Raw genomic sequence first — 143,782 nt, forward strand, 5'->3', positions numbered from 1 at the left:
GCAACGCTCATTCCAACCCAACTAGCTACTCGATCGAGCTTTTCACATGTGATAGAGCTTGAATTTTCCATATTCAACAACTTAATTTGAAAACCAGGACTGTGTTTTTGTCTTAGTTTGAGGACTTTGAGAAACCCTAAAACCAGGAGGGGTAATTTTTGAACCCTAGAGAGAGAAAGAGCAAAATGAGCTAGAAAGAAATCTAGTGAGAAAGAGAAGACAGGTTTTCTACTCCTACTTCAGGAAAAAGGAATTAATCTTGACCGTCACTGTAGTCCTTAAATCGACACCCTTTACGGTGTTGACTATTGAGACTCAATGAATAAATATAGGCCGTTTATTATATAGAGTTCGTCAACTCTCGCTAAATTCGTGCTATCCACGCTTGATGTGACAATATAGGGTTAATTGTATTTTGAACACCATTTTATGACTAACTATCAATTTTGGTCCCCACATTGACCAACGAGCAATTTAACCCCTGACGAACATTATTTTTGCTTCTTGTTCTCCTAGTTTATCCTTCTTGTTTCTCTTTTTCTTTTCTTTCTCTTGCCTCTTTCTCGAAAGCTTCCTTATGTATTTTACTAGCAGAGGGGGTGTTGAGTTTCTACGACAAATACTCTTATATCTCTCTTTCTCGCCAAAGTAAGTGGAAAGAGTAGACAAGTCTAAAAGCCATACGACTAATATCTCAGACAAGGGCCCAAGATATCCCACACTTTGAGTCTGGGACATGTGACCTAGTTCATGGTAGTCTCGGAGTAGGTTTCCTAGCCAAATCCCATTTGACATGGTTTCATGTCATGTTTCCCATTTAAATCTTGACCCTGGCCGAGACAAGGTTCAAAAGGTCAGATTCCTTTTGGGCCTAGAAACGAAATCGATCGACCATAAGTAACAAAATGAGTTTTACGTTAATAAGATATTAAATTTGGCATAAACCCTCAACATTTAGATGTAAAAAAACCCTCTTAAATATCTACCGGTCCACAAATTATAAGAATGTAGTCAACCATGATTATAGGTCTTAAAGACAAATCTAAAGTTAAATGCATATTTTGATTTTATCAATGTCACATTATATGGTTTACGAGGATGTTTGTGAATGCGAAAACCAGTATAACCATAAATTTTCATTTGTTTTAAGCACGGATGGAGTCTTTGTAATTTCTTTCTTATTTTGAGCACGGATGGGTGTTTCCTTTGTAATTAAATTTCAGGTTTATAAGATATGTGCACCATTGAGTCTTGTAATTAGAAGTTTAGACTTAAGTTTCCATTGAAATAGAAAAAGGATGGAAACCTACGTTCGAACGGGAGAATTCAACGGAGCTTCAAGAATCGAGATCGAGATCTATGACGAAGCAAGGTGAATAAAAAAAGAATCATAAGAATATTAGATATTTTAGGTTTTAGGAGTCGTACTAGGATCTATGGGGTGGATTTATTTTTTGTGCACATTTACTTACTTATGTTTATGTTGTGAATGTATTATGCATGAGTATACTGTAAATAATTATGATAAAACAATCATTAAAAGAATATTGAGTAGTATGCCTACCCATAACAAGGCACCTATGGAACTCTCGAATATTAATGGTAGGTTTTGCCTACGCAGGAATTCATTTTTTATCTTGGGATACTACGAGTAGACTCATGGCATGGGTCTACAAGTCTATATGATTTTTCCCAATAAAATTATCAAAAGGCTTAGTTTTGGACTTCGAGGTAAAATGATAGGATTAGACATCCAGTCTGACATGTCAACTGAAAATCATAAGAATATGATTAGTGAAGGAGTTTGTTTACCATGACACTTAATTTAAGGAAGGGGTTTCGTTCTCTGGAAACCAATGGAATAGGTTCTTGGAAGCACTTTATTAAAAAAAAAAAAAAAGGGTTTTCATTTAATAAATGTGTGGTTAGAATTGTTTTTGTTTTTAAGATAACAAGTGTTTTGAGCTATACAATTTACGTTTTGTTTCATGTAGTTTTAATGACAAAAGATAACATTTTTAACCTCTGTTCAGTGTTTGAAAAGGAGAAACTGAACGGAAACACAATTTTCTAGACTGAGAAATAAGTTTGAAAAACAACGAAAGCGTCCAAGACACCCCAATCCTATTGTTGACTCCTAGATATTTACACTTGGATCCACCAACATATTTATCTTTGTACGATAACAATGACATTTTTTATCCTTTACGTTGTCATTTTTACCCTTTTGTTTTGTCAACATGACAATTTTACTCTTATGTTGTCAAAATGATATTTTTTTGAGTTATTTCTCGATTGGCCCCCTAATGTATGATTGAATTCTCGTGTGACTCCCTAAAGTATGAGAAATATCGAGATGGTCCCCATTTGTTTTTTTCTATGCATTGACTAAAAACTCAGATTTTCACATTACAGGAGTGCTCTTTTATCTTTTTCTTCTCTTATTTCTGTTTTAGTCCCTCATCTTTTTCTCATTATAACTTTTCATCTTCATCTTCTATCCTTTCTCTCTACTGGAGAACTTCCATTAAAAGAATTTCATCTTCTTCCCTTTTTCTTCCTCGCCAAAAGAAAACTCTGTTCTTTAAATATCTTTATACTTCTATGCTTGTCCAGCAATAGAATTTAGAGAGAAAAAGAGGTTCTTATTCATTCATATATAGTAAAGAGATAAATTGAGAAGTTTGGATCTATATTGATGATTAAGAAAGTAAAAGCAATTGGAAATTTTGGGATTCCTCAATGTTAGGGCATGCTCAATTTTCAGTTTTAATTAGGGTTAGAATTAACAACCTATTTGTACTTCAAAAGTGGGTGCTTCTAAAGGCACCAGGCCAAAAAGCTGTTGGCGGGCAACCATTTTGTTGACTCTGGTCAACATTGACCCGAGTCCTCTATAAGCACCGGTTATTAACGTGGGTGACGTTCACCTTCGTTTGCTTCTTCCATCTTCTTCCAAAACACAAAAGGAAGCCCAATTCACTTTTCTTCCAAAATAAAACCCTAGAAAAGAGTGCAACATTCTCAGGTGACGGCGACGACATCAATCCGATTCACGTGTTCATCATTCAAATGTGTTATATCTCCTTTATAGCTTCTTTATATCATCTTCGCGGAAGAAGTTAGGAAGTTAAGCATGGAAGAATGGGGTTCCAAAAATTTGATTTCTACACCGATTCCAAGTCTTTCACCCATTTTCGAGTAAGGAGAAGTTTCTCACGAGGTATACAACCATTCCCGACCTTTTATTTATGTTTCAATACGTTTTGTGTGAAGTTTTGAAAAAAAAAAAAGTGAAACTTCGGTTACGTGAACGGACTGAACCAGTCCGGGACCTATGTGAATAGGTTGAAACCCGTTGAAAAAACTGTTGTGCAACATCTATTAGATATTCGAAACCATGCCAAATTATTTCTCAAATTCATGATCAACGAGGATAACACATCAGCGTTGAAAACCATTTACAATGCAGGGACGAACATACGTAGGGAAAACCAAAAAGAAGGAGTCTGATGCAACAACTGATTAAGTTGTTGGTGAAACACAATTACGTCTACCATTTTTCAAAGAAGAAATACACTGATGAGGTAACAAATCTATTTCGGGTACATCTTTATTTTATTCTACTATTAAAGAGTTTTCATACCGTGTTAATGCTCGATTGTACGTATAAAACCGATCAATTTAAAAAGCCATTGCTTGAGATTGTCGGGGTAACTTCTACGTTTAAATTCTTCACCGCTGCACTTATTTTTATGGGTGGGGAGGAAACTAATCAATACACATGTTATTAGAGAGCACAAAAAAAAATAAAGTACTTACATCTCTCTCGGTTAGACCGTCCAATTGCTCACTGGTGCTTCCTAGAGCACGTGCCTTGTTTCCTTTCATGATGTGTTCCTCACATCTATACATGTGGGGGATATTAGATGTGGGAACATTTTTGGGTTGGGAACAGACACCCAAGGTTGAAGTGTTCATCGATCCACGCCTACCAATGTAAAGTTAAATACAAAATTGTTATTTGCTACTCTAATACAATAAATAAATAAATAAAAAATAATAATTGAGACAAAAATATATAAGAAATTTCCTGAAATAAAGTAAGATAGCCAACCAATTGGTTTCCTCCCCTCAAAGTAAAATCAATCTGTCTACAAAGATAGGTAAGCACCGCAGTTCCCCACGAGTAGGTCGGAATATCATCTAAGTTCTGCAGATAATGTAGATAGTTGATAAGAACCTTAGTTGCACTCTTATCAGCAAAAAGAGTACAACTAAAAAGAAGCAAGAGGTATGCCCGTGCAGTAGCATCTTTGACAAGGTCGGTGTCACCCTCTTCCGCCCCACTGCATTGCCCCTTCAACCACTTAAGCTGCCAAGACTTAGATTTACCTAAGTGTTTTTTCACCTCTTCGTAACCTAATCTTAAATAACAGGAGACTAGTAATACGTCTGAATCTTTTGTACCATCATCATCATCGTCATCTTCATCATCATCACCATCGTCATCTTCATCATCATCTACAATCTTGGACAGAACACCAGGTTGACCTTCAATTCGAAGACCACATATGCGATGCACGCCCTCTAACGTGATCATCATCTCCCCGAACGCCATGTGAAAAGTATTAGTGTCCTTGTATCACCGCTCTGTAAATGTCGAGAGTAGAATTCGATCTAACTTGACGTATGAATATTTGGCAATGTGGGCCAATCTTGTGTTCCGCACTCTCTCTTGAACACTTCGATAATTAACAAAATTAGATTGATAATTAACAGAATTCCTATTATATATACTAAAATTACAAAATAATATTTGTTTACCGGTTTGTTCCAAATCGTGAAAGAAACATTATTTTTGAAACACGTTAGCAACGCACGATCTGTTGGGCCTCCAGAATATGGGTCTGAAACTGAAGTTTGCACGAGTCCGCAAAGCCGAATCACTCGCAGCCTGATACAGTCGGCGACCAAAGCCGTTGATCGTCTGGTTTTGGAACGCTGCTTCTTGTTCCATCACAACATACTTCCCCTGAAGCTCCTCCAACTCCTTCTCCCTGCTACGCAACATATCATCCTTCTCACGGATCGAAGTCAACTAGTTGTCGTATCGAGTTTGCAGCTGAGAGAACGACCATGTTAACTCCGCCACTCGATCTACTTTCTCGCTCGAATGTCGACGAGTGGAGAGCGATGACATAAAAGCCTGCAAAGGCCAACAACCAAAGATAAACGCAAGTGTAACGAGAAGGAATTGAAACATGAATGAGAAGCACGTACCTGATAGTGATGCGATACACCGTAGACCGCACCGTCATAAGGACCAAAGTCAAGGAACTTCTGGTGATCCTCAGGAGAAAGTAGTTGGTCCCCTTCAGTAGACATAAAAGTGGACCCGTCAAAGAGCGAGGCTCAGGAGGATGACTCCACGCGAGGCCCCCATCAGAAGAATCAGATAAAGGTATCGCCGAATAAATCGGCTTTGAGGCTGGAGTCACCTCCTCAACGGTAGGAGCAGAAGAAGAAGAAAGGGGAAAGGAATTTGAATTGGTCCCCCGCCTTGGATTTCTTCCTTAAACCACCCTTCCGGTATTCCGCGTAGAAAGCAGGGATGAAGCCGGAATCCACCATTTGTGATGATGTGAAAAACTTTGTACTCGGCGCAGGAGGTGGAAAGAGGGTTGGTGTGCCAAACGACTCTTGGTAAGCTCGATACGCACCTTGTATCTCAATGGCTGTCGCGTGAGGAGGAGGAGGATGGCTAGTTAAAGTTGCACCAGGAACAAAGTCCCATAGAGGAGTACTTGAAATAAGGGAATGAGTCAGAACGTATGCACAACTTCTCTCTGACTCGCGACACTCGAACAACTTGGAGATCATGTCCTTCCAGTCAGGAAGTCTCACAATGTTCTTGTTGTTCAACGAACAATCTATCAAAGAAACAATACAAACCTAAGCAACAATAACGTCGACATATGATATATTTGAAACAAACGATAACATACTTACAAGCATCTTGCCAATGGGAGGGAATCCAGCCTTCCCCTCGATCACCAAATACAAGGTCGTCGTGTGCAAGAAAATAACTACTTTGTCATTTTCGATCAGTAGCCGGCAAGCCAGTGATTAAATGCGTACCGGGTTTTCGTAATTTGAAACCAAAACGACCATGATCCTTAGAATCAATCACCAAGTGATAAAAACGAATAACATTCCTAGTTGAAAGCTTTACCTTCTGTAGGTAGGCAAACACTTCCAAGCATAGCAGAAGCCTCCACGCGTCAGGCATAAGTTGCGAAGGAGCTATCTCGTAATGATCTAAAATCTCATTCACCAAGCGGGGGACATGAAACCTAGACCCCATGAAGAAGGGTAACATATAAAACGCGGTCCAACCGCTATGATCCTCATCAACTAGCTCGTTGGGTCGCGGAAGTCTAAGTTTTATGGGTTAATTCCGTTTTGGCCCCCGATTTGTGACCAACTGGCTGTTTTGGCCCCCAATTGTGTCCGGCAGTTTGTTTTGGCCCCAAGGGCTAAATTTTTTACCAAATTATCCTCGGGGGCCAAAATGGAAATATTTCTGAAAAAAATAATAAACATACAAAAGCCACATCACCTATCTCTTTCTCCTCCACTTCACTTTATCTCTCCTCCATCACACCACCTCCTCTCCACCTTACCTTTCTTCTCCGGCGGATGGTGACTGGCCGGAATAAAAATTCTGGCCGGTCACCTTTAACATAAAAAAAAAAAATTGTATCTCCTTCTTCTTTCTCTCTCCTCTTCTTCTTCTTTCTCTCTCTTCTTCTTTCTCTTTCTTCTCTTCTTCTTTCTCTCTCTTCTTCTTTCTCTCTCTTCCTCTTCTTCTTCTCTCTCTCTTTCCTTTCTCATTTATCTCTCTTAAAACCTCCGGCGAAGGGGTTTCCTTCGCCGGAGGACTGCTTCAACAGACCCTCGGGGGTCTGTTGAAGATCTTCTTCAACAGACCCCCGTTGCAGATCTCCTCCGGCGAAGGAATCCCCTTCACCGGAGGTTTTAGAGAGAGAAATGAGAGGTAGAAGAGAGAGAAAAAGGGGAGAGAGATTGAGGGAAAAGAAGAGAGAGAAAAAGGACGAAGAGGAGAGAGAAAGGAAGAAGAAGAGAGAGAATGGAAGAAGAATAGAGAGAAAGGAAGAAGAAGAAGAGGAGAGAGAAAGGAAGAAACTTTTTTTTTTTTAGTAAAGGTGGCCGGCCGGAATTTTTTATTCTGGCCGGCAACCTTTTCGCCGGAGAAGAAGGGTGAGGTGGACAGAGTGATGTGGTAATTGTTAGATGAGTTGGACAAAGAAAAAGAAAAAAAAATAATTACAGAAATGCCATGGGGGTAGAATTGGGAGGTTTAAAAAAAGTTGGGGCCATTTAGGAATTTTTTGGGGTCAAAACGAACTGCCGGACACAATTGGGGGCCAAAACGGCCAGTTGGTCACAAATCGGGGGCCAAGCGTATATCCCGTAGTCCGTTCTCTGTGATGGATGAACCTGGGTTTAGAGGCAAGGGCTTCAAGGATGTACGTGTGTGCACCATCCTTCGCCAGAATTCAGAGGGCTCTTGCACATGAGTCGGCCTAGACTAACTGCCGTGTTGGTCGTGACTCATCTCGGACGCAAAGTATGTAGGGCAAATGGATAAGATTTCAAACCCTACAACAACTAGGTCTAAAATGCGACAAGCGCTTCCAAACTAACATGCATAGCAGTAACTCGTTCGAGGTATGCAAACCCTACAATAACTAGTTCAAGGGATGCGATTGAAAAACACATTCCGACAGTAAGAAAACTAATCTGAAAGATCAAACACTATAAATATTCAATATTAGTCGAAGAAAAATTCAAGACAACTAAAATCACAAGCAAAATCCCAACAAAAACAAATAGGAAAGAAAAAAGTACTTGATCACAAGTGGAGGTTCCCTAGAATCTCTCTATTCAAGCTTCAAATGATAAGTAAAATAATGAACTCCACCGATTTTATAGGGTCCAAACTAATGGGTGTCACCTAGGGCTGGGAAAACGGTCTGAAACCCCGCGATCCGGCCCGTTCGGCCCGAACCGTGAGAGACCGATGACCGAAGCCAACCCGAGCCGGGCTTACCCGGCCCGATAGCTCGGGCTTATAGGGTCGGGACTCGGACAGTGACTCAATTCCGAGTCCCGACCCGATAAACCCGCCCGACACCCGAGCCCGATATCCGCCCGACTAAAACCCGCCTGATCTAACATATAAAGAATATATGCTTTAAATTGATCCAAGGGGTAAAATCATTTGGCCTTAAAGAGCCTTGTTACCATGTCTTTGACCCAATAGTGAGGGACTTGAGAGATGGAACTTACGCTAGGCTTGATCCCATTATCACAAGGCACAATATGTGACTTGGATTTGTTGTAGATGAAGTGTTTAACAAATGAACATACTTATAGAAGCTTAAGGTTCTTTAATTCTTCACAAGTGGGCAATGTGGTACTATACTTTTTGTCAACAACGAGTTTTCATTCTTTTTCTTTAGTCCCACATAGAAAGGGAACAAAGTTGAGGAGAATTATGATCTTTATATATAGGCTTCTTGCATTCGGCATTGGCTATTTGGCTGAAATTCCATTGTGGTGATAAATGAGTTCTAAATTTAGTACAATAATAAGTATTAATTTATATCCAATAGTCTAATATCATTATTTTGTTTGTACTATCATTATTATTATCTTCTTAGTATGGGGACTAGGAATTAGTTTTTGTTTGGTTTAATGGTTTAATGCTAAGGATGTTTGAGGCACAATATTAGGAATTAGAACCAACCACGAAGTCGAGATTTGGTAGTATGCCAATGTTGAGGCATTGTGCTTATGCCATGCCATCCAATAAGTCAATTGAGAATGTTAGAGATCCTATAGATGGTACTTATAGAAGTTCAAATATCTTCAATACCTATAATCTTTCTATGTGGGACTAAGTAGTGGGAGCTTGTTTTTTGTGTAATGTTGTCATTGTTTAGTCCCACATCTTTGAGACACAAGAGAAAGTAGTTCAAGTGAAGATTACTTATATCCTACTTAACCAAATGCTTCATGTATCATTTCATTAGTCCCACATGGTTGGGGCAAAAGAGATAAAACTTGGGGAAGGATCTATTTGTATCCATTCTTACCAATTTGCTTAAGTATATCTCTCATTGTCCTCCAAAGTTCCACCCATGGGACTAAACACTTGAGAGTTGAAGCTAAATTAATTGTTTCTCCCTTCTAAATTTAAAATATATTGAACTAATTAAAATATTTAACTACTTGGCCTGTAACCCGACCGCCCGCGTCCGCTAAAATCCGATCGGGCTGGCGGACAATAACGGGCCGCGGGCACAAGATAAGTGCAATTTACCTGGCCCGATCCGCCCGAGGATTGGTAGCGGGCTCCATATATTAGAGCTCGATCCGCCCGAGCCGCCCGAGCCGCCCGAGCCCGGTTATATGTTACTCGAGCCCGTCCGAACCCGTCCGATTCCCACCCCTAGTGTCACCTACCTCCTTCCCGCCAAGGTGGCCCTTGCACAGATGCACTCGATCGTTATGTTACGAATAACCATCCTAGCAGGATGTCTGACTCTTGAACCTCAAACACACACAAAGTAACTAGGCGCCCCAAGGAACCTTGAAAGCGTGGCAACTGTCCCGGAACGCGCATGAGAACGCTAAACGTCGCTAAGATGCGTTGCCCAAAATACGCGGAAGAGAGTTGGGCGTCTCTGAGACGCCCATCGCCTGCCATGTAGCGCGCAGGAGTGCGTTGGTCGTCCTGACGCCACGTGGCGCGCTCCTGCACGCCCTTACAGTAACACGCTTAGCGTACATGACACCCAACGTGCGCCACGTGGTGCGCTCCTGTGCGCTCGCTCAAGAACGCGTTGGGCGTACTCCGGACGCCCAGCATGCGCCACGTGGTGCGTATTCCTTGGATACCGCTTGGGTATTCCAAATGGCCCTTATGCGGGTGCTCTTTCGACGCACATTTTCAAAAAATTTCTTTTTCTACATACGCTCCAAAACCTTCCTCCTCGAATACTTCTCTGACTGTACTTTTTTACCGCGTCCGACGCGAGAAGTTTCTAAGTCATTCTAAAAGTTAAGAACTCGACAACTCTCTGCATTGTATGGGCAATCCCACATAAAAATTACGATCGACCTCTTAGGATTACGAGATTGTACCTCACCACTTTCCAAATCCCTACGCGAACTTAGAGAGTGGCGGCCAAATTGTATGGACAAATATCTGTCTGATGAGGTGCCCTTAAATTCAAGGTTCATTCGCTTCGTAAGGATAAAATCCGCGAACCCCAATAGTGGGGTGGGTGTCCACCGAGTAGGCGGGACTCGTAACTAGCCCGACAGGGGTCAGTTTTTACCCGCACACGCAACCTCTAGCCGATTAATTCATACCCACTTCAACGTAGCACGTGTCATGCGGTTACTACCTACGGCTACGAGGACATCACACGGCTAGAAAATTAGTGCACAATCTTCAATCATCAGAACACCACGGGTTTTGATAAACACCATGAATACATACGTTACTAGCCAGTAAGCTATCGTTCGCACGCGATAACATCCTAGTCGTCCCTCGGGCACGTTAGAGCATATAAGATCAAATCTCTTATCCTCATCTCTTGATTACCTCCCACGAGCAACTGTTACAGAATAAATGCCTCGATTACCAGCTGGTCGTCATTAAGTTGACCTCCCCTCTAACACTATAATAGGATGCTACACACAAACTAGATCATCTAACATTCGACAATAGCAGTCTAGCAGCTCATCTTTCTCTCTCTAACTTACTCTTTGATAATCATCTCGCAAGAGCTTCCCACTCTCCCAAAGTCTCTGACTTATCGTCTTATAAGTTGGGAGATAAGAGTTTGACAATCTCAAATCTAGCAGTAACGAGCTAGACGTATCAACAGCATCCATATACGACCACCATCTTATTGCATCATATATCTTCAGGGTCTAATCCATCACTCATCTATCAGTAAAGAGCTAGACGTACCAACATCATCTATCTACGGGTAGTACCCTCTTGCTTTATCCACTTACGACCAGAGTCTTGCTGCGTGGTCTATTTACTTCCAGTCTGTTGTTGCTAGATACGATTTTGCTCATCAATACCGTCATTATCTTCAACATACAGTAAGTGTATCTGTCCCGACAACTCTACGAGTCGAAGCACCTAAGTACTCCGACGACGGTTACCTATTTATTACTTATTTTGACTTTCTTTATCTTATTTGACCGAGTATCTGACTTGACCGTCGGAGCCCCCTTAGGCTGGTATCATTCTGGTGTCCCAGAGACTTCACGATATTTTGTCTCTTTTTGTTTGCAGGATCTTTCGACACGTAGCTGGTGCCCGCAGCATCCGACCCGATCCGACAAGACTTCTGACCGTCAATCCATTAACTGTTGGACTTTCCGACCCATAGACTTTTTACCGCCTACGAGGGTAACTAGTGAAACCCCACCTCACTCTTAGTGAAACAAGTCTTTTTTTCTAATGAGGATTAAGGAGGAGGATTTCTTCACTTAAGTTGGAAAAAAATTTGACAACATGTCGTCAATTCAAACAACCACTCAATATCAAAGTCAGACGTAGTACAATTATAGTTTGATATTGAATTGATAATGATAAAAAGAGGATCAAGTAATAATCATAGAAGGTACAAAGTAGTTGATTTTGAAAATAAATTTTTTTAGACAAAAATATCCTTTTATGCTTATTGATTTTGACCAAAAGGAAACAAACAATGTTTGTCATAAAGACTTCTCACAAGGTCAATATGAACAACCCCTCCAACAAAAATCGCTCAACTTTGTTGCCCAAACTAAATCTTATGAAACTTTCTTTTTTTCCTCTGGTTGAGAGTAAAAAGTAAGACAAGAAGAATAAGAAGTTCCTTTACATGGAGATGAACAAATTAGCATCTGCTAGTGATAGTGGTAAGTAGAATAAGTTATTTTAATTTTTACAATTTTACTAATAGTATTTAATACTATATGTTTCTTTATATGGAGATGAACAAATTAACATCTTGTAGGAGTTAAAAAAAATTGACAACATGTCGTCAATTCAAACAACCACTCAATATCAACGTCAGACGTAGTACAAGTATAGTCTGATATTGAATTGATGATGGTAAAAAAGATGACCAAATAATAATAATAGAAGGTACAAAGTAGTTGATTTTGAAAAAAAAAAAATTTAAGACAAAAATATACTGCTATATTTATTGATTTTGACCAAAGGAAACAAACAATGTTTGTCATAAACACTTCTCACAAGGTCAATATTGACAACCCCTCCAACAAAAACCTCTCAACTTTAATGCCCACACTAAATCTTATGAAACTTTATTTCTTCTCTGGTTGAGAGTGAAAAGTAGGACTAGAAGAAGTTCCTTTATATGAAGATTGACAAATTAGCATCTGCTAGTGGTAGTGGTAAGTAGAATAAGTAATTTTAATTTTTAAAATTTTACTAATAGTATTTAGTACTATATGTTTCTTTATATGGAGATGAACAAATTAACATCTTGTAGAAGTAAGTAGGATAAGTTATTTTATTTCTCCAATTTTACTATTAGTATTTGTTTCTTTATATAGAGATGAACAAATTAGCATCTGGTAGTGGTAAGTAGAATAAGTTATTTAATTTTTTCAATTTTACTAATAGTATTTATTAGTATTTGTTTCTTTATATGGAAATGAGCAAATTAGCATCTGGTAGTGGTAAGTACAATACGTTATTTTATTTTGTATTTCCAATTTTACTAATAGTATTTATTAGTATTTGTTTGTGTTTAATTTTGTAATTGCTCTATTTATTTCTATTAATACATGTGTCGAGGTACATAACCTAAACAACATGTAAGTTTTGTTAGGTTATTATGCTTTAAATTCATTTGTTAAAACATTTTTACATTAACTTCTTGAAAACTTTGAAAGTACTATTCCATTTTTAACATTTTATTTTTATTTATTTTAGGGGTTATGCTTATGGATCAACCATTATAGGTTGTATCGATAATAGACGTATTTTTTTATTAGCAATCATTATGGACATAACACTTTATATGAACCAACAAAATGCAGAAAAATTGTTCAACTTAAAGAAAATAAGGTACTAGTTGCAATGTGTGGTCACACTGATTTGACTAAGAAAGTGTTGAATTGCATTCGCGATGAGATGGGACAATGAAAACATACAACTGTAGAAGAATGTCCTACACGCTTCAATCAACTTATCCATAGTTTGGGAAAAAAGAACCAATCTGGAACGACATTGATCGCATCATTCGAAGGGAGTGAGGGAACACTCTGGAGTTTTAGTTAAATCTCTGTCGAGAAGGTTTGGTCGCTTCACGTTAAAGGTTGGGATGGTGTGGATGCTACAAAAGCAAACATACAGATAAACTATAGATGTTTAATAGAAAATTCAACATGCCTCCAAATGTTAAAGGATGTTACGAGGCTTGCTTGCCGAAACGATATCCTCCCGACTGGGATGATCACGAGTAAGTATTTATTTTCTTTAAGTTAAATAAATTCAGTTTTTATACTTACCATTTTCTTTTCAGTCTGTAAGTTAAAGTAGGTGTTTTCATGGAGCATGTAGACATAGAGAAAATAGAGGAACAATTTTATAGACGCAATTTTCCCAAATAACTCGCATAGCTCTGTATGTTTTTTGAAAACCAACAATTGTATCTTTTATGATTATTTTTGCAAATATCCCATTTTGTTTCCTATTCAATTGAATGATTCTGCTCTAGTTTTCTCACTTCAGTTGTTATTTGTGTTGTCAGATGTTCCATTTGATGCCCACATTTGCAATGAGCTTCTGTACACTGGTGAAGTCGAATGTTGAGGGACTACGGTAATATAGGGTTCTTCTTGATTTTGTGTTAGCCCTTTTAGAACTTGTTATAAAATCAGAGGATCCCCAAGAGTTGTGCATTTCCTTTTTTCAACGTGTATGTGCTTGAAGTGCTTTTATTAGAAACTATTTTCCACTGATTATATCTATACATAATACAGTCGATTTCCCTAATATATCTTGTTTCTCTTGGGTTGAATTTTATATTATACGATAAATAGTTAAAAACATGACTAGGTTAAACACGGATGATGCTTGTGGGCTATAGTCTGGGCAGCAACAATTTAAGTCTAGACAAGGTAAATCTGTTCTTCTGCCTTTCTCCCTCTGTCTATGGTTTTTAAAGAACAAACAGACCAGGTGGGCGAGATGGAGATGGGTTCAGGAAGAGAAGGGAAAGAAGTTCATCCGTCTGTATCCGTGTGTGTATTTGGAGAGAGGCTCTTCCGCTCGCGGGAGCCGATAGAAAATTGGAACAGAAGAACAAAACAATTTCATTGCCTAAACAAAGCTCACATGCCCCCTACTCTATATAAATAACTACTCCCATATCTTTCCCTTCACTACTCTCCCCGAGAGTTGGGGACTAAGGTAAGCTTAGGAAGTTTGTAATTTTTTTACATATATTCGAGAATCCTTTTGTCATGAACAAAACACTGTACCTGTTGGATCTCAGTTTATATGTCGAAAGCGAAGACAAAATCAATAACTGATAAAATTTGAAACTTTATACCTAGGATTTGAACATTCGATCTCTTATATTTTAAATTAGAGGCAACATGAGTGAAGATGGTATTTGTAAGAGGCGGTTTCCAAATTGGATTTAAGAGGCAGTTTCCAAATTTGAATGGCGGTTCGGGTTGTGGCGGTTTCCAAATTGGATGGGTTCCAATTTTGGATTCAATTAGTCGGCCAAGTCCCTATTGATGTCGGCTTATATTATTATTATAAATAGGGGTTGAGTTCCACCACTAATCATCACCAACACAACTACTCAACAACAACTCTTCTTTAGAGAGCTAGAGAGAGAGAGCAAGAGTGAGAGGAATTTTTCATAGTTTTTGAGCGGTGTTAAATTTCTCGGTCGTCGAAGATTTAGTATAGAAGGTTATTACTATACGGTACCATCTTGGGACGAACTTGCGGGTTGTGTGAGTCGTCTTCATATATCCTTCAATAAAGATTTCTTGTTCGCCCGAGGACGTAGGCTTTAAAGCCGAACCTCGTTAAATTCTGTTCGCATATTTGATTTTGACTTAGCTTTTCGATTAATCTTCATAATCAGATCAATTTCTAGGATAGGTTCGATAGCTTCCGCGACTTTTAGTTCTAACAGAAGAAAATTCTTAATTTTGGGATTCTTAGTATGTGATAAAATATAAAAAAATATCCTTTTCGTTAGAAAAAAATTTATAACTTGTACAACAATTTAGGAGAATTAGGAAATGTTAATCTATGATATAACTGTTGTTTGTTGTTTTACATGTTAAACAAAATGGTTTCTCTTAAAATCCATCACTTAACATATAATAATTTATAACAGAAAAATCTCTCGTACAAAACAAAATAAACTATTACTTGTTTCAGAAATATTTTTTCATTAATATATAATGGAAAATATTGGGGCTCCTAGCCTCTAAATGAAGTTAAACCATTTCAATGGGTACTTATACTTGTTCTTCAGAAACCAGGACGTTTAATCATGTCCTAATGCTAATGCCACATATCATGAGTGGTCCAATATATATCAACCATTGACATAAATCGAAATTTGGTCGAAGTGGTACGCTGGAATCTCTTTGATCCTTCTCCATGTGTTATGTCCACTTTTGCTCGCAACTGTCAACCTCACACACATTATAACAACAAATTTAAAGATCCGGTCTATTTATTCTCCTATACAGACTAATATGAGAGAGAATTATACTAGGGTGACTATGGTAAGATTAACCCAGTTCTTTTTCTTGCTACATTACTTGATCCACGACAAAAGGAAGGTCTGCGATATCGTTTGAAAGTGCTATGTGGTGATGAGAAAGGTAACGCTATAATGTCAAAGATAAAGAGAACTTTAGAAAAATTGTATGATGAATATAATGTACTTTACCCTGGTACTAATGAAGGTGTAAGTGAAACCATATATCAAGATGAAAATAACAATGATGGTAAAGAGCTTGATATTGGAATATTACTTGCAACAGATTTGAGAAGCAGAAAGTGATAATGTAGAGTACAAAACTAAAATTATAAGTATTTGATAGAAAGATGTGAGAGTCGATTGGAGTCTCGATCCAATATCTTAGCTTGGTGGAATATCAATCCTACAAATTCATAGTTTTATCATGTATTGCAAGAGATGTTTTAAATGTTCCAGTTTCTACTGTTGCTTCTGGATCAACGTTTAGCACAGGTGGACGAATCCTTGATCCATTTCGAAGTAGTTTGTCAACAAGAACAGTAAAAGCATTGATTAACACACAGAATTGATACAAGTCGATTCAGGGATTGATCTTCGTGCTTTCGTGGATGAGACTGAGGAGCTTGAATATGGTAATGTGATATTTGATATTATAATATTCTTTTGTGTTTGTAATTATCTTTATTTTGGCTATATTATTCTCAAAATCGTTCATATTATCTGGCTTGCAGGTGTCATGGATGATATTGATTTTGATGATCAGTTATGAATTGATGTTGATATAATCTTCTCATTTATTTTATGAATTTGTGTTTTGTTGGTATTTAGTCATATTTATATTGTAATCTCGTCCTTTATTTTCGTGTTTGTGCTTTAATTGAACTTTTCGTATTTGGATTTGAATATAATGTCTTTTGTGTTTGTTTATATTGTAGTTTAATGTATGTGTAAGAGGAAGTAAATGGCATGGAGAATCTAAGGAATGTTACTAGTATGAGGAAGAAAAAGACTTGGAGGAATTGAAAAATCTACATTTGAACTTTTCTGTTAATTTGATTATATGTTTATCTTTTTTTTTTTTTTATCTTACTCAAATGTTAAGAACCTATGTTAGATCCGAGACTTAATGGTTTGTGACTAAAACAAATTTTTAGATTGTTCTAAGTATATAATTGCATCAGGTTTATAAATCGAAAATTCGAAATTTGCCATATAGATAAATGCAACAGGTGTTTCTATTATTTAACAAATTCAAACCATTCATGTAGAGTTAGATTCAAGAACCGAACAAAACCATGATCGGTTTGGCTCGGGTTTTAATTTACAATAACCGAAACCGGTTATGGATAAGCCCAGACAATCGGTTATCTAACCGATGTTCACCCTAATAATAAAATTTACATTTATATATTCTGAAATGATAATTTTACTCATATGTCATCAACTTGACATGTTTTCGTTCTATAGTAGTAAAATAATTTCTTACACTTATGTTGCCAAAATAACATTTTACTCTTCAACATTAACAAAATGATAATTAAGTCCCATGTATTATCAAAACTACATTGATACCCTATTATAATTCTAAATGATTTTTTTTTACCATTATATTATCAAAATCACATTTTTAAAGTTCTATATCAAAATGACAATGACAATGACAATGACAATTTCACCATTATGTTGTCAAAAAAACATTGTTACCTCTTGTGTTGTAAAGATGTCACTTTTAGCATTACTTGGGGGTGGGAAAACCCCACAAGCCCAAACCCACGGGCAGTACCTGTGTCTTGAGGTGTTAATAAACGCCCGTCGTCCGATCCGCGCACAACTCACCTGTCCCTTAAAGAGAAATGGGCCTGTTGAGGTTAAATAGCGAGACCGACAGTTCGCCTGAGCTCGAACTGATTTGGCAGCCTGATAAAACCCGATTAGGGACTTGCTCTGACCAACTTGATTTGCCTCATGTGAAGGCTATATTGGCAGCCTGATAAAACCCGAATAGGAACTTGCTCTGACCAACTTGATTTACCTCATGTGAAGGCTATATAATGATCAAAATCCTTCTTGCTTCTAACAACTTTAGATATATGATTAAGCTAAGGATGGATTGAAGCTTGAGCTTCTATAAGTTTCCTCAAGACTCGTATGGGCTTGGTTGCCAAGCATTAGCATATATAGTCCAACATTGGACTTGTTAAGGATGAAAAGATGCTTGGGCTTTTATAAGTTCCCTCAAACAATTCTCATATAATCGTACTCATTTATTGTCTTAAAATCCCGTAAATTTAGGTGCATCAAAATGTAACGGGCTTTTGGAAGTATGGTCGTCGTTTGATGGTCGTATCGTTCTTTAGATTTGTCAATAAACAAATGAATCTTTCGCCATTAGGTATTCAGTTTTCAGAGTTCGAATATTCATAACATCATAATATTATCACTTTAGAATGACGTAAATGATACTATCATTTGTAATTATGCAAATTTAGGAGAAACAAATTAATTACATGAACAACATTATCAAAGCTCATCTGTTGGAGTTTATCTATAACATTAGATAATGACTATTTCAATCATATCATATAAAATATATATATATATATATATATATATATATATATATATACTACAAATATGATTATAAAAAGAAATTGAAAAACAATTATGTTTATCAATCTCATTAATTTTGCACTTCTAATAACTTTTCCTTACGATGCAAGTGAAGGAAAGAGAAGTACTAATATGTATACTATAAGAATTGGAGTTATCGGTGAACTATACCCTTAAGGATTCTCTAATTTTTTATTTAAAATAAAAGGCCGCGGTTTTGGGGAATAACGAAAACTCTCTAGGGAATAAAGACTTAGTCGACTCTAATTGACTTAGGGACATATTTATTTTTTGATCCAAAAATTAAGTAACTTGTTTCTTACCCCTTAATCTTCATCTTCTTCAAACCTCGTCCCACCACAAATGAGGACTTCCAACAATTCCTGCCATCACCTTATCTTTCACTTCTCTCTCTCTCGTCCTCCTTTCCCTTTCGTTCTCTTTCTAAAACTTATTCCTTCAACTCATATCTAAGTTGAAGAAGATGATGGAGGAGCGAAAAAGAGATTGCTTATTAGATCTGATTATAATGAGATCTCGTCTTTAAATCACCACGGGTAGATCTCGTCTCTCTCTATATATTATTTTGTGTTATTTAAAACCCAATCAACTCTTCTTCTCCTCCGTGCAAAACCGTCTCTCTCTTCTTATATAGAGTTCAACCGATTCCATTCTTCTTCCTAGAGAGAAAATCAGCACATCTACACACCAATTCTTGATTTTCTATTTCATTTCATTGTTTTTGTTCATTAAATTGGTCTTAAATCTTGTTGATCTATTCGATTAGTAATTTTGAATCTTGTCAGTTTGGCATTGATTATTGGTAATCTATTAGAATTGAATCAATTAAAACCTTATATTTCGTTTCGTTCTCAATTTGGATTCCGTTTTTTATCCAATCTAATCATGAACAATTGAATCTTCTTCCTGTCCTATTAATCACTGACTATTTTGTTTTCAAGTATGAAAGGTAATTGATAGTGGACAAAACAGTAATGGTTTATGGAATTGCATGTATTACTGATGTAGTTAAGTCAACCCAGATCATTATCATTTAGGAGCCATTGCTAGTTTATAATTAGATCTAGAAAAGAAAGGGAAAAAAGGAGGAGAGAAGAAGGGAGAGAGAGAAAGGATGTGAGAAATGAAGGTGGTGGCCGGAATCTCTGGTGACCGGAGTTAATGGCGACCTGAATTTCAGGTGGGATGGGATTTGAGGAAGATGAAGATTAGGAGGCAAGTTACTTAATTTTTAGATCAAAAAGAAAATATAGCCCCTTAGTCAATTAGAGTTGACTAAGTCTTTATTCCCTAGAGAGTTTTCATTATTCCCCAAAGCCGTGACCAAATAAAATTGTAGAGCTTCATGTCGATAACGTTTTGCGAAAACTAAAAAATTTCAATAGATTAGAGAAAGGGAGGAAAATAACATAAACTAAGTAACTAAATATCTACCTTAAGATTTAGTAAAATCTTCTATGAATTTTAGTTGTATTGCGTTGTGTCAAAACCCTATTATAGGTTCTACAAGTGAAGTACACTCATGGACATTTACAAGAGGTTACATATATACACATGATTGTGTCTTTAAGGTATATGTTACATATGACCACATTAGTGTAGATGTTACAAATCAAACTAGTCCTAGATACCCAAATTATGGTCTATAAGAAGACACAATTTTATAAGAATTCAGTAGGTTTAGCTTAATCACCATTGTTCACGAATTGTCGAGTCATTCCTCAACATGCATGCAGTCAAATTGTTTAAATTGGCTTTGGATCACCCATAAAAAAGTGAGAAAAACTATGTTTGCCCATTTTAATTTTCTCTTTACAGTGTCAAGACATTCATCATTTTTGTTTTCCATTAGTCAGAGAGGGCATTCTTCATTTTTTAATGTTTACATTTTTGTGTATGACTTGAATGTGTTAACGACTCCAACCAGATTAATACTAGGCACCAAACTTAAAGTAGTGTAACTAATTGTAGATATTGTATCTTGGTCATGAATTATCTCGTTGTATATATGAGAGCAGATACTCGGCAGGCACGGGTTATGCCCTCGTCTGTATTACCAATCATGACTTGTTTTACTTACTGAGACAAAATAAATGCATGTTGATTAGGACCAAATAAATGTCTTCCATGTTCAGTAGGGTAAAACTCATATCATCTTTTTCTTTTCCCATTAAATCTTTCTACACGCATTTCATTAAATCTCGACCCAATCGTGAGGCATTGTTGTTGTAAGTAACAAATTGTTACTACAAAGGGCATCCTTACTGTGAGTATCTTCTTAAATACTTCCAATGTCACTTGACAATTCGAGAAGCCCAAAATCACCCATATGTTGTATCATGAAAAGCACATCGATTGATGAGATCAAAACCGTTGGGTATATAATATTAATAGGATCTTGAATATTTTACATATGAAGATCATGTGATATGTAATAATTAGTTGACCGCTTTAATAACTAAGTTACGATGGGCCGAGTCAATTTAGTTTTAACACATCAAACACACCAATTTCGACTATGATTCTAGAGAAGAAAGACCCATCTCATCATCCAATGACGATCCTTTGAGTCGTGATCATTATCAGGTACTCATACAGATAAAAGTTAAGATTATATGATGTCTCTTATACACATTGCATTTTCAAATCCACATGATCATTTATGTTGTTTTAAGTAAAATATAACAAATCAACCGTCAGGAAATCGGTTTTACTCACAATGCACCTGTAGAACAGATAATCTCGACACAAATTGCATCTGATCTTCGACAATATCATGTATGGACTAGTTTTGATATCGCACTAAGTTTATTCATGTCGAAGTTAAAGCCAATTAAGAGATTCTTTAGATGTTGTACTGTGGACAATGAGATTTTCCCTCTTCTATATAATAATGTAGGATCAACCTCACAAGCTACATGAAAAAGCTGCCCTACTACTTCATTGCCACCACAAGATCCTCTACCACCATTGCCACAGAAAAGGCCATAGGTTGGTAACGTAGTTTGTGATTGTATCTACACTTTTTTGTTGTTGTTGTTGTTGTTGTTGTATGTAGTATGTTTAATTTAAAAATCTATTTTTGACACTTGAACTTAGACTGACTGGATCACAGACGATATATTTTCTCGTACGAAATAGAAACCCCTAAAAATATTATAGGATAGAGTTGAAAGAAATTTTTCTTAAACAAATGTAGTCTGGAAAATAAATGAAGGACTTTTTTTTTTATGAGATTAAAATAAATGAATAACTTGAAAAGAAAGAAAACAAAAACTTTTAATCAGATAAGGGCAGGTCCTGAGGTGCCAGAATAAATTAATATTTTCAAAAGTGTAAAAAACCAATAATGATAAATAAATAATAAATTATTAAATAATTATAAACTAGATATCTTTTTAATTCCAGCTCACTCAATATTTTCATTTTTACTTTCTTTTTTGTTCTTCTTTTCTGTTTGGTTTTAGGGTTTCACAGTTCTCCTCTCTGTACACAGCCGCTTTCATTATCAACGAAAGTTCTTCTGCTAAATCCATCCGACTATCCCAGTAAGTAAATATTCAACCCTTTTTATCTTTCTTTTTAGATTGAATAAGTAGATTTCTTCTTTGCGATCTAGGGTTGTGGACAATTTTTTAATACTACTATTCAGTTTTGATCTTGAATGATTCAACTAGGGTTTTGTTTGGGATTTCGATTTTTTATGTCTTGGGTATGCTTTTTTTCATTCGTAATCGAGAGTTATATATTGAGTTTTATTGAATTTTATTTGATTTAGTTCATTTTATTGGTTTGGGTTGAAGATTACTAACGAAATGATGTATTTTTAAGTAAAAGGTTGGATCTTCAATAGTTCTTTACTGATTTTCTCTATATATCTTCGTTATTGAATGAAATTGATTCGTTTGATGTGTTTTTTTTCCTGACTTGAATCTAGACTTAACCTTTTACAAATATCTAGATTGTCGGTATAGAGTCTTCTTTCATATTTATAGATTTGATTATGATTGTGTTCGAAATTTTTGTTATTGGGCAGTTCAGATCTATTATCATTTTCTCTATTTAGTTTGTAAGGTTAGGGTTTCTGGGGTAGTACAGTTTGTATATTGGAATTAGGATTTTATTTGAGTAATACGGAACTGTGAGGTTTATAGTCGGGTATTCTTATCTGGTTTTGGTTTTTACTAGTTGTTGCCTGTTTGTGAAATTGATGCAGAAGTATATCAATGTATTTATTCTGGTGTGCGGATCTCTTGCTTTTTCTACTTAGATTTGCCCAAAATACTGGAATTTGGAGATTTTCTTCCTCACTCTTTAGTACCTACAGATTTGCTTGTTAAATTATATAGTTTATATGATTATTTATCACACTTTCTCGGGCTATCACTGTTTTTGATCAACTTGTGTTTCCACTTTGATTCCAGTTTTTGGTCAAAGTGTTTTAGTTTAGCCTTGCAACTGCGCCAAAGCTTCGATCTTTATCGATTAAGTTTGCTCGTTCATCTAATTATTAATATATATTTTACTTGCAGATTAGTCATGGCGATGGAAGTTACTCAGGTTCTTTTGAATGCACAAGCTGTAGATGCTTCTGTAAGAAAGCATGCTGAAGAAAGCCTTAAACAATTTCAGGAACAAAATCTTCTTAGTTTCTTGCTATCTCTTTCTGGGGAGTTGGCTAATGAGGAAAAGCCTATTGAAAGTCGTAAATTAGCTGGTTTAATCCTCAAGAATGCCTTGGATGCAAAAGAACAACACAGAAAGTTCGAGCTTGAACAGAGATGGTTATCATTGGATACGTCCGGGAAGGCTCAGATCAAAGCGTTTTTATTGAACACTCTCACTTCTCCTGTGCCTGATGCTCGGTCAACTGCCTCACAAGTCATTGCAAAAGTTGCAGGAATCGAATTACCGCTTAAGCAGTGGCCAGAACTTATCGGATCACTATTATCCAACATTCCCCAACTTCCATCTCATGTGAAGCAAGCAACCCTTGAGACTCTCGGTTATTTGTGTGAGGAGGTCTCGTCGAATAATGTAGATCAAGATAATGTTAATAAAATACTCACAGCTGTTGTTCAAGGGATGAACTCTTCTGAGGCAAATGAAGTCAGGCTAGCAGCAACTCGAGCACTGTATAACGCCTTGGACTTTGCTCAAACAAATTTCAGTAATGATATGGAGCGTGATTATATCATGAGAGTTGTGTGTGAGGCAACTCTATCCCCCGAGGTTAGAATCAGGCAGGCAGCTTTTGAGTGTTTGGTTTCCATTTCTTCGACTTATTATGAGAAGTTAGCTGCTTATATGCAAGATATCTTTAATATCACCTCAAAAGCTGTGAGGGAAGACGAAGAACCTGTGGCCCTTCAAGCTATTGAGTTTTGGAGCTCAGTTTGTGATGAGGAGATCGACATTTTGGAAGAATATGGTGGTGATTTCAGTGCAGACTCTGATATCCCTTGCTTTTATTTTATTAAAAAGGCACTTCCTTTCCTTGTCCCTATGCTACTAGAGACACTCCTTAAGCAAGAAGAGGATCAAGACCAGGATGAAGGGGCCTGGAACCTTGCAATGGCTGGGGGGACGTGTTTGGGTTTGGTTGCTCGGACAGTTGGAGATGACATTGTTCCACTTGTTATGCCTTTCATAGAAGAGAACATAACTAAACCAGATTGGAGGCAAAGGGAGGCAGCTACTTATGCTTTTGGTTCCATCTTGGAAGGTCCATCTCCTGATAAACTCACTTCTATCGTGAACGTTGCTCTAAACTTCATGCTGAATGCCTTGACAAGTGACCCAAATAATCATGTAAAGGATACAACTGCCTGGACCCTGGGAAGAATATTCGAATTTCTTCATTGTTCAACTATTGAAACACCAATTGTTACTCCAGCAAACTGCCAACAAATTGTCACAGTTTTGCTTCAGAGTATGAAAGACGTTCCCAATGTTGCTGAGAAGGCTTGTGGTGCTCTCTATTTTCTTGCCCAAGGTTTTGAGGATGTGGGTTCTACACCGTCTGCTTTGACTCCTTTCTTTCACGATATTGTTCAAGCACTTTTGATGGTGACACACAGAGAAGATTCGGGAGAATCTCGCCTCCGTACTTCTGCTTATGAAACACTAAATGAAGTTGTGAGGTCTTCAACAGATGAAACAACTCCAATGGTCATACAGCTCACTCCTCTTATAATGATGGAGCTTCACCAAACACTGGAAGCACAAAATCTTCCATCTGATGAGAGAGAGAAACAGGCAGAGTTGCAAGGACTTCTCTGTGGGTGTTTGCAAGTTATAATACAGAAGTTGAGTTCATCTGATCAAACTAAATATGCCTTGATGCAGCACGCAGATCAGATAATGGGCCTCTTTCTGAGAGTTTTCGCTTGCAGAAGTGCCACAGTTCACGAGGAAGCTATGCTTGCTATCGGAGCTCTTGCTTATGCAACAGGCCCTGATTTTGCCAAATACATGCCCGAATTTTATAAGTATCTCGAAATGGGTCTCCAAAATTTTGAAGAGTATCAGGTTTGTGCCATTACTGTGGGTGTTGTTGGTGATATTTGCAGGGCATTGGAGGATAAGGTTCTACCTTACTGTGATGGTATTATGACCCAACTCCTCAAGGACTTATCGAGCAACCAATTGGATCGTTCTGTCAAGCCCCCAATATTTTCGTGCTTTGGGGATATTGCCCTTGCAATTGGGGAGAATTTCGAAAAGTATTTAGGCTATGCCATGCCAATGCTTCAAACTGCTGCAGAGCTCTCTGCACATGCATCTAACGCCGACGAGGATTTATCGGATTACACCACCCTTTTGAGAAATGGGATCTTGGAAGCATATTCAGGGATTTTCCAAGGGTTTAAGAATTCCCCAAAAACACAAACTTTGATGCCTTATGCACCTCACGTTCTTCAGTTTTTGGATAGCCTGTATCTAGAGAGAGACATGCAAGTCACACTCAAACCTTTCGATTTCCTTTTCTCATGCTATCTTCTTGGTTCTATCTTTTCAATCTATATTTACGATAAAACTTCGTCTTATTTCAGGGACGACACAGTCACAAAGACTGCAATTGGGGTGTTGGGAGATCTGGCTGACACACTAGGAAGCAATGCGGCTCCCTTGATTACCCAATCTGTATCAAGCAAAGACTTTTTGAATGAATGCCTTTTATCCGACGACCCTTTGATCAAGGAATCTGCTGAATGGGCCAGGATGACAATTGGAAAGGTTGCTGGTTAAGGTTTCTGCACACCTTCATTATATTCTTTTAGAAGTCCTCATGCATTCAAGTCGTGTCGAGTCAAGAGTCCGGTATTGCACAATATGTTTTTTTGAGTCAACTCACCGGTTTCATACCATAGGAATTCGGGGTTTGGTCATGGTACCATGGAGTCTTTTTTTTTCAGGGTAGTCGATCGGAGTGACCCACACAAGTTAATGCAGATTCGGTCGAAATGGGGCGAGTAATTTGAAGGGGAGTAGAGTATAGAGAGAGTTGTTTTCTCTTCAATATACTACTACCAATGTTTTGTATCATATGTGATATCTTTCTCAGTTCTGCATCTAGCAGGCGAACAATCAACACCCGTTGTTGTATGCAGAGGAGAATACACCCTGGAAGCCGACGAGTTACTCTGGCACTAAAGACGATCCCCGAGTCCTTTTCATTTTTATTTTATTTTATTTTATTCTTCTTTTTCTGCAGAAGTTTGCATTTAGTCTGCATTATTTCACAGGTTGTTTTGTAGTCTGTTAAAGTCTGTCCATGTTTGCATCTTTCTGATTTTGTATACTTTGCTCATCAAGTGGAACTTCAAATCACCCATCATAATATATGGGGAGAGCATTAAATCAGATTTTATTATTGTCATCATCAATAATTGTTTTTGTTTCCCTTTCAAGTTGGTTTTCTTATATATATCATGATGATTCACAAATCAAGATTTGGTATTCCTTTATTTTACTTTTTTTGTTTTATTCTACATGTTCATTTATGTAATCTTGTGGTTTGGAAAGGATGACTTGAAATTTGAGGCTTGTCTTCTTTTTTGTATCTGAACTTTTGATGTCACAAGATATGATCATTTTTCTGTCGCTACCCTAACTCATTGAGTTGTTCTCTCGTACATCAGAAACTTACGGTGAAGTCCCACTTCGGTTGAACTAAAAGATAGTACTTTTTTTTATTGGAATTACCACAATTTGAATTTTACTATATAAAAAGGTAAGAACCTTTGTTTATATAACATTGTGGTGTCAATTGAACACTTGAGGCGATTAATGTTAGGGAAATTGGCCAAAACAAGTAGGTAAAAGTAGGGTTATGAACTTGGGTAAAATGTTAGGGAAAAAAGAAAATTTTGCAAGGTGCGAGACTTTTTGGATGGGGAGATTTGTTGTTTGGACTCCTTATCGTATAATTGACTTGATATTTGGACTCTCTTTTTTCCAGTAATCATGAAACATTAATTTTCAAAAGCAAGTAGGTAAAAGTAGGGCTATGAACTTGGGTAAATGTTAGGGAAATAAAAAAAATGCAAGGTACAAGACATTTTGGATGAGGAAGATTTGTTGTTTGGACTCCTTTTCGTATAATCGACCTGATGTTTAGACTCCCTTTTTTAGTGATGCACTTTGGACTCCTTTTGATAGAATCACTTGGAAATATTCCATCTCTAAAGTTGTACTTTAGATAATTCCCAACTTACCCTTATATAATCAATATTGCGCTTTTGGTCTCCTAATTTATTTGACTCATTTTCTTCTTCTTCTATCTTTAACTCATCTTCTTCCTCACTTAAATTGTATTATAAATTCATCTTCTTCTTCATCTTTGACTCCCATTTCGAGTCCCATAAGTTGAGATACCTTCAACTGCATGCAGATAGAAAAGAAGAGCGTGTCCTCGGGCGTAATTCACATCTTATTTCGGCTCATTGGATTTCCCTTCTCTCTGTTTTCACACACTCTCTACCTGGTTCCTCTTCTTCCATCATTTCTATAACTTGTATACTTTCCATTTTTATTTAACCCAAAGTTTTTTATTCTTTTTAATTTAACTTAACTAAGATAACAAATTTCCCTTTGGATGGATAGATCACACACCTCTTCATTTCTGGCCCATGGCTATTTTCTCTTTCTTTCTCTCTTATCTTGGAAGGGGAGGGAGAAGATTATTTTCACCCAAATTTTGTACCCTAATGTTGTTGATTGTTTACACGAAGTGGAAGCCTAAACTTAATATCAGAGAACTGTAAATTTCCACCATAAAATCGAACAATCAGGAGCACCAAACACCACCCTCCAGCCTATCTAATCTTGTTGCACAACTGAATTTATACGATTTTTTTTTGTGTTAAGTGAAGATGATGATTGTAACTGAGCTAGAGGATGAAGCTGTAATCCTATGTAACAAGGATGAATGTATTATCATTAAAAGCATTTCCTATGGACAATTGAGGGTCCAGATTCGTCGTAATCGGCTTTGGTAATATGTTGGTTCTGAGGAAAGACTACTTTAGCAAGTATGGCACCTCCCATCCATGCTGAATTCCTGCTCATATTCTCTGGCATGTATTCTGGTGCCTGCATTTATTCATATAATAAGTCATTATTCAAAGTATTACTAAAATCACTTCTGAACTTCACTAAACTATGCAGAAGCATTCATTTGGATGTAGATCCAGCTCCCTTATCTCTGACGAGTTCACTGTCGATAATTGCTTCCCGAAAATGACCCGTTTAAATGACATTGTTGATATAAATGATTATTTAGGAGGAGGCGAGAGAAGATTGGGTATACATCATAGAGACATCTTTGTAGTACTTAACTAATATTTCCAAGTCTATTAGGTCGGGTAAGATACCTTAGTTTCTACAGGTTTAGTATAGGCTTCAATGGATTGGCCGAGTCCCTCTTCTATAAGAAGGGGTTTTCCCTAATCGGTTTAAAAAGTGCAATTAGTTAATTTAGAGATTAACAAGTGATTACTTAATTAAGTGTTTTTTATTTTCTTATGAGTATGGAATAGTTGTTTGAACTTGATTCTGCTGCGACAACAAGTTGATAGCAAGAAAAGCTAAATTAGAGCTTGAACAGAAAGAGTAGTTCATATCTTGGATATTAAGTATGACTTACCTTTACAAGAGATGGACGAACGGCGGAAGAGCAGAGATTAGCTTCTTTTTGGAATCTCTCTTCAAACCCTAGAAACAAAGCAACCCCACGGAACATCAATTCCCAACTCAAACTGTTCTTATATACATACATATATCTATATACACATCTATATATATATATATACACACAGATCTATATATATGTATATATATCTTATATACTTGATGAACTTTAACATGAAAAATAAACGAACTATATGAAACCCATTACACGGCCTAGAAATTGCCGAGACCTTGTCCATAAAACACTAATTGGTTGTGAATTATCATCAACCTAATAGACAAGAAGGCAAAACCTAGCATGGTGTTGCCCCAAAATCTGTATGATTCAACAATTAGAAAAATATAGTGGACTCTCTACAGTCCATACAGTTTTTTTTGTGGGAAAATGTTATTGTTTAAGAGCAAGGACAAGGCCGACCCATTTGGCTCATAGCTCGCTTATGAATAGGACTACAAGAACTCTCGAGTTTATCAAATTTAATGGATAAGATCGTTTCTCCATAAGTAGCAAAACAAAGAGAAAACCTAATAATGAATCCAGCTCTCAAAACAGGCACTGAGAAGTTCATATAAATGCAGTTGTGCAACTTAATAGTAAGTTAGCAACTAGTGTCAACATGCATTATCCCACTTTGAGAACGGAAGACATGTCTAACACAATAAATACTAAATGATGATAGATTACATTCCATTACAGGAAGCGGTTTGCACATGTGATATGTCAGATGGTAGGACAAAAAGTTCAAGGCGACCAGATGGGTCGCCTCATCAAAAAACAGAAAGGGTAAACTGATATCAGGACATTCACGTAGAGTGAAATACACACACACACGCGCGCAAGCGCACACACACAAACACATACCAATCATAGATGCAGTGCCACCACAAAGTACTGTATTTTCCAATAGCTGACGATGGTTTTCAGATGATACACTTGAGATACAACGGACAAGCTGCTCGACGATACCATGCTCCTCTAACCCTAATATTGATGGTTGGAATAGAGCCTCACCAACAGTATACCTTTCTCTCTCAATGGTTATCACCTGATACCATAGTTAGAGGCTCGGCATGAATATCTAAATGTAACAAAGCAAGCACAAGCAGTTCAGATCTTGAAGCTGTATTAAACAATTTAAATGTCTAACATATAAAAGAACAAAATATTAAGCATTAGGTAGCTCAGAGTATCAGCAAAGCGGCCCACAAACACATTAAATCAGTCATTTTCATTTGACTGGTTTTTCCCACTAAGCATTTCTTGGGCCAAACATCTACTTAATTGGATGAGGTTAATGAAATGCCAATGGCATTTGCAGCTTATTCTGCATATGCAGAAGTATCAAAAATCAAAAGAACATTAATAAATTGGATTCTAGCTGATCCATAAACTTTAGCTTGGCATACCTCACATACAAGTAACTCATGTCCAAATACTGTTTACATGAACCTGTTTATACTTGTATAAGATTAGTGACCTTCTCCAGTAGCAACAAGATGGTTATTTCTGCGCTAACACAGTTTATTTTTCGATTACCATATTATCTGTACTAGTCAACTTAAGCTGTCATTTTCATTTACGTGTAGGGTTCGTTTTGTCAGTTTCTGTAATAATTAGGGAGTTATTGTAGAGAATCGTGATTGAGAAGATAAACAAAAATTGCAATATTCCAGCTCGGCCAGTAGCGAACACCTTATTTTCAACTCATTGTGTCCAACACCTTATACTGGTTTCGGACACCGATACCCGAGATGTCAATGTTACATAGTCTTCACGGTTAAATAGATCAAAAGTAGAAAAGCTAGATTAAATCACACTCAAATAATCATGTATGCATGGCTCATAATATTAATGTTTCAATGAGTTTATGTGGTTATAACAATGAAATTGTTTGATTTGTCTATTTTGCGCCAGTATATAAATGCAGCAGTCAGAATGTCTTGCTTTTCCAACAACCTGTAAAACATCGATACAGTGGGACTTAGACCTTGCAAGTGCCAAGCTCAAATGGTTTTTAAGTCAAGCTGAATGTGCTACCAGAACAGGACGGCATTACCAAGTGTTTCAAGACAAACTGCATGTTTAAGCTGAACAACCTTAAAAGTTAAAACTAAAAAATTGACCACTATATGGAAAGGCATTCAATTCAGTTTCAGGTTCAATGAGGAATCTATTGTAGCACCAAACCTGTCCATCTGGAAGTGTATGTTCTTCTTTCTGACACGACTTCTGCGTTTCCTGATAAGCAGATTGATCTTCAGCACAGCATGCATATTGTTCTTTTAATCTTTCAACATCAGACAGAGCAACGTTCACATTTGGATTTGATTTTTGGAGTTCCTGAGCGAGTAACTTTGTCAAATCCATACCTCCGATTTCAATTCTTTTTGAGGCAATGTGTTGAACTGCACCTTCAGAAACTGGTGCAATATCTGGTCATTACAAATGGTGTGATTAATCTAGTCGTCGGGCCAGCTGAAAATTTACCGTTTCTCTCACATGAAAACGACACTAGTGAGACCACTAATATAAAGTTGTTCCAACTTAACTAAAGACATACAAGGTCGAACCACAATACAATACTAGTATTTTACTTACCCTTCCTAAGAATCTGTATATAGATGAAGAAAATGCAATAAGGAGTTCCTGGTTTCAGGACAAGATTTCCCACAACGGATGTCAGTCTAACGGCTGCACCATGTAAGTTTTCCACTTTACTTTATGATTTCTACTCTCCTTAAGGTACATCTCGGTCCAAGATCAGACATAATGAAAAGTGGATGTGGATATTTACAATCTACTGCCAATAGTTCAAAAACCTTTTATCATAGTCAAATGCGTAATCAGTTTCTTACGGCCCAAATTTCCATCCTCGCTGATCCTGGAGGGCTCATCAAGCCCCTATATCACACTCTAGTCAATCAATTGATGGGAGAGTAAACTCGCACGAGTTGGCAAACAACTCTTAAACGGATGACACTGAATCCCTTTGGAACATATATAACAATAGACTTGATCAGCAAGCTAGCCTTTCCACGTTATGATCCTTGTTTGTATTTATTTAGATGAGGATTGATATTTCTGGTTATTGTTAAGAAACTTGACAAGAAACCGCTTTTACTCTTAACACAAATTTACAGATACGACGTTGATAGTTAATCGTGTGATATTGTTCAAAAAAGGATATTATCCTGTGATAACAATTTACTGCTTACAGGCAGTCTATTGTCAATACTCATACTATATCAATAGTGTATGCATTACAAGGTCTTAATGTACAATGTCCCAATTGCATATAGAAAATTACCTCTAATTAGTCTTCTAACTACAATTTTTCTTTGTTTTCCTTCAATCCTTCAAAAATAGCTACAAATTAACTTGCCTAATTATCAGTTTCACTTGGTGATGAAAATATTGAAGTTGATGACACACTTTGCTGTTCTATAACATATTTAAAAGGGATATTTAGCGTTTGGGACAAAGATAAGTACCGGCTTTAGTGTTTGGGTCACATGTTTGTCCGTTATAGGGTCTGGGTCACGGACTAACCATTGACTCGTTGACTGATGACGATAGTTAACTACCGTCATTAGTCAACGTGGTCAATGGTTAGTCCGTGACCCAGACCCGAAAGCCGGTACTTATTCTTGACCCAAACACTAAACGTGGTCAAGGGTTGTTGAGAGTTAGGGTTTAAGAGAGCTTGAACAGAGGGAAAGAGAGAGAGATGACCGGCAAAAGCTTGGCCGCCCGGCCAATGCTTAGGCCGACACGGGAAGGAGTTGAGCTCGGTTCATGGAAGGTGGCAACAGCTTGGACGTTCATGGAAGCACCCTCGAGTTTGGAATTTCAAGGGACTAACTCGGTTTTCATGGCAGCAGCAAAGGGGACTTGGAACGGCTCACAACAGCTCGGGTTTAGTGTTGGGGTCAAGAATAAGTACCGGCTTGAGGGTCTGGGTCACGGACTAACCATTGACCCGTTGACTAGTGACGGTAGTTAACTACCTTCATTAGTCAACGGATCAATGGTTAGTCTGTGGCCCAGACCCTATAACGGACATGTGACCCAAACACTAAAGTCGGTACTTATCCTTGACCCAAACAGTAAATATCCCTATTTAGAAAAAAGAGGAAAAAACAAATTTCTAAATGTACTGCATCTACCTAAAAACATAAATTGTGTCGAAACCGAAGATATAAAAAATCGAAAAATGTATGAAACGATATAACATAAACAAAAGTTCTTGTTGGAACGATTGCATACCTATCTTCCCATGTCCAATATCAACAGTGCAACCAGAGATGCGTCCAACAGCATAAAGTGATAGCACTGCTTGTTCAGATGCATAAAAGCCTGAGACATTAAATGTTTCAAACATCATTTGCACCAGCTGTTCTCTGAGAGCCTAGGAATAAAATATAAGAAAATAAGGAGACACTCACCGAAGTAAAGTAATGAATCAATGTAATAAAAGGTGTCACCAACAAACAAATTCCTGTTATGATTATTATGCGTTGAAGCAGCCTAACAAGATTTTTAACCTATTTATTAGAGAACCTTTCTGTTCGTCATAGTGTATCATTGTTTGAAAAGGTATTCTTAATCAGTAATTTACAAAAATTTAGGATAAGGTGAGACGTGAAGAAAGAAGGAAAGCAGAGTTAAGTAATCAGTTAGTTGTATACTTGTATTTGGACCACGGTTTTTTCAGGTGTACTGTTCAAGAGGGGTCGAAGTTATCAGTGATGTAGTGTCAACTGCTTTTATTAGCTATTCGAAAGCCTAGTTATACATGTTGTTTGGTACCTCTCATTTTCTGCAATCTTCTATATGATTTCCCTTATAGGGAGGATTTCATTGATTCAAATTTGAATAAGGTGCCTCATTATTAAACGAACGGAAGATGATGAACAAAAAGAACGCACCAAGCAGTGGGACTCTGGGCTAGGAGAGACCATGATATTAGTTTGAAGTTGGGGCAGGACCTGCTTGGGATTAACAGAGGTGCATACACAGAAGAAGAGCAAGAGTAGGAATACCTTTGGGGTTGAAAGTGGATCTGTAAATAAAATTTGCCCCTCATTTCCAATCTCCCATCCAAGGCCAGTGTACAGGACATGGTTTAGCAAATCTTCCATGGCATCCCAGTCCCTAATAAAACCCCTCACCACTGGGTCAACAGTGATATCCTCATAGGTCGAACTATCACTAATGCCATCATCAAGCATACGTTTCATTTGAGTAGGGATGATCTATAAAAAAGAAAACTTTATCAAAAGATATACTAGCAATTGAACAAGTATTCAGAATTAAGTAACAAAAGAGTAGTTCCTTCCTGCCACAAATAATATTAGAAGTACGAACTTGTAAATTACAAACTTCATATAATAATTAGGACATATAACAATTGGGTGATAACCCACTTGGAAATAATAGACTCAATACCGAACCAAAAGCCAAAAAACGAAGAATCTTTTCTTTGAAATCAAAAAGATTCCTAAACCCAAAAACTCGTAAAATTTGAAGAAAATCATCCTAACTCGGGCCACTTAATAAATGTATCAAGGGCTCTCTGAATTCAAAGCTTGGTTAAAATGTGAGGTTGTGAGGTCTAAAATTGTTATTTCAATTACATACTGCTCAATTTATAAACAAAACCAGTCATCTATAATTAATGAAAGACCAATTTAAGTGCCCAATCTAGGGTTTTTAAGCTTAATCTAGGAGACCAACATTGTAACATACCTTTACCTTGTCAAACTGAAACCAAGATTGGAATTTTCTACGAGGAAAAAGAAAAGAAAGAAAGATACCATAGTCGGAGCTTGGTCTGGAACAGCAAAGCCTGCTTTAAGTAGCCTTGATCCAGCATCAACCACCACTGCTTCCATTGATTCTATAAAGGAGATAAAAAAAAACACATTCAGATTAGAAACTCTTTTTACTGATTTAACTACTCAATCATACAAATATACATAAACCATTTAATTAAACAAGGGTTTCTTCACAATTATGATATTCAACTCCTTCAGACAAAACCCTGATTCAGAGACCTCAATTTGACTACCAAACCTGAACAAGGTTTACATGATCAGTTACCATTAACTGTGATGATTACCTAGTAAGAATAACCCTAGAAATACTAAAATTAATTTCATTTTCATCAATTACATTATCACAAGGTAATGTGAAACAGTATGAGATGTTCAAAAGTGAGGCTAGAGAGAGAGAGAAGTAGGTTACCATGCTAAGTTACTGTTAGTGATTAAACCTAGTTAGTAGCAGAAATGGAGAGAGGAAACGAACCTCAAGAAGAAAACACCAATTTGCTTGAATTCCTTCAATTTCTCCTCCTCTTTTCAGAAGCGGGAACCTTTGCCCTTGAACGAGTAAAGGTGAAAATGAACACCCCGAGGGGTTAGAGCAACTCCAACCTGGCCAGGCTCACGCCAAAAATTCAAATTTTTTTTGGACTCTTTTTTTTAATGTAATTTGTTTTAATTTTTTTTCAACTATAAAAGAAACTTCCACGTTAATAATTAAAATACATTTAACGAAAGTGTCGGTCTCCGAATAGTTTTTCAACTTTGGAAAAAAAGAAAATTATTTCGAAAATAGTTCAAACACATATCTTGTATATACACAAAACCACACACGTTTCTCGCACACCAACAAAAACGTCACACACGCATTTCCCACGTAAACAAATTTTCGGCCTCAAGATATACTGGGTTGGAGCTGAATTTTTGAGGTTGAGCTGAGGCCAAAAATTTTTGGTGAAAAAGTGGTTTTTTCGAGCTAAGACAGACTGGGATTGGAGTTGCTCTTAGACAAGGTTCAAATCGAACGGCTAATAGACATGGCGCCTTTAGTATGAAAGTGGGGGTTTTGGTGCTATCATTAGAAACTAAAGTTGAGAAATTTTAGGTGCAGCCACAGCATCGGTTGAGCCTCAAACTATCTTTATTGCGAACTACAAGGAGTGGATTTGGGACTACGATTGACAGCCAGTCTAGGTATACGTTACCTTCTCAATGAATATCACCGCCTTAATAAGTTAGGACACATATTACTATGGACAACGAAACGGCTATGGATGAATGTGAAGAGACTACAGGAAAATTTTACAGAATACAAGTGACCCATATATACAGAGAAGCAAACCAAGCGGTTGACTACCTATCTAGAATGAAGTTGTGAATACTTGATGTTCGTAATTTGTCTGAAGAGTTGACTTGTATAGTTAATATAAACTCTAGAGGGACCATCAGAGTTAGGAAAGGGTGGGGCTAATGTAATAGCCATTTAGTCAATTTGTTACTGTATTTTTGATGTTTTATTAGTTTCTTTTACGCTTTTGTAATTGGGTCGGACCCTTAATCGGCTTATCATATTAAAAAAATGTAGACATGGCCCTTGGAAAGGTTGTAATTATTTACTTGATTTTTGTGCCCATGTCAGTAAACACAATATGTTCTCCATTTTACTTTTTGAATTTGGAAAACACATTAATTAACAAGGAACATTTCCACTTAAGCATTTTACAAATCTGACTAAATAACAAATTGTTAAGCATTATAATAGAGCTGAAGGGGAAACTAGTTGATTAGTGAAATTTTAAAAAGTTTTAGGGTTATAAAACAAAGGTAGTTACTTCTCAAATTAGGGCAAAGTTGTTTATCTGCAAACAGACTTGTAATGTAAGTAGTTGTAGAAAACAAAAGAACATAACTAAACATACATGAAACAAAGACTACATTGTTCACACAAATATAAAGCTCTAAGTCTACATGATTACAACAGATTTCATCTCATTTCTGTATCCAAAATCTAGGGTTTGGGTTGCATGTCCAGATCTAACAAAGAACTTTACTATAATCTAGCTGATAACTTCAACTTACCCATTGTAGTTGATCATGGTGAAGTATGAGTTATAGTAGTTCGTCTTTTAGATAACCTGGTACAGGCTTGAAAGGGTCTGATTCAATGTATGCTTCTGGTCTGTAAAAACCGGAATCGTTTACTCGATTGCTGAGAACATGAAGGATAGCTTTTTTACTACCGTATTCGTCACGATTGTTTTCGACATATTCTTTGGCCTCCTCTGCTACTTCATTTACAAAATCGAATCGATTCTCTTCTGACAGTAACAGTCTGTGTATGTCCATTGTCAGGAGCTTACCTGTTTCTCTTATCTTCCTCACTTGTTCTTCTAGGAAAGGAATTCGATCCATTTTGTACCGCAATTTCTCATCTTTCTTCGTCTGAAACAGAAATTTACATATAAAGTATTCGTACGGATCATGGAAAGTTAAGGTGTTTTACCCTGTACCACTAAATATCAATAATTTGGATCAGAACTCCACAACCGCAAACTTAAAATATGAGGACCTTTTGAAGAGTGAACTTTAACAGTAACCAAATGGCACATTGTCCTTGCAAATAGTTTGAGTCGAGATTGGTTTGACTGAGCCTAGTTCCCGAGCCAAACAAGTGACAGGGGATTCGCTTGGCGAAAAACTCGCCTAAGCATATAAAGAAAATGTGTACGTACATGTATATATAAACACTTATAAGTACATAAATATAGTATTCTTATACGAATAAGAAGGATGGTGGAGGTGGCCCAGCAGATCCCCGAACTTCTCCCATCCCCTAATTTTCCAGGTTCATGGTCATTAACGACAATGGTGGCTGTTCAGTTTGGCCAAGTAAAATACATATACCCCTCACTAGCTCACAACCATCGTTTCATTTCAGCTTTTATCTCAATAATCATCAACAAAATTATTTTTCAGCTACTTTTTATCTAATAAAGAGACGACTGTATTTGACTGTTATTTGGTCAACAAAAGTGGGTCACTTGGGGTTTGGGTTTTCAAAGGAATGTGAATGTCTGGGAAGGTGGATGAATTGACTGCCGTAATTGAAGACTTGAGAAATATCATAGTAAACAGTAGAGAGGATAACAAACTAAGGAAGCCGGATATCAATAACGGATTCTCAGATAAATCGTGGTATGAGTCCTATATCTGGTCACCTACAAATAGTTGCATCCTCCCAGTGAAAGGAATATGGAGATCTGAGCTACGCCGGAAGTTAACTATTTCATAAGGCGTGTTTGGGAAGAATCCCCATGATAGAATACTTGAAGAAAAGAGGAGGCCATTTGGGTCAATTGTTGTATTCTTTTTGTAAGGAGGAAGAATTGGATTTGGCCTTTCTTCACTTAGCTGGCTAAAGTGTATTTGACTGCTACTAGGGATGTAAGTTCACTAATATTCTTGTTTCTACTGAAAAGAAATAAGTATTTTATTACCTATGTTTTCTCTCATTATAGTACGCAAATTTTCACATTCACCTACCTTTTTAAAACAATAAGAAATTTCATATACGATCTTTTATGAAGATGATGTTAATTTCGCAGGAAAGAAGCCATATATATTACTTTCCTCAGATTTCATATCTATATTTTCCCTATTTAGAAACCTCAGACCCATGTCCACAAGGATAGGGGTTTTGTTCTTGGCGAAGGCTCCACGAGACCACCCAAATGGACTTGACATATAATAATCTTGAGCATTCACCAATAGCCGAGGCTCCTGACACTCTCGCAAGTGATGTAGGACTATCAAAATTTGCCTATTATCCAAAACCTAACTCATGTGGACTAGCTACGAGCCTACGAATTGGGTAATCGGTAACCTTTTTCGTTTGCAACAAAGATCCAAAACCTAATCTTTTACATTTCATTTCAAGAAATATGTTTCGATTTTAACAACCAGACGGTTCAATCTCTCAAAAGCTAAGTAATTAACCTACACTAATTCTATTCCTAAATGAAAATCATCTCAATAACAATCCTTTTCTGCAAGTTTACAAGAATTGAAACATAAATAGAAACAATGGTATTACTTATCTATAAAAACCCTTACCAATTTTCTACGCCTCCATATACGTCTACCATTTCCACTATTTTGTGACAACCCCTGTAATTAATCAGAAGAATATCTTAGTAAACTTATAAAAACAACAAGATATATAAGAGAGGGGAGGGAGTGACCTCTGCTCTGATGGGTAAGCTGAAATTTGGAGTTCCAGGTCGAACTTCTATCTTCTGAGAAAGTGAATGGATGAGATAAAATCAAGTGAGAGAAATAGGAGAGAGAGAGAGAGAGAGGTATTGAATTAAAAAAAGAAGAAACACTTACAGGAAAGGAAGAAGGAAGTGAAGAGGAGGAGGAGAAGAAATGGAGGGAGGAGAAAGCCATTTGAGTTTTTTCGTTTTCTCCCTATTTTTATCCTCTTCAAAAAACTCTCACTGTCCAAATGAAGAAAAGAAGTGTAGGGACTGGATAAAGAAGGGCTGGGATCGAGCTTCACTTTAAAAATATTGTGCCGGGCTTCAACATATCTAGACATTAACTTTTTATGGGCACCACAAGAGAAATATGGAAACCTTTTTTTTTTGTACTCGACTTACTCCAAAAGTCATTACGCGACATCAATACAACATGAAGATACAATATGATGATATACGTATTGTTTAATATGTATACTGGTTTATCTTCTTAGTTTAAGCAATGATAATTTCTTTCTGAAACTTATTTCAGAGATTGATAGATCAGATTATAGAATATAAAATCTTTTATGTAAAAACAAATTTGTTCGTACTATGTTTTTTAAATTCCAGATGCGTATTGTATTTCAAATAAAAAAATAAAAAAAGAGAGTAGATAACAGAAAACAGTTTAATTAGAACTGAGACGAGTGATCTTTTTTCCTTAAGACAATAATTCGCCATGTTTATAGTACCAACTGGGGGTGGGAATCGGGCGGGCGCGGACAGGCTCGGGCTATAAAGTGTCGGGCTCGGATAAGCCGAGCCCGAGGTAGGGAGTCGGGCGGATCGGGCCGGACGAAACACGTAATCTAAGTGCCCGTAGCCCGTCCGAGCCCGACTGCCCGAGCGCATTCCAACGGGCTCGGGTCGGACGGCTCGGGTTTTTGAGAATTAAAAAATATTAAAAAAAACAATTATTAAATATAAAAACAATAATTATAAAATATCAACCATTTTATATATGATTTTCATTATATCAAAAACAAAATTACATCAAAAACAAAATTACATATTACATAGCAAAAATTACAAACTATCATTAATCAAATCTCTACTTCTGTCAAACTGTTTTGCTAACCTCTTAGCCCAGGTTTTGCTAACCTCTTAGCCCTTGGTTCCGCCGAGTTCAATATCTTTTACTGAAGTATTTTCGACTCCATCTTTCAATAATCTAATCTCTTCTTCTGTCAAACTGTTTTTGGTATCAGAGAGATTGATGCTTTTGCCATTTGCTTGTTGTTTTTCGAGCTCTACTGCCCAGCTATAAATTATCATACCAAGAAAAGCAACTGCCAAATATGTTCTTCAATGTTAGTTCAGAATCGAATGAGATCCAACCTAATGTGAGAACACATGCAGTTTTCATGTGACCTAAAACTTGAAACGATGTAGCTGAGAATCTCCCAATGCATAGATATTGGCTTACGTTGCAGAATACGGCTAAGGAACAAGAGAGTAGTATGAAGAACTGCATATATACACACGAGATATTATTTTGTATGGCCACTTTTGCATCAAAATGTCGATAATGAATGACTAGAAAGATGATTGATATTTCAAAGAAGAAAGAATACTTACAATCACGCCAGATGATAGTTTGTAGTTTGCTATGAATTGACCGTTGAGGATAATGGAGTAATATACAGAAGATAAGAAGATAATGGAGTAATATACAAAAGAGAGAGAAAGAGAGAGGCGGAAAGAGAGAGAGAGGTGGAGGCGGAAAGAGAGAGAGGTGGAGGCGGAAAAAGAGAGAGGTGGCGGTGGTAGTGTTTAGGTTTAGGGTTATCTCTGAAAGAAAAGGGGGTATTTATAGTGTGGGTGGATTTAATCCAACGGCTGAGATATTATTTAATCTCAGCCGTTGGATTTAATAAAAACACGCGGATCTGTTCGAGCTTGATCTCGGGCTCTATTTCGGGCAACCTATCGGGCGCTTATATCGGGCTCATCTATCGGGCTCCCATCGGGCTCGGGTAGCGGACGGGCTTTACGGGCCGGGACTCGGATTTGAGCTCCTTTCCGAGTCCCGGCCCAATAAGCCCGAGACATCGGGGCGGGTAAGCCCGGCTCGGGTTAGGTTCGATCATCGGTCTCTCGCGGTTCGGGCCGGATCGCGGGGTTCCAGACCGTTTTCCCAGCCCTAGTACCAACAGTATAGACCATTTGTCTCCCATAATGCAACGGATTGCCTTTTCAGACCGGAAGTACTTGGATCTGGAAGTCTTTCGAACGTCAGTAAGTATTAAAGAACTTTTGAATGATTTAACTTGTTTTGATTTGAAGTAGTTTTAAAGTCTGATTTTATGGCTTATTTATAGGTGAGGGGTGATTGCTAACAAGCAGTCACATTTGGAGGGAACAATCACAATCTTTTGAAGAGAAGAGGTACTGATCCACGTGTTTAAACTGGTCTGATGGATCATAGTTGATCACAACGGTCAAATATCATCTAATTACGACCGTCAGATCTAGATTTAATCTTGTCAGTCGAACTGCCTCTAGTATAAAACAAAAATAAAAACTATAACGTTCCTAGGGACGATGCGAGTGCGTGCGGGGGCCTCTAAAGCACCCTAAACACCGATTCGCCCACGCCACAAGCATGCACGGTTTGTGTAGTTTGCACCAGTCTTGGATCATTGTTTCATTCATACTCTAGTATATAGAACAAGTTATTATAAACCTTTCACCTTCTTTTTAATTATCGGATCTAAGACTTTCCTTAAATAGATCACATTTTCTCATATTTTTATCCAAAATTTGAAAATTGATATTTTATTCACACACAATCGGTTTTGTGCAAAACAAAGGCTTGAAATTCAAGCCCTCGACGAAACGAACACAACAGTATGTTCCTCGAGCTGTTTCGACAATCGAAACCTAATCAAAAGTGTAAACCGGGTTGGAGTTGCTCTCAAACCAACCCAGCCTGAAACTGTAGGTCCGAACCCAGTCTCGATACGAACTGGGGTTTAGATTAAAAAACACGATCCAATCCGACACCTTTTCAATCCGGATTTGGCAGGCCCAACCCGAAGTCCGGCCCGAGAAGCAACCCTAAGTCCTCCCAAGTGGGAGGGACGAGGTAGTAATAGTACTATAATATCCATGGAGATCTCATCATATCCATGTCCCATGTTACCATAAAAAATTCTAGGGTAAGAAACTGAGCTTGATGTACGGAGCAGCCAATAGTGGTTCACTCATAGGCAATTCCAATCTAGCAAAACTATTACAATCCACCTCAGGAGTATAAAAATATTCCCGTCACTCGCAATATATATCTGTTAGATTTCCTCGAGATTCACCTTTTTAGTTTCGGGCAACCTATCGGGCGCTTATATCGGGCTCATCTATCGGGCTCCCATCGGGCTCGGGTAGCGGACGGGCTTTACGGGCCGGGACTCGGATTTGAGCTCATTTTCGAGTCCCGGCCCAATAAGCCCGAGACATCGGGGCGGGTAAGCCCGGCTCGGGTTAGGTTCGATCATCGGTCTCTCGCGGTTCGGGCCGGATCGCGGGGTTCCAGACCGTTTTCCCAGCCCTAGTACCAACAGTATAGGCCATTTGTCTCCCATAATGCAACGGATTGCCTTTTCAGACCGGAAGTACTTGGATCTGGAAGTCTTTCGAACGTCAGTAAGTATTAAAGAACTTTTGAATGATTTAACTTGTTTTGATTTGAAGTAGTTTTAAAGTCTGATTTTATGGCTTATTTATAGGTGAGGGGTGATTGCTAACAAGCAGTCACATTTGGAGGGAACAATCACAATCTTTTGAAGAGAAGAGGTACTGATCCACGTGTTTAAACTGGTCTGATGGATCATAGTTGATCACAACGGTCAAATATCATCTAATTACGACCGTCAGATCTAGATTTAATCTTGTCAGTCGAACTGCCTCTAGTATAAAACAAAAATAAAAACTATAACGTTCCTAGGGACGATGCGAGTGCGTGCGGGGGCCTCTAAAGCACCCTAAACACCGATTCGCCCACGCCACAAGCATGCACGGTTTGTGTAGTTTGCACCAGTCTTGGATCATTGTTTCATTCATACTCTAGTATATAGAACAAGTTATTATAAACCTTTCACCTTCTTTTTAATTATCGGATCTAAGACTTTCCTTAAATAGATCACATTTTCTCATATTTTTATCCAAAATTTGAAAATTGATATTTTATTCACACACAATCGGTTTTGTGCAAAACAAAGGCTTGAAATTCAAGCCCTCGACGAAACGAACACAACAGTATGTTCCTCGAGCTGTTTCGACAATCGAAACCTAATCAAAAGTGTAAACCGGGTTGGAGTTGCTCTCAAACCAACCCAGCCTGAAACTGTAGGTCCGAACCCAGTCTCGATACGAACTGGGGTTTAGATTAAAAAAAACGATCCAATCCGACACCTTTTCAATCCGGATTTGGCAGGCCCAACCCGAAGTCCAGCCCGAGAAGCAACCCTAAGTCCTCCCAAGTGGGAGGGACGAGGTAGTAATAGTACTATAATATCCATGGAGATCTCATCATATCCATGTCCCATGTTACCATAAAAAATTCTAGGGTAAGAAACTGAGCTTGATGTACGGAGCAGCCAATAGTGGTTCACTCATAGGCAATTCCAATCTAGCAAAACTATTACAATCCACCTCAGGAGTATAAAAATATTCCCGTCACTCGCAATATATATCTGTTAGATTTCCTCGAGATTCACCTTTTTAGTTATCGGGTGTACGCTAATATTAATGTTAGAAGAGAGAAGAAAAAGGGGGAAATAATCTGAAATGTGGAGGAGAGAGAAACGAAGCCCTAAATTTCTTCCTCAAGCTCGTCAAGCTTTTAGCTTGAAGAGCAAAAAATTTCGCCATTAAAAAGTTTCCACGAAATTGATGTTTTACCTTTCTAATAGCTCACTTTACCTAATCGATTCTAATCAAAATCGTTTGTAAATGATGGATTAGAACATTGAACAAACCCTAAATTTCTAGCTTCCTTCGAAGAAAGAGATTTGGACTGAAACCGTGGACAGTACAATTTCAGAGAAACCCTAAAGTTTTGTTTAATCGGGACTGAAGTTTTGATTTTCTCTCTCTAAAATAGAGACCTCAAAAACTTAGAGAGAGAGAAACTGAGAAAGTAGTGATATACTGTGAGGGAAAGAGAATGGATAGATCTAGGTCGAAGAGGGTTTACTATTATGATCAAGATTATGGTTCTCAACATCAACCTAGAAATAAACGTTTTCATCACCACAACAATAATCACCATTTTAACAATAATAATCGTCGTGGTGGAAATGGAGGAAGATTACCAAAACATCAGGATAGTTCTACTGCTACAACTAGTTACAGAATTCTCTGTCATGATGCTAAAGCAGGTGGAGTTATTGGTAAATCAGGGACAATTATCAAAGCAATCAGGCAAGAAACTGGAGCTTGGATTAATGTTCATCCACTGGTTGGTGATGACGTGGAACGGATCATTGAGATATCTGATGCTAGACGACGTGATCCTGATGGTCGGATGCCGGATTTCTCTCCGGCACAAGAGGCTTTACTTTTAATACATGATAGGATAATAGAGAGTGAACCTGGTATAGGGTTTCATTATGATGCAGGGGATGATGTTGATGGAACTGGAGTGGCAGGAAGAGTTGCTGCTAGACTTGTTGTGTCTAAAGCAAATGTGGGTAGTTTATTAGGGAAAGGTGGGAAGATTATTGAGCAAATGAGGATTGAGACCCAAACTCAAATTAGGATTCTTCCAACTGACCACACTCCTAGCTGTGTATCGATGACCGAGGAGATCGTTCAGGTAAAATTTAAGCTTTTCTTCGATGTTGTTAATTTTTAATGGCACAGTTATTATGATCTAGACATATCTAGTTAGATAAGCTGATAATGTTATATTGAAAGAGAGTACTAACTTAGATTACGTGGCTGGACCTGGAGATGCAAGATTCGTTGTCGCTCATGTGAGTTCACGAAAGAAAAATGCTAGACATCATGAGTATGGTTTCCTTGGTTACATATATTTGACTTAACCTATCTAATGCCCGTTCGTTGGACGGAAGCTCTCAATAGAAATGTTCTTGGCATTTTATATTTTCTTAGAAACATTGAAAATTTATTTAATACGTGACATGGTACGTGGAGTTATTGAGAAGGTGGAATCTCCAGAGACATATAAACAGTTATTATGATCTCTTTCAAAGCACTTTTAGGATATTATGCCTAATGTTCAAAATATGAATGTCACAAAGTCCTTACGCTTAAGTTCAACTTACCGAAAAAGAAAAGATGAATGTCACCTGAGTGTAAAGCTCTGGCATATTTAAACCTTTTGCCCGTGAGAGATGTGCACGATCCGGAAGTGGGTTGAGAAGATCGGTGGTAGAACTGTGTTAGGGCCTACTCTAGTAGAAGCTGAAAAGGCTTCTTTATGTAGCCGATGGAAATTGGAATCTTTATAGGGGGAGTGTCAGTAGTATTTTACTACTATTATTACATCATTATTTTAGTTGGTTAGTAGCAACCAACGGAATAATGACCTTCCAAATAGTATAGTTAGAAGAGAATGCAGAGTAGTCGAACTAGAATATAGAGATATGGTCAAAGTAGAAAACCGAAGAAGTCGCGAACATATAGGCACTGAATGTGTAGCCAGTCGCTTGGTTTAACACAAATAAGAGGTCTTGTTTTTTCATGATTCAAGAAAACACAACCTCCTTTTCTTGCGATTTATCTTCTTTAGTTGTTTTCTTTTATTGCTTTCCTATTTAATTATAGTTCTCAATTAGATTCATCTTAAGTTTCCCCGAGTCTAGATCATAATAACTGTGACATCATCTATTCCTTCCCTTAAAAGTTCTAATGAAATATGAACATTACCACTAACAAACTGTTTTTTGAGTATTGTGAAAATGTTATATCATTTACATAGTGGTTCCTCTTTTTTTGCTCTCTTCAGGTAATTGGTGATATTAATAATGTCAGAAGAGCAGTCACAGTTATTTCGGCACTCCTGAGAGAGAGTCAGCTTCGTGAGCGCGGTCAATTTCATGGACGATTACCAGATCAACTTTTCCTGTCTGACGATGACTTTGCTCAAGTGAACAATATGTCACGTCGGTCTTCCATGGCTGGATCCCCTCTTGACTCACGATTTTCTGGACGGAGCAATGTGCATCTCTCACATTCTCCAGGCTATACATTTGAGTCTGGAACTTCTCCAGTGGATGACAATGAACAATCTTTTTCTGCCAAGGAAATTGTATTTCAAATGTGTTGCCCTTGTGACAAAGTTGACAGAATAATGGGAGATAATGGGCTTATAGAATTGCTTCAAGGTGAAGTCGGTGTTGACATCAAGGTTACTGACCCTGTACCAGGATCAGATGAAAGGGCAATTATTATTACTTCTGATGAGGTTCCACCCTCTCTCTCTTCCATCTCCTTCTTTGCAACTTGTGGTTCAGGTATATATAATTTGATTCAGATTCTGACACAGGTGCTCATTATGGTTTATTTGTATGCCAGGGTCCTAATAATGAGCTATTTCCAGCTCAAGAAGCTTTATTACATATCCAGACTAAAATTGTAGACCTGGTTTTAGACAAAGATGATATTATTACAACAAGGTTACTTGTGCCTAGCAGTGAGATTATTTGCTTAGATGATAAAAATGGATCTTTGACCGAGATGGAGAAATTAACTGTCACAAGTATAAATATCCTTCCAAAAGAGGATCTTCACTCTGCAACACTAGGAGCAGATCAGGTTGTACAGGTTGGTGACCTTTTGCAAGTTTCATATCAACTATTTGGGCTGACTAGATAAAAGCTATTAAACCATTATATAGACTATTTGGGCCATTGTACGGTTTGTACCTACGTATGAAATAACCCAATCGTGGTTATGTGAGATTCTTGAGTCCCCAAGGCTTTTTAAATCAATTGACCATGGTACTCATGGATAATCTGAAAGATAATCATCTATTTTCATATACAAACTCATAGAATTGAATGGTACAACATAGGAAGACATTTTACCCATAACAAGTTCAAAACACGTGCATGCATGTTGAACCTGGTTCGCTAGATCTTCCTAGTCTATCTCAAAATAGAATCTAACTGAAAGTCTTAATCTTTTATTGTATTTCAACAACGAAAAGGAAGTTCCTTGCCATAGACTACGTCGTAGTGAGCTATAATGCAGTGACTATTGTAATTTATGGCATTGATTGTGCTTCTTATATGTTTAACATGTATATTGGTTTGTTAAAATCATATTTTGTTCATCTGAAGGGCCGTCTGGAATGATTACATTTGTGTGCTTCCAGGTTAAAACCAATTTGTGACGAGTTTAGAGCCCTTGAGCCTTATATACTTAATTCTCATGCAGTTCTTTATGCATGTAGATTATTTGTAACTCGCCCCTCAAGTGTGGTGTATATATTTTAGCCCAACATGTGTTTTCCTCTTATTGGCTGACCTATTTCTGATTAGTGTAACATTTTATGGTTGCAAGTTTCCAACACAAAAATCCTAAGCCAGTCCTGTATCCATGTGATTGTGAGACTACTTTCTGGACCTCAAAAGAAACTAAATGATTATTGTGTGCTCTAAGCTGTCATGTTATTGAAATATTCACAGATTGTAGGGGAGCTGAAGGCAGCTAGAAATGCTCTTGTGGAGATAACTGGAAAGCTAAGAAGCTACTTGTTTCGGGAGATTGTAGCTCCAAGAGATTTGCCACCGCCATCAATAGCAACACCTGCTTATTCCGGAAGCATGTCAGTAGCAGAAAGTGGTTCTTCCAATGTAAATGCAATTTGGGACGGTTGCCAAGGAACTGAACCTCCAGCTGTAGGACCTCCTACTCTGGAAACTGCATGGTTTGCAAAGGTATTAGACGTTGATGGATTAATTGTAACCTTTTGTTGCTTCATTTTTTTGTCTTAAGCGTTTCTAAAACTTGGTTTTGCTTAATTTTTTGTCCTAAGTGTTCCTAAATCTTTGGATAGCCTATATCTGTATGTATTCTACCTCAAAACCATTTTTTCTGACCTATGGCCACCGATAGTCTTTGTTTATGTCTTCTACTCATTCCACCTGTTTCTTGCTTTTTCGTGGATGATGCCATGCTATTTAGTCTTTACTGGGTTTTCAAAAGGTCTTCACTTCATGATTGTAGGATGGGGTGGCATGTAGTGGTGGATCTGTTGACCGAAAGGAAAATGGTGCTCATGAGGAAGCTCCGAGTCCTTTAAACAGGTCTCTCTCTCTCTCTCTCTCTCTCTCTCTCATTTCTTCGGTTTTGCACGAAAACTCTTTTTCATACCTGACCACCAATTCGTGTATGTGTCCACTAGATTGTCTGTGCCGCTCGTCACTAGAAGTATACTAGAAGTGGTAGTACCAGAATATGCAATGTCTAAGCTTACTATGAGATCAGGAAGCAAGCTTGCTCAAATCAGTGAAGTAATTTAACTGCCAGAAGTTCCTTTTCCCTCTTGCTTTGTAAGTTTAGTTGCATTCAAATTTATTAAAATCTATCCATATCAACAGTTATCTGGAGCTAGTGTTAGAGTTGTGGAAGATAGGCCTGAATCCGGAAATGTCATTCAAATATCTGGTTCACCTGAGCAGGCTGAGAGAGCACAGAGCTTGCTTCAAGGGTTCATCCTAAGCAGTAAGTACCGTCGTCTTATTTCGTGATCCTTTTGTTTATTTTGTTGTTTTGGAACTCTACTCAAGGCCGACAAGAGTTCTACCAGAAATGTCAGGGCTCACACAAGCTCCTATATAGTGAAGTTCTACCCCTTGACCTCCACACCAACCGGTATTTTCCTGTGACAGTCTCCCACCATCATTGTCTTTTTCTTTAACTCAAGAATCTTGTTTTGGTCAAGTCTCCGTTATAACCTTCATACAATTTTTGTTTTCACTTTTAACCTATATGCACCAATTTCCCCTTTTGACCTTCACTAAGCATTTCCTTTTCCCAATGTTCTGATCTACTCGTTTTCAATTAAAAGACCGCCTATTCTGACATTTTCACTACAATGATAAGTTTGATAAAAGGTTCTCAACTACTGGCAATCACGTAATAATTATACCGCCAGCATTTGTCCAAAGCACTTCACTGAACTATCTTTGATGATTGTGGGGTTCCCATACTTCACAATAACCATGTTTCTATATATATACATTTAGCTTTTGTTGGTATAGTGAAACTTTCTTTTCTGGTCTTTCAGCACAAGAAGATGCACCGAGCTAGTGAGCTTGTATGGACCCTAGACGTTCCAAATGGGTTGTGTAGTGCAACCAATACGCCGAAAGGAAATTGAAGAGACGCAAACTGGCTTTGTATGAAGAGGTAAGCTCATATACTTAATCCATAAATTAAGAAATGTCCAAAGTATATTTTTGTTTTATTAAGGAAAACTAGTGTAGTTCAACTATAAACATAACTTGAGCAAGTTCTTTCAATCTACTTTTAATGTTTTGACTACCCAGTTGGAGTTCTCTGATGATGCAAATGTCAGAAATTTCGGTTTTTTATTTTTCCTCCGCTCATTTGTGTGTGAGCTCATTTAGATAATTTCGAATATTTGTAGTTTGGGTTGCAAGTTTTTCTCAGTTTTAGTTTAGTTTAAAAACTTCCGATGAATGGTTCATTCCCTTCTATTAAGGGATTAACCCAATGCCTTTGATGTTTAGGAAATTGTTAGTAGAGGTCATTTCCAATATCTCGACTGTGTCCCTGCATGGCCCAACAATTGATGTGTCATGTTACCCGGCCTGGCCCAATGGCCTGCTGGATAGATTCAAACCATGAACCGAGCCATATCATTCGCTGCACATCGAACAAACAGTTGATTCAGTTGATCAATTTTTTTTAGATAACGCTAGTGCTGCGTTTTGGGGGCACGGCGGATCCGTTGTGTTTTTGCTCTATATTTTTAGGCCGGTGCTCTGGAGACTCAAAATTGTAAAAAACTAGTGAATCTAGTTTAAATCAGTTAGGGGTATCTTATTATTCTTAGGACTAGGAGTAATTTTCCTGTTTCTTGGTCCCTCCCTCTTTTCTCTCTCTTGTGCATCTTGTTAGCTATCATCGTTGGCGGCCACCTGAGAAGAGGACAGAGAGAGAGAGAAAAGGAGGAGAGAGAGAGAAGAGGGGAGAGAGAGGGCAGAGAAGAGAGAGAAGGTGGGGGTGCGGAGATAGTCGACATGGAGGTGTTTTTGTAAAATGAAGAAAGGTGTGGGTGTTTCGAAGTTTTTGTCTCCATATATCGCAAATTTTCAGTGTGCTTCATGCATTTATTGATTTTGCAACCATTTTATAACGAGAGCTATTGTTTTCATTCCATTTACATTTATTGATTTTATGTTTCTAAAACTTGTTGAAGTTAATCTGAACTAAGAAAAATGAAAAATTGTAATTTAGTGGTATGAATGTACAATTTTTCTTTTGGGTTCACGGGGATAAGGTTCAAAATAAAGTCTAAAATAGATTAGGGTCCTATCTTGCTAAAGGGATATGTATAAAAGTTGTACTGACCCAATCCCCCCACTCCTACGTGAGGGTAAGAAGTCGTGGGTCAAGAAGTCGATAGGACCGAGCCGTTGATCGGAAGTCGCACCTTCACCTGTTAATATTTTTGCTGGCACCGACGACATCTTTGAGCTTTAACCTGTGACACAAGAGACAAAATACATATGACTGTAAGATCCCTGAGACACCGGGATGGTACCGGCCTAAGGGGGCTCCGACGGTCAAGTCAGTAAACTTGCAAGAGAAGTAATAGGTACACGAGTGATATCCTTGGAATGTTACTGTTGGTTGGATGATGGTCGGACTTTAGGCACAACTCGTAGAGTGGCCAGAGCTCGATCTCTATGAATGGACTGACTTGTTTGGAGAGAGAAAATATGGCAGCCTATGAGGTCTGTCCTTGACTGAGGCAACACTGGTGAGCCTTGGCCGAGGATATGAACCGTAAATAAAGTGGAAAGTTTAAAGTGTCTGACCTCGTAGATAATCACGTGGTGAAGTAAGGAAGGCCTGACCTCTAGGAGAGATAAAGTAGCTTGGTTACTTTGATCGTCTAGAGAGAAAAAGATAGGTCGTACTCCCTTGAATATAGGTCGACCTCCTTTGGTGAGTGGTCGTCAGGAGAGAGAAATATGGCTCGACCTCCTTTTGACCAGTCGTAGGTTGTTTAATTGATGTTGGATTAGTCGACGACAGAGAGAGAATAAGACGATGATAGTAGTAGAAGTGTGGTAGACAACTAGTTAATCCCTCTGTATGAGAGAGAAAGTGGTGGGTTGATGTTGTGATGCTTGATATTAAGCCAGTAGTCGATGTATTCACCCCGAATAAGATGATTGAGTGTTTTAGTCGGAAGCTGGATGATAGTGTTAGTTTGTACTCGATGTGTTTCCCCCAGAATCAGATGATGGGCATCATTCTTGGAGTCCGTCGTTTTATAGTGTCTTGGGTCGACTGTTACGCGGTGATGAGTTGTCATCTTTAATGGTGGTAACGCATGGGTTTTCACCATTAATATGGATTTTGCAACCTCTTAACGAATATATTTGGGATATTGTCATCTTGAGTGACTGTAACGTCTCTCCAACGAATATACGATGGGAGGGTTCGTTGAGGAGTTGAGGGCGGACCTCTTTATCCAGGGCTGGATGTGCTTCCGTATTTTGGTTTGTTGAGGAGGTGATGGCAGACCTCTTCATCCAAGGCTGGAAGTGCTTGCGTAATTTGACGTTGTTTCGGGGTGCTCGAAGATAAATGGGTCGAACACATTAGCCATTAATTCATGAGCTAGGTCTCTGTATTAACCCGTTTACCATGAATTTCTTGGGGCGCTCCTGGTGACGTATTTTGGCCCATACACCCTCCCACCCTCACTCGCCACAATTCCCGCATATGTATGAAAATTTGTACCCAAACCTATTTATTCAAACAACACAACGAAAGTTTTTATCTCACTTTCTCTATCTAAAATCCTAAAAACCGCCTGACTCCATCTCTAAATGCGTTTTGTTATATACAAAATTCGTTAAGTTATATACAAAATGCTTTGTGTATCATACATATGTTAAGATTCCTAATCTGTTAGTAACTCCGACATAAAAAAATATCTTAATAGAGATGACGAGAAAGTAATATAATGATGGAGAACCAAATGCGTTTAGTTATATACAAAAGGTGTTTGATATATATTCCAAATACGTTGTGTATCATACATAAGTTAAGATTCATAATTCTGTTAGTAACTCTGACATCAAAAAATATCTTAACAAAGATGGAGATGAGGTAATACGATGATGGAGAACAAAATGTGGTTTGTTATGTATAAAATTCGTTGTGTATCATACATATGTTACGATTCCTAATCTGTTAGTATTTCTGACATCAAAAAGATATCTTTATAGAGATGGAGAGAAGGTAAAACGATGATGAAGAACAAAATGAGTTTTGTTATAAAGAAAATGCGTTTTGTTATATAGAAAATGAGTTTTGTTATATCAAAAATTCGTTTTGTATCATACATATGTCCCTTTACTTTTTTTTTTGTTGAAAGTGATTCGATTGATGATGAAGAAAGAGAATTCTTGGTTCAGCTCTCCACCTTAACGAGAGAAAAAAGGACTGATCAAATTCTATTGAGTCTAACTCATAGTGATCATTTATCAAAGAATGACTCTGGTTATCAAATGATTGAGCAACCGGGATCCGTTTACTTACGATACTTAGTTGACATTCATAAAAATCATCTAATGAATTATGAGTTCAATAGATCCTGTTTAGCAGAAAGACGGATATTCCTTGCTCATTATCAGACAATCACATATTCACAAACCACGTGTGGATTTAAATGTACTATCAAAGTGGTTAACTCCGTCTATAAACCTTTTACATCCAAATTCTAACAATTCTGTGGATTGGTATGAACTTCTTACAAACACAATTTTCTCGGTATGTATAGCCTATGTAAGAATTTTTTTGCATTCTTTTTATATAGGCCTGTTTATTCATTTTTAAAGAATTTAGACTTCATGAATTCGTTTTTTAAAATGGGTCCTAGGAAAAGTCTCTGGGACATAATAATCAATGTGATATATAATTGGTCATATAATCGCGGCTACATAGAAATTTTTTATGCAACAACCTTAAATAGTGGTATAAGGGGTTTGGTTGGACTAACTCATTTTTTTGATAGACGCGTAATTGATGGAATTACGAACGGGGTTGGTATTACAAGTTTATTTCTGAGTCCAATGGAATTCATAAGTATAGGAAGAAGCCCCATCAAATAGAGATTTTTTTTCTTTCGACCATATTTCGATTGTTAATACGATATATAAGGACCGCTACTACAAGCAGTACTACACCTTTGATCCTGGAATATCGATTGCTTGTTGAACCCTGTGAATCACGTGAAAGTAGGATACTCCAAATTCGGGGGTCAAAGAGTTTCATAAAACGTTCTTGGTGGAAAAAAATGTGAGTGAAAGATCCCACTGAATCGAATTTGGTCCATGAATGTAAGAAATAATGAGAATTCTGACCAAACGCTATTGATGAAACAATCCAATAAATCCACACATAATAAGTTCCTATATAATTTCTGGTAGAATCGAGAAACATTAAGCACAAACAAGATAGGCAGTCACTCCCTTGGTATTATGTTATTAATATAGTAACTCTGTCGTCAAAATATATCTTAACAGAGATGGAGGTAAGGGAACGAAGGAGATGAAGATGATGAAAACGGTGATGATATAACCTTGAAAATGGGGGAGAGAGCAAGAAGGGATGAAAATTCATATTTGATAGGTGCAACCGTCTCTTATAATTGAAGATGCTGCAGCCGTTTAGTTTAGGATTTCCATTTTCAAAAAAAAAAACCTTTTTAGAGAGAGAAAGTAGGATGATGGATGAAGAAGATGACGATGACGAAGACGAATGAAGAGGATGGAGATGTCGAATGAAGATGTTGCACGGTTTTAATTTAGTGTGCGGACCAACCTTCTAGGCTGCTAGTGATATTGTCCGCTTTGGTACACCTGGGCTTCACAGTTTTAAAAGGTCTCACTAGGGAAGGGTGCTTAACCTCTTAAGAGGAGCACCACACTCCATCTCACCACCACGTGTTATGGGATGGTGCATACCAGCCTTCTGGGCTGCTAGCGATACTGTCCGCTTTGGCACGTGTGGGCCTCACGGTTTTAAAATACCTCACTAGGGAAGGGTGCTTAACCTCTTAATAGGAGCACCACACTCCATCTCACACTAATGTAGGATTGCTTTACAGTTAAAAAAACAATTAACTCAGTGTTCTTATAAAGATTAATTTCATTTTGACCCTCTAAAGATAACCAATTCGGTCAAATGGTCTTGTAAGATTACTAGTTTCAAAATTACCCGCGTTTCCATTTTGTAGAATACAGAAACATTACCTGGCATAAAGAATTAAAAAAAACGTAATTAACTGAAGTTGACCAAAAAAGTTTATATTCGTTTGGCCGTTTACACTGTAGGGAGTTGAATAAAAAGTAGAAAACCATCTTATGATCATTAACAAATTAGAAAAGCGAGTTTAACTCACTAACAATAACTAATACTTACACTATTCGTCAGCACTTGTTGTTCAAGTCGTTGGAAGCGTTGACATAAATTACAAAATCCTAGAGATCTCATATTCAATTCCTCAATTTCTAAAAGAAAAAAAAAAGAAATACTAATATTATCCCACTAACTTAGTCGTTAACTCTAATAAAAACATAACTTACCACCAATTGATCCATTAATTACTTAATTAATTCACCTATTAAATTGAAAGGGTTTGAAGCTCTACATTTTTACCATTACATATGCTTCTCACTTTTTGAGAAGTGCATCCCAAGAAAGCACCATTCATCTTTGAGTTATTTCCTTTTTAGCCTATACTTTGTGACCAATTTTTTTTTAGACTCCTATTTTTCATAAATTCAAATATGACCCATTTTTTCTAATATAAATGGCATTACTACCCTTCATATAAATATATTTTTAAAATGAAATTAATTAGAAAATATCTCTCTCCACCTCACATCTCTCTCCACCTTACCTCTCTCTTCTCCGATGAAAGTCGCCAATTTTCTGGCCGACGACCTTCAAACATAAAAATAAAAATAAATTTTTTTTCTCTCTCTTCTTTCTTCTCTAGCCAGCCGGAAATCAAAGTCACTTCACATCACCCCTCCACTAAAATGTCAACATACCATCTAAAAAGATTTCTAATTACAGTGCAAATAGAAAAACCAAATCCTCTTTTAGTAACCCTAGTTCTCACTATACACCAGTAACTCACTAAATTCATACCTTCAAATAGGTGAAATTGAATGGAACATAACCAAATAAATCAACATACCCTTCTTTCAGGTGCTAATGGATTAACCGGCAACTGAAGAAACTTCAAACCCTAGTTATATATACTTCTCTTCTTTCAGGTCAAATCCCATCTGAACTTGGTGATTGTACTGAAGTACAAAGTATTTATCTCTATGAGAATTCTCTTATGGGTTCAATTCCAAGTAAATTAGGGCAACTTCAAAATCTTCAAAATTTTCTTCTTTGGCAGAACAATTTAGTTGGAGTAATTCATCCTGAGTTTGGAAACTGTACTGAATTAATGGTGATTGATGCTTCTATGAATTCAATTACTCTAAGTATTCCTTCAACTTTTGGGGATTTGATTAATTTATTAGAACTTCAATTAAGTGTGAATCAAATTTCTGGTAAAATCCCATTTGAACTTTCAATTTGTCAATCTCTTACTCATATTGAGCTTGATAATAATCAAATCACTGGTAATATCCCTTCGGCATTAGGGCTTTTTGGAAATCTCCCATTATTGTCTTGAAGGGTTTATTCCTTCAAATCTCCCACTCTGTAAAACCCTAGAAGCCATTGATTTTTGTCAGAACCGTTTAGTTGGGTCAATCTCAAAAGGGATTTTCAATTTGAAGAATCTCAGCAAGTTATTAGTATTATCCAATAATCTTTCCGGTAAGATTCCACCTGAAATTGAAAATTGTTTTTCTTTGATCCGATTTAGGGCAAATGATAACAAAATCACTGGGTCTATTCCACCTGAAATCGGTAACTTGAAGAATTTTAATTTCTTGAATCTTGGATCTGTTCGTAACAGACCTTCTCCGGCGAAGAGGTTTCCCTTCGCCGGAGTCTTTAGAGAGAGAGAAAGAAAGATGAGAGATTTTTTATTTCTTTTTATGTTTGAAGGTCGCCGGTTGAAATTTTTGTCCGCCAGTGACCTTCGTCGGAGAAGAGAAAGGTGAGTTGGAAAGAGAGAGAAGTGAGTTGAAGAGAGAAGTGAGGTAGAGAGAGATGTGAGGTGGAGAGAGAGATGAGGTGGAAGTGAGGTGAAATTTCATGTTTTATAATTACTTTTATTTTGAAAAAATATATATAGGAAAGATATTAAAAAAATGGGGTCATAGTTGAATTTATGAAAAATAGGAAGTCAAAAAGGAAGCTGATCACAAAGTAAGGAGTAAAATAGGAAATAACTCTTTATCTTTCCCATCTGAAACGATATGTCACATCAAATCATCAATAATGGAGAAAGCATCTAATCCAAATGACGACGGGTTTAGAAACCAAATGAAGAAGGCATCAAGGACGAAGAGTGTCATTGTCTAGATTATATTCAGGAGGTAACCGGTGTAATTAGTGTTTTTTTGTTTTTGTGATTTTTGATTTCTTAACAATTTTACCAAGGAATCATGATGGTCGCCCACGAAACATTGGTTGTTGTAAATGTCTACGGTTTCAAATCTGTCTTTTTTGTGTTTCGCATGTGTATCATTTTAGACTTTTCAATTAATTTAAATACAGGACATTGAGCGTGAGACTCAATTTTAATTTTTTTTTAAGTTAAAAAAACAAGTTATATTTTTAACCCCCTACTTTATGACTAGTGTTCTTTTTATAGCTCCCTGTTTTTTGTAAATTCAAATTAGATCTTTTTTTCTAATTCCGTCTACATAGTGTTAAAATTAATACATCTCTTTCAAACTGACCCTACATGTCACCATGCATCAACCCTTTTTTTTCTCTTGCTCTCACTAACTTCTGTGCACGCCATCCGAAGTTAAATTTGAGTGAAAAAAGAAAACTACACAAAAATCATCGAATACATTCAATTAATTGCACTTTCTTTCTCTAAAAAACTACTCTCTTTCTCTCTCTAAAAGAACTCCCCAATTAGTAGCCTGAACATCTTGTTTTTTCAACAATTATTTTTAACTCAAAAGGTCCAATGGGGCAAACAATAAGAACATGAAAATATACAAGTAGTATGAACATCTGATCTTTCCACCAATTAATCTCTTTCTAAAAACTATTATCTTTCCATCTCTAAAAGAACACAGTTGGGAAGATCGATAACGAAATGTTGGGCTTGTGGTCTGAGTAGTAGAAAAAACGACAACCACAAGCAAGGGCAGATCTAGTTAGGGGCGATCCCTGGCTGCAGCCAGGGGTCAACTTTCGTACTTTGTATAAAACAATGTGTATTTTCTGATGTATTTGAGCTTTAGCTAGGTTGGTTTACTCGTGTGTCTTACACACCATGCACCGGTGTTCAACTCCCACTTCCCTCAAACTTGAGTTTTCTTTATGTTTTGAATTAATTTCGTATTGGTCCCTTACATCATGAATTTTTCACTTTCGGTCCCAACTTATGCCCCCTATTTCTGACCCACATTCTATTTTGACCCTTTGTTTTTGAAGTTTTACTCTTTTTAGTTTTATCCTATTTTCTAGTAATTTCTTTGTCCCCAAATTTCGAATGACACATACACTACAAAATCTTAATAATTAATTTTGTAGGGTATTATACCCTTATACTAGTGTTTATAACGGATAACGACATCTAATGTCTAATACTAGTATCCCCAAGATCATAATGCAAAACTAGTAATTAACTAATAGGAAGATAGTAGATTACCTTAATCGCTATTTCACTCGAGCTAGTTGAATAGATTAAAGAAGACCAAGAGCTTCAAACGTATCTCCTCACTTGGGACACCGAACGGTCTATTTAATCTCCCTCTTTGAAAGCTCGCTAGCACTCCAATGGTGGTTTGATAATAAGAAGACCTTCTTCTTGCTTGACTAGAAGATAGCTTGGGAATTAGCTCACTTTCTCATCTCTACTTGATGTGGTAGAGTAAGAAAGCTTAGAGAGAAATTCCACACCTTATTCTCTGCCCTAAGAGTGTTTATATAGAACCCTAATGAGAATACACCTCCTCAAAGGTTTCCCAAAACACCCTTTAGAATAAGATTTGGGGAATTAGTCGAAAATAGCAATTAATGATATTTTCTCAATTCCCTAAGGAGGAGGTGTCCAACCACCACGAAATTTTGTGTGCATACTACAGGGTATGTCCGAAACTCACCCTCCAAAATTCAGCCGAATCCGAATCCCGGAAGTACCCGAACCGGCCTAGGCCCAAAACCCTTATTTCAAGCCTTTTTGCTATCTTTTGCCCAAATTCTATTTAGGCATATGAGATATGTTTATGGGACATTCCCAATGTTCTATCACACTCCCACTAGTCATATCATCCGATTAAATACCCATTCTTATGTGTAACCCGATGTAGGATCCGATCGAAGTTAGCCGCGAATTACTTCGTAATTCGACGATCGTAGTTGGTTTCTAGCTAAACACTACGACCCCTAAATCAATCGGACTTGATGATCTTCTTCATCAATTGTCCTAGCCGACATATTGCTCGCATTTCCATCTTGATCGAAAGACATCTCCTTCAACTCCTTCAAATTTTTCTTAAGTTGTTGTTTAAAATTATTTCACGTAGATCTTATTTATTTTATTGGAAGTCTTAGAACCACTTTTTTTTTCTGAAAAATTAGATATATATATATATATATATATATATATATATATATATATATAAACTCTTAATAGTTAATTTTTTTTTTAAAATACTACTTATGAGTGCATATGCATCAGAAATGAAAATTCCGTTCTCTTAGTAATTTTAGGCTAGTCCGGGCTACCTTAAATTCCTAGCTCCGCCCTTGACCATAAGTTCATCTTTCCTCGATGATTCCCCCTTCCTCTCTCGTCGGAGATGATATCAAAGATGAAGAAGATGAAGACCCGTTGAACCTACTGGATTCATCACCGCTCTCTACCTGGTTACTTGAATCAATCCCCATCACGAGTCGATTTTTTTTTTCAAGTGACCTTGCCAAGCTCGAATCATGAATATGCTAGATGATTATGGTTTTTTAGCTCCAAAAATTATTGCTCTCTCAAAATATATTATCTTTTGGGTATTATAGGTGAACAATTTATTTTTCATTACTGTTTGCCTTGATCAATAGGGGTTCATTAATGATGCTAGATGATTATGGTTTATTGATACTAGATAATTATGTTTTTGTGAATCATGGGGTTCATTAATGGCTAATGAATTCATTTTTAGTTAACATGTAGACTAGAGCCTTATTATCCTCTGATCTGATTTATTCTGATTAAGTGATACAGATCCCACTTGGGCGAAACCCGTTGAAACACAAAGTTTAGTAAAATTGTGTCAATGGCGCATGCGAATTCTAACGATCTTTCCCCTCTAGAGTCACAATTTTAGATCAAACCCTAATGTGTTTAAGAAAAATCTAAGCATGATTTGAACAAATCACTGCGACAAATCACTAGTTTCTTCCCTTTTTCTCCATTGACATGAACAAGGTCAAAAATGTTGTTGGTGGTGTTTGGGCATTTAACGCCCTGTATTTGGATGCCTTGTCGTTCTGGTGCGAAAAACACAAGATGTTCATGCTTCTAATTAGGGAGTTCTTTTAGAGAGAGAAAGAGAATAGTTTTTTTAGAGAGAGAGTGAAATTAATTGAATGTGTTGGATAATTTTTGTGCAGTTTTCTTCTTTCACTCAAATTCAACTTGGAGTACTGTGCACATAAATTAGCGAGAGAAAAAAAAAAAGAGAAGGATGTTGAAAGTTTGGGGTAATTTCGGAAGCGATATATTAACTTTAACAGTATGTTGACGGAGTTAGAAAAAAGGGGGCCAATTTTGAATTTACGAGAAATAGAGGGCCAAATAGGAAGCCGATCATAATATAGGGGCCAAAAAGGAAATAACACATATTTGTTTAGTTAAAAACCCAATATTTTTGTAACGGTGTTGCAAGGCTTTGAAAGTTGTTACAAGGCGAAGGTGCTGCAAATGTGTTGTAAGATGTTGCAAGGCGCCCCAAAACTTGTAAAGTGGTTGCAAGACGCTCCAAAGCTGTCCCAAAGCGTTGCAGAACTGACGCAAGGAGTTGCAAAGTTGTCACAAATTAAACAAATACTCAAGGAACTGAAGACTAAAAAAAATTGATTGATCATTTCAACCAAAACCCGAATTTGTTGGAGAATTTTGGCCAAATTTCTGATTTAAATACTTCTTTGATATCTGAAAACACGACAATTCTTTTAAAGATTTTGGGCTTACCACATTTACTTTCAACGGCGATGGTATGTAATTGACGTACAACTCCCCCTTTAAGTTTTAGCTGTAGCTATGAATGGATCACTCATCATCGTCAAAACTGCACTATCATGATTCTAATTGACTTAAATATCCTCGGTCTTCTGTGTTTTGTAGTTGAATTTTTGTTTAAGGGAAATATTCGAAGGAAGTACAATTTAGGATTCGCATGCTACTATACGCAACCCTAATTTTACTCAGGACAACTATTGAACAAAAGTAACTAAATAAAACTAGTGTATGGTAACTAACACAAAAAAAAGATTAAATATAACTGAATTTTTCTTTCATGCTATACACAACTCTATTTTACTCAAAAAACTATTGCACAAAAATAAATAAATAAAAACTAATTAAATATTAAATATTCTTAATTGCTAAACGAACACTAAAAACAAAAAATCAAATATAACTGAATTTTTCTTTCAAAAAATCTTGGAGTTCAATTTTCTCTTTTGGACAAGATGACCAAAATCAATTACTTTCCGGTTCAAAAAAAAAAAAAAATCAATTACTTTCCAAAATTTCTCTTATTAGATTTTCTATTTTTCTTTCTCTTTTGGCAATACTGATAAGTATTCATTTCACATAAGAAAAATATTTCGATAAGACCAATGAATTATGATCCAACTATGGAATGATAAAAATAAGTTGTGTTATAGTCAAATTAGTAATCCTTTTTAAGAAGAAATTATAAAATATAATGTGTTGGAGTCAAATGATTCAAATCAGTACTCTTTTTAAAAAGAAATTATCTCTATTTTTATAATCGTCATCTTTTCGATTTTGCTAGATAATACCAATAAAATAGATTTTAGTATCGTTTAGCAATTCAATGTCTAGTAAATAATTTTGTAGAGAGTAAAAAAACAGAGTAGTCTTTAGCAATTTAGGATTCAAAGTATAATTTCCTAAGTAACACCAATAAAACGGATCTGAGTGTTGTTTAGCAATTTAATTAATAAAATGGATTGTATCTAGTAAACCGCTTCGTTGAGCATTTGTCATTATTTTTTGTTTTGTGGTTGAATTTTTTTGTCGGATATGGATTTTGTGTTTGTTGAATCTAATGTGCAAAGAATCTATTTGAAATCTGTTTTTTGATTTTGAGATATATTTGAAATCGACTTTGTTTTGGTCTGATTTAACTGGTGTTTTTCTTGTTCGTGTGTCGATTTCTAATCCAGTTCGAAGATTCTGACGCGGTTTGAAGATAAATCTTTTATATTTGTATCAGTTTGGAACTCAAACATATCTTTGATTCTAGAGATTAAAACGATTCTAACGCAGTCTGAAGATATTTGATGTTTGTTCCATAGATTTTTGCTGCATTTTGGGGATCTATTTATTGAATTTGTATCGATCTTATTTGATCTTTTTTTGAAGTCCATTTATTTTTGTTCGATTTTTTATTTGTATATGTTGGTGATTTCCGCGACTTTGGGGCATAAAGAAAAGTCTCCGGGGAATAAAAATTTAGTCAATTGAGATTGACTTAGGGAACATATTTATTCTTTAGCCTAAAAATAAATCCGATTGATTTTTAGTCCTTAATCTTCATCTTCATCCTCACACAAAAATATTAAATAAAGACTCTTCATAAGGGAGTTTTCCCCACAGCCAAAATCATTAAGAAAGAAATCCAAAAATCAATCCAAGATAAAAGAAAAAATCGATGATAAAACCCTAGATAAATATGGAGTCTTGGTGGTCGGTAAGCCATGGGTAAGGTTAGAGAGAGAAAGGTTTGGAGAGCTTACTAGTGGGAGTAAAGAGTGTGGAGGAGAAAAGCTCAAAGGGGAGCATTTAAATTAAATAAGAGAAATTGTCTCCATACGAAACATTACTAATCATCAGTGACTTTTAGATGAAGAAAATTAAAGGTTTTCTGCCAAAGCTTCAATATGGGGAGGCAGACAAAGTTCGTATTCCCGTGGATAGGTTTGTATTGATATTCCTACTAAAATCTTAATTCCTGATACACTTCTTAAAATTTTTTGATTACTTACACAAGATACTCATGGATGATTTTATGATTAGGATATGTTTCAAGATTAAGTTTTTCTAACAGTAGAAAGTATGGTATAGAAATTTGAAAAATGGAAACTTCGAATTCTAAGTTTAGCGGCCGGAAATTATGGTGGTGGTGGTTGGAATTAGTGTGTGGAGGTGTGGTGAAGATGAAGACTAAAAGTGCTAAATAACAAGCAGATTTATTTTTGGACTAAAGAATGAATATACCTTCGAAGTCAATCTTAACTGACTAAGTCTATATTCCCCGAAAACTTTTATTTATGCCCCAAAATCACAGGGCCGGTCCTGACATTTTGGTGGCCCAAAGCGAACAGAAAAAATGTGGCCCTAATCCTTGCAAATAAAATATCACATTTATGATTAAAAAATCGTAGTTACTATTAAATTATAAGGAGTATTAAGTATCGTAAATAGTTTTATTTATGTATACAAGAAAAGGTTGAACATAAAATTGAATCGATCAACTTCAAATTAGAGAAACTTCTTTCTCTAGATGCAACCGTAACAAATATAGTTAACAAAATTTGTAAACAATCTATCCGTAGGGGTTAAAGTCCTCCCTATCTGTAAGTAAGCTTTAATCTGTTTTTTTTTATCTTTTAAAGCAAGAAATTTAAATTCTTGGTACGACCAACATTCTATCATACTTACAATCTCTATTGATAACAAAACGAGCAACAATCAACAACTAAATAGAGAAAAGAAACTATGAAACGACTACTCATTAACGGGATATCGAGGGATTAGCCCAGTTAAGTGATGAATAGCCTAAAAGCAAACATAACCCTACCCCTTTGTTAATTCTTGATTTACATAAATTAATGGTGTTTTGAAGTCCAATTTTAAAGAACAACTTGTGATACCATAATCCATTAACCTTTAATTAACTAGATCAAACTTTATCATGGGTGAACATTATTTCTTGCTAAATTGATCTTCCCTAAATCTCCAAAACCTCACGACCTTGTCCTCCTATCTCACTTCACAGTGGATTCACTAGATACCCCCAATAATTGATTAATAACCTAATTCTAATGCAAATGTCGAATAGAAGCAAGAAAGTAAATAAACATGGAAATGAATTTAAAGCCATATTTCTAATGTGGGATGAGAGAATGAATTTAAAGCCCTATTTCTAAAGTAGAATGAGAGAGATCCTACTCTAGGACAGAGAAAAAAAGATGAAGCTATTGATGTTATGACTTTTTAGTAATGTGGGCCCCTCAAAAGTAAAGTGTTTTGGAAATAAGTGGCCCATTCTTTTAATAGGTGGCCTCTAAAATCTAGTGTCAACAACTTGAGTCCAACATTTTTTTGTTGGAAAATAACGTTTAGGAGGCCCTTAAATTTGGGGGCCCAAAGCAAGGCTTTGCCTGCTTTGGGCTCAGGGCCGGGGGCAAAATCGTGGTTTTTTTTTAATGTCTTTTTTTGTGGAATAGTATTTTTTTTTTCAATGTTTGGTTCTTGTTCGTTTATACCAACACTTTTTTCTTTAAAATACGAACTAGTGTTTGTTCGATTCAAACACCTGTTTCTTTTTATCAGTCTAAAGAGATTATTTTGAGCATTAATCAAGAATATATCCACTATATAGATGGTGGGAGAGCTCAAATTGTAGATGCTGACATTTCAAAAAAAACATCAAAATTTAATGATTCATTTTGCTTAAAGTTTCAAGACATGAATCCCGAATGTGTCACCAAAACTAGCATCATTACTTCTCTTGAAAGTAAATTTTGAAGCTACCAGTAATGGGCCTTGTGGGTCGAAATCCATTTGCATTCAAACAAAAAAGCCCATAAAATAAAACTACCATATCAAAGGAAAACAAAAATGGAGTAATGGATTTTGATTCAAATTTTAAGGTGCATCATGGTCTATAGCTCTTCCAGGGTATCAATTTTGATCCGACGGTCTTTATTTAATCATCGGATCTCTATGTAATCACCATCAACTCATTTTCCATTTACAACCACCTCGGATAACCCAATTTCTCCTTTAGCTTTCCTCTCTGCTATTTGTTTTTGTGTAGATTTATAGAACGCGGCGTACAATATCAATTGTACCAAACCAAATAGTGCTCCCAGGCTGTTCGGAATCTGACATACCAAAAAACAATGACAGTTAATTTTTCATACTCAACAAAAAACGGTGCACTATTAAAACACCCCATAACAACTGTGGAGATTCTTTACTACTGTTATAATTCATTGTTCGAAAATTTCAAAATATCTCCATTGGTTTTTCCTCTCTACTTTTCGACAATAACTTTTTTTTGGGGAAAAAATTCTGAAATAATTGAAAAATTAAGGGTCAAACAGAAAGATAGTTGCAAACTAGGGACCTATTGGGTAGTACTAGAAACAGCCACGTATCTATTTTGAATAACTAAATTTATAGGGACCATTTTTATAATTATGGATCCAAGTATTTTACTAGTATGAGACAGAGTGAGAGTGTTATAAACTTATAGAGAGAGAACTTACAGTGATGTAAAGGTCAAAACGGATAAGAGCATATGAAAACCAGCAAAGTCCATTGCAGAAAGAAGCTAGAGCCAAAAGAAAAGGCATGTACTCTACACTTTTTGTTGTGATCACTAATTTCTGCATCACAAACAATATATGGATTAGTTAGGTTAACTTAGAACCTCCATTACCATACCCTAATCCTGTAATCCATACAACTTCATTTTACAAAGTTTAAAAATCAACTTAATTTTGCATGCACCATGCATGACTTCATACTAAAATATTAGGAAAATGTCCCTTCAACATTAATATAATTTCAAATTAATTTGATTTTGATTAGGTCATTATGATAAAATGCATGACCTAACAACACAACTTACTCATGAATACCCAAAATTGAAGAATAGAGTGGGGACAACATAATTAAGAATAAAATTAGTACTAATATGTCAAAAATTAAAGAATAAAAATTCAAAAATATGAAAATAAAATGAAAATGAAGAGACTTACCATGACAGATAATGGAGCAACATACATCATAATGCAGAAAATAACACACAAAATTCCAACGATCATCGATCGACGGTCATGAGTATGAGCCAAGGTAAGAACCAAGATGGAGACTCCGGCGACAAAGATACATTCCAGTAGGAAAATGACTAATACCCTTAACCTAGTTTTACCCTCAGAGTAGAAAATGAAGAGAAAAATGTAGGTTAATTGAATACATGTACCAGCACCATTAATGGTTAAAACCAAGGTGCTATTAGGGTGCACCACTGGTAAACCATATAACACCCATAGCATACAATTAAGAACAGAAGCTAAGTATGGTGCTGGAGAGAATTGTTCTACTGCTCCCTTCTTGATTATCTTAATAAAAGTTGGTCTGCACAAAAAAAAACAAATATAATTAAGTTTTGATAATTTGATATAATAGTGAAAATTAATTAGGGATTTTTCTAGTTTAATGTGAGGATAAAATGAAAAAAAGGGAAGGGAAATGCTAAGTGTACAAAGGGGAATTTTTGACAAAATCCTTGACTCGATGAGTCACACAGGTAAAAAACGGTACAGATCAAAGTCAAACTTTGAAAAACTTTTAGTGAAAATGAGTCCATGAGTCATTAAGTCAAGAATTTTGTCAAAGATTTTGTCATTGTAACAATCCAAAAAAGAAACGGTTTTTTGTTATTTGAAATTTAAAAATTGAAATATTTACCATTTTTGAAGAAACACCGGGCCAAAAGACGGTTTTGAGGGACAAAATAGGTGAAAAGAATAAAGTAATAAATTAAGAGTTATTTCATAGAGAAAAATAATTTCTAGAATTAGGTTATTTAGAAAAAAAATCTTGTAAAGGAAAAAGTCAAATATTCAAATACATGAATACATTTATTTATTTATTTATATTTGTCTAAAATGAGGAATCAGATGTGAAAAAAAAAGAATTCTACTAATTTTGAAATGATATAAATGAAATTAATAATTTTTTTTGAGATACAAATGAAATTAATAATTAATAATAATAATTCCAAAATAATAATTAATAATAATTAATAATAATTAATAATAATGATAAAGGGAAATTAAATAAGCGGTTTTCAGTTATAAAAAGTAGAATTGGGTTCACCTATTAAAGTGGAAACATGGGACCCAAAGACGGTTTTGACTTTTGAGTGAGAAAATAGGTAAAAGAATATAAAGTAATAAATGAAGAGAGAATTTTATTGAGAAAAAGACATCTCTAGGAGAAAAATCTTTTGAAGGAAACAAATACAGTATGTGAATAAAAGTGTTTTTTTTTCTAAATTTTTCCTAGAATTGAGAATGAAAAATGGGCCAAAATAATTATTCTAATTTATGACAAAAGTAATTAATAAATGAAAACAATAAAAATTGATACTCTTGTATTATATTAATGAAGAAGAGAATCAAAGAATTGATATTAATGAGAGTCTCACACTGGTGACAAGAACAATAGTAGTGCTATTACATTTCCTGCAAAAATAACAAAATCAACTCATGTTATTAGAAATGCTATTTCATTAACTTTGAATTAATTAAGGGAATATAAACTAATCAAACAAAGTAGGAGAAAGAAAATGAGGAAAATTGAAACATGAATGCCAAAAAACTCAAATCATAAATACATGGTTTTGGCACAAAATGAAATCCATAAGAACGATAATAATTTAAAAAAAAATGTAGTTTTAGATAACCTTGATTATAAACCCTTATAAACTCCTCAATTATCCACTTAAAAATGTGATATGGTTTCAAAATGAGAGAGAGAGAGAGAGAGAGAGAGAGAGAGAGAGAGAGAGAGAGTCTATCTCTCTCTATCACACACACACAATGAAAGAAACTACTTCTTGATTATAAAACCTAGTAAAGAAGAACCCTCTTCATGACATACCTAAGATCCCTACTGCAGTTCTAATGTTGTCTCTTGAGAGTTCCATTGTAACAAAATTATAAAGAGAAAAGGTGGTAAAGAGAAAGAAGAAGAATAAGAAGAGAGAGAGTGAGAGAGAGAGAGAGAGAGAGAGAGAGAGAGAGAGAGAGAGAGAGAGAGAGGAGAGAGCAAAATTTTGTTTGAATGCTTAGTTGAATAGAAATACAAGATATATATATAGATAAATTAGGGTAGAGAGGGAGAGAGAGAAAATAAATAGGGTAGTTGTGGGGTTTATCTTGTTTTATTTATTACCAACTTAAACACTAAAAATAACTTTATTACTTTCATGACACTTATTGGTTGATGTAAGACTATGTATAACACATGTTGGAGGAGTAAATATTGAAGATGGGTGATGGCACAATCTTCAAGATTTACACAAATTTACAACAAACATGTTTCAGGCTTTGATTGATTGAGAGATTCCTAGCCAATTTGCAAAAATTTACATTCAATAGAGATGAGTAAGAGTCTATTGGGAATCAACAGACTTCTTCACTGAATTTAATTCAATCTTATCCATATCAGTTTTGATCTAATTTCATCATTCTCATTGATTTCAAAAAAAACTAAAAATAAATAAATTTAAGTAACTTCCATTGATGGAAAAAAGAAGAAGATTTTCTCAATTATTTCCAATTAATATTTTAATGATTTTCCAATCATTTTTCCTTCCTTTTTAACATAGAAATATTAGAATAGGTATAGTGAATAGAAAGAACTTAAATCATTTACTTGTTAAATTTTTTTTTAAAAATGGAATTTTCTCATAACTTAACATGTACTAATCTCTAAAGCAATTGTTGGGTTTCTTTTTTTTTTTTTTTTTTTTTTTTTTTTTTTCTAGGAAGGACTTTAATTTATTTCTCTGTGAAGGGGAATGATTTGTTATAAATTTTTTTACTAAATTGAAAAAAAGTAATGATTCTCACTAAGACAAATGCTAAACGAAGCTTCATAAAGCTATTTGCTAGACACAACCATTTATTTTTTATTAAATTGCTAAACAACACCGAAGATCGATTTATTGGTTTTATCTAGTAAATAATTTTTGAATCTTAGATTGCTAAATAACTTAACAGGTATTACAAAATTGATAGCACACTACTCTAACTTCTCAGGACAACTTGTAAATTTTGATAAGTCTTCCATCTTCTTTGGGAAAGGAGTCCCCCAAACCACAAGAAATCTTTTTTCCAGCTCCCTCCAGGCTCCCTCTATGAACAATCAAGCTAAGTATCTGGGATCCTTCCTCCTGAAACCAGGTAATCGTATAGACAGTCATTCTTGGCTTATTGATAAATTCCAAAAAAGTCTATCAGATTGGAAGAATAAATTTGTATCTCAAGCTGGTAAAACCGTACTAATCAAATCAGTTTTAGGTGCTTACTGCACTTACACTTTTAGCAGTCAAAAATTACCATTGCAGGTGATCAAAAAGCTGGAACAAATAGAGAGATGCTTTTGGTGGGGTCATACACATAATGAGAAGAAAATTCACTTTATCAATTGGCAAACAATCTGTTCTTCTAAACAGAATGGTGGATTAGGGATAAGAGCACTAGCAGAAGTCAATGATTCACTCATAGCTAAAATGACTTGGAGATATCTTACCAATCCAGAGGCAACATGGGTGAAACTCCTTAACTCAAAATACATAAAATCAGGTGATTTCTGGTCTGTGACCAACTCTACTCCTGCCACTCCTTTTTGGAGAGCTATTTTAAATTCTAGAGACACATTCTCTTCTAACATTTTATGGGAATTAGGAGATGGTAACACTATCAATATTGTATCAGACCCTTGGATATTAGACATGCCAAACAAGAGACCTAACATTATAAATGTTCTTCCTATAGAAATTACTAAGGTTAGACATCTTCGAAATCCAGATAATACCAATTGGAACATGAATTTACTGATGCAACACTTTGACCAAACCACTATAGAGGCTATAACAAATATAAACTTTAATCATTCTCCCTCTGGAGACACCCTAATATGGACTCCTAATGAATCTGGTCGATTCACTACTAAATCCTACTATCAACTCATTAGAGAGATACCTAATCTTCATATTAGAATAAGAAATTTCCCGTGGACCAAACTTTGGAAGAGAAAAAACATTAACCCTAAAGTTCAGCTCTTCATTTGGAAACTACTGCACAATGGTATAGCAACATTGGACAACGTAGGTAAATACAATACTTCTATCTCTATTGTGTGTTTAATGTGTAATACAGGTGCAGAAGAATCAATTGATCATCTCTTCGGGACTTGTCCAAAATTCAGAGGTCTTATACAAATCACAAACAATACTATGCTCAATTGCTTTTCGACAGACCCTATCAAGAATCTAATAGATCTACTGAATAGAAATGAATACTCAAATGAGGATTGGAAGATATATACTTATCTCTTATGGTGGTGGTGGAAAACGAGAAACGAAATGGTATTTAGCTCCAAAGAACCAGATCTACAGAGGTGTTGGTGGCTGATCAGACAGGAAGTAAGTATCACAAACCCTACTATCTCTAACAATGATTCCAACGTGAACATGCAGGCATCGGTATGGCTTCCTCCGTCAACCCCCAAAATCAAAATAAATGTTGATGGAGCATTTAACCCACCCCTGGCAGCGGCAGGAGCTTTAGCAAGAAACAATAATGGAGATATTGTAGGTAGTAAATCCATCACATTTCAGGCGATCTCCCCTCTTCATAGTGAAATGAGGAGCTTTGAATTAGGGTTGGAGCTAAGCAAGGAGTTGGGTGTTGGTTCATATATCATAGAAGGGGATTCTAAATCCATTGTTGAGATGCTCTCGGATGAGGATAGCATTACTCCGTGGCGCTTATCAAGGGATATCAGGAAGCTTCGTAGAGACATCTGCCTAGGTAACGTGGAAGTCCAATTTTGCCCCCGTATTTGCAATGCAGAGGCCCACCAACTGGCAAAATTGGCACTAGCCCCTCCGACTTAAGCTATATGCTTTTTAGTCCTTTCAGTTAACTTCTAGTAACCTTGTACCCTTCTATTTGTGTTTTGCTCTTAGATACGATGTAAGGTACTTGGTTCATTTTATGAAAGTTTATTTCAAAAAAAAAAACTATGTTTTAACTTCCCAAAATTATTTACCAGAAACCATTTTTTCTTTTATTAAATTATTAAACAAAAATAAAATTGGTTGTATTAGTGTTATTTAATATTTAAAAAAAAAAAAATACTTAAACGTGTTATAGGTTTTAAATAAATATACATTGTTTTTTTATGAAGTATAATTTTACGAAATATACATTATTAAGGTTTAAACTAAACTTAAAAATATACATAGTGATTTTATGTAGTATGATTTTATGAATATCCCATGAGATTTTTTTTTTGTTGAAAATATATTTGTTGTATTTTTTTTTGTTGAACAATATCCGTTGGACTTAATAAAGCAAAATTCTAATCTATAAATACCCGTTGGACTTGATAAATCGGAATTCTAATCTATAAACACAGTTTGATTTAATGAAATATACACTATTGAGGTTTAAACTAAGCTTGACTAAGTCATAGTAGTAAAGGTTATTTGCGGGCATCATAACCATATGAAATATATTTGTTGTATTTTTTTGTGTAATAATATTTTTAGAGTTGTGTATAGAATGGAGGAGAGATTTGGTTATACTTGATTTTTGGTGTTGGTGTTGGTGTTGGTTAGCAATTTAGGACACAATTTTTGTTAGTTTTATTTAGTTATTTTTGTCTAATAGTTGTCCTTAGCAAAACTGAAGTTGCATATAGTAGCATCCCTCACTAATTGAAAAGAAGGAAGTAATTCTAACTGCCCGGAGTTTTAGAAAGTGAATTTTCAACTCCATTGATTAATTTAACCATTTTAGAGTAAACACCATTATGTCTTCAACAATATGTTATAAGGAAGGAAAACTTTGATAGAAAAATGTTTGTTTGAGTAGCAAAAAAAAAAAGGTATCATAATGCTCAAATTACCTACATGTTTTCTATTAAAAGTTGTGTTTGATATTAAGAAAATAATTCCATGGAAATAAAAGAGTTTCCATGGAAAGTCTTCTGTGGAATTTATTCCGTGGAAATAAGAGTTCTTTCATTTGGTTGTCATTTATTATTCCGTGGAGTTACAAACTTTATTATTTGGTTGACAGATAACTTCTACGAATATAATACCTTAATTAAGAACTTTTATTTACTCTTTATGTGTCAAAATGACATTTTTACCTTTATGTTGTCAAAATTACATTTTTCACCCTTATGTTATCCAAATTACATTTACTCTTATGTTGTTAAAATTACATTTCTACTCTTATATTGTCAAAATTATCTACACTTGTGTCACTTTGTTAACTTAAGAGTAAGAATGTCTAAGTTGTAAATAAAACAAGATGAAAATATAATTTTGACAACTTATGGATCAAAAAAGATTTTACTTATATAAAAGGATAAAAATGTCATTTTAATATAAAAGTGTAGAGATACCATTCTTACAAGATAAAGATAAGAATGTCATTCGGACCACATAATAGGAAAAATGTCATTTTGGTATTATACGAGGGTAAGAATGTTATTTTGACAACATAAGGAGAAAATGTCAATTTGATATTATAAAAGGGTAAAATGTAATTTTGACTACATGAAAGCCAAAATATCATTTTAACAACTTGGTATACATGTCATTTGGTAAGGACGAAAATGTCATTTGTCAAACGTATTATGTATAAGTAAAAGTGTGTTTTGCTAAATGCAATGGGTAAAAATGTCATTTTGAGCGTATATGGAGATAAACATTAGGTTTCAAGTATCCGAATATATTAAAATATTTTTATTTTGATTTTTGACTGTCCAAGAAGCTAATTCTGAGTGAGCAAGGAATTAAAAGTGGACTATTTCATCGAAATTGATTCTCTAGGGAATTAAAACCATTGAATTATATTTCGTATCAAACGGTGGAAATATCTATTTCCACGGAAATACTATTATTTCCATGGAAATCTGTGATATCAAACAACAAAAGAAATTTTCAATACTCGTTTATACGCTTTTGGGTTTTTCCTTCTCTCATAATCACGCGCTTTCTTAGGAACCTAGAGAGAAAAACCCCCAAATGAAGAAATCACGAAAGTTCCTCCATTGCTCCACATATTCTTCTACGGTTTATTCCTCTTTTATTGTTTATTTTGTTGATGATCAACCTGATGGTTTTGTTCTCCATCCTTTTCCTCCCGACTCTCCACGATTAAGAGATTCCAGAGATTAAGAGAGGTTTGTGTTTTCTATCTTCTTCCTGACACTCGGTGATTAAGAGATTCCATAGATTAAGAGAGGTTCGTGTTCTTCATCTGAGGTTCATGTTCTTCGAATCTTCTTCCTAACTTCGAACAATTAAGAGAGATTCGATTTTTTCAAGGGTTTGTCATCATCATCATCAGATATATTAGAGTTTCAGATCTTGTTGCACATCATCAACAACATCAGATTCATCATCAACACCAAATTCACCATTATCATCAAATAAGGTTTTCAGTTTTTATAGGGTTTGTCATCATCAACATCAGATTTGTCATCATCAGATATTATGATAATAAACCCTAGAAAAAATCAAACCTCTCTTAATAGTCTAAAGTCAGGAAGAAGATTCGAAGAACACAAACGTCAGATTCATTTGATAAAAAACACAAACCTCTCTTAATCTTTAGAATCCCTTAATGACCGAGAGCCGGAAGGAAGAAGATGGAGAAGACGAACCTTCCTTAATCTTTAGAATCTCTGCTCGAGAGTCGGGAAGAAGAAGATGGAGAACAAAAACACCAGATTCATCATCATCAACATAAACAATAAAAGAGGAAAAACCCTAGAAGAATATGTGAAACAATGGAGGAACTCTCGTGATTTCTTCAGCTGGGATTTTTTCTCCTTCTACAGAAATCGCGAGACTAAGTGGGAAGGAAAACCCCAAAAGGGTATAAACAGAAATATTGATTTTTTTAATGTTTTTTACCTTAGCAGTAATCATGAATACAGAAAATTAGGTCGGAGGCTCAATTTCCTGTTTTTTTTTGTCAAAAAGACAAATTATGTTCTTTTCCTTCTAGGCACCATATAAAGTTTGGATATAGGTTTGAAGGACAATTCTAAAAGCACTCTCACTTTTTATGCCTGAATTGACCTTTGTATATAGGGTAATTTCAATAAACCCGAAGATTTAAAATTTCTTAGTTTCCAAGTCAAGAGAGTTCACGAGGGAAAGTGGGAAAGCTAGCCGATAGTTTGGTGAGTTGAATTCTAGGATTTCCATCAATTTTTGTCTATTAAATCATCAATTTAGTTTAGGTTTAGCTTTTTGAATCTCTGTATTTGGTGTTTGAAGCTGGTATTGATGGTTTTCAATTAGTTTTTGGGAAATAAATCTAGAGAGAAAAAGTACAAATTTCTCAATTATGGTACGATTTTGCTTGGGTTTAATATAGTTTTCTTCATAATTGGACTCATAGACAATCATGAAAGGAGAATTTGTTGTTGTTTCGAGGTATAATCTTACTTCTTAGTTTCTTATTTTGCTAGAGATTATGCTGAGTTTTCGAAGCTTTGCAAACTGGTTTGCACTGCTTTGCAATCTTGTTTGCCTTGCAAAGCTTTGCAATGATTGTGCAATCTGGTTTGCAGAGTTTTGCAATCCCATTTGCACTGTTTTGCAATCTAGTTTGCCTTGCAATGACTTTGCAAAGCTTTGCACACACTTTGCGATCTAGTTTGCAGAGCTTTGTGAACTGGTTTCCACTACTTTGCAATCTGGTTTGCAGAGCTTTGCAAACTGGTTTGACTGCTTCGCAATCTGGTTTGCACTACTTTGCAATCTGGTTTGCAATACTTTGCAATAAGTTCAGTTTCGTCTTTTCTCTATATTTGACAATTTACAAAGATGTCACAGGGAGTTGAAGCCTATAAAAAGTTGATAAATCCTTTTTAACCAAAAGTCAAATATTTTAGAAAGTTTTGGTCAAATTTCCCGATCTTTTTAGTTATTATGATAAAATTTTGGACCGAAACAACTATTTTTTGTATTGCAATTAACTCATATATCCTATTCTTCAACAACAAAAATGAAAAGAAATAACCCTTAAACTGTCTCATTGAGGGCTACTGGGAGTGGGAAACCAATTAATGGACTCAAATTGCCATCTACATACTGATATACAATACCCATGCTAGGGGGTAAAGAACTTTTCCTTTTCTTTTGATCCAAATTTGGATTTCATTTCAAAATGTTGATTACTTTTCATTATTTCTTTTGCCTCAATTCGTTGGGAAGAAGGTTGACAAATTTTGTAGTGCACCAACCAACCTATCAAAATTTCATAAATGAGGAGCAACAAGAATAGCATAATCCTTTCAACAAAAAAAAAACAAGAATAGCATAATAGCAATCGTTTTCTTTACATTTGGGCAAAAGATGTTCATACACAACAACAACAAAGTTAATGGATATAGTTCTATTGGAAGTCCTTTTTCATTTTAGATTAAGCTCCACAAGTATGGTGGAAGTATATTAGAAATCCTTGTCATGCCCTATAACATCAAATTTATTGCTTATTAAGGAAAAACAATAAAATTATTGTCATTTATTCTGGCATATTTATATCTTTTATGGAAGAAAGATAAAACAATAATTGTCTCAAGATAGCATCATCATATCACTTGATGGAGAATATATTTGTAATTTATAAACTCCAATTGGTCGTTGATGATGAAAAGATTGATCATAAGATAATAAAGAATATGTTTGATAGGAGGCATCTCAAAGTGCTAATGAAAAAGACTGGAGGAGGTTTATTCAGAATATCAATACTACTGTACCCTGTAAAATAATGTAAGAGAAAAATAAGATAAATTTCTGGTCTCACCATATGTAGGTTTTTTTTTTTTTGTTGAAACTCACCATATGTAGGTTAGTAGGTAGGAGGAGTACCTTGCTAAACTCAAATTCTAAGATTCATTAAATTCCACTCATACTTCGGTTGAACTTGTAAGGAGGGCTAGATTAATCACATAAGTCTTCTAACAATACTTTTTTCGATGAACTCAAGAGTCATTACATTATTACATTGCAAAGATATATCGTTAATATATTACCTAATGAATTGAATAAACTCGATAATTAAATTCTTAAAGACATCTTGGGTCTTAAGGACCATATAAGAGCATCTCCAATGCAAAACTCAATCTCTGAAATTTAGACTTCCACCTAAGATTTTTTTAGTTTTCTAAAAAAAATCTTCTCCAATGCAAACCTCAACTTAAATCTCCAAGATGACGTGTCGAGGGTGAAATTGAGATATCTCAAGAGGACACTCTATTTCTTGAGTGTCCTCTTGAGATATCTTTAAGTGCCAACTCATTATTTTTTTAATATTTTAAAATAAAAATAAAAAAACCTAAACCTAAATAAACAAAATAACTAACTAGTTCTGATCTCACGACTGCTTCACCAACACAAGAGTTCTTTCTCTTTCTCTGGGTGATTCATCTTTATGCATCTCGGTAATTTATCTTCCTGCCTCTCTTTCATATATCTCTTTGCCTCTCTTTAATTTATCTCTTGGTGGCTGCCTCTCTATATTTTATCTTTCTCTATGTTTAGGGGAAGAGAAAGAAGATAGGCAAGAGGATTGTAGAATTCATCAGCATATGGAGTGTCCCTAAATGAGTTCCTTGATGAAGATTTAAGATAAAAATTAGAACTAGATGGAGTTTTATAAATTTAATTTAGAAAAAGAAGAATGAAACTTCGATATATAGTTTTCTCTGTTTGTTTCCATTTGCTCTTCTCCTTACAATTGGAAAAACAGAGATCCATCTTGATTCATTAATTCATAAATGAATTATAGAGAATATAATGGATGAATCAATTTAAAAATCATAGACTGATCTTGATTCATCAGTGGATTGTAAAGAACATAATAAGCATCATCACTGATTAATCAATTTAAAAAACAATGACTTATTTCGATTCATTAATGGATTATAGAGAGAATCATGGAATGCCTTATTTTCTTTAATCTTACCATCTTTTCATTGTACAACCCAAGTTTAGGTTGCTTTTGGCGGGGATATATGGGTTGGACTAAAATGAAAACTTCCCACGAATTGATTTTGGCCGGGTATATATTGGTTGAATTATTGGAATTTTTAGATTTTTTAAATTGAAAAAGTAATGCCACATAAGAAATTTTTGGAGTTTTAGAGGGTTGCATTGGAGAAGTCTTTCAAATAGGGGGTATCAATCTTGCCAAATAGGAAAGAGAAAAAATAGAGATTGATTTTTAAAACTCGACACATAGGATTTTTAGAGTTTCTTTTGAGTTTTGCATTGGAGATGCTCTAAAGACCCTTAGGCCATGTTTGGCACGCGAGAATCGCGTGGGAATGGAATGTGATTCCTGGGAATCACATTCCCGACTATGTTTGGCTCGCGGGAATGCAGGGGAAATCCTATTCTCGGAGGAATAGGATTCCCCCTAAATGGGGTAATAGCAAACCTAGGGAGGGGGGTGGGTTTGTGATTCCCATTCCCGGGAATGATTTGATTTAATATTTTCGGACAAAACAATCCTTGATAAAATATTAGAACGACTAATATTAAAATCATCATTCTCATAATATTTTTATTAAAAAATTAAAAACTTAGGGTTTCAAACACCACCATAGCAACACACTCTATCTCTCTCTCCCACCCACTCTCTCGCTCGAACGTAACTATCCCTCTCTCTCCTCATATCTCTAGTTTTATTTCTTCTCTCTTGCTACTTCTTCATTAAAAATCGATTTCATAACGTTTAAAAAAAATTAGTCGAGACCTTATTTATTTTAAATAAATCTTTAAATACAACTTAAATTAGTGTATTACGTTACTATTTCATATCTATAACTTTGAATAGACAATACTGATTAAAATATATAACAAAGTTGACTTATAATTTATGTAGTTTAAGTAAAAGGATATAACCGGACTTTCGTAAAAAAGTACATTCCTATTCCTACACAAACCAAACAACAAGTTAGGAATCCAACGGGAATGGAATTCCTATTCCTGGTCGAACCAAACATTAAACCAAAATAATCTGATTCCCGGGAATCGCATTACGGGAATGTGATTCCCGGGAATGACATTCCATTCCCGCGCGCCAAACATGGCCTTAAAGTCATCCTACGAGACACTGGAGTTCATTTAATAAATCAAACTTATGTGAGCGTTGTTAAAAGCACCCGTTCGAAATACTGTTAGTGGGCGGGGTTGTTAGAAGACGACCCGAATCCCCACCTCTCTCTAAAATTAATCATTCTTGAATATCTATCTACCAAGTAGAGAGATTGTGTTTTTATTTTCTATTTTCTCCTACCTTTAAATACCATCTACTTCCCCCAAAGACACACCTTATGCATCTCTTGTATTCCCTCTAAGACCATGTTTGGCACGCGAGAATGAAATGTGATTCCTGGAAAATCGCATTCCCGTAACGCGATTTTTAGGAATCAAATTATTTTAGTGTGATGTTTGGTTTGACCATGAATAAGAATTTCATTCTTGACAGATTTCTAACTTGGTGTTTGGTTCGTATAGGGATATGAATGTGAACTTTTATAAAAATCTTGTTATAACCTTTTACTTAAACATAAATTATAGGTCAACTTTGTTATATATATTTTAATCAATATTATTTATTCAAATTTGTAGACATGAAATTGTAACATGATTCACCAATTTAAGTTGTATTAAAATATTTATTTAAAATAAATTAAGGTCTCGGTTAAAAAAATTATTTTTAAATGTTATAAAATTGATTTGAATGAACAAAGAACGAGACAAAAAGAAAAAAATTAGAGATGAGGAGAGAGAAGAGAGAGTTACGTTCGAGGGAGAGAGATAGTTGTTATGGTGGTGGTTGAAACTCTAGGTTTTTAATTTTTTTTAGCTAAAATATAAGTCATTCTAATATTTTCTTAAGAATAATTTTGTCCATAAATATTAAATCAAATCATCCCCAATAACAAAAAATCTATTCAAATAAATAGGGGAATCTCAAACTCACCCCCTCCCTGGGTTTGCTATTATCCCATTTAGAGGGAATCCCACTCCTGGAGGGATAGGATTCCCATATATTTTCGTGACCGAAACAACAGTCAAGATTGTGATTCCCCGGAACCACATTCCATTCCCACGTGATTCTCGCGCGCCAAACATGGCCTAAGTGTTTTTAGAGAGATAATGTAGAACTCACAGAGAGCAAGAAGCCATGACCGAGCTTGCACTCAAGTTGAAGGCTACTCTCTTGAAACCCTAACAGTATGGAAATCTCTCGTGAACTAGTTAGCTTTGTTCTTTCAGATTTTTTTTCAAATTGTTAGAGGTACGCTCAATTCAATGACTCGAGTTCTCTCATTTGTTGGACTCCGTCAATCCTTGATGTCTTCCTCTTTTCCTTCGTTCAAACTCTTATCGACTATTGAATTTCCAATTATTGTCGATTCAACTGTTGCTAGCGGCCAAAATGAGAATCCAAACATTCAGAGGTTTCCAGTACGCTCGATTTTGAAATGATTTGCAAATTTCTCCGATCTTATTTTTCTTTAACTGAGTGGATGAAATTTGGAGGTTGGTGAAGATTGAAAAGGAGACCCAATCTCTTTGCTCAATATATAGATATTCAAGGATGACTAATTTTAAAGAGAGGCACGGGGATTGGGGCTGCCTGCTAATAGCCGCCTACTGATAGGCCCGCCTGCTAATGGCATTTGGGGAGCGTGATCTTAGCAGCGTCCAACTGATTTATACTCAAATTAAATGTATCATAGAATTTCACTTCCATGGAAATCAAATTTGAGACTTCGGCATGCAGAGTAGGGGTACAACCCCTAAACCAAGTGGTGATGGACAAGATTTATTTCTTGTTAATGGAAGGGAGGACTCAAATAAAATAATTACTACATGTGATGGGTCATGAAAATGTCCCATCTGAGTCGTTTAATTTAGCCGCGTTAGTTCTTTTCGAGTCTTTATTATAATAAAATGGTTGGTTTTCTTGATTAGGTGCCTTTTGCAGAGTTAGGCTGAAAAACGGTTAAAAACGAGGAAAAGATGCACGAAGGGTATTTTGGTCATTTAGAGTCAAGGACATTCTGGTAATTTGGCCAAGGTCAGTGCGTGGTTGAAAAGTAGAGGTCGAGACGAGTCCGTAGGAGAAAACGGAAGTCAAATCGGAGTCCGGACGAAGGAATAAATCAAGGTCAAAGTTGAGTCAAAGGATGTTGACTGGTGGGACACTATCGGGCACGGTTCTGGCATGCGGTATTGCTATAGACACGTGTCTTGGTACGGAGGTCAGAGTATCCAGTTACCGTATTCACGCTGAGCATCCAAGTGCATCCTATGCACATGATCCAGTGTAGCGCGTAGCAATTTAGTTCCATAGTCCCGCTCCAACGTTTTAATCGTGACCGCTTGCTCCCGCGTTATCAAGATCTAACGGCTGCTGTGTGTCCCGTCCTTTATTCTTGTCTCGTGCTGCCCGAAGCAACTTAGAACCCGTGCTCCCTACACGTGTCTCTCTCTCGTCCCTCCAGATCCGCGCGCGTCAAGATCCAAGGGCTGCTGCTCCTAGCACAAGATAATATGGTGAACCGAGAAACACTCTAGCTTCTGAATTTAAACCCTAGCCGCAGCAGACTTTAATTTAGGGTTTCTACTTTTAAGTCCCTGGAAATTACCACTTTGCCCCTCTTTTTGTCCTTAATTTTCAACCAATAAGAATCCTATTCTTGAGTAGAAAGCAACCCTAGCTTCCTATTTTAACCCTCTTTCTCCCATTTTCTCCCAATTAACTCCTAAAACCCTAGCCATCAACCCATCTATAAATAAATCTCTACCTCTTTCATTTCTCTCTAGACTTGAAAACCCTCTCAACCTCCTCTTACCTATCCCCTCTTACCTATTTCTTTCTTCAACCTATCCCCTCTTACCTATTTCTTTCTCTCTTCTCTACTACTAAATCTATCTTCTCCATTATTTTTTCATCTTTCTCTACTACTACTTCTTCTCTACCACTATTCTTTCTTCCATTAATAGTCTTCTCCTTCTTCCTTCCATATTCATCTATCATCTCTACCCCATTTCTTATTTTCTTTCCAATTTCTTCTACATCTAATTTCTTTCTCTTATTTGAGTGGCAATAAAATAGCTATTACTAGGAATTCTTGGAGTAATATTCTTGAGCACAAATGGAGCAAATCTTGGACAAAATGGAGATACATGAGTATATGGATTTTGAACATTCTTGGTGATTTCTTTTCATTAATCTCTTAGTATTTTCATTTATTTTACAATACCAATATTACTCTAGATTCCATGTATAGTTAACTTAGCCATCTAAGGTTGTAGATGAACCCATTTTGGATCCTTGTAACACTTGTTCTTGATTAATTAAATCCCTTGATGTGCTTTAATGTCTATTGATTGTTTATCTATATGGATTGGATTTTCTTTCCATTACTCATGCCTCATAATTAGATATTTCATACTTTCATTAAGTTGTTAGATGGAGTATGCTTTTTAGATGATGGATAATAGTTAAGCGATCCGAATCTTTATAAGAAAGACAATTAGAATTAGTAATTATAAAATTGTTTTATCTAGAAAATCATTCGGAATCCAAATAGTTCATTATATTGGATCCCGAGTATATACAAAAGAGATTTAAGTAATTAAGTGCTTGTTATATAAAGTGAAATTATGCGGTGGATTTTATAACCTTAGATATCCTCTCACCTCTCTCTTAGATAGTTTATTTAGATTTATTCGTTTTCTTATTTCTTACAAATCAATTATCAAATTTATGAGTGGGGTGTGTGTGTTTTAGTCTAAGTAGTTATTGACATCTTGATTATTGGGCTAAACTCGCCGTCAATATTCGAAGTTACCTACCTATTCCTTGGGACGATTTCCCGATTTTCTAACATACTATAACTTGACCCCGTATACTTGCGGGAATAGACCTTTTTCAGGCCTATCAACATGCGTATGTTCCTTCCAATACTATGTTTTATTAAGAATGAAAAAAAAAGAAACTTTAATAGTTAATGCAAAAGAAGATCTTTCAACAAAAAAAAAAGACTCAAAAGAAGATCACCAAATTAAGTTTAGCCTTTGCAATGAGAGATAAAGAATAAAAGATACAAAGGCGAAAAGAGTGAAAATGAAAGAGCGATTATGACCTCATCCTACAAAAGCGTCCACATAACATGATTTTATGCATTACCCCCATATTTATCAAACAATGGAATATTGAATTAACAACCATTTCTAAATTCATTCGAGGGATATTTGTCTTTCAATTGCAATATCACATGCTAGGTTTATGAGTTTCACTTCATATGAAATGTTATTTTTTTGGCAATACTCTTCTGTCTGTATAAGTAAATTCTTACTGTTACCCGACCTTCGTATCCTATGAGAGAAAGTGGAAAACAAAGTGGCCTCATCATTTAAGAGTTATATTCTACAATTTCTAAGGTAAATATTGTGTTTCACCTATCATTGAAGAAAGTCTTATAAATAGTTATTTGGATAAATTCTATGAAATGTTACAAATACGTGAAAGGTAGAAAAAAGTGAGGAGGGAACAATTATACGGTGAAGATTCCAACCTATTGGAATGTAATATTTGAAGGATATACCCGTTCGGTCTGAAGGAGATGTCCTTCTGAAGGAGTGTCCTTTGATCAAGGTAACAATGCGATCAATTTGTCAACTAAGATAACGATTAACTAATCATGAAGATCATTCAGTCCGGTCCAATTAGGGGTCGTAATGCTTTGCTAGAAACCGCTTACGATCGTCGGATTACTTTGGTAATTCGCGGCTAAAAACCGGATCCTACAACGGATTACACATAAGAAGGCTAGCTTGATCGGAGAGATTTGACTAGTCTGAGCTAGGCTAAAGATGGATTGGATCCAACTAAATAAGTCAAAAGGTTCGAGTGGAGATTCAGAACAAAGATAGAATGAACCAGACTTAAAAGGGAAGCCCGGAAGAAGGCTAATGATGGCCGGCCATAGCGTGGCCGACCAGTATGAGTGGGTCGGCCAAGCCAAGCCCATAAAGGGCTGGTTTGGACGACCACATAAGGGGAAATCCTAATTTCCCTTAAAAGGGTGTTTAAAAAAATTATGGATAATTATCTTTTCTGAGGGTCTTTAGGAATCTTTGTTTGAGTGAAAATCTTATTAGGAATTCCCTATATAAGGACCAGTCAGGGTTCAGAAAAGGTGTGGAATTTTCTCAAGGGAATCATCTCTCTCACACATTTTAGAGAGGGAAGATTAAAGAGAAAAAGCTCTCATTCCTTCTATCTAGCCAAGAAGAAAGGTTCTTCTCAACCTTCCATTAAGTTTTAGCAGACATTAAGGAAGGGAGATCTTAACCTACTCGGTATCTCAAGTAGAGGAGCGACAATTGGAGCTCTGGATCTTCACACGTGATTGGAAAGGTTCGAGGGAAAAATTGCGTTTGAGGTTATTTTTTCCTGATTCTATTAGTTCTTGCATATGATCCTGAATAACTAGTGTTAAACATTATATGTTTGAGATTCCGCTTACAACATTAGTTAGTGTATTAGATACACACAAAACCTTACAATATTTTATTATTATTAGAACTATATCCTTTAGTCGAAAGTAGAGAAACTAATGAGTAGAAGATCTTAATTGTATTTCATTTGATTTCCACGGATAATTATATGCAAATGATGAAACAATTCATAATTAAATTAAGTAAATAAATCTATAGGTTTGAGTATACCAAGGTTGTTCCTGAAACCCCAATTTTTTCCCTTAGGTAATAAACATTGCTTTCCAAGGCTGCTTAGGTGTGCGTCTGGATGTGAGAGACTTACATGCCTTTAAATATCCTTAAGAACAAATTTATTCATTGATTCATTTTTAAGACTTTTGCTCTTCAGTTGTTGCTTATAAATAGTCTGCTTGATTTTTATTTTCTTAATGGACAACTTTTTCGAAGTTGTTCTTTATGATCCAAAAATTAGTCATCAGTTCACCAAGGTCAATAAGTCGCAGGACTGAAAGCTTAACGGATCAAGCCGCATGAAATCAATATGGAGGTCAAACCAAAGCTTAACGGATCAAGCCGCATGAAATCAACTGGGGGGTCGGTATGATTGTCCTAAACGCCTTAAGCCTTGGCCTAACACAAATACAACCAAGTCTGCCATAAGACTTATAAGAAAACGAGGGGATCCATGTCATCAGGGTCGATACCTCAATCTCGGAACATGGGGGGAGGGGGGGGGGGGGGTAGAAGAGTGCGTAATGCTTACTGACTTAATCCTGCATCTAATCAAATATACAGTCAGTTAGGATCTTAAGTATTTAATAAACTTGGACTTCAAGAATCTTTTAAGGAGAAAACATCTCCTAAAGAATCTATTAACTCAGAAACATAATCTATCTAGAATCTTTGAGCGCGGTAACTTCTAAATATGAAAGATACGAGATAACTCCAAAGGAAGACCTTAATAACTTCAGACTACGAAATAGTAGCTCAATCCAACCTAGTGGATCTCAACCGCCTCATGATCACCGCCTCTTTACAGTCGGTTAAAGAAGCCTATAAAAGGTAATGAACCTGCCTCGAAGAAGGCACAACCTCTACGATTCACTCAATTCTTAATATTTTAATTGCAAGGGCAATATGACTGTCTTGAGCGTCAAAGCTGTTTCTGAGCTCCCTGCAGGTTTCACCTCTAGATCAAGATGAGCAAAGCGACATTCCACGTAGCAGTTTCATGACTTAAAACGAGACTCAACATCACGTTCTCACTATTCTGACTGATATCATAAGGACAAAATTTGACATCAGCAAATTGGTGCTTGAAGGATGGCTGACTGCGGCTAAACCATCATGGGTCGGTAACTCGAATCTCAACTCGATTCCTCGCGGAATCACACCTTACTTTATTTTCGAATTTACCTTAGAAAAATTGGAATGCCTTCACAAGAGGATATGGTTAATAAGGCATAACTCCCTAGAATTGTGGAATTAGCCACTGAGGTTGAACGCCTCAAAGTCGAAAAACTGCGGGGTGCAGGGAATATGCTCGAAAGTTGCAGGTGGATTTATCGAAAGCTTGAAAAGAAGCAGCATTTGTGAAAAGAATTCAAAAAGGCAGGAGCGAATGGAAAAAATAAGGACCCTTTCGTGGAAACTCTTCTCAACCCCTGTTAATGCTTTCGCACCGTGCTCCAACCGAAATAGCTTGGAAGCTATGGAGTTACTGTGTTCGCAGAGAAAAAAGACGTGAGACCAAAACAAAGACATCCACGAAGAGATCACCCGACAGTTGAAACCGAAGTAGAGGAAGTTGAACCGATCCTCGTAACAGTAAAGGATCGGGACGAGCTTTCAGTAAACGATTTGGTCATCCACCAACTATCTTAACTCATTAGGATGTACGAGGAACGACACACGCCGATGAGAGCGGAAATAACCTCAGCTTCGTTGAGCTCTGAGATACTTGAAGAACAAAGGATAAAAAATTTTAAGTGACCTCACTTGGAGAACTACGATGGCTCGGGCGAGATTACATCTCGCTGATGAGTCTAAGTGCCACCGATAAGTCAATTTAGTGTCGTCTTCCCGACAGTCTTGAAGGGACCAACACAATCATGGTATCAAACTCTTGAAGCTAAATCCATTCATTTATTCGGCGAGCTCGCGTTGACCTCCTGTTATGTCTTTGAGGGCAGTCGAATAATGGATAAGACCGGCGAAGACCCGTTCAAGATTGTACAGAGAATAGTAGAATGGTCGGATAGTTACTGGCCCGAAACGAGATGATCCAAATACTTCACCAGGACTCTGATGTCATCCGTATAGTCTTGAAAAGGAGATTGTAGCAAGACTATATACTTCAAGAGATATCTAAAGATGTACCCCCCCACTCTGAGAGGATTATAGAAAGATGAAAAAAATTGTCAAGCTCCCATTAGAAAGGGAAGCGCCAAGGAGAAGGGAACGAGGAGAGGATCGTCGTACCAAAGAGCGGGACTGACACAAAAGAGTCAGATCAAAGTATGATTTCAACACCCCTCCAACCAAAATGAAAGGTGAGATCCCAAAAATATGTTTTTAGACTTTCGTGGACAACTGAATACTTGTGGACAACAAGTGGTGATATTTATTTATTACCATAATATTACTGTTGTATTATCATATGAAATAACATATTCTTACTTATATTTCAAAAATATATTTTTGGATTTTATTGAACATTTGGATATCTGTTAACATTAATGGATAATTGTTAGATACTTTTTATTTTAGTATATCATTAAAATATTTTAATGACAATAATATAATATGATAATAATATAATAATACTATATTATAATGATATTGTAATATTATAGTAATATTACTATATATTAATTATTACGTTATTTTTATTCGTCAAATATTATTCATCAAATAATAATAATTGTCATTTACTTTTATTATATTTTTAATCAAAATATCTACAAAAAAATATTTCCTATATCTTCAACGGCATTCTAGCTCTGTACTCTCCAAATTTAAAGTATTCACAAATGTCTCCAAAATTCAATTGTTTTGAAATGTCTGTGATTTTGTATCCCAAACAATAGTAGAGAGATTAGTGAATAGCTGAAATGTCCTAAATGAATAAAAAGATATTGTAAGACATTAAATGTCCCCAATGAATAACTCAAATATTTTAGTTTAACCAAAAAAAAAAAACTCAAATATTTTAGGAAATTTGAAGTGTCATAAACTAATGGAATAATACATTCATTTGGGATAACAAGTTAAAGAAAGAAGATCCCTAACAAAAAAAAAAAGTTAAGGAAAGCAGATGACCAAGAAAAAGAGCTAGATAATCCATAAAATATGTTAAAACGGAATAGAAAGAGCAAAAGGATTGAGACCAGAGGCTAGACACTCTCTCTAGTTCCCCACTAGCTTTGGTGATAGAGTGTACAAGGTGAAGTTTGTGTACAAAGTATAGTGTGGGAACGGGCTTGGCCGGGTAAGAGATTTAACCCGAACCCGCGCATCAAAACTTGGCGGGGCATGTGGGTTGTTTCCAAGACGGGTGCGAGCGCCCATGGTCCTCGTGGGGTTCAGGTGCCCGGGACGGGTTCGGGCTCATGGGCAATTTCCCCACCTGTTATGGATATGTGCCAATTGTAAAGTTGGTTGTGCCTCTAACACACCCTTGAGTTTATTGTTCCGAGTACTATGTAGGCGCCCCCAAACTTCCCAAATGAACTATAAAGAATCCACGGCGTATTTTAGCATAGTTGGTGTTATCTCTACTTTCAGCTTCCATGGCTGCTTCACTTCTTCTTCCATCCTCCCCTTACTTCAACAGGTACTACCTCGTATATTTAAATACTAACAATAATTAGGGTTTCTTGGAAAACATGAAAGACCTTCCAGTTGAAAGAACAAAAGACAATTTTCATGATTATCTTTATGGAGACCTAACTTTATACTAGTTGATCTATTTTTAGGTATACCCAGTAACTTAAAAAATGTTATAAATTTGAATAAAATCAAACAACTTTGATTTATTGAGTTTTATAGAAATGCTGATACTGGGTTTAAGTTGTGTGTGCTGATTTATGATTTTCATGGATTGTTTGGTTTCAATCTGAGTTTTTGTGAAGAAAATAATACAACTCCTAGTACATAGTTTCATTAGAATCCTCATTATGTTCTTGACACAGGGTAGCCATTCGTATCGGGTTTCTTGTAATCTTGGTTTGATTTATGGTGAAAATTGGGTCAACCTTCAATTTGATGTAATATGATTCTGTATTTCTGTGATAGTGAACCACATAAGATCTTAATATTGCCCTATTTTAGATTTGAATTCTCTAGTCCTTGTGAATATTGGGATGCAATAACTTTCTTATAATGAATTTTTCAGTAAGGATGAAGGATGCTTCAAGTTGCATATGATAGGGTCCAAACATGTTCCATTGCATATCCAATGCCAAAAATGCACTATCAAACTTTACGGGGTACCTCGTAGAATTCTTAATCATCTTCGTGGAATAAGATGCTTCACCACTAATACCCCGGTAGAATTACACAACAGTCGTGAAAAAGATGGCGCTCTTTCAGACATTTCCATTTCAAACAAATCACCTAGGTCAGTTCACTTGGCTCTGGTTGGGTACTGCTATAAAACTTTGGGTTGTTGCTTATATGTTTAAAAAGTTCGTTAAAATGTGTAACCTTCAAGTAGGCGTGCCAGTAGTTGTTGTCATGTTGAACTATGTATTTTAGTATTGCAGTCTGACTTACTTTGTCGGGTGAAACACTACAAAAGATATTTCTAGCTTTCTTTTCATGTTAAGACTGTTCCTCTTTCATGTGGCGTTAGTTGAACAAATATTCTAAACCATGAATTTTGTTAGAATGAACTGTATTTATATATGACAACAACAAACTTTTTAGGAAGATTTCGAACTTTCGTGTTACTCTAAATTCTCAAGCATCTTGAAACTAGGAAATTACCTGGATCTTGCAGTTTCTTGAGCATTTAATTGTGTATTCTAGTTTCTTCATCTGGATATCTAATACACGAGTAATTCAGAATTTAGTGAAACATTTAGAATTAGGGTGCTTCATTCATGTAGTTTTGATTGTTAGGTGAGTTTTAAAATTTGGAGCGCATAACTTAATGTTACCAGATGTTGGTCTCAACACCAATTATGCATACATAGATTTGGCCCTTCCAATGGAAAATGTTAGCCTTTACAAAAAACTCTTTCATTCAAACCCCAGAAAAGGTTGTGCCTGAAGTGTCAACTGATATAGTTAGAAACTAAAGGAAAACATCAGTGTTGGTTTTTCTTTCCCTTGGGAGGAAATTTTGGAGTGATACTCTGATCGTTCGCCTAGTTATTTCTTAGTTTTTCTTTTTTTTTTCGTGTTGGTTTCCCTTGGGAGGGTAGCTCTAAGCTCCTTGTGAGCTTTTAGCTCCCTCCCCTTGTTTCGTTCTTTTTCCTTTCAATTAATTCAAATGATTCAAAAAAAAGGAAAACATCAGTCATTAGTTTCAAGTGAAAGAAACGTCAATTATCGACTGTAATACTGCATACTGCATAGTAAGATATTTGTTAGCTTCCAAATTTAGCTGGTAGAGAAGGTTAATACTAACTAATATATAAATATGTACTTATCGTTCTGTTTTTCTCTTTTCGTGCTGTTTTTCTTTTCCTCCCTTTCCACGAAATACTTCTTGTCCGGGCTATATTTGACAATCCTTTCATCCTTGGGACACTTAGTTTTTTGTCTGCTTCGAAAACAAATTTTAATATCAAAGCTCCTTAAAGTGATAATGCGTGGGATAATAACTGCCAGCAGGTCTAAAACGTTGCTTCCTAGCTCAAGTAACTCCACCGACGGCATGAATGACTTTGAGAGACAGTTGCAGGAGTTATTTGTTGAAGTCAAAACCCTGATCAAGTTGGGAAATGAAGACCGCGCCATCGATCTACTTGAAGCTAATTACAAAGCAGTGAAAAAACAGTTGGATGCAGGGGTTAAAGGCATAGAACAAGCTGCGGTGATTGATGTCATAGCCTTGGGTTTCATGGGTCTTGGAAACTTCGAGTTTGTTGAGTTTCTCTTGGAAAAGGTAATTTTGTTTGCCTGAAGCTTTAGCATCTTGTCATCGTCCTTCAAATTCAGACACTTTTTTTTAGCAAAACTCTTTCTGTAGTTAGGTTGCATTTGTAGCATTTTTGTATCCGTTGGAATGCATTCATTTCCACTAGTTCCGCATAAGCAGATGCGAGGGAAAACAAAGATGTGTGTTCAACAAATGTGTTAAAACCAAACTATTTATCACACTTTTAAGTTAATGGCCCCCACTCCCATGGAAAGTAAAATTGTAATTAAACAATTGAAACTGGCATGTTCTCCCAAACTCACCTAGTTCCATGGGAAGTAGTCGGAACCTTGTAGGCTGTAGCCTAAGACATTAGACATGGTAGATGGGTAAGTGTGAGAATAGTCCCACATGGGAGAAGGATGATCTGGTAGCCAATAATATAATGTCTAGGTCCTCTCTGCTCATTGCCAAATTGGTTTTGAGTTGGATGACCACAAACTTAACAGTAAGGGAAAGTTTTACTGTGATTAAATTTGAGACATTTTGTGTCATTCTCTTCCTTGCTAGCAAAGTTCACAAATCATATATGAATTGGTTATGACCTTTTTTTTTACAGCAAAAACTGTTATAAACATCCCCCCTCTAAAATGTGAATTAAGTTATTATTGAAATGTAATTTCTGTAAATTCTTTTGTTGAAAATGCATTTTCATCAGCATTTACTTTCATTATAAAGAGCAGTTGAGTGAGATTGTTGGAAGTTTGAAGAACGAAGAGCGTCTTTTAGATTCAGTGCTGATGCATATGGGAAGTATGTACACAAATTTGGGGAAGCTTGAGGAGGCTATGCACATGTACAGGAGAGGTCTTGAAATTCTAGAGTGTTTATTTGGTAAGTACTCTTCCTTTTCTCTATGCATCAAGTCTTTATTAGGACATTGGAGTGGGCTAATGGGGTAATGAAGTCTTCACTATTCAGTTAGTAGACTTAAAGAAATTGTTGGTCTAATAAATAACCTTTTCTGTAAGGCCGAATAGGCTCTCAATTAGGCAAAATAACAAATAGAATATGGTTGAATGTTTTCTCTCATAGGACAGGATAGTCCCTTCCTTATAACGCCACTTTTGGGAACGGCAAAAGTTTATACTTCCATAGGAAGGGCCTCGAAAGCGATTGAGATCTATCATCGGGCAATCACAATTCTAGAAACCAGCAGAGGTGATAAAAGCGAGGATATTGTGGTGCCTCTGTTGGGTCTTGGAAATCTTTTAATCAAGGAAGGGAAGGCTTCCGATGCTGAACAGTCTTTTAACAGGTAAATAGTCTACCTACTTGCTTATTTATCATTTCTTCCATGATTTGAATCTCTGTTTCTCCTTTCCCTGTAGAATTTTGCAGATATACACAAAGTTATATGGAGAAAATGATGGAAGAGTTGGAGTTGCTATGTGTTCTCTAGCCCATGCTATGTGTGCAAAGGGTAATATTCGTTTTCTTTTAGCATACTGAATGCATACTCAGTATGCTTGTTACCTAGTTGAACTACTGCTCAGGGATTCCACTATCGTATTAAAAACTATATACCGTATCATTCGATTTAAATATCTGCAGAGTCCATTTTGTTATCCATGTGATCTGCTTGCACCTCCTTCGCTAAAAGCCTATACGAAACAATCATCTACTCTTGAACCATAAATCCTTTATGGGAACATTATGCTGCAGTTTACTTTATCTCTAGGGAAAAACCCTAAACCTCGTTGATCATAATAAAACATCTAAATTTTAACGTATAGCATCAATGCATCATGTTACCAAAATTGATGTGATTCATAACTTTACCACTGAATGTGAATCTTGGTTTTCAGGAGACGTAGACGAAGCAATTCAATTGTATAGGAGAGGGATTAAGGTTATTAACGATTCAAAATACATGGCTTTAGATGATGAACTTGTAGAGAAGATAAGAATAGATTTGGCAGAGTTACTTCATGTTGCAGGAAGGTGCGAACTTCATTCATTTGTGTCATTGAGGCCCACTATTGGGATCCGAGTGTGAATTTCCATTTTGATTTGTTTTCTTCTGTTTGTTCTGTTGCCTTAACTTTGTCATATGTGGAATGCCGCTAACTATAACCTGCCAATCAATAAAATGATTAAGTTGGAACTTCTCTCTGCTGCCACCATTGAAACGGTGTTCAGAGAAAAGTATGCCGCAGTGTTTGCATGTATTACTTTTGGCTTTATAACATGGACCCATTATGGGTATCAGTGTCCGACATCAGTAGGAGGTATAGATTACAATGAGTTCGAGAAGGCCAAAACTGTGTTGGAGGAAAATGTGGCTGCATGTTTGCTTGTATAACTTTTGGCTACGTTGTATGGATTTATTAAGAGTATTAGTATCGGATACCAGTACGAGGTACCGAACACAGTGAGATGGAGTAAGCCAAAACGGTTATAGAGCTGCAACAATATTTTTGTTGTCTCGGACTCTTGGTTATATTATTTGGTCTTTTATTGTTATCATATTTTCATTTTGACTTGTATATTTTTTCATAGGGAACAAGAGGGCCGACAGCTACTAGAGGAGTGCTTACTGATAACAGAAAAGTGTAAAGGGAATGAACATCCAAGCTCAGTGACTCACCTTATAAATCTCGCTACTTCTTATTCACGCTCAAAGAATTATGTGGAAGCTGAGCGCTTATTGAGGATGAGTTTGCAGATCATGAGAAGATCTGTGGATTCCAGTGATCAATCTATCACTGTCCCGATGCTGCATCTTGCAGTTACACTCTACTATCTGAAACAGGACGAAGAAGCCGAGCATCTGGCCTTAGAGGTTGTAAGGATTCGTGAGAAAGCGTTTGGGAAGGAATCTCTTCTAGTTGGTAAGTTCTTTTTAGGTGAATAAAGTTTCTAGTCTCTGAAGGTAATCTGTCATTCTAGGCAAACTTTAGTAAAGTGCTTAAAAGTTTTCAGATACTTTTTGGATGACAAATGGAGGGGATGCTCTTAAAGATCATGGATTGACAGTGTCCCCAAAATTATATCAACCTGACCACCTAATGTGAAGCGGTTCCATCTCCTGGCAGAGACAACTAGGTTGGGTTGGTCTAAGTTAGTTGGTTGAACTGATTATCATTACTACCTAACCATCTGGACGGCATGTTTATGGTGAATACAGCTCATCCAAGTATTTGGAACTAAATTTGCAAAATGCATATAAAGCTTAGAATCCAAAATCAGATTCTTCTCAGAGTTTGATAGTCGAAACATTTTTATGGGCCTAAAGAAGTTATTCTGCACCATTTTCTTACTGGGGTGAAGAGGGCCAGCTGCCCAGTATTCACTTGTAGGCACAGATGCCCAATTAATCAAAAGTCAATGGCGTAAACTTCAAGACTAGCCTCGTCGCTCTGTCACTTCAGCATTGATCCTTGGTGGCATAAATATTGGACATTGTTTTTCTCTACATAGTTGTTTACTCTTGCTTGTTTTTCTTTATGCTTACGTGGTTTAGCACCTTAAAGTTATTAAAGCATAAAGCTGAGGCGACGGACTCGCTGATGTTTCCATTCTGTTTGTATTTCAGGAGAAGCTCTGGACTGTTTGGTGTCTATTCAGACTAGACTAGGGAAGGATGACATTGAAATCCTAAGCTTGTTGAAGAGGGTTTTAAGCATTCAAGAAAAAGAATTGGGTTATGAAAGTGAAGAAGTAACGTTAACTCTCAAAAAGATTGTTTTCTACTTGGACAAATTGGGAAGAAAAGATGAGAAACTATTATTACAGAGAAGATTATCCATGCTTAGAACCAAATACAAACAAAAGGTACCATATTAGATCAAAACTACTCCCAATTAAGCCTGTCAGATGAGAAATGAGTTCTTATGCTTCTGGAATCGCTTTCTTGGTGTCTCCACTTCAAAATTTAACCATGTGTGTTTGGGTATAAAAACTTATGGTCAAATAGCAGAGGGTTTAGTTCGTTTTTCGTCCGGGAAACTTGGTTCTAGAGTTATTTGTTCTCTGATAAAATTGGTGCACTTCTGTAATGTGTCAAGTTACTAGAAGAGAATTTTGCTTTATAAAGAAAGAGTTTTTGCTATGTTGCTAATGTTAGTATTTGTGTGAAGGGAAATATTAGTCGCACTGCACTTTTTTGTTATTCGCACCGTAAACACACAGTACTTGGTCTATATACTATGACCAAGCCAAGTTTATTCACACCACACCCTATCTCGCGCTCTCTCCAATGGGTCTCTGTCTCCAACAGACCTCGATCTCTCTCTCTCTCCAACAGATCTCGATCTTGCTCTCTCCAACAGATCTTGATCTCTTGCTCTCTCCAATAGATCTTTTGATCTCTCTCCAACAGATATCGATCTCTCTCCCTACATTATAGAGAGAATTGGAACCCTCGTCAAGTGTCTTCTTAGAACCATCACCAAGGGTTCAAGTTTGAAGTCTTTGTGAAGGGTTCAAAGGCCTCCTCGGTCAAGGGTTAGAGAGAAGACTTTTGATGAAGCCATGTTGTCAGTAGCATAGCATCTTACCACCACTAATGGCTTCCCTCCTCAGGCTCGAGGACAAAACACTTAAATCCCTACGATTTACCTTATGGTGCGTTTGGTTGCAGGATTCATGAATCCACGAATTCATGAGTCCTTAGGATTCATGATTCCACGGATTCATGAATCCAAATGGTTTCTTTTGGTTTGTTTGGTAACCAATAAGAATTCTAGGATTCTTGATTCCTTCATTTAAAATCCTTTGGTTTGTTTGTCTATTATATTTTTTTTTTTTTTTGTTGAGGGGTTTGTCTATTATATTTGGATTCTTACAAAAAAGATTCTAATTAAAATAATATCCTTCAAATTCATGAATAATATCGAAAACAAAATCTCATCCAAATATTGTTTTTAGGTAACTGAAATTTCATGAAACCTATTTTTTTTTCACGAAAATTTCAAAAATAGTTATTTTAAAAATATTATTTTTTTCAATATCATTATTTTTTCAAAAATATTTATTTCTTTCTACAAAATAAATATTTTAAATATCATTATTTTTTCAAAAATCATTATTTTTTTTCAAAATCATTATTTTTTTTCAAAATCATTATTTTTTCCAAAAATCATTATTTTTCAAAAAACATTATTTTTTTCAAAAAATAGTTATTCCTTCTACAAAATAATTATTTTTCAAAAATCATTATTCTTCAAAAATAATGATTTTTGAAAAAAAAATCATTTTTGAAAAAAATAATGATTTTTGAAAAAATAATGATTTTTGAAAAAGAATAATGATTTTTGAAAAAAATAATATAATGATTTTTGGAAAAAATGATTTTTGAAAAAAATAATGATTTTTGAAAAAAAAAATGATTTGTTAAAAAAATAATGAGTTTTTAAAAAAATAATGATTTTTTAAAAAATAATGATTTTTTAAAAAATAATGATTTTTGAAAAAAAATAATGATTTTTGAAAAAAAATAATGATTGTTTGAAAAAATAATAATTTTTTGAAATAGTAATGATTTTTTGAAAAAATAATAATTTTTTGAAATAATAATGATTTTTGGAAAAAATAATGATTTTTGTAGAAGGGAAATAAATTTTTGTTGATTTTAAGTTTGAAATTTAGGTTTATTAATCCAAAATCCTAGCAAATCCTAGGGGGTAGGGTGGGATTTTGGTTTAATACAAATTTTGGAATTAGGGATTCAAGAGTCCAAGGATTCTTAGTAGCCAAACACACCAAAGATTCATGATTCCTACCAAATCCTACTTTTGAAAAGCTTATCTCTTTTGTCTTTACTAGGTTACTCGAAAATGAAATCCATTTCTCAGAAGTGAACTCTTGACTTGATTCGTAGAAAGTTGAAGGGTGAGAATTCTGGTGTTAGAAAATTCTAGTATTCAAATTTTTTGCAAACTATTTAGGGTTATTTCCCTAATGGCCCCCAACTTTGTGACCAGCTTCCCGCCTGGCCCCCTAAACTAGCAAAAATACCCATATAGCCCCCTTTCTCCGTTATCTTTAACTGTCCGTTACTCTCTCTCCTCCATCTCATTTTCTCTCTCTGCCAAGTCACCTATCACGGCCACATCATCATCTTCTCCGGCATCGGTCGCCGGGCTTCAAATATTAAAAAAAAAAAAAAAAATTTATTTTCTCTCTCCTCTCTCTCTAGAATTTTTTTTCCTCACCCTCTCTCTCTCTAAAACTCCGGCGAAGGGGTTTCCCTTCAAGGTCTGTTCGTGAACAGATCTGGTCTGTTCGTGAACAATTAGATCTGTTCACGAACAGACCTTGAAGGGTTTGTTCGTGAACAATTAGATCTGTTCACGAACAGACCTTGAAGGGGCTGTTCGTGAGCAGACCTAGCTCCGGCGAAGGGAAACCCCTTCGTCGGAGTTTTAGAGAGAGAGAGAGAGAGAGAGTGAGGAAAAAAAAACAAATTCTAGAGAGAGAGAGGAGAGAGAAAATAATTTATTTATTTTTTTAATATTTGAAGGTCGCCGGCCGGGAATTTGGCCGGCCGGCGACCCCAGCCGGAGAAGATGATGATGTGGCATTGTAGGTGACTTGGCAGAGAGAGGAAATGAGGTGGAGTGAGAGTAACGGACAGTTAAAGATAACGGAAAAAGGGGACCATATGGGTATTTTTGCTAATTTAGGAGGCCAGGCGGGAAGCTGGTCACAAAGTTGGGGACCATTAGGGAAATAACCCAACTATTTACAAATGTTTTGCAATAGTTTGCGAACAGTTTGCAATGGTTTGCAGTAAGGGTGCAAGGGTTTGCAGTTGTTCGCAGAATGACTGTATAATAGTCAAATTTTTAAATATCTACATTGGGTTACTTGCATCGGGTGCATTAATCATTTTCACAAAATATATGAAGTTTCAAAATAGTTGCATTGCACTTGGGTGTAATGGTATCTCTAAAAGATAGTTGCGTTGGTTGCATTTTATTTGGGTTAAACAAACTAACAAAGTACAAACACGTGGGTTTTAAATCAAATAAAATACAGATGTGTGGATTTTTAACTAAATAAAATTTAATTTATCTTTTTAACTAAAAAATGAAGTGTTGGTGTTCGACCCAATTTCTTGTTACTGCTATCCCTCTGTATTGAGAGAAATACAAAAAAGAGAAAATATATAATATATTGGTGCGGTTTGTCGTGGTGATATGGTCAGTAGCATAGTATTACGTTTCCTGAAGTTTCCCAAAATTATCGTAATATTTTTATTTCCTGAGCCAACCAAAATGAATTTCTACTTATATTTTTTATTGCATTATTCCCACAGAAATAGCAAAATATTTCTAAGAATATTTCACCCAAAAATTGGAGAAAACGAGTAACAAATTAATAAGTATTTGAAATGTTTCTTTATTTCGAACATTTCGACAGAGATAGAGCAAACATTTCTGTTAGGACTGAAATTAAAATATTTAATTTCGGTAGAAAATTCAAAAAAATATAATAACAACTTGTGTAACACACACACACACACACACAATTAGAAAAAAGATTACCATACAATCTAAACATTTTACAACACCATCCTAACAAAAATATATACATACATATATATATATATATATATATATATTCCTGTGTGACTCTTCAGTAGTTGTGGTTACAGTAAAGTTACGTAAATTTGTGCTTTCTGATCCTATTGTTTATTAATCTTGTCCCAAAGATTTACATCATATACTAATCATTCGCTTAATTTTTTCACCTTTTCTTAAATTGCAGTTATTTCCACACTGAACGAAATGATTTTATGAAATACTTTGATTTTCATACCAGTCAAAATTGAGATTTAATACATTAGTCGGTAGAGATGGTGGTGAGATCCGTGAGAGATGCAGATTTCTGGTGCAAAGTTCAGGTGATATTTGAGGAAGAAAGTACGGTGAATGCAATTATTGTAATAATTTCTTTTAGAACCGAAATCCTATTTGAAGATCTGAAGGCGTCTCTCGTCTTCTTCTTACTAAAAAAGAATTATTCTCCACCATTATTTCTTGAATTGCTTATGTGTTTCTCACTTTCTCTTTAAAAACACTCTCATTTGACTCGTAATAAGACAAACTAATTGATTTCAAATAAAATTAAGATTTATAAATTTATGTTTTAATGTTCGAACAAAAAAAATCACTAATTCACAACAATACAAAAATGCACTAAATGAACTAGAGATAGAAATCAAAAACCATATCTCTTTTTTTTTTTTGAATATTAAAACCAAACTTTTATACTCCTAAATTCTTTTCTCTTGGTAATTTCCTAAGAAAAAGACAATCCAATCTTATCCAGTTCACTAGTCAAAGTAAAACTCTAAACAAGAGGGACTCTTTGTTAATATCTAACAAAATAACAGGACCTTATTCTAATTTTCAAATATCTGCCACCAGAGAGAAATTAAACGAGTTCAAAAACCTGAACAAAGAACTCTCTCTCTCTCTCTCTCTCTACATCTGTCGTCTCTCACCTATCCTCCTCTTGCAGAAGTTCGAATCCACCAATTTCCAACACGTTTCCGTAACGGAAACTGAAAAAAAGATGTATGGAAATTCAGGTAAGCTTGGTGGTAGAGGCAGAGGAAACGGAGGAGGAGGAACCGGTGGTGGTGGTGGTGGTGGTCGCGGTAGTGCCGTCAAACGAAATCGTTCTCCTTTTCCTCAACCTTCTTCTTTACTTCCTCATCGAACTGTCGTTGGTCCTTCATCAAACCGTTTATCCACCACTGGTGGTGGCGCCGCCTCCTCTCGTAATCGAAATGAAATTTCAAATCCTTCTTCAATCAATACACCTGACGAGACTTTTAATCTTGTTAGTGACGATCCTCTTTCTTATGCTATGATCATTCGTCTTACTCCTGACCTTGTTGATGAGATCAGACGTGTTGAATCTCAAGGTGGTAATGCTCAGATCAAATTCGATTCTAATGCTAATAACTCATCTGGAAATGTAAGTTTCTCTCTCACTATATTTTGATTCTTTTTTTTTTTTTCAATTTGATCTAGGTTTTTGTTTAATCTCTAATGTTAAAAATCTTAGCTTTGTGTGGAATTAGTATTAATTTTGTAGAATTTAGTTTCGTCAATTTACATTCATGGAAATAGGATAGTGAACATTAGACTCTACAGTTGGAAATTCTCTACTAGGGTTTCCTTCCATTGTCTGCTTCATAGAGTGAAATTCGCTTGATTTCTGTAAATCTTTTGCTTGATATCAGTGATAGAGGTAATAGCTCATCTGGAAATGTCAATTTTGTCTCACAAAAAATCAATTGAATTTCTTCAATTTGATTCAATTTTAGTTTGCCCTTTGTTTTAAAAACTCACCTTAATCTCTGAAATCATTTATTTTCTTTATGAGATTTAGATGCATTTTGTGGTAACAGTTGAATCACTAAGCTGTGACTGAATAACCAGTTTTGATATTTTACATCTTGAAAAAAAAAAAGAAACGGTTAAAGATTTTGGAGCAATAACGGGGGTTCAGATTAGTTGGTGTGATTTGGAAAACTATGAAATCACGTGATTCTCACGAGGACAAAGATATTTTAGTTCCCTCCTATTAGCATATGTAGAAATTATATTACGAAGGCAGTCGGTCTACTTTCTAATCTAGTTCATATTTCCTTAATCTACCCTGTTAAGTACTTTTGCTTAGGAAACTACGTAACCAGTTTTATAATCCGTATTGGGGCGAAGAAACTAGTTGGCCATTGAAGTAAAATTAGTAGAATAGACAGTTCCCCCCATCCTCATTTGAATAGATCTCTTGTTTTCTTATGAATCTTATTTTTCTAGTTTATCCTTCCATGCCTAACCTTCCCATCCTGAGAAGTAGATCACCTGAGGATTACCACTCAAGGGATATAGGTCGTTAAAAATCATCATATTATGCCCACTGATGAACTAGCATTTTGTTTCTTCTGTTTGTCTCCTCCGTATGAAAAAATATGGCCGCAGCTGAACTGGTTTTTTAATGTTTTCGAAGTACTTTATTTGATTATTTTTTATGTGCAATTTTGTTGTTAGTCCTCTTAGATGGCACTTCTAAATTTAAGGATTGGAGTTTTGCATGAAATGAGCTTTTTCTGGGTGTCGAAATGAGAGTAACAATTATACAGGTCACATGACACTATCTTGTTAGTTGTAGTCCCACTTAAATAATAATTTTAAGTTGTCCAATGCTTGTAGTCAGTTATGGACATATCTAAGTGAAGATCCTTTGTGATAAGTATTTTGTTGTTCATTGTGACTATTTAGCCTTTATTATTAGTACTTAATACTGTGGTTTCTAGTGATTTTGACAACCTTACAACTTACAAGTCTGTGTCTGAATCAGGTTATTGATGTAGGAGGTAAGGACTTCAGATTTACATGGTCGCATGAACCGGGTGACCTCTGTGATATTTACGAAGAACGTCGAAGTGGTGAAGATGGAAAAGGTTTGCTTGTCGAATCTGGTTGTCCATGGAGAAAGCTAAATGTGCAACGTATTTTAGATGAATCAACAAAGAACCATGTGAAAATGCGGTCCGAGGAGGCTGAGCAAAAAAGCAAATCTCGCAAGTATGTTATGTGTGTGTTTAAGATGCTCTTTATCGATTGGAGTTGCTTGTTATATCTGATAAGGATTGTCTCGATGCTCAACTCTAGATTATTTTATTTCTTCATTCTAGTATTGTTGACCTGCTAATCTGTTGGAGATTTTTTAGCACGGACTTGAGTTTCTTGTTGCTAATCCGTACACATATGCTTATACGATGACCCAAGTTTCACCGAGTTTTTCTCGCGATAGTAGGAAATAGAGTGCATACATGGTACATTGTACGCCCCTCTTATATTTACGCCTCTGTCATCAAAGTCTCGTGAAGTTAGTGACACTTTGTTCTGGTTGACTTTTAGGCCGCATACATGGTACATATCATATGTTTGCGAAGCGATTAGGGTGGACGAACCGTTGATTCAATAAAGTTTCTATGAGTGTGTTTGAGTATAAAATGATTCCACTGGCTCCTAAATATGCGCTTGTGATTATTTAACTTTTTTTTTCTTTTCTGAGAAACAGAGCCATTATCTTGGACCATGCAAATCCTTCTATTAAGAATCAGCTGAAGACAGCAGTTGATTGTGAGTATTTTTATCATTTTCTTCTCACACTTTCATACTAAGAACTAGTCATTGTTAATTTGTTGAGAATTGATAATATGACTAACCAATAATCTCAAATTCAAGTTATTTCACGAACCTCCTTTCCAATTTAACTTTGCAGTGTGTTAAGGTAGTTTAGTTTCTCTAGCCCCAATTTAACGAAATTTGTTAGTCATCTGTACAAGATAAAGCCACAAAGGGACCTGCTGTCGTGAACATTTCTTGAAGAGGTTAATTATGATTTTTGAACCCAAAATGCTGAATATCTTGTCACATGTTCTATGCAATTGTTAACCTTTCTATCTCCTAAGGAATGAACAAAGAAAAATAGTTCTCCAGAGAGCATTTTCAACACAAATAATAAAAAACTAATTGGGCATCTTTGACTTAAAACATGTTATTGAAATAAGACATCCCGATTGCAAGTAAATCGCTGAAAGAAAGATCCTTTGACCAAAATTTGCATGTACTTTTAGTGTCCAAGAGAATAGGGTTTCTTGAAGAAGGCTAGAGAATCACTCGAAGTTCACTTTTGCATCAATGAGGGCGACACTTTTCTAGCTTTCCTAGAAGACCTAATTACCACCTGTCGAGTTATTCTCCACAACTCCCGACCTTTTACATGGAGACGGACTCTCTTACGTTCCATCTCCACCTTCTACCCACTTTGTTTTATCGACTTCTGTTTCTTGATGTGACTATCTAATACTGTTGTACTTTTCTAGTTAATCAGCGGAGAACGCCTTTCAGTTCAAAGAGAGAACCTGCTTTCAAAAAGCAAAAAGTTGAATCTACCCAAGGTAAGTAGGCAATTCGACCATTAGAGCTCTTGCGATTTTATTGGAAAGTTCACTTATTTTCTTCATCATTGAACTTAGCATATGCCAATACACCAATTACAAGTAATATTTGCCTATGATTCTATGAATAAGTACACAAACTGTGCAAACTTGTTCAAACTATGTACAGACCTCACATACTATTTCAAACCTGTGTGAAGCTTACTCTGTGCGGACCTTAGCTGAAGCCGAAAAAAATTGATGGATCCTTTATGACAAAAGAAAATTTGGCCTAGGGAGTTCTTGCTATTTCCCCAATATTATCAGATAAATAACATATATGTCATTCACTCATTCTTAGTTCTCCGTTTACAATTATGTTATGAGCATCAGTTTTTGCGGGAGGGCCTCCTAAGTCTATTTTCAAACCGGGATTTTCTTCAACACCTTCCACTAAAGGCAGGTTACCAGTACCATCCCCACCTGAGCAAACCATCACTTCAACATCTCCCTTCGGAAGTGGAAACCATAGAATGGTTCCAGCAGGTGTAGATTATCCCCAGGCACCAAACAAGGATAACACAGCAAACTCTGGGAAAGAAACACCTAGCAGGACTGTTCATGCCTTTGGGTATGACTTATCAGGAAGTAAGATGGGTTCAGGAGCTACATCGAAGGATCTGCAGAGGATGTTGATTACACTGCTCCAAGAGCACCCAAAGGGGATGAGCCTAGAGGTAACTAATATAACCAATAGTCTTTATATTGATATTTCGTTAAAAAGTTGCAATTTTGGAAATCACGAACACTGAGAAAACAAGTATATAAGAAGATTACAGCACGAGTAATCTTTTAGAGCAAAACAAAAGAAAGTTGGTTCTCTAAATGCGCTAAGAAAAAAGTTGAAGTGGGTAAAAGAGTTGAAAGAAAGACTGAGGTGTATGTTTTCATATCTGTCTATGCTTCATTTAAACCTAAATAACGACAACTGCTACCTCTTCACGATCTTCCAGAACCATAAGTGCATTGCATTTGCAGATGACATTAAACGAGGTTAACAACAAAGATAGAAAGTGATTATGAACTAAGTAATAGCTTCGAAGAACAAGCTTAATATAATCGCAATAAGAAAGCAAATAAAAGGAATCAGAAACCGAGGAAGATAATGTGGGCAACTTTAAGCTTTCACCTATTGATTAAATGAATCAAAATTTAATAGAAGGTGCTCTCGTTATAGGACATTATCATGATGAAACCTGGTTCTGAGTTTAACTTTAACTACTTAACACGACTTCTAAAGAAAGAGGTTAAATTTCTGAATAAAAATTAAGTATAAACTGCTAAAACCCTTACTTGTATGGTATATTTTCTAAAAGGAACCAACTAAAGCTTTAATAAATTAAAATCCCCATCCTTGGATCTTGTTGGACATTATAGAAATAATTAAAGACCATGTCACATATTCATTCAAGAAGGGTGAAATGTGGATCTTTGAATAGTCTCTCAATTATCAAGTTTTTAATGCCCTGTAAAAATCAAGAAATGGTTGGTTTGGACCTCTTACACTCCCATTCATCGAAATGATGTGCCCTTAAAGCTACTGAACCAAGTGATTTGATTTAGAACACTACATAAATTTAATTTACCCTCTTGGAAGTCTGATACACGAAACCCCGTTTTATCAATTATGTCTTCGTTGAAGTGGAGACATGATCTCCATGTGCATCATAGAAACCGTGCTGTTTTTTGAAGAAAGAACAAAAACACGTCAATGGTGTAATCCTCGCCTTGCTCTTGCATTTCTCTCTTCAACTCTCTTTCTTGATCTTTTTCGACATAGATGCTTAACCATGACATAGATGAAAATCTATCTCAAGGGCGATGCTGCCTAATCATGAAATATTTCTATTTTCCAAAAAGTCTTATCGTAGGATTATATGGTAACTGGCTAATCATGAAATATTTCTATTTTCCAAAAAGTCTTATCGTAGGATTATATGGTAACTGGTAGGTTAAATTTTCTTAATACATTATAGAATACTCTTAATACATTATAGAATACAAGTATACATTGTTAGTTTGTCCACATTAAAAGGACAGTTCTGAATATTTGCAGTTTCATTCATCTTCATTTGATCCATAGAGTCAATTTCCCTGAACCCTTTTCCTATCTGTTGGCTGTGACACACCCGCCTATTAAATATCCACGTATATAGTACATATGTCAATTTTGATATACAAGGTTGTTTTGTTCTTATTTCGATCAAAATAATTTTTCATTTACTTGAACCATGATTTTGATCAAAGTTTGAAAAAAGAAACTACCAAAAAATTGAAGTTATGTGATTACGTCAAATCACATTTCTGTCATATGAAAACAGAATATACTTTTTTGAACAGGAGAAATAATATGTATATATATTAAAATTAAATATTTACAGGAAAGGGATGTAAGAAAAATCCCAAAGACACCAAAGAACTATATATTAATAATAAATTCCTTTACCTTATTGAAGACATGAAAGGTGATATTTTGATTCATCTATTTATAGGGTTAAAAATGTCGCTATTAATTTTCTTAGTAAAGAGAATAAATCTCCACAAATTTACCATAACAATCTCTCTCTCTTACATAATTACATTCTCATAAAAGCTAAAACGTTATTATTTTCCTTTCCACACACCACAATTGCTGTTAGATATTGAAACCATTATTTTCTTTGATCTTCTTTTAGTCGTTAGTGAATTTTCAAACTGGAACTGAAATTTAATACTTGGTCATGAACTGACTTAGTCAGCGCCCGGCGCCTAGCCGTTTCGGCGCTAGGCGGCTTCTGGGCGCCTACTAAGTCGGCTTCCCAAATGGACTAGGGCTAAGGTCCCTAGTTGATCAGCTATGTGGTATGTGCATACATAATGTACTGCTACTGAGATGTACATACATAATCCCAACAATGACCATTGTTTTGTGGAAGTACCCACTCCAACTCGAGCTTGTCCAAGCATCCGATACGATAAGAATAGACTAAAACAGAGTGTTCACCAATACATGGTTACATGAAAGGGAAATCCAAGAGGTAAATCTTACTGATTCTTATATTAAAAGGGAGAATACTTATCATTGTAAATAGAAACTACATAATTATGTTTCAGAAGAATGGTAAGTCTTAAATTCTAGAAGAATGGTAATTACAATCTTCCTCCAAATGCGAACAACCAACTCTGCACCGGACCCACGTTTTGGTTTACTACTCTATATGAAAGTTTGTCTTTATTGGGGGAAGACTGTCTCTCTTCGTATCTGCTTACGTTGTAGTGATGTTCATTTGGAATTTGTGATGGAGGGGGTGTTGTAGTCCTGTACATTACACTCAAGACTTTGCTTTTTTTCCTTTGTATTGCATTTTTGTAGGGTTGGATTTACTGAAAATCAAATTTTGTTTTGGTTTTACGATTTCTATTCTCTTGTAGGCGTTGGAAAGATCAGTTGGGGACACAATTCCTAACTGTGCCAAGAAGATAGATCCGATCCTGAACAAGGTAATTCGTGGAAACCCTTTAGTCAAGTAGCTGAACCTATGTTGATAATCTTCTTATTGCTACTTTCTGTTGAGAATCAGATTGCAACTTCTCAAGTTCCAGGATGGTATTATCTGAAACCAGGAGTTGAATTGGAAAGCTTCAAGAAACCTTCATCTGGAAGTGAAAGGTACATTCCTTCCCCGTGTACTTGTTCTGTTGAATTACGTACTTGATGTAATGTTGTTTTTTCCTAATCAGATTTTAGTCACTCTGTTTTATATCTGTTTAATACATTAAGGTGAGATTGTTCTATTGTTATCCGATATTATATTGATTGGATTGCCAACAAAACCGACTAAGATCTCTACTTGAACTTTTCTAACTTAACTGTACAACTTGTGGCTGAATTGCATTGTAAATTGGAAAATTTGAGTTCACTATAGATCATGAGATTCAATTGCAATTTAATTTATCTATCCGCACCGAACCATAATAGTAAGGGGCTTAGGGATTTTAACAGTCTCTATGAGAACAAAAATAGAAAAAAGAGGAGAAATAAAGGGGGGGAAAAAGAGGAGAAAGACGCTCCACACTTAATAGCTTTATCGACATAGTATACATGATATTTACGTAGATACCTTATATGAAATAAATAGAATAACATGATGTATGTTCTACATAGATATCACTTGAAAGTCGTCCGTGAAATAAGTCTTTTATGAGGAATAGCCTTAGGACAAATGGAATAATACAATATATTTTGTATCCAAGCTAAAAATGAATTCTATGTTCTACGACTTAATTTAACAATCCAACTTCTTGAAAAGTTGCACCAATTCACGACACAATTTATGATTCAACAGCATCTCCTTATTAATTTCTTGTCGATATTACCAGATTAGTTTAGTGATGATTTGCTTATATTGCTCATTTAGATGTCCATTACAATACTGATTTATACAAGTAACTGTCTGCTGTATAAATTTTCTTGATATTAGCTTTTGTTCTGATGAATCTGATATGTTGCTTGGATTTTTACAGCTCTCCTGAGCTTGGTCATGAACAAACACCTCGTCAAGGATCAAACTTGGTCGAGAAAGCGGCAACTGGAGAATTTCAACCTCTAGTGCAGTCAAAACTAGAAGAATCAAGTCCAAATGAGAACATCGATATCTTACAAAATTCTCCTGATATCTTGGGTGACAAGAAAGCCTTGGATAATAGTGAAGGGCATGCGAGTTCTAGTTCTAGTGGAAGTGACAGTGATAGTGAAAGTGATAGTAGTGACAGTGAGAGTGATAGCGGAAGCCCGAGAAGTCCAAGCCCGGCTAGAAGTGGGAGCAGTAGTGACAGCGAAAGTGAGGGTTCGTCAAGCAATGACGAGGGTTCTGATGTTGATGTGGATATAATGATAGGTGACGACGAGAAAGAACCTGAGAATAAATTACAAACCACTACTTCCTCGTCCGTGCCTTGGAAAACTATTGATGATGACCCCACGCAAAATGGGATAGATAAACCAGAACACCTAGTATCTGATACAGCTAAAGTTGCTGAAGACTTACCTGATGATGACATTGAAATCGATATTGTTGATGATTTTGATGCTGTTCCTTATGTAGCAAACATGAGATCCTTTCCGGATGACCTCAATAAGCCTCGAGATAGCGAACAGGTGCCCTCTGTCAGTAATATTGGTAATGGAAATCAGATCACAAAGGATCACGGCAGTGAAATGCCTAATAGCCCCAATAAAATGTCCAAGCCCAAACCAAAACGGAGTTCGGAGTTGAATTACGATGATGAGAAATCTGAGGATGCCAAAAGGTTGAAAGCAGGAATCTTGTCTCAAGAACCGACCTTTGTGAGAGGCAAGGATGCATTTCCTTCAGAGGATCCACTTTATTTATCTCATGATAAACTCAACCAAGATCCTAAGAAGGTCCATAATGTAAACATGTCAAGTAAAGATAGTAAAGATGAATGTGCAGATACAACTTTACCAAAAGGATACAACCTAGCAATGGCTGGAAAATCTATTCCAGATGTTCAACAATCAGTTCAAAGATCTGGAGATGTTGGGACTCGACGAAAGACTTTCAACACAGAGAGACCCATCAAATATGTTGACAATTTTGCTCGAGGTGTGGAACAGTATGAAAGAAGCCCTGGTTTGCCTGATAGATCAGATGGTTCTGCTTTGAGGAGCATCAATGCACAGGAAAAGGTCTCTAAGGGCAGAGGCAGACATAAAGAAACGAATGATGAAGATGGTGGTAGTTTTCAGCAGTCAGTTGGTAAAATTCAAAATGAAAGAGATATTAGGGATAAACAGTTTATGCTTTCGGACTCACACTCACATTTCAGACATGGTGAACAGGTCGGAAAGTTAAAGGATGTGACAAACTCACAAACAGGGTCTTTCTCTGAGAAGGATAATGACAATACTACTCCAGGAAAATCCCCCGTCGGTAATAGGAAGGGAAAAATGCTGAGAAGAGAGGTTTCGGAGTTGGAGTTAGGTGAACTTCGTGAGCCCATATCCGCAGTGGATCCTCAGGCTGTAAAGAAGAAGTTTGATAGAAGCAACTCCGTTAAGAAATCAAAAAGTAAATCCAGCGCTTCAGATAATTCGGATTCAGTTATGAGAGTGTCTAAAGGAAGGACTTCGGCGAAAAAAATTGAAGAGCCAAGAAAACATTCTCCACCCAATTCAAGAGTTGGATCTGACATTAACCAACAGAATTTGCTGCAGAAAAGGACTCCTATAGATGACAATGAAGATTCATGGACAAGGCCTCAAAGGGTTGGGCTGTCTCAGGCTCAGCAGATGCCACTAGTAGATAGTGCTGACTTTGAAGCTAGGTCCCAGTTGAATAAATCGGCTGACATGGGTAGTAAGTCCAAAAAGAATGGCTATGGAGATACTCCTAAGAAGGCACCCATCTCTTTACCACAACAACATGACACTAGACATGCAGAACAAAATATATCTCAGATTACTGTCAGAGAACCTATACCCCAAAATACCATTGCCATCACCAGCTCAAACGGTAGGGTGAAGGAGAGCTTGTTGCAAAACAGTAACAACACTAGGACGAGGAGAGAATCTTCTTCTGAGGAGGATGATGCTTCTTATTACAAATATGAAAAAGATGAGCCGGAATTTAAAGGAATAATAAATGACTACCCACAGTAAGTAATTATATCAACGGTTGTGCATTTGTTTTATGATGGAAGAATTTTTTGTTTTTGCTGATAATGTTTTTGTTCCCTTGCAGATACAAGGAATATGTACAAGAATACTGTGATAAATATGAGGTTTACCTTTCCATAGACAAGCAGTTGGAGGTTTACAGGTATGTAATATTTCTTCTATATTTATGAGAATAAGCAAAAGAGATTCTTAAAATGATCAGGTTGCAATCTGGAACAAAAAAAATAGAGGGTCTGACCCCCACTATCTGACCATCACGCATGCATGAGAGACTCGATACAGAACATGCAATGATATTCCGATAACTTACGTATCATATCCTACTTTATTGAACCCTTCAAAGTTGTGCCCAGTGATGTCTTTGAAATGGGATGCCTATTAATGGTCATCATGCATGCAATAATATCCTACTTTATTGAACCCCTCAAAGTTGGTTTATGTATTTTTTTAAGCCTCTTCCTTATCTGTTTTTTTTTTTTTTTTGTATTTAGTTAATGAGGGCTGCTATGTCTTGTTAGTCCAGAATTATATCTGAATACAAATTGCATGGGATCAGTTATGTAAAATCTATTCGTTGCAGGACAAGATTTGGTAAACTTGGACGTGATCTTGAACTTGCAAAAGGTAGGGACATGCAGAGATACAATACCCTCGTGGAGGAGTTGAAGGAAGCCTATCGTCAATGTGGAACAGTATGTTTCCCCTCTTCTATCCTCTGTCTATTTTTCTGTAGTTGAAATACTTAACTAAACCCATCTTCCAGTTCTGATTATGCACTATTTTATCTCATTATTTAAATTATTGACATGAGTGATTTAAATAAAGCACGAGTACATGAGACACTATAATGAATCTTAATTCATCTTAAGACGTGTATGGTGTGTTTTCAAATACATCTGAATTGTATTGTTTGAGTACGGGATTGTGTTGGGTACGATAGATAACAATAGGAATTTAAATTCAAACTCTTGGATACCGAGTCAGATCTTCATCTCACCTTCTACTCTTTTTCTTTTGAACATTCATTTTTAAAGTCTGGCATGAGTACCAAGAGGTCAAAAGTCTTCAATCAAGTTGAATTCAAAGCATATTATTGCAGTTAGAGTCTCAGGTTTAGATGCCTGAAAAGAGTTATGCACTTGGGTTGTTACTTTTGTCTCGTATCTTAAATTTATATCACATATTTATAGGTAAGTGCAATCACTTAGTTGGGTTGATGCATTTGGTTTCCTTTGCATTAAAAACTCAAGATAATGTCTTTTTTGCACAAATTCATTAACATAGTTCTGTCGAATGGTGGACTGTGTTTCTTGTCTAAATGGTTTGGTGACTGGAGAAGAAAAACAGATGGTGGCACAGATATGTAAAAAAAACAAAGAGATTTTTTGAGCTTCATTGATACTATATAGTAGTATCCAGCTTCTAGGGCATACCAGGCATGTTTGAAGTATTCTTTTCTACTAGTCTTTTAGTATTAAAACTTCGAAGGAGAATTCCGTAGAAAACTCACTAGAAGATTAAAAAAAAAAAAAAAAACATAATTGGTTTCTATGGATTTACAAACAATATTTCAGGATTCTATTTGTTTCTAGTTCTTAACGTTAAGTGTTTCATTTCTTAGACACTGTCCTTTAAATCCATAGTTTTCCAACTGATGCAGAGGAATGATTGGCTGAAGAAGATATTTGTTGTACTTCATCAAGAACTGAAGGTAATTAGTTTGGACCTTCGAACCCTTTAACTCAAATAGTACATGCTTTCTGTTTGTTTCATTTCTTCATCATTTTTTTTTCCAATATTCTTCCAGAATCTCAAACAAAGAATCAAAGATTTCGCATATGAATATGCAAAAGACTGATTATCAGCACATGATGGTGAAGCTTGGGCAAAAAATCACCGGAAGTTAAGGCAGTCTGTGGTGGTATGTGAACTCTCGACCAAAGATTCGTAAATTATCACTCAAACATAATTATAGAAGATTATTACTTCAATCCCCTTGGGATTGAATTACTGAACTTGAGACATTCTTTTCGAGATGCTTATCGTTACTGCTGAGATTAATGCTTCAGTTTTGGCAGTGAGATTATAGGTTTTCTTTTGATAGATCAAACCAGTATAGATTATAAACCAATGTTGTTATGTTGTTATATCGTTATGGTCCTGTGCTTAGGATCAATATGATTTGAAATAAGCTGTAAATTGATTTCTTTTTGGTCAAAAATTGTTTGTGTAATCCTCATTGTTAAATTCATTCTATGGAAAACCCAAAGAAGGTCTAAAGATTCGAAGGGCTGATCTCCTTCTACGGTGGTTTTTTGTTACCATCTTCACTGGTGCAATATTGACAGAATGTTTATAGTCCTTTCTGTGGAAATTCTCACCGAAAGCCCTAACTCAAGGTCTAAGGGTTCGAACTGAGGATCTCCCCTTGTATGTTGTCTTTGACTGAAAATAATCCATCATCAATTGAGCCATATGTGGATGAAAACAAAGGAATCTGAGTACACACCAAGTTGTATTCAAGTTAACAAATAAGCAAGTTCTAAAAAATTTATGAAGATCATTTTCAGAGTTTGTTTCCTCTCTTCTATTCTCTCTCACCTTTATCTGTCTTCTTCTTCACTCATCTTCATCTTTATTTCTAAACCCTATAGAGTTAATATCTATTCTCTCCTTCAGCTCTTCTCTCTCTTTTCTTTCTTTCCTCTACTATTACTTTCCCGGCAAAAGGAATGATCCCTTCGTTGAAACCCAGATGAAACCCCTTCCACAGTTGAAGTCCGTCGGAATTCCTAAAACAAAATTCATCAGTTTTAGAGATTTTTTTGAAATACAAACAAATTCATAGTAGATCAAATTCAAGATTTGGTATTACTCCGGCACGGGAACCTTGCTTCCTTGAGATGAAATCAAGAGAAGGACTTCAAAAATAATTACTAGAAATTATTTTATGATATTACGAGCGAGAGCGAGGGACTTCTTTTACAACCCTTGGCGTCCGTTTTTTTTACTTAATCATCTGTTTTCTTATTCGATTTGTTAATATTTACATTGAGGTGATCGTTTAGATTCATCTCGTCCAAATGGAGGTAATTATCGATTTCCTAGCTTCTTTACCTAATCTATTTTCTGATTCGCTTGCCTGCGAGAAGGAGAATCCGAGAACTTGAAACTGTGTATGTTTGTTACTTATTTGTAAAATTATATTTGTCGTCGTCCAGTGGTAATTTGATCTCTTCCCTTTCGGGGCATCTATGATTTTTTTTCGAGTCTCTGTCCAATATTACTTTTGTGATGCTTCTTTACTCTGCCCATATTAGTCCTTCAAGAGCTTCTTTGGCTTCTCCTTCATTCACTGAGGGAACTTGCATAACTTGAGCTCTCCTTGCAATACATTTGCCTGTTTTTTCATATACCGTGAAGCCTAGTGTCGTTGGAATTCTATTCTAATTCAATAAATGATACATCAAAATTTATCTTTGTATTCTTCCGGGGGCTACCATTGGTGTTAGTTTGGTTGTTTTGTTGCTTTTTTTTTGTTAAGGATTGATATATTAAACAACTAAGAATTCAGGGTAGCATTACTATACATTGACAAAAAAAATATGAAATACAAGTCCACTCTCTAGATCTTTCCTTTCTGCGAGCTCATTTAGCTAATTTATCCGCTTGAGAATTCGATGTTCTTTTGATATGACTGAATTTCACCTGCTGAAGCTCACGCTTCAAGTTTCTTATTCCACGAATATGCACCAAAGATTTCCATTGCACTTGATAACGGGGGTTATTCAGGTGTTTTATCAGGTTGATATTGTTGCTTTCAATAATGACCTGCATGTGATTATTATCTTTCGCCCAAATAAGACTTTGAGAATGGCTAAAGCCTCACTTTCCTCACTGTTTCTTGCTCTAGCAATTTTCACATTAACAAAGACAAATTTGGATTGACAATCATGAACAATAAAACTGGTACCTATAATCTGTTCCACATTGACAAAAGATGCATCAACATTAATTTTAATGAAAGGATGGAGAAGAGGTTGCCACTTGACTATAGTCGCAGGGGAGGGTTTTACCTGAGCATTACTTACCTTTGGAAATGTTTTAATGAGATCTAAAATGGTATTAACATTGTATAAGGTTTGTTGAAAGCAGTGATCACACCTGGTTTTCCATATATATCATAAAATTGTGACGAAATGAATATTATCTGCGGTACAACTAATTTGATCTGAGTTTTGCCAAGACAGAATCCATTCCGAAAGAGAAGGAATATTTGTCGAGAAAATATTAAAGTGAAACCATATGTTTTTCCCTAGGGTGCAATACAAAAGAGAATGTTCAATAGATTCTGTGTCAGAACAGTTAGGACAATTAAAAATATTACCAATATACTTACCTATGCATTGTCGAACTGGTAGCGCTTTAGTGCAAATTTTCCATATGAAAAGCTGAATGCGAGGGACGGTGGGTATTGACCATATAAAATTCCAATTTACTTCCTCAGGAGGAGTAGACTGGGTGACGGAACTCAAGTGCTGATACATGGATCTGACAGAATGGTTTCCTGATTGTGTTAGATTCCATTTCATTTTATCTGTACCATCGGATTGAATGGGATAGCTTTAATAAGGTTACTAATGTTATCAGGGAAGGAATGACTAAGAATGTTGTCATCCCATCTGTTATCATTTATAAGTTCAGAAACTTTAGTCAGCGCTGAATTATTTGTATTCTGAAGATGTTGGTTTACACCTGGGATCCAAATATCTTTCCATATATTAATTTTTTCTCCCGAGTGAACCTCCCGTGTGATGTGATTTTCAATAAGATCATAGTGTTTTCTGATTACCTTCCAGTTCCATGAATGATGGGATTTGGCTGGACCCGGGGATTCAGTCTGAGGAAAATATTTAACTTTAAGAAACTTTACCCACATAGCGTCGGGGTCAGACTTAAGTCTCCAGGCTAGCTTGCTTAGGAGGGTCTCATTGTCAAGATGAGGGTGATGAGTACCTTGCCCTCCTAGCTTTTTAGGAAGGCAGATGTATGACGACTTTGGTACAGATGCCTTTGAATTTTCCCCACCAGAAGGACTTTGTTTTGTTGCTCATGGAGGCTTCCGATTTTGTCATATTTGAATTAATGCCCTAGTTTGTTGAATACATAATGTTATGTTCAATCGTTGCCTATTGAACACTAATCCATTTCGCAGCGTGACGTTTAACTTCTGTAAAATGCCTTAGTGCTAGTATAGCTTCAATCATAAGGGTTATTGCTGACTTGATCCGTATTAGGTACTGTTTATATGTCTCAACGTGTTGTTTTTGTTGAACACAACTTGTCTTTTATATCCTTTTCTCAGCATCTTCATTCCGTTCAATTGTTCAAACTTATCTTTCCTCATACAATCCAAGTCTGTCAATGGGCATTCGATCCAATTTGAGTTAGTATTCGATAAAGAGAGAATCATCCGAATCCGTATACGATAGTAATTATTTTCTTTTTTTTGTTGAAAGATGATAGTAATTATTTGATAAATTCTTATATGATTCTTATACGCATATGATTGTATACGATCCGGTAATTATCTGATATTTTACTGCTAGTTCTTTTGAACTGTATTTTTCTTTATTATTTTAAGTAGATGTTACGTTTATATTCAAAATATATACATATTTTTACATTCAAGAACTAGCAATCAAATATCAGAAAACATTGGAAATTGAAAAATATTATTTAAAAAGCTATATTTCAAATTTTTTTAATAAGTTTATCGGATATCTAATAACTTTATCTGATTCGTATTGATAAGCTGCCGTTTAAATGTTTAATACAATCAATAAATGAAGCAACAATGGTGTTGAAATTCTTGATAAAGCACCCGTAGAATGTTGCTAACCCTTGAAGTTGCTTGCTTCTTGTGTTTAAGTTGGTATTGACCAATTCTTGATTGCTTCAATTTTACTCTCATCCATCTTAATCCAACTTGAACTTACTACACAACCTAAAAACAATAATGAGTTAGTGAGAAACTCACACTTCCTTGAAGTTAACATAGGGTTTCCTTGACCTAATGTATCCAGAACTAACATTGCACGTAGTAAATGTGATTCTTTAGATGGATTGTAGATTAGAATACCATCAAAATATACAACAAAAAACTTCCCAATGAATGACTTAATGCAAACATATTCGTACTAGATCAATTCAAAAAAACATATTCGTACTAGATCGAATGTAGAATTTGACTGCAAACATATTCCTAAGAGTAGATTAAATGTAGAACTTCATATTACTCCAAACACCATCTGGCCTTGATTTCTTGAGATGAAATAAAGGGAAAGAGTGAAAAAACTTTTACTGGAAAATGAACTTGATATTAGCTTGATTATAAGAATATTCAGTTTTAGATTTACATGTCAGGGAGTTCCCCTGTTTATAGTACTTCAGTTGGAACCCTTAACCACCCTTGACAACTACTAGTCATACTAATACATTTCCTAGGAGTTCATTAGAACTTCGAACTTGGTATAATTTAACTAACTGATTTTCGATATACACTTTGGAGAAACATATCTATATAATAAGGGATGAAGGTATTTTTCTCCTCCTCCCAATAGTCCAGATTTGTCCTCACAAATATATAAGGTGACCAATACATGGACAACCCAAATTTTTATGTGGACAACCGATGTTGGGTGTACAACCAAAATTCTTACGTGGACAATCATCCTACTTTCATTCTTATGTGGACAACCATCATTCTCTCTCTAGAAATTCTTTGAAATTCGAGAGACAAACTGAAGATGATGTTGGTTCCGGTGGTGTTGACGGCCATTTTCTATGATAAGATTTAGGTCGTCGATGAAAGGCAGCGATTCTTTGATGATAAAATCTTAATAGTTATCAATATGGATCATCATCATCATCTTCATCACCACCTAGTTGATCAATCACAAAATGCACATCACAAAAACTCATATGATCATCATCTTCAAATCTCCCTATTTTCAAATTATGATATAAAATGATTCCTTGTCCAAATTAGGGTTTGTTGTCAACCAATCAAAACACCAAAACCAGTCGGTCCGGTCCATTAGCTGCTCCCCGATATATATCACCCATGTCTTTCTCCATATATATATATTCAAAGCTAATTGATTCTTTTCCATTAAATGGTGGTTTAATGGAAAAGAACTGAATTTTACCACCGAATTCCAATTCAACTTTCTTCATAAAACTAGAGAGAAGTTTGTTTATGAATTTAAAGAGCAACCAAAACCACGCTTCCGGATACAGCAAAAACCGTCATAAATCCTATTGAACGTTCCATCATTCTCCAATTTTCTATCTTTGATTTCCTCTCTTTCTAACTATCATGAATGATTTCTCTCTCTAACTATCATGAATTATTTCTCATCAATATGATTTCAAAACCCACCGGAAAAATGACCCTCAACACCACCGGAACCAACATCATCTTCAGTTCGTCTCTTTAATTTCAAAGAATTTCTAGAAAGAGAAAGTAGGATGGTTGTCCACATAAGAATGAAAGTAGGATGGTTGTCCACGTTAAGAATTTTGGTCGTACACCCAATATCAGTTGTCCACATAGAAATTTGGGTTGTCCATGTATTGGTCACCATATATAAAACACTGTTCAGATTTAATTCCTCAAAGTTTAGTGGTCCAGATGTGAAGAACAGATGATCTAACGATTTTAAATGAAAGAGAAAAAAAGAGCATCTTTGAAAAGATGTCTTTTCTTAATGCCCCTTTTGCAGCTATGTGGTTCTTCTCATTTCCCTCTTGCGTAACATATCTCCCTCCCATTCTCTTTACCTCTTCATCCATCTCTTGATTAGCAGCTCACCCTACCATTTTCTCACAGGGGATCCCTCTTCCTCTAATTTTTAGGGCTCAAAATCGAAGCACTGCGGTAGATACATTTTTTTCTCTAACTCTTTTTCATTTTAAACTTTTGGTTAGATGTGATTATGGTTTTGTTTGGATGTGATTAGGGTTTCTCATCTTGTTATTTGATCTATTTTAGGGTTTCTTTCATACATTTTAGGATTGTTGTAGTACATTCCTTAACAACTTCAATTGAAATGTTGAAGGGGTAAAAGGATAACATTTTCTATTAGAGTATCAAACACTTGATACTAAAATCAGTGGTGATTTTTTTGCATATTATTCATTGGCAATCTCAATTGAAGTGTTGAAGAGTTAAAAGGATAACACTTTCTACTAGAGTATCAAACACTTGATACCAGAGTCAGTGGTGATCTTTTTGCATATTATAAATAGTAAATTCATGGTTCTTCCGGAGTAGATACATATATTTTTGTTGCTTCTCTGCATTGGGGTAAAAAGGTAAGGTTCTGTTAGAGTTGTTTTCTTATTAGATGAATTCATATGCACAAGATCTCTATAAATGCCAATGGTTTTCTTGGGTGGACGAACTGTGTTGCTAACCTATTGATTTATTTAATTTCTCCTTCCTCACAAGATTTTGTTGATTTATTTTGATGAATACATATTTATTTAACCTACATGGAAATTTAACAAAATTCGTCCACCCAAGAAAACCATGGGAATTTTATAGAGACTTTGTGCATGTGAATTCGTCTATTAAGAAAACAACTCTAGAAGAACCTTACCTTTATACCCCCAATGCAGAGAAGAGCAGTAATATATGTATCCACTCTGCAAGAACCATGAACGTACTATTTATAATATGCAAAAAGATCACTACTGATTCTGGTATCAAGTGTTTGATACTCTAGTAGAGAGTGTTATCCTTTTAACTCTTTAACACTTCAATTGAGTGTTATCCTTTTAACCCTTTAACAACACAATTCATTTACCCAAGAAAACCATTGGCATTTTATAAAGACTCTGTGCATACGAATTCATCTATTAAGAACACCATGAACGTACTATTTATGATATGCAAAAAGATCACTACAGATTCTGGTATCAAGTGTTTGATACTATAGTAGAGAGTGTTATCCTTTTAACCCTCTAACACTTCAATTGAGGTTGTTAATGAATAATATGCAAAAAGATCACCACTGATTCTAGTATATAACCATTCAACAATTCAATTGAGGTTGTTAAGAAATGTACTACAGACGCCCTAAAATGTATGAAAGAAACCCTAAAATAGATCAAATAACAAAAAGATGAAAAACCCGAATCACATCCAAACAAAATCCTAATCACATCTAAACAAAACCCTAAGATGAAAAAGAGTTAGAGAGAAAAACATATATGCCGTAGTGGTTCGGTTTTGAGCCCTAAAAATTAGAGGAAAAGGGAGCACCTGCGAGTGAGAGAAAATGGGAGGGAGAGATGTTACGCAAGAGGGAAATGATAATAATCAGATAGGTGAATAGGGGTATGAAAAAAAGACAACTTTTAAAAGATACTTTTTTCCCCTCTTTCATTTAAAGTTGTTGGATCATCTGTTCAAATTTGGACCACTAAATTTTGAGGAATTAAAACTGGACTGTATTTTATATATTTGTGAGGACAAATCTAGACCATTAGGAGGAGGGGAAAGATACCCTCCTCTCTTATTATATAGATTGTTGTAATACTAGCGTAACATTAACATGCTGCTTTTCCAAAATTTTAAAAGTTTGTAAAATGTGGTCAAATACATAAAAACTTAAAAAGAAGTTCCATAGGCCGAGCCTGGCATGTCAATCGATAGGTTTGGCCCCATCTCAGCCTACATCTCGAGTTCACGGATCATCCGGAATCGATCTTGTCTGTTTAATTAGTTGGCTCAGACTAGTCTGATCGTGGTCCGCAAGAGGTGGACTTTACATGTCAAGCACCGTTCCGACCAATTTGACACCACTACAAAACACTGATCAAATGTATTCATATAGAATGGTAAGTGCTCTTGGACACAAAATCGTTCTGGGGACAAATATTTTAGAGGAACGCAATGAATTTTTTAGGAAGCGGCTTTGGGGATTAAAGAATAATCTCCGGGGAATAAATTCTCTAGGGAATCTATGTTATCTGCACATTCTCGGGGGTATATTTTATTTTAGTCCAGAAACTCACTTGATCAAACATTGCCCCCTAATCTTCGTCTTCTTTATCACCTTCACCACCACAACTTCACACCACTACCGTTTCGACCACCACCATTCCGACCACCACTTCTATTTCCACTCTTTTCCTCTCTAACTCACTGTTACACTCTCTTTCTCTCTCTTGTTGCTTCCGTTTTCCCTCTCTATCTTTCTTTCCCTCTGTCTCTTTATCGCTCTCACTGACTATCTCTCTGTCGTTCATTTTAGACCACTCTCATTATTTCTCTCGTTGTATACATTTCTCTCTTTCTCGCAGTCTCACCCTCTCTAGGTCTGTATAGATCTCTCTGTAGAAATCACAGAGTGCGTGGCCACGAAACATTTTGTAGCCAGAAAATATGTTGTAGCCACGAAACGTTTTGTGGCCACAAATCTTCGAGGAGGGTCTCACCAGAAACCCTCCCCGATGTAAGGTTTCGACGAAGGGAACACTTCTTTTGTCGGAACGGTGACTATATAAGAGAGATAAACAATGATAAACCGATTGAGAAACACCGAGAGATTTAGAGAGAAACAGTGAGAGACCGAGAGACATAGATAGTGAGAGCAATAGAGAAAGATAGTAAGAAATAGACAATGAGGAATCGAGAGATAGAGACTAAGAGAAGAAGAGAATAAGAGAGAGATGGTGTGAGACAGTGGGAGAGAGAGATAGAGAAATAGATAGAGAGAGAGGGAGATAAGGCGAAAGAAGATGAAGATTAAGGGACAATGTTTGATCAAGTCAATTTTTAGACTAAAAAAAATATGCCCATGAGTCAATATTTATTCCTCGGAGAATTGTTTTTATTCCATAAAGTCGCTACCTTTTTCGATATGCTATGCGCACATAAAAGTGGACATTTTAGATTTATTTTTATTGACATGTGGACATTTTAAAAGCTCCCCATTTTCTTCTTCTTGTAACAGAAGCGTTTCTCTTTTCTCTCTCCATCTATATTTTTTACTTCACCATCACCACGAAACCATCACCATCTTCTTCTCATCCTCCTCCCATGTCTCTCTTTCTCCTCCTTTTTCTCTATTACTCCCTCTACAGGGGTTGCGTTTGGGGTTATTCCCCTTCGTTGAGAAGAACCCCGACAAAAGAGAACCCTAGTCAACGACAGGTGGACGTTTATTGACAATATTACAGGTGAGATAGAAGAGAACAAAAGAAAAAAAAAAGTGAATGGTCGTTGTAATGGTTTTCCACGGTGATGGTTAAAAAGATTGGTAAGAAAAAAAAAAACGTTAAAACACAAATAAATTCTATAGACACCCCATTTTTTTTTTTTTTTTGCTCTTAGCACGTCCCTCTCTTAGTACTCCCCTAAGTCTCCAAATGCAGTTCGAGGGCACTCGGACTGGACCTAGTCCATGTTTTTCAAACCCAACGCGGAGTAGGTCCAGTACGACTGCCCTCAGATTGCCTCAACGCGTGGAGACACTAAAAAATTGAGAATGGGCCAAGAGTAAAAGGGGGCGCCTATAGACGCTCCCAAACTCTTTTGTCTTCAAAACTATTTTGGGTTTTGTCATTTCGGTAGTAGTGCCCATATAGTTTCTTACAGGCTAATTGCAAGTTCATCTTTCTGACTCCCGAGTCTGGACGCAGAAGAAGAAGATCAGAGATCTAGAGAGAGAGAGAGAGAGAGATCAGATAGTTCTGTAGTCTTTGGCTGTGCGAGCGGAGGATGGGAAGGATTCTAGAGAGAGAAAGTAAGAATTCTAAATAGATATAGTGGTTTGATCTTTTGATTTCTTGAAACCAGTATAATTTCTTCATAACTGTGATTTGAAGTAGTTCTTGTATAGTTAACAATTTAAACCTAGGGTTTTAGAGAGAGAAAGGGAATGAACTTCGATCCATTTGAAGATCTTAACTTTCACGAGCATTTAATCACAATTGCTCACCGACGATTTCAATATCTATTTAGATCAATGAATATAGTAATCTAAGAGTAACTTTCTATTTACCAATCCACTACTACCAGAAGAAGAAGAAGAAGAAGAAGAAGAAATGGAGCCGGATGTGAGCATAGAGAGTGGATGTATGATCAGAATTGCAGTGGTACCAATCGGACAGATCCCTCAATCAGAGCTGAGAGAATACATTTCTATGTTAGGTCGTCATAGCAGAGTCGAACTCTCAGCCATTAGTTCATTCTATACTGAGCATCAAAAAAGCCCCTTTTCTCATCAACCATGGGATTCCGGCAATCTTCGATTCAAATTCATTATCGGCGGTGGTGGTGGAGGAAGTGGAAGCAGTGGAGGAAATGGTTCTCCTTGGGAAGATTTTCAGTCTCATCGTAAGATCTTAGCTGTTATTGGTCTCTGTCACTGCCCTTCCTCTCCTGATCTTGATCTCGTTGTCAATCAATTCTCTGCTACTTGCAAGTCTTATACTTCAGCTCTCGTTGAGCGCTGCTTTGCCTTCTCCCCTTGCGATTCTCAGGTATTTTGCTTCTCTCTCCCATTTAATGAAGAAGACATGATTTTAGTTTAACCCTTTTTCTAGGGTTTCATTTCAGAACTGCTTTAGTATTTTAATTTAGAGACTACTTATAAGTTATTCTTTATACAGCTAGAATATGGAGCTAAAAAAGGAAACAATTTGATATTATTCCCACCTTCAGATCAGCAAACTCAAGAATTCCACTTGCAAACTATGGTTCAAGACATTGCTGCCTCATTGTTGATGGAATTTGAGAAATGGGTTCTTCGTGCCGAATCAGCTGGAACCATTTTGAAGACCCCTTTAGATTCTCAAGTCAGTCTTAGCTCAGAGGAGGTACATCTATTTTTTTCTTGACTATTTTGCAGATGGAACATCTGTGATTATGGTGGGCATTGTAAAGGTGATCTAATTTCATCAGAAAGCGCAGGTAATCAAGGCCAAGAAAAGAAGGTTAGGTCGGGCACAGAAGACTATAGGAGATTATTGCTTATTGGCTGGGTCACCTGTTGATGCCAATGCTCATTATTCTACAGCTATAGAACTTGCACGCTTGACAGGGGATTACTTCTGGTATGCTGGGGCTCTGGAGGGAAGTGTGTGCGCCTTACTGGTATGCTACCTTTGTTTGGCTAAAAAGATTTAACTTAAAATCTACCTTATCTATTGGGAGGATATATCCTAGAGTGTGTGTTAGTGGGGTTGCTACTTGTGCAAGAGCTGTATCATATTTGTCCATGTGACTATATAGAATACTTAATATTCTTGCTAGAGTGATTGGTACGATCTAATCTGGCAGTCTAATGGATGGTCGGAGTGATGTAAGTTGATCCTCTAAGAAAATAGCGTAACACCAATTATTAAGGATAGATTGACTTCGGGTTAAAGGATCTTCTGTTATCTAACACTCTATGCTCTACTAAGATACTTTAGAACTGATACTTGGTATAGTTTATATAAGTGGAAGCAATCTGATGAACCTCTCTCACAATATTACTATCAAATTGTGTTAATGGACTTCGTTTCCAAACACGAACACGTAGAACTTCTACCTCTCTTGAAAAGAAGTATTTGTATGCGCAAAGTTAGTTGATTACTTGTCCTAATTTAGCATTAGAAGTGCACTATCCTCATCAATTCCAAAACTGTAGCCTTACATATTTGAAAATTTAAAACTGTTTAAATTGGTGACAGCCCTTCAGCTACTGTAGCAATGTACTCTCAAAATGGTTCAGAGTTGAGACGATTGGCTTGCAAGGAATCCACTCAACTCATTTACTAAACATTCATTAGCTCAATGTCAAAACCTTATGCAACCAAACCAAGTACTCTAAATTGTTGTCTTCCGTCTTCGTCACTCGTCAGCTTTTTTTCCTATGATGTTGGTTGCATTTCAAAAAACTCAGCTTGTAGAGAATCGGCGTCTCTTGCTCTTTGAGAATAATTCGGATGAAAAATAGTGTCAGTGACTTGAATTCCAGTATCTCGCAAATCTACTGTGAACGCTTTCTAATTCCTATAATCTGAAGAGATCCCTTTCTTAGAGAATTTTCCTTTTGGTGAATAACCTAAACTCTTCTTATAGTGCTTAGCTCTTGGAGCCACCTCGAGCCTGATACGATGCCCACGTTATTTAGCTGAGTACTGACCAGAACAATTAGTCCAGATCGGAATAAGAAGGCTTACCACAAAGTTGAGGAGCAAGTACTGTATAGCTGTTATCCTTGGCCATGGCCATGTTCGTTACTGATAATGGACTACGGAATGACGCTTTAGGTGGTCGATTTCACACCAATCATGGATAGCTTCCAATGTTTCCATTTCCTCATTAATACAATTAAAAGTGTCAGTCTAATTGTTACGCGAGCTACACTTATGTCGGATACTTATAAAGTTCTAGCACAAGTGTTTATGTGATATCATGCTATATCACTCTGATTTACTCGTATTTGGTGGGCAATCTGACCTGTTGCATCTGGCTTAAAATGTTAGTTGCATACACATCTATCTCTTCTTGAATTTATTTTTCTTGTTGAATTATCAATTTAGGTTTTAATCTTCATGTTTTATGATTCTTCTCTGCTTTATTCCTCGAATATTATCAGATGGACAGAATGGGTAAAAAGGATCCAGTTCTAGAGGAGGAGGTGAAATATCGATATAATACTGTCATCGTGCATTACAGAAAGTCATTTATGCAAGACAATGCTTTAAGGTATGGTCTTAACTTTTATTTGCTGTTCTTCATTGTACAGATGTGAGTTTCCTGGCTCTTTTTATTTCATGATAATTTGCAAGATTTTATCAATAGGTTCAAATTGACGAAAAATAAGTGTTCACAGTTAGCATTCATTAAACATAAAACCAACTCTGTGGGTCCTAATTTATATTTGTACATGTGGGTTAGTGCATCAGGTCATATTACTCCCCCACTGTTTTACACTGTTTTAAAACTTTTAATCCTATTCATTTTTGTGTGGGCATGTCGTCATTGCCTCATTGGCCATCGCCTAGATTGTTGTAATTAAAGAGCTGTCAACTACTGCAGAAAAGCAGCAAATTCTGAGTTGAATTTCATATGCCCAACTCGAAGTGCCGTACTTTAACGAGACATCTGGGGTTTATAAACATTTTGCATCGTCAACTTCGGCACTTAAATCACTTTTACGTTACTTGTATAAGTGGGTCCCGAGCAGACTATGGTTTTGATGGTGATGATGATGATCACTTCTTTATGCTAGCGGCAAATTAATGCATGTTTGCTTATCTAATATGGATATGCATTTTAAAGAAGAAAGCAGACAAATTTACTTGTGGTTTTATCTTGTTTGGGGTTTCTATGCCAATTTTCTTATATTTTCTGACACTGTCTCTTTCAAGATTTTGAATGATTATTTTCTAACGACTTGGCAATATGCCTATTTTTATTCGTCTGCAGGGTTTCAACCCTGACCTTTGAACTCGAGGCTACTCTCAAATTGGTCAGATTTCTTTGCAGGTAAAATCTTATGGATGAATTTCTTGTCCAACTAATTCTACATAATGAAATTCTTTCTAATTATTTGAGATCTAAACTAGGGCAGCTAATTTAGTAGTTTCCACCATTTATATCTTGATCAATAATTACTATCTGGTGGTATAGTGATATGGTCTGACTATCTTGTTTAGGTAGGATGCCCTACTTTGATTCATGCTCAGGAGTTCATTCCGAAGAATATTAATAAGAATAATTGCTAACTTTTCTTCTTTCCATGTGCGGAAATCTGTGAAGACTACCCAGGCTATATCCTAGGTCAGCGATTAATAGTTTCAGACCATAGTATTAACACTTAAGTGAGTTAGCCAGGCTGGTAAGATTTGTATCTCGCGCCCATCCGTTAAGGATTCAATCAAAGCAGAAGCCTATTTCCAATCTTTTCTCCACTGAGGTTTAACAAAGAATAATTCCTCTTTGGGATGGCAATAGTATCTGATTATGAATCCTGAAATGTTTTCTTCTTGTTGTTTCATTTGTACGAATTACCAGAAACATAAGTTTGGATTAGTTCCATTATATCCCTTAGTGACTTTTAGGTCGAAGCATAAATTAGTTCCGATTTAATAAAAAAGTGTTGGTTGCTATTGTGGTTTGGACCAGACGGGAGCTGGCTAAGGAGGTGGTTGAGTTGTTGATGACTGCTGCAGATGGTGCAAGTTCGTTGATTGATAACAATGACCGGTTAATATTATATGTTGAGATAGCTCGTCTTTTTGGGACTCTTGGTTATCAGCGGAAAGCTGCGTTCTTTTCACGACAGGTTGCTCAGTTGTATTTGCAACAAGATGATTCCTTGGCTGCTATCAGTGCAATGCAAGTTTTGGCAATGACAACAAAGGCATATCGCGTTGAGAGTAGGGCAACCAGCTCAAAGTCTCTGCCTAACACCAATGTGAGTTCCACTGAGAAACCCTTCTTGTTATGTACTTCTGGCATCATGTTTCCAACTGCAGTTTTGACGTAATTTACTGTATGGGAACGATTACTTTGAAGCTATATTATCCATTGACAGATCTGTTATTAACTTACAAGATAGGCGACTTTTGAAGGTTGTAATTGATTTCGGTCACTTCGGCATAAATTAGGTAAAAATAAATTGGGCAGGTTCAATCACGTTTGGGGACTTCAAAATTGTTGGGTGGCTATCTTCGCAAATTTCAACGATGTAGTTTCTCCTTTATTTTGGTATCATGAACTGCAAGTGGTTCCAATATGTACATTTTGCGTATGTGAATATAACATCCTTTCTCTCATTCAAAAAGAAACTTACAGAATAGGCTAACTGCATGTGTTATGTGTTATTCCTTTACATTGCGGATAGTACCAGTCCCACAACAAAAAGATATAGCAAGTTATTACTTATTAGGGAGCCTGGCCCTTTATACTCCTACTAAGATTGGAGTAGATTGTTTGACTTACCCTACATTTATAAATTCTGATCAAGCTTTCAAGTTTTGTTTTAGCTGAGGTTAAATGAGATTGAAATGGTTACACTTAATGGGTTTTATTATTCATAGTGATTCTCAGAATTTAAATTGCGTGTTCGGGAATTGATTGATTCTGTTTGTCTTCTTAATGGAAGGGAATCAGATTGAATCATGTTGACAGTGGAAAAATGAACCAGCAGTCCGTGGTCTCGTTGTTTGAGTCACAATGGAGTACATTGCAGATGGTTGTACTGAGGGAGATACTTCTTTCTTCTATTCGTGCTGGAGATCCTCTTGCTGCATGGAGTGCCGCAGCTCGTTTGCTCAGATCTTATTACCCTCTCATAACGCCTGCTGGGCAAAGTGGGCTCGCAAATGCCCTTGCCAATTCCGCAGAGAGGCTCCCTTCAGGAACTCGCTGTGCTGATCCTGCACTACCTTTCATAAGGTATCTTTTCGTTCGTTAATTTCTTATTTTAAAGCACTATCAGATTTTCCTTCTTTTATGGGGTACCTACTATTTCATTAGTGGAGACGTTTGAATTAGGTTCTTGAAATAATTTTTGTTACTGAGGAATTTGACATTAATCAATCCTAATATATGGCAGGTAGCGAATATTTTACTTAATTTGTCTCTCCCTAGATACACATACATATGCATGTGCATTTATTCTAACTGTTCTCTAACATACTTTTCCTGGATTACATTTCAAGCAAAGTCTTGTTATCACATTCCTTTCATTCAGAGTTGGGCCAATGAGAAGAAGTAGAATTTCTCTTATAATTTTTCACCAATTTCTACTCTTTTTCTCGCCCACCTATACAAAGAATTCTCTACCCTCACAAGTGTTCGCTGGAAGAGGTCAGCATTGCCAATGAAATCAATCATTGGCCGAGATCATTATATTTCACAAAAGTGGCTGATGTTGACCATCCAAACAACTCCAGAGAATTTCTTGAAGGAAGAACGAAAAGGGAAACAAAAACAAGGTTATCTAGAAAACTCAGACTAATCTGAAATACTTGGTAATTGGAAGTTGAAGTGCTACCTTTCCCAGTGTTGGCCTTTGATATTGAAGGAAGAACGAAAAGGGAAACAAAAACAAGGTTATCTAGAAAACTCAGACTAATCTGAAATACTTGGTAATTGGAAGTTGAAGCGCTACCTTTCCCAGTGTTGGCCTTTGATATTGAAACTTCCATAAAATCATATTCTTTGTTAAACCTGCTGAATCCACCATGCTTACATGGGCGTCACCAGTGGATGAATAAAAAAGATGTTTTAAACCTGGAGGCAACTCGCTTGGATAATGCAATAACTGGTGCCTTCTTGAATTTAATATTAGAATATGAGATATCATTGGAATGGCATAGTTCAATTATTACTTCTGTTAACTATTTGATTTAATTAAACAGAAGAAATTACAAAGAAGATTAGAGTCCTATAAAAGGTGGACCCCAATTGTAATGAAAAAAGTCTGCATAGAAAAACCAACAGGTTACATTATACTGTATACTGAGAATGATTGTTTACCAGTTGGGAGACTCAAGAAGGATAGGTTCTTAGCCGAAAGCATTTGTCTGTTCCAGTTTAACACTGTCGCCTGTGTACTGAGATTGATTGCTTGTCGGACAATTCCCTTATTCTTGAAGATAGCTCTGTTTCCATCCTTTAAGATCACCCACAAGATTGCATGGCAGATGATTTTCCATAGCTCCCTTCCTTTCTTAGGAATTATTCCTTTTTTGTGTAAATCAATATAATAATAGAGGGAAAGTTCGTAAGTACAACACTAAGAAAGAACGAAGCATAAAACGGATAGAATGGTATAGTTTAACTGTCAACTATGTATTTATTAATATATTCAGACAAGAATAAAGAGAGAAAAAACTAATATTGTTTCTTCCAGGTTACATTCTTTTCCTCTCCATCCTTCACAAATGGATATAGTAAAGCGCAGTACGGGAAGAGAAGATTGGTGGGCGGGTTCTGCTCCTTCGGGGCCTTTCCTTTACACGCCATTTAGCAAAGGAGAGCCGAGAGATAGGAGCAAGCAAGAGGTCATTTGGATTATTGGGGAGCCAGTACAGGTTTTGGTTGAGTTGGCAAATCCTTGTGGCTTTGACTTGGTAGTCAATAGCATTTATCTTTCAGTTCACTCAGGAAATTTTGATGCTTTCCCCATAAGTGTGAGTCTTCCGCCCAATTCAGCAAAGGTAATCACCTTATCAGGGATACCGACATCGGTGGGCCCAGTGTCCATTCCTGGATGCATTGTCCACTGCTTTGGTGTTATTACTGAACATCTTTTCAGGGACGTTGATAACTTGCTTCTCGGAGCTACACAAGGACTTGTGCTTTCTGACCCTTTCCGTTGTTGTGGCTCGCCAACTTTAAGAAATGTGTCAGTTCCAAATATTGCTGTGATTCCTCCTCTACCGTTGCTAGTGTCTCATGTGGTTGGAGGTGATGGTGCAGCCATCTTGTATGAAGGTGAAATTCGTGATGTGTGGATAAGGCTTGCAAACGCAGGATCCATTCCGGTTGAACAAGCACATATTTCACTCTCAGGCAAAAATCAAAATTCAGTTATTTCTATTGCACATGAAACTATAAAGTCAGCTCTACCAATAAAGCCAGGTGAGGAGGTTACACTACCTGTGACTATAAAAGCCTTTCAACTAGGCCTGGTGGATCCTGAAAATACAGCTGGCAAGAATGCTTATGGAAGCAGAGCGGCAAGGGATGGAAGCAGTCCCACGTTAGTGATTCATTATGCAGGTTGACTTACCACCATAACTGATATACCTGTATAGCCTTATTCTTAGCTCCAAATTTGTTTATTAAAGCGTCAGTTCTCTTTGCGATATCTTTCAAGAAATTGGTCAAGCATATGATGGTTTTGAACTAACAGTTTCGGGTATCACAAAATTGATATGGAAGTCTTATCTCAGAAGGGTACTCCTTTTTACTGTATCACATTTTCTTCTTAGATACTCGAGCCAGCAATGAGAGATTTGTATGTAATCTTCTGCAAAAGGTGTTAGGATCATAAATTACCACTCTCGGTTAATGTCTTTTGTGTCTAATACAAAAATGATTGGTTCAAATTGAAAATAAAAATATGGACCCATTAACTACGACAGAAAAATATTATTTTTGTAGTGCAGTATCCCACGCTGGCCTTTTTCGGTTGTCTCCATGTTATACAGAATCACAGATGAAGTTGGCTTATTAACAACAATTTTATAAAGCTCAAACCCAACATCCACTATAAGGATTTTATCTGTCCATTACACTGGGTTTCCTTTGTAGTAGAAAATCTTGTAAATAACTTGTCATTGAGTACTTTATCTTTCCGTTGTTCTAGTTTTTTTACTCGTCATAAATAATCTTGCAATGCCGCAACGTAGTTATTGAATCACTTTAGTTTCTGGGATAGCAGTCTCTTTATTATGTTAAATCGTTATTAAACTTAGGCATGTTATTAAATTTTGAAGGTGTTTCTGTTTTTTGTCAGGGCCACTAGAATGTCCTGGAGAAACCTCATCAAATGGGTCTGGTGTGCCCCCAGGTAGACGTTTAGTTGTTCCATTGCAGATCTTTGTCTTGCAAGGCTTGTCTTCTGTGAAGGCCCGCTTACTTTCAATGGAAATTCCTGCACATGTTTGCGAAACCCTTCCTAAACCAATCTACTTGGAGAATAATTTGACGCAAGAACATGAGCCTCATGGAAATGTGACTGATAGCTTGGTAAAAATTGATCCATACAGAGGAAGTTGGGGTCTTCGCCTGCTTGAACTTGAGTTATCAAATCCCACAGATGTAGTATTCGAGATCAGCGTCTCCGTGCAGGTGGAAGATACAAAAAAAGAGGATAACCTGAGTTCTATTAACCATGATATTGCTGAGTTCGATTATCCTAAAACTAGAATTGATAGGGATTACTCTGCTAGGGTATTAATTCCACTGGAGCATTTTAAGCTTCCTGTTCTTGATGGATCCTTCTTCTTAAAGGAGACTCATTCAGGTGAACCGTTTGATAGTAGAAGTTCAAGTTTCTCAGAAAAGAATATGAAGGCGGAATTAAATGCTTCTATAAAAAACTTGATTTCTAGAATTAAAGTGAGATGGCAATCTGGACGAAACAATTCTGGAGAATTAAATATTAAGGATGCAATACAAGAAGCACTACAGACATCAGTGATGGATATACTACTACCAGACCCGTTAACGTTTGGATTCAGGTTAGCTAAGAATGACTCTGTACTGGCTGAACATAAAGGTTCCCCAAAAGAATCTCCTCTTCAACTTAACACGTCAATCTCAAAAGGTTCTTTATTAGCACATGAAATGACTCCATTGGAAATCCTTGTCCGTAACAACACTAGGGAGATGATAAAGATGAGCCTTAGTATCACTTGTAGAGATGTAGCTGGAGAGAACTGTATTGAGGGCGACAAAGCAACTGTTCTTTGGTCAGGTATGGCTCCGACACATTTTCTTTTAGTTAAACAAATCTAGAAGTGTGTTTTCAGTCGATTTTTTTCTATCTTCTACAGTCCTCCAATCGTGCTCGACGTATATTATCCTTTACGGCTTTATATAACCATGTGGTGCCTATGCTCATTGTTTTCTGCTATCCTCTTCTAATCAACTTCTGCATAATAGGAGAGCTAGCAATACTTTTTCCAGAAAAAGGGTAATAGAGTGGACAAAACCAAGGCCACGGCCCACGGAAATGTTATCTGGAATACCCAGCCTTCACAAAGTTGTTCAAACCTTGTCTTTATGTTTCCTACCAAGTCTTTGTTAGATTTGCTCGTAGAATTTATTAACATCTCATTTAGAGATATTGATATATTTATATCGTCTTCTTGTATAAGGTGTTTTGAGTGGGATCAATGTGGAAATTTCACCTCTTGAAGAAATCAAGCATTCGTTTTCCCTATATTTCCTGGTACCTGGTGAATACACACTGCTAGCTGCTGCAATAATTGATGATCCAAACGACATCCTACGAGCTCGTGCAAAAACCATCTCTCCTGATGAACCCGTGTTTTGTCGTGGACCTCCTTTTCATCTACTTGTCGAAGGGACTAGTTGAGATGCTGTTTGGGTTTATCTGATTACCCGTTTTTCGTGATTGTTTGGATGAAATTAACTACGGTGTCACTCGTATTTTGAATTGTGAGTAGCATAAGCAACTTTGCAGATGAGTCAGTGTAAAGAGCTTGTAAATGTAGAAAGGAGGTACATGCAGGCCACAATGGTGTGATTAGATGAGAGAACTGTGATTCTCTCATTTCCATTGCAGGTTTTTGCTATGATTTATTATTGTTATAAAAATCGATTAATCTTGTTTTTGCAGTCATTGAGGATTGAATTATAACAAAGGCATGATTCTGATTGATTTCTCATGTATTTGGTATTATGGTACTGTAAGGCACAGGTCGTTATATCCCATCAATTCCACTTTTATTCGAGATTTGTCAGACTTCATAATGGACTGAGCTCTTCTGAGAGATACATTGGAGATCAACAACTCTTGAAATGATATTTCAGACTTGTTATGCTTTGAAACCACCTGAAAAATCAGAAGGCATGTCCGCATCAAGTGACAGATCTAAAGCAGCGGGCCTGTGCGCGGAAGGAGCAGATCTACTGTTCGGCTTTGAGGCTAAAGATTTAGTCCTGGGTTTTGTGGGTTTAGAGGGCTCCCCAACACCGTCTGTCTTTTCTCAATTTTAGAGGCTACGAGAAAAAAGAAAGAATGCTTAATTGGGAACTTCTCATATGACAAAAACCTAATACCGGGCAACACTTTGAACAGTCCAGCTTCGAGAAAGGTAGAAGGTCGAGTTGTAATCTATAGTACCATGGGCCTTTTGGATAGCATTCAAATCTTCCCCATGGGATGTGCAAAAGTTTCGGAACTTTATCAATCTGAAGGGCAACATACTTATATCGGATGAAGAAGTTCTCGCTTTTATAATCTTTCCATGTAGTCGAGGCAGTGATGAATGGACGCCTTTTCACAGCCAAATAATACAAAAAAGAGTTAACCCTGTGTTACTTCATGTGGTAGAGCTGTGTAAAGACTGGGGACAATCTTCAGCTCTAACTTGCAAGCAATAATGAAGACATAATGATGACCACTGCATTAGGGCTAAACTGGCAAGTTGACAACCCAAAATGGTTCCAGACGACCACAACAACAAAGTGAAGAAAGAAGCACAAACCTGATTATAGAAACGCAGCGTAGAAGCCAAGGAACCGATCGGTGGTCTTGAAGATCTGATCGTCAGCAAGACATACCAGCTCGAAATCTCAAGGGGCAGAATTTTTCAAGAGCAACACAGCAAGATCTTCGGGGGAAGTACTGTGATTGTCGCGATGACTTTGGGCCCAAGGAATAGCTTCCATAATGTCGAAAATGAGATCTGGAATGTAGAAAGGATAATGGTTAAAAATTGTCAAAGTTGCAGGTTTAGATGGCGGAAAGTCAAAAGAAGAAGTAGATGAAGAAGAATGAACTGGAGAAGAGGGTTGGGGGGATGTACAAAGATATGATGACGAAGGTGGCCTAGTAAAAGTAAGACGAGAGGTACAAGGCAGACGTAGTTCGGATGAGTGGGGTGTGCAACCTGTTTGCGGTGATATCTCTGGAAACTGGGAGAAAAACGCCAAGTTTTGCAATAGCGCAAGGGAAAGTTTTTTGAAGAAATGTGAAGAACATCTACAGAAGGTAAAAGATCCGTTATAATACGGATCTCAACTATTGAAATGACTATTCAGGCTAAGGCACGTGGCAAAGCGCGTAGGCAACTAGAGAGACAGTTAAGTTACCAAGAGATCGTGGACTCACGAGGCAGTTTTAAAAATTAGTGCGCCTCCGAAAAGATTGGCTTTTATTAGCAAAGGTATCAAGACCTCAGCTCGATCAGCCTTGATTTATTGTAATCATTACAAATGTTATAAAGGAGAGCTGGCCCTGAAGTAAATGAAAAGCTAAATAAGAGCTTGGAAAAATGCGAAGAAGGAAGACTCGTTAGGTACCAACAAAGACGTCAAAATCCTGGTCTAAGGTGAGGCAAAGCTTATACCTAATTTTGGGTTTATAAGCAGAGCATGACATTGCCTTGACTCAGATATGCACTCACATTACATAGAATTACGTGATTAACCATGAGAGGTGGTGTCTATAAGTTCTTCTACTCCTTAGCTTCTCTACTTTCAACTAAGGAGCGGGGGGCGGACTCATGCTGAACCAAATGTTGGTCAGTTTTGACCAAGTTAAGAAGTCAACAGATTGACCAGGATACAAGAGGGTGACCCTCGCCAGAGCCATCAGAAAGATGGATCAACAGAACCTTGCCACTTGAGTTCTAATATGGAAAGTCGGTATGAGTCTATAAAGCACCTTGAACTCTTCTCTGGCCTAGAGACAAGCTAGAGGGAAAACGAGTCAAATCCGGGAAGAGCTCTGTCTTGAGATTCAAAATAGAAAAGGAGGTCTGCGGAAATTAGCTTGGCTCGTTGAGACCCGTATTGCCTCGAGGCCCTCATCCCGTCAGAGACTTAGAGTAGAGAGATCAGCTGAAGGGAGTTCGCTCCTTCCGAGCTTAGATCAATTTGAGCAGGAAACCAATGACGTGAAAGATCAGATATACCTAACTGGCCACTTTTCATACGTGAACCATTATGTGTAAGAAGATCGGTTATTGTCAGAAGATACACACTCATTATCCTCCAAACGACCATCAACGCATGAATATAATCAAGACCAGTCTCTTACCACCGCATCATCTCATTTGTGCATTACCGTAACTCAATAAAACCTACATAAGCATATCAAGTTGGCCCTAGAAAGGGATTGAAGGTCGTCTTCTAAACTCGGACTTCAAATTCTTGTATTAAAACTGCAAAACACCTCACTGATTTGAGCGTCGTAGTGTCTTCTTTGTTTTTTACAAGTCGTGTTTCATCAAGTATGTGAGAAAAATTCATCATCTGACTGTAGATCTCGATCATCAAGAAGATAACCGAGAAAACCACTTTCTGACATCGTCATAACTCACAAGGCACATGTTATATTAGATAAATTTCTCCTTTTTTTCGAGATTTGTCGGACTTCATCATGTACAAGTGTATTTGTCTTACGGGAAGTCTTAAAGGCGCATTCCGTTTCTACAATTACATCGTCGGGAAGTTTCGTCATCAAAGAGAAGGAGAAATTTGCGCCAGGATTGGATGGATTGAGATTCTTAGAGATCTCAGTGACGACACAAAGATAACAGAGATTAAATCCTATATCCGTGAAACCTATTTTTTCTACATGTTTAGCAATATATGAGACTTTCTCACTCTAGAAACGGATTCAAAGGCGGTTTTGATGAGGAATGATGATGATCATGGATGTGCGGTTATATTCCGAAGATGTTTAAGAGGGACATGCCTCACAGTGTTTGCATCTTCATCTCCACGCCTCCATGATTTTTCTTTCAAACATTTGTTTTCACATTGATCTGTAGTCATGCCTTCTCTTATGCTTTCCACCTTTTGGTTGCATACTGTTCTTCATGCACCAAACACCATCGAGTTCAAAATCAGAAGAACCATCTCGAATCTTGACGATATGCCTCGACAACAATCGTATTTAATCAATAACATAATGGGAGATGACAAGAAGTTTCTATCAATGGAGGAAGGAAGATTATACATACACAACAAGAAGATAAAGTTATGTAATCGTTTAACCTTCATCTTTGAAATCAAATGTCAATATCTCCGGTGACATTCATCTCCGAGAAACTTGTAGTGTTCTTGACGAAACCGTATTTCGTCTCTACTTGGTTCACCCTGATTACATATATTTCAGTATAATAAAGTTCACGACTTTTAGGGTCGTCTCATTTGTGATCTTTAGGGTCTTTTTATTTAGTTTTTGCAATATTGTAATCTTTTACCTTCATGTTGTCTTTACTTTTGAAAGTTTCATGTTGTAATTTACAATAGTAAATCCATGTTGTACTCAAAGGAGTCAAAAGTCTCCGAACCATGTAATGTATTGAATTGAATTCCAACATATGAATGAAAGTTCTGGTTTAGCTCAAAAAAATTGTATTATATTTCGAAATTCTAGGAGCACTAATTATTTTGGTTTTCTCATCTTTTTCTTCATCTTCTTCACCTTCTTCATCTTTATCTCTCCACATTCATAATTTACATGGTGATCTACGTCATAGCCAACTTCTTAATCTCCATCTCCATCTTGTGGTGGAATTTAAGAGGGAATAAAGAGGCCAAGTAAGGTGAAAATCTAAAAAGGGTGTCTTACCAAATTCGGATAGCAGGCACCTTTACGAAATAGGCGCATTTAGTACGAATTGGAGGGTGCCTTTTAGAATTTCCTTTGTTTTCTTTCTCATTGTCTAATTCTTAATCACATAACTGAAATGAAATTAAAATCAACCAAATCCGACATTCAGACGAGTGAGACATCACGAGCCAACCAAAATAAACATTTTCAAATTAAATTCGAGTCGATTCAAACTATTGAGTTAGATTTCAGATCTGGCATAAAGAAAAAAAATTTAGTGATTACCTCTACCTTTATTCCTATAGTCTAACTCATGCTCACCCTGGCTGCATCCCTGTCAAAGAGTCTGTACTGTCGGTGAAGGCCACTATCCATTTCAATAGTATGTTAATATTTTTCAACATCTCCTCACCTCAATTTTTGTCCTACAGTGACCACCTTCCCAACTTCCCTACACTTACCTTTGAAATTTTAAACATTCTACACTTACTTTCTTACCTTCTTACTTATATAAATCTATTTAGTGTTTGAAGCTCTAATAAACATGGATTTACAAATGAACTTATCACAAGTTAAGATCAATCAACCTTGTGCAGCATGTAAAATGCTTCGTCGTAAATGCGTAAACAATTGTTTATTCAAACCTTACTTTCCAATCGATCAAGTCGAGAATTTTGCAAGTGTTCATAAAGTTTTTGGAGCTAGCAATGTTATAAAAATGTTGCAGGTATGTAATAAGTTCTTCTGTTCTTCGAATTAGTTCTCTGCATTTGGCTTCTAATATCCTCATTAATTTCGACTCATCGTCATCTAGTATAGAGTCGACCGTATAAAGAACTAATATTGGTATCCCTAGTAGTTTACGAGTCGGGGTGGGTGGTAGCTCAAGTCAAGTTCTCCGAACTTGACGAGTTTAGCGAAGGGCCAAGATCTCCTAAGCCACTCAGCCAGTTTGTGGCCCAGGGCGCAAGGCCCGAGCCCAATTACTTGCTTAATACTTCTTCTAGGTTTCTAACAAACTAACTATTTATCTTATGTATGAGTGTCTAGATGGTGGAAGAAACTCATAGAGAAGATGCAGTGAAAAGTTTAGTTTATGAGGCCAAAGCAAGGCTTGTAAGCCCTGTATATGGAAGTGCAGGATCCATTTTTCACCTGCAAGAACTTCTTCAAGACCAAGCAATGCAGTTGGAACTGGTCAAAACTAGAGCCCATGAAGAGCAAGAACAAATAAATCAACTTCTTGAAATTCTAACAAGTGTTCAGAACCCCTATCCATTGCCGACACTTGACTACGCTAGCTTTGAGTATAACGAGTTTTTGCTTAACGATAACATGATATACTACTATTGATTTTTCGGCGTATTTTGGTTGCAATTTACTTGGTTAAGTATCAGGTTATAAGTGTGTCTTGGTTATGTCAGAAAATTTACCTGGTTGTATCATATAAACGTCCCATCAAATGATCATATAAGATCGACGATGTTAAATATATGTTAGAATATATTTTCTAATATAATATAATTCTTATAGTTGATTACTTCAATCCAAACTCAATGAACAACAAAAGGCAATAAACTAATTTAAGATCGAGTTGACCATAAGCCTCCAAAGAAATACTGTAAACAATTTTAAACTTGTATGAGTATTTCGGATATTAATCAAAAGAATATAAAATGTATAGTGACATGCATATGAGAGAAAACTAAACCAAATCAACAGATTTAATAAATAAGCAAGTTGAGCATATAGACAAATCCACAAATTCATCAAACCCAATTTGAATATTTTACCAACATGAAGCAGGTTCAGACAAAAAAAAATCTACAATTTGACCTGCCATAGCATCTATACTATCAAGAATAGTATTACAAAAACACTATAAAATATACCTGATTATTCGACAATCCGTTCTTCTTCACTCTCCAGAGCTTTCACAAGAGCTTCCCAAGTTTGTGACCATGTCATGAACTAGCAATCTGATCATATTCCTTCCTGATAATGTTGCGACTTCCATACAATCTTGTACGTCAGAATCGCAAGATAATACAACCCAGTCTTGATCTTCATCATAATATTTAATTACAAATGTGCCCACCTCCAATCTCAGTCTCTTTGCCACTTCTTCGTTCAATTCCATCAAACCCGAAGTTAATAAAAGGCGAAACCTTATAACGTTGTCTCTGTAAGTAGCTTTAATAGTCACATTTCTCACATCTTGCGTTGCTGTTATATGAGGCATTGTTCGATTAGGAATGTCTTGTTGATGATCAAGAACTTGAGGGTTTATCCAACTCGAGTTCAGAACCGCCTCATGTGAGTAGCCCTCTGGTGCAAAATTATGGAGGTTACTCAAATTTTTTGAGCTTCCTGCATCTTTTACTAACATTCTACCCAATGGTACTTCAAGTTGTTGTGTTGCTGTGATTAAAGGATCGGGAATCGAGTAGGCAGCACTTAGATGATTTAGTTGTCCATTACTCTGAAATTCCAAATCTAGCAGACTACTGAAATTTAATGACTGGTCGAGGATGGGAGGAATCAACGGATCATTTGATGGAGTCCTTTCATTGGTAGGGCTACTTTCACATGAACCATGAGAATTAGGATTTCCCGTGCTATCATCTCCTGAACAACTTCTTGTTTTGCACCCATTTGAGCCCTTGCAAAGGGACCCATTTTGTTCTTGAGAGATTTCTTGATGCGGTAACGATATGACGTCTTCATATATTTGGTTCACAGTCTTAATATGCCCATTTTGGAAAGATGATTCCAACTCCTTTTGGCCGTGAAACTCTAAATTAGAGGCTGGCAAGTGTTTCTCTTTGGTTTCTCCATTTAAGCTGACAGGCCAAGAAATTGAACCAACAGCGACAGACAGAGGACTTGATGTGAGTGAATTCAAATTGAATGCCCCTTCAGTACCTTCTACAGATTCCATCACACGCTTAAGCTTAGAAAGAGAACGGTTCACCTTGTTAATCTTTCGTGATGGCCATCGCGAAATACCGTGCTGCCGGCATATGCGCTTCATGGTGGTTGGACAAACTGCAAAACCATGGTTGATGTTTACATTGTATGATATAAGTATATAACTCAGAAAACCCTAATACAGAAAATATAACAACATTTACGCAAGAGGAGTACAATAAATTTACAAGCTTACCACCAAGGCTCTTAGCTGCATCCTTGAGACTCCCGGCAAAGTATTGCTGCAGAACATCTAAACTGATAGATTTCTCAGTTTTACCGCGCCTCTTTTCCGATGTTTTTTTCGTTCCTATGTTGTCAGGAAAAGAAACAGAAGCATGACTTCCCTCACCAACGACATTATTCTCCTCCTGTTTTAAAGCATCACACTCCACCTTGAACTTCTGCTTGTGTGAACCTAAAGGGATCACCTTGTCACCGTTCGGCAAGTCATCTGTCCCAGGAGGGGAAATTTTATCAGACTCTAATTTTGAGTCAGGTACCTTTTCCGTAGAAATCTCAACGATTTCAATAGATTTTTTCTTGTCTTCAGAATCTTGTTCAGAAGCAACCCTTAAACTCCGGAAATGCTGTTTCATAGTTACCATAAGGGAAGTCAATAATTCCTGTTGCTCATCATCGGTGAGACTGGGAGGGAGAAAGAACTCGAGAACATAATCATCACTACCCGTGTAACTACTTCGTAAACAAATAGCAAAAGAGCTCTTAAGGCCAAACATGAGCGCGTAATGAACCAAGGGGTATTCGGTCTTACAAAACTGGGTAATATCTTTCGAGAAACACGAACTATGAGATGAAAATGCTCTTCCAGCAACTCCTTGTCCTTTCTTTAAGTGATGCTCGGCACATGCATCACGAAAACCCCACATGTGAGCATCTACAACATAAACTGCTACATCAGTTGTGGACATGCAAACTTGCTCGACACAACTCCCGTCAAAGCTTGAACAACTCTTCTTCACACCACCACCATTGGCTAGAACACTTCGATATCTACAAGGAACCCATGTTTGCGCCATAGGTAGTTTATACATCTCACATACTATATTTAATATCTCCAAGATTTCAGCAAGTGCATGATGACGGCCTTCATTGCAAATCTGGTTACGACAGTGCCAGGATTGCATTTGTGAGAAGAGGAAAAAATAACATGCTTCATTCGAGTTTAAACTGCAATTCTAATTCTTTTTATAGGAGAAGAGAAAAATACAGAAAATTATGACGAACACCCAACTTTGTGGACTTGGTTAAAAGGACATATCAATATTCTTTTAGGCTTGGGCTCCTTATGCAAACCTACATACTAAATGCAAACTTCCACAAACCTTACTCTGTGCAAACCTCGCACAGGGAGCTGAAGTCGAACAAAAAAACAGATCCTTTTTTACGAAAGAAAATTTGGCGGGAGTTTTGACCATTTTTCCCAAAGGAAGACGAAGAGGAAGGATTTGCAAATGAGAAGATACAGCAGAGTTGGAGATGATATTAAAAAAATAAAAAGGAAATGTTAGAAGGCTAATTAAACATTATAAACAACTCACCTGCAAACTAGGATTATCCAATATTCCTGAACTTTTCAGATTAACTGCCTGCAAAAAGACTAAAATAATGTTAATGAAGGAGATCATGAAATCTGCAAAAATAAGAACTATCAAGAAAACGCCGTTTTTAGGAGTCTAATGCACCTGCAAAAAGAAATTTTAATACAATATCAAGGAATCTTAGGAAATAACCAACCTCAAGAGCTTTGCAGACTTTATCAACCTCAGGGGCATAATGAACCTTCTGAGATGTCATTATAAGCTCAATGACACCAATACAGGTCTGCCCAGAATGTTCAAAAACTGGCAAAGCCAAGGTTCCTTTTACATTGTAATGCAAAGCGTGATCAAGCCGTGGGTACTCTTTGCAGCTGTAATACTGTACGTTTGGAGTCCATTCCGGCAATTTTTGGCGGAAGACACGGCTAGGAAGACCTTGGTCGCGATCATTCTCGTCATCCACAGAAAACATATACATTAGAGATACGGTTCTGTAGTTAAGAAGTCCATTGCTATTTGGATTGAGAACAAAAGGTTGACCAGAAGTTGTGAGCACATAACGGTCTCCATTCTTGATGGGTGCCCAAACTTGAGCAAGAACAGTTTGTTCCATTGATTCTTTGAAGTACCTAAGTGCCTGTGTCATCTTCTCTTTGATCATACAAGACAAATCTGGATTCTCTATAGGCACCAAACCCATAGTCGGTGGAAGACGCCTACCTTTGTCTTCGTTACTGACACCGTTTTCAGCTATTGTTTCATCACCTAGATTATGAAAATTTTTAGGTCAGAGAATGCGAGATAAAGTTTAGTGAAAGTCCGAAAAGTAAATAGAATGGAAAACGAAATGAACCATTTACAGGATATAGAATGAAAAGTTAATAGAAATAACAGTCCAGTATACTGTACACATTGAAAAGGTCTGATATACGGTATCAACTACATAGTTATTAGCTACTCGTTTTTCCCTTTTCAAGATCAACAGACAAAACAGTGCTTTCTCAGAGCGACGCCCTCTTTTGTTTTGACTAAAACAACTTGACAATTTTGTTCACAAGAGACATCACAACGGTTGAGCAGTCACAGTGAAGAAGGCGTAAGGGGTCACTTTCATCCTGTCGTAAAGTTTACCAACTTTTCGTCATATTAGTAGGTCAACTAGATTCCGTAGAGAAATACATATTGGCTAAAGAAAAAATAAATTCATACCCAACTGTAAAAGATTCCCTCGAGGAGGAAGTGGTGTTTTCGTGTAGAAGATGAAACCCTTTTTAGGAAAAGAATATATCAAACTAGCCTAACTCCTAATGATTGAAGGGAAAGAGAAGCAAAAAGTGGCTGAAAAGGAAGTCCTAACTCCTAATGATTCATACTTTCAAGTTCATAAAATCAAGTCTTAGCACTCTTTAGCAAACTTGTTCCATTTTCACTATAATCTCTTTGTCCTCTATCATAGTGTAAAAAACCTAACAGATCAAATTAACTTTCCCAAAAAAGAATAGAAAGAACAAAATTGAGTTAGTTCTTCAATCATAATTTAGCAAATCCAAAGGACAACTATAGCAAATTCAACAACCAACCCACAAGTCAAACTTCAATTTTCTTCAAACTCTTAATACTGATCAAACTTCGTGTTCATAGCAAATCTCTCTGTACTTATAATTTTCTTCATAATTTAGCAAACCCTTAAAGAACTACTACCCTTATTTGCTTTCATCAAAGTAATAATCATTTAGAGGGTTTCTTTAATTTAGCTTCTGAAATCCTAAGAACTCTGACAAAAGAACCGACTTTATAGGAATATTTAAAAAAAAAAAAAAGTTAACTGATGAAAAATCTCCTTACTTGAGAGAAGAACTTTATTAGGGGAATCAGAGAAACGAAGTGTTCCAGCAGCAATTGAGGAGCTAATTTTCCCGCTTACTTTTTCATCATCATCATCGGAGACAACCCAAAGAGGTGGTGAAGAAGGTTGATCTGAAGAAGGGTTTTGATTTTGATTTTGATTTTGATTTTGATTTTGAGAAGGATGGGTAGGTGAAAAAGAAGAAGAAGAAGCATAAATAGAAAGAAGAAAAGGAGAATTGGGTAAAAATGAATTTTGATCAAAGGGCCATGATGGATCAAAATCAAAATCAAGATCCATAAAGGACTGAGGAGGGTCTAATGATGATGATGATTTTAATGACTTTTGTGGAAAAGTAGTGGTTGAAGTAGTAGTAGGATTTTCTTTTTCTCTTTCTTCTTCTGTTTCAGACATTTTTGTTGTTGTTGTTGTCGGATTACTTTTTCTTCTTCTGTTGTTGTTGCAGACTTGTTGTTAGAGAGAGAAAGTAATAAATGGAAGTCTGTCTGCGATTCCATTTCCATAGAATCTATATTATCTAATCTTTTTCCTGTCCCACCATGACGAATTAGAAAAAAAAAAAAAAATAGTATTAAATTTTAAGAAGAGAAAGAAAGATCAGCTATATTATTGATACACGGCATTTATACCACTAATCCAACCGTGTTGATGATTCTTAAGGAGAGGGGTATTGATCGTGGACATGGTAGGTTTAAGACATTTCAAATGTTTTCGTCTGTGTTATTCATTCCTAACATTGCAAATGTTCGTCCACCCTTTTTTGGTGTAACGGTTGGACACCTCTCTTAAGTCCATGAAATCGTGAAATTGAGTTTCGGTGGAATCGAGTCTCGGTGGTAGCAGTTTGTCATCAAAATTTATCCCATGTAATTTAGAAAATATATATAGTAAATATTGTAATAAATTTTCGGGTTTTATGCCTCTTTTATTATGGTTTAAATTAGGTGGTTATCGTGCTAATCACATCTTCATGATGTATCAATGTCTTGTAACGACTAAGGTAGATCGTAGTCGATTTCTCAAAAAAAAAAAAAACATTGCAAATGTTGAGATTTCAAATGTCCTTCAAAGTCGTTGACGTTCAAAGTCTTTGGCATTTGTTGAGACATGAAATAAAGACATTTCTAAACATTTTGATTTCATGGACATTTGTAAATTTAGAGGATTTTTCGAGAGAAAGAATCTTTGAAAATATGGAAAACACTTGTGCGTTGTGACCAATAATAATTATAATTATATTATTATCATTACAATTAGATTAATAATATGTATAATAATATTATAATAAATATATAATAATGTAATAATATTACAATTTAAAATTATATTATTTTAATGTAATATTATTATTAATATTATAATATTACATATATTTTTGAAAATGTAATTCTTCATTGATAAGCTAAAAGGCAGTTTGGAATACATCTAGAATAAAAATACAAAGTCCATGTATATAACAGAGTAGGGATGGGAATCGGTCCAGACGGGCAGTCTCCAGACGACTAGCCATCTTGTCTGGGCGGAACGAACACAACTCAAACTTATCTTTTCGAACAACCGGACAAAACGGACAAACATTTGGGGTTTTCTCTAAAAAAATGTCTACCCGTGACAGTTTTTCTAGCCGGACATACTAGACATCGGTCGGGCGGGCATCATCGGGGCAGCTAAGAAGTTATAGGACTTAAAGTCGAATGTGCTCGTTGGTGTGCGCTGACGTTGGCTTCGCGGGGCAATATTGGTATTTCACGTCTGAGTGGAGGTCTCCCAGAGCCATAGCTTCTGGAAGCAAGGCTCCAACTCGCTAAGGGTAGCAATCTGGACAGTTGGCTCAGGGTCGTGTGGTGGGGGGTGCGGGCCGTGAGCCCGCACAGGGCCCCCCACCGCAAGGGGCCCACTTTTCTATTAGTTCCTGTTTCGTTCTCGGATTATTTTATAACCCCTAGATATATTATCAACAAGTGTGGATAGCTTAGTGGGTAAGTTGGCAAATTTTACTCATAAGGTCATGTGTTCGAGCTCCTTAGAGAGCAACTTTTTTTTTTCCCTAATAAAGGCCAACTTTTTTTTTTCCCTAATAAAGGCCAACTAGTTCAACAAAAAAAAAAGGCCAACTCTCCATACCACCATGAAATATTTTAAATGTCCATTCCACTTAATGTTATTGGTTTAATTCAAATATAATTTTAATATTCAAATAATTTCTTGTACTATTTGCGTAATATAAAATACACTCAGGTCTCTCTCCAAATCTCATATCTTTCACACAAATCTCTATCTTGCAATCTTGTTTATTTTTATTTTTATTTTCTCTCTAACTCAATTTACAATCTCTCTCATTTGTCTCTCTCTCTCTTGTGGTTCCTAATTTCGAATAAAAACCTGTACTAATCCAGGACAACTTTATTAGCAAAAATGTTAGACTAATCATATAAAGTTGTTATTCATTGATTTTAGATTCATCATTGTTTTACTAAAACAATTTACAGGTGAAATTTGTGTTATCACTTTGCGTGTAAATTTTGTTTACCTCACATCTATACAAAGGGTCCCGATTAAGTTTCGCACCGGGCCCCTAAATTGTCAGGCACGGCCTTGAGTTGGCTAATGCATCAACGACTATCTTGTAGTCACCTCGTATTATAAATGATCCTTGCCCTAGCTGAGTCACCATTTCCACCGCCGCTAGGAGTGCTCTGCATCCACTCTCTAAGGTTGAGCATGCTTCAACCCCCATTATAGTATCCCCAAATGATTCCTTGATATTCCTGCTATGGATAGGGTACCAAATGCTCCATCGAGGTTAACTTTTATGGTTCCTTATTTGTGGGTAACCAATCTCGATTGGTGGTGATACGATCTGATTCGCACGGTAAGCTTGCCATGGCTTTTTTTCTTGTAGTTTATGATCTCGTGGGGTCGAAGTTTGGTACTTTTGAAGCACATGGAATTCTCGTTCTTTCATTGCCACCAAAAAAGTTAACAGTAGAACACTTTTTCTTTTCGTCAGTTTACTTTTGTAGTAGTCTTCTGATTTTTTGTGTTGGTTCCGTGTATGAGATTATATTTTTATTTTTTGTTAGTTAAACAAGAATTTCATTCATACAAATGAATTAAATACATTACATGATTTTGAGACTTTTGACTCCTTTGAGTACAACATGAGATTTACGAAA

The 143,782-nt window shown here is 36.3% G+C and overlaps 11 protein-coding genes across 13 annotated transcripts; 7 read left to right on the forward strand and 4 right to left on the reverse strand.

Moving 5' to 3' along the window:
* Positions 1-21,967: 21,967 nt before the first annotated feature.
* Positions 21,968-26,459, forward strand: LOC147544835 (importin subunit beta-1-like). Its single transcript, XM_086636715.1, has 3 exons — positions 21,968-22,054; positions 23,039-25,462; positions 25,562-26,459. Exons 2-3 carry the CDS (start codon positions 23,046-23,048, stop codon positions 25,755-25,757), a joined length of 2,613 nt encoding a protein of 870 aa, XP_086492841.1. The 5' UTR covers positions 21,968-22,054; positions 23,039-23,045; the 3' UTR covers positions 25,758-26,459.
* A 1,235-nt stretch (positions 26,460-27,694) lies between these two features.
* Positions 27,695-35,193, reverse strand: LOC147544836 (actin-related protein 7-like). Of its 2 annotated transcripts, none has more exons than XM_086636716.1 (8): positions 35,011-35,193; positions 34,518-34,600; positions 33,744-33,956; positions 32,968-33,109; positions 30,889-31,133; positions 29,563-29,746; positions 28,657-28,724; positions 27,695-28,103 (listed from the first exon to the last, which is right to left on the reverse strand). In XM_086636716.1, exons 2-8 carry the CDS (start codon positions 34,593-34,595, stop codon positions 27,951-27,953), a joined length of 1,083 nt encoding a protein of 360 aa, XP_086492842.1. In that variant the 5' UTR covers positions 34,596-34,600; positions 35,011-35,193; the 3' UTR covers positions 27,695-27,950. The 2 variants fall into 2 exon arrangements, with proteins under 2 accessions (XP_086492842.1, XP_086492843.1); XM_086636717.1 differs by lacking the exon at positions 35,011-35,193 and adding an exon at positions 34,948-35,006.
* Positions 35,194-36,415: 1,222 nt separating this feature from the next.
* Positions 36,416-39,099, reverse strand: PTAC7 (plastid transcriptionally active7). Its single transcript, XM_086637051.1, has 4 exons — positions 38,916-39,099; positions 38,768-38,821; positions 38,640-38,693; positions 36,416-36,968 (listed from the first exon to the last, which is right to left on the reverse strand). The coding sequence occupies exons 1-4, from the start codon at positions 38,973-38,975 to the stop codon at positions 36,636-36,638; spliced, it is 501 nt and encodes a 166-aa protein (XP_086493177.1). The 5' UTR covers positions 38,976-39,099; the 3' UTR covers positions 36,416-36,635.
* A 4,505-nt stretch (positions 39,100-43,604) lies between these two features.
* Positions 43,605-49,391, forward strand: RCF3 (RNA-binding KH domain-containing protein). The gene is made up of 8 exons (XM_086636718.1): positions 43,605-44,642; positions 45,798-46,256; positions 46,367-46,615; positions 47,482-47,733; positions 48,023-48,102; positions 48,201-48,309; positions 48,397-48,520; positions 49,086-49,391. Exons 1-8 carry the CDS (start codon positions 43,992-43,994, stop codon positions 49,106-49,108), a joined length of 1,947 nt encoding a protein of 648 aa, XP_086492844.1. The 5' UTR covers positions 43,605-43,991; the 3' UTR covers positions 49,109-49,391.
* Positions 49,392-64,110: 14,719 nt separating this feature from the next.
* LOC147544839 (bidirectional sugar transporter SWEET4-like) lies at positions 64,111-67,842 on the reverse strand. The gene is made up of 5 exons (XM_086637336.1): positions 67,374-67,842; positions 66,919-66,955; positions 65,465-65,843; positions 64,970-65,089; positions 64,111-64,582 (listed from the first exon to the last, which is right to left on the reverse strand). Exons 1-5 carry the CDS (start codon positions 67,417-67,419, stop codon positions 64,439-64,441), a joined length of 726 nt encoding a protein of 241 aa, XP_086493462.1. The 5' UTR covers positions 67,420-67,842; the 3' UTR covers positions 64,111-64,438.
* Positions 67,843-68,583: 741 nt separating this feature from the next.
* LOC147544840 (uncharacterized) lies at positions 68,584-70,524 on the forward strand. The gene is made up of 2 exons (XM_086637253.1): positions 68,584-68,680; positions 68,845-70,524. The coding sequence occupies exon 2, from the start codon at positions 69,010-69,012 to the stop codon at positions 70,396-70,398; it is 1,389 nt and encodes a 462-aa protein (XP_086493379.1). The 5' UTR covers positions 68,584-68,680; positions 68,845-69,009; the 3' UTR covers positions 70,399-70,524.
* A 16,269-nt stretch (positions 70,525-86,793) lies between these two features.
* On the forward strand, positions 86,794-93,266 carry LOC147544841 (Tetratricopeptide repeat (TPR)-like superfamily protein). Of its 2 annotated transcripts, none has more exons than XM_086636033.1 (9): positions 86,794-86,899; positions 87,461-87,685; positions 88,906-89,179; positions 89,896-90,046; positions 90,248-90,470; positions 90,544-90,635; positions 91,021-91,156; positions 91,715-92,046; positions 92,751-93,266. In XM_086636033.1, the coding sequence occupies exons 1-9, from the start codon at positions 86,856-86,858 to the stop codon at positions 92,999-93,001; spliced, it is 1,728 nt and encodes a 575-aa protein (XP_086492159.1). In that variant the 5' UTR covers positions 86,794-86,855; the 3' UTR covers positions 93,002-93,266. The 2 variants fall into 2 exon arrangements, with proteins under 2 accessions (XP_086492159.1, XP_086492158.1); XM_086636032.1 differs by having other exon boundaries at positions 86,812-86,899; positions 88,903-89,179.
* Positions 93,267-97,633: 4,367 nt separating this feature from the next.
* Positions 97,634-110,083, forward strand: LOC147544842 (uncharacterized). Its single transcript, XM_086632737.1, has 12 exons — positions 97,634-98,146; positions 99,536-99,762; positions 100,262-100,323; positions 101,070-101,144; positions 101,517-101,860; positions 104,595-104,663; positions 104,744-104,832; positions 105,687-107,840; positions 107,927-108,004; positions 108,443-108,554; positions 109,523-109,573; positions 109,670-110,083. Exons 1-12 carry the CDS (start codon positions 97,739-97,741, stop codon positions 109,718-109,720), a joined length of 3,720 nt encoding a protein of 1,239 aa, XP_086488863.1. The 5' UTR covers positions 97,634-97,738; the 3' UTR covers positions 109,721-110,083.
* Positions 110,084-119,575: 9,492 nt separating this feature from the next.
* TRS120 (transport protein TRS120) lies at positions 119,576-130,298 on the forward strand. Its single transcript, XM_086632522.1, has 11 exons — positions 119,576-119,681; positions 119,960-120,420; positions 120,550-120,756; positions 120,851-121,033; positions 122,526-122,635; positions 123,359-123,418; positions 124,058-124,349; positions 125,040-125,332; positions 126,795-127,666; positions 128,406-129,368; positions 129,772-130,298. Exons 1-11 carry the CDS (start codon positions 119,657-119,659, stop codon positions 129,990-129,992), a joined length of 3,687 nt encoding a protein of 1,228 aa, XP_086488648.1. The 5' UTR covers positions 119,576-119,656; the 3' UTR covers positions 129,993-130,298.
* A 4,453-nt stretch (positions 130,299-134,751) lies between these two features.
* LOC147544844 (LOB domain-containing protein 24-like) lies at positions 134,752-135,562 on the forward strand. Its single transcript, XM_086632524.1, has 2 exons — positions 134,752-134,934; positions 135,258-135,562. Exons 1-2 carry the CDS (start codon positions 134,752-134,754, stop codon positions 135,558-135,560), a joined length of 486 nt encoding a protein of 161 aa, XP_086488650.1. The 3' UTR covers positions 135,561-135,562.
* A 357-nt stretch (positions 135,563-135,919) lies between these two features.
* Positions 135,920-141,504, reverse strand: LOC147544845 (protein NLP6-like). The gene is made up of 6 exons (XM_086632523.1): positions 141,305-141,504; positions 140,585-141,207; positions 138,936-139,504; positions 138,740-138,787; positions 137,374-138,298; positions 135,920-137,255 (listed from the first exon to the last, which is right to left on the reverse strand). Exons 2-6 carry the CDS (start codon positions 140,997-140,999, stop codon positions 136,126-136,128), a joined length of 3,087 nt encoding a protein of 1,028 aa, XP_086488649.1. The 5' UTR covers positions 141,000-141,207; positions 141,305-141,504; the 3' UTR covers positions 135,920-136,125.
* Positions 141,505-143,782: the final 2,278 nt, after the last annotated feature.

The sequence above is a fragment of the Eschscholzia californica genome, unplaced genomic scaffold, assembly GCF_041429995.1.
Source record: "Eschscholzia californica isolate CP2 unplaced genomic scaffold, dmEscCali1.0.p SCAF_4, whole genome shotgun sequence".
Taxonomy (NCBI): Eukaryota; Viridiplantae; Streptophyta; class Magnoliopsida; order Ranunculales; family Papaveraceae; genus Eschscholzia; species Eschscholzia californica.

Coding starts and splice junctions, on each gene's coding strand:
- LOC147544842 (XM_086632737.1), top strand. CDS start 97,739: ATGTATGGAAATTCAGGTAAGCTTGGTGGTAGAGGCAGAGGAAACGGA. Junction 100,324..101,069: donor GCTGAAGACAGCAGTTGATT/GTGAGTATTTTT, acceptor GTACTTTTCTAG/TTAATCAGCGGAGAACGCCT. Junction 101,861..104,594: donor CAAAGGGGATGAGCCTAGAG/GTAACTAATATA, acceptor ATTCTCTTGTAG/GCGTTGGAAAGATCAGTTGG.
- PTAC7 (XM_086637051.1), bottom strand. CDS start 38,975: ATGGCTTTCTCCTCCCTCCATTTCTTCTCCTCCTCCTCTTCACTTCCT. Junction 38,822..38,915: donor CACTTCCTTCTTCCTTTCCT/GTAAGTGTTTCT, acceptor TCACTTTCTCAG/AAGATAGAAGTTCGACCTGG. Junction 36,969..38,639: donor TATGGAGGCGTAGAAAATTG/GTAAGGGTTTTT, acceptor TTTCTGTTTCAG/ACGAAGAAAGATGAGAAATT.
- LOC147544841 (XM_086636032.1), top strand. CDS start 86,856: ATGGCTGCTTCACTTCTTCTTCCATCCTCCCCTTACTTCAACAG. Junction 87,686..88,902: donor ATTTCAAACAAATCACCTAG/GTCAGTTCACTT, acceptor AATAACTGCCAG/CAGGTCTAAAACGTTGCTTC. Junction 92,047..92,750: donor GAAGGAATCTCTTCTAGTTG/GTAAGTTCTTTT, acceptor TTTGTATTTCAG/GAGAAGCTCTGGACTGTTTG.
- LOC147544844 (XM_086632524.1), top strand. CDS start 134,752: ATGGATTTACAAATGAACTTATCACAAGTTAAGATCAATCAACCTTGT. Junction 134,935..135,257: donor ATGTTATAAAAATGTTGCAG/GTATGTAATAAG, acceptor ATGAGTGTCTAG/ATGGTGGAAGAAACTCATAG.
- LOC147544839 (XM_086637336.1), bottom strand. CDS start 67,419: ATGGAACTCTCAAGAGACAACATTAGAACTGCAGTAGGGATCTTAG. Junction 66,956..67,373: donor AACTGCAGTAGGGATCTTAG/GTATGTCATGAA, acceptor TTATTTTTGCAG/GAAATGTAATAGCACTACTA. Junction 65,090..65,464: donor TTGCTCCATTATCTGTCATG/GTAAGTCTCTTC, acceptor TTTGTGATGCAG/AAATTAGTGATCACAACAAA.
- LOC147544836 (XM_086636716.1), bottom strand. CDS start 34,595: ATGGAAGCAGTGGTGGTTGATGCTGGATCAAGGCTACTTAAAGCAGGC. Junction 31,134..32,967: donor TATTGGACATGGGAAGATAG/GTATGCAATCGT, acceptor TGTAATGACCAG/ATATTGCACCAGTTTCTGAA. Junction 28,104..28,656: donor TTCGTCCATCTCTTGTAAAG/GTAAGTCATACT, acceptor GAATAAATGCAG/GCACCAGAATACATGCCAGA.
- LOC147544835 (XM_086636715.1), top strand. CDS start 23,046: ATGGCGATGGAAGTTACTCAGGTTCTTTTGAATGCACAAGCTGTAGAT. Junction 25,463..25,561: donor CTGTATCTAGAGAGAGACAT/GCAAGTCACACT, acceptor GTCTTATTTCAG/GGACGACACAGTCACAAAGA.
- TRS120 (XM_086632522.1), top strand. CDS start 119,657: ATGGGAAGGATTCTAGAGAGAGAAA. Junction 122,636..123,358: donor ATGCAAGACAATGCTTTAAG/GTATGGTCTTAA, acceptor ATTCGTCTGCAG/GGTTTCAACCCTGACCTTTG. Junction 127,667..128,405: donor GTTAGTGATTCATTATGCAG/GTTGACTTACCA, acceptor GTTTTTTGTCAG/GGCCACTAGAATGTCCTGGA.
- RCF3 (XM_086636718.1), top strand. CDS start 43,992: ATGGATAGATCTAGGTCGAAGAGGGTTTACTATTATGATCAAGATTAT. Junction 44,643..45,797: donor TGACCGAGGAGATCGTTCAG/GTAAAATTTAAG, acceptor TGCTCTCTTCAG/GTAATTGGTGATATTAATAA. Junction 48,521..49,085: donor TCAAGGGTTCATCCTAAGCA/GTAAGTACCGTC, acceptor CTGGTCTTTCAG/CACAAGAAGATGCACCGAGC.
- LOC147544845 (XM_086632523.1), bottom strand. CDS start 140,999: ATGTCTGAAACAGAAGAAGAAAGAGAAAAAGAAAATCCTACTACTACT. Junction 138,788..138,935: donor AAGTCTGCAAAGCTCTTGAG/GTTGGTTATTTC, acceptor GTCTTTTTGCAG/GCAGTTAATCTGAAAAGTTC. Junction 137,256..137,373: donor TGCAGCTAAGAGCCTTGGTG/GTAAGCTTGTAA, acceptor ATGGTTTTGCAG/TTTGTCCAACCACCATGAAG.
- LOC147544840 (XM_086637253.1), top strand. CDS start 69,010: ATGACTTGGAGATATCTTACCAATCCAGAGGCAACATGGGTGAAACTC.